At 42.6% G+C, this 144,179-nt stretch overlaps 3 protein-coding genes across 5 annotated transcripts; 1 reads left to right on the top strand and 2 right to left on the bottom strand.

Annotated features, from left to right (window-relative positions):
- Positions 1-11,566: 11,566 nt before the first annotated feature.
- LOC108164517 lies at positions 11,567-16,482 on the bottom strand. Of its 2 annotated transcripts, XM_033394406.1 has the most exons (3): positions 15,796-16,482; positions 15,370-15,729; positions 11,567-14,781 (listed from the first exon to the last, which is right to left on the bottom strand). In XM_033394406.1, exons 1-3 carry the CDS (start codon positions 16,430-16,432, stop codon positions 11,606-11,608), a joined length of 4,173 nt encoding a protein of 1,390 aa, XP_033250297.1. In that variant the 5' UTR covers positions 16,433-16,482; the 3' UTR covers positions 11,567-11,605. The 2 variants fall into 2 exon arrangements, with proteins under 2 accessions (XP_033250297.1, XP_033250298.1); XM_033394407.1 differs by lacking the exon at positions 15,370-15,729 and having other exon boundaries at positions 16,265-16,482.
- A 17,264-nt stretch (positions 16,483-33,746) lies between these two features.
- Positions 33,747-106,162, bottom strand: LOC108164459 (dynein heavy chain 8, axonemal). 2 transcript variants are annotated; one of them, XM_017300190.2, is made up of 17 exons: positions 105,045-106,153; positions 104,273-104,376; positions 102,877-104,218; positions 102,651-102,819; positions 102,149-102,554; positions 92,677-92,888; positions 91,701-92,217; positions 80,449-80,578; positions 78,183-80,395; positions 76,734-78,118; positions 76,333-76,667; positions 74,892-75,700; positions 74,261-74,825; positions 73,311-74,206; positions 60,684-63,559; positions 47,407-47,585; positions 33,747-34,449 (listed from the first exon to the last, which is right to left on the bottom strand). In XM_017300190.2, the coding sequence occupies exons 1-17, from the start codon at positions 106,068-106,070 to the stop codon at positions 33,778-33,780; spliced, it is 13,836 nt and encodes a 4,611-aa protein (XP_017155679.1). In that variant the 5' UTR covers positions 106,071-106,153; the 3' UTR covers positions 33,747-33,777. The 2 variants fall into 2 exon arrangements, with proteins under 2 accessions (XP_017155679.1, XP_017155681.1); XM_017300192.2 differs by lacking the exons at positions 33,747-34,449; positions 47,407-47,585; positions 60,684-63,559; ... (10 more) ...; positions 102,651-102,819; positions 104,273-104,376 and having other exon boundaries at positions 104,111-104,218; positions 105,045-106,162.
- On the top strand, positions 71,428-72,279 carry LOC108164381 (proliferation-associated protein 2G4-like; the record flags this gene model as incomplete). Its single annotated transcript, XM_033394278.1, has 1 exon — positions 71,428-72,279. A coding segment is annotated over one exon (837 nt), but the record flags the coding sequence as incomplete, so codon positions are not given.
- Positions 106,163-144,179: the final 38,017 nt, after the last annotated feature.

Raw genomic sequence — 144,179 nt, 5'->3', positions numbered from 1 at the left:
CAAAGCCTGTCGCTGAGTCCTTTCCATAAGCTTATGATACCTTTTCTTTCCAGTAGCTTGCCACCACACTAAGACTCCATACAGCAGAGTTGGTTCACCACCGAGATGTAAATCCAATGCATCAGAGCCGGAGATAGGCCCCATGTGCTGCTGAGCATCTTCTTGGATGCATAAAGCGCAATGGTGGCCTTCTTCACCCTTTCCAATACATTGGGTTTCCATGCCAGTTTACTATCCAGTACTGTGCCCAGGTGTTTGACTTGTGTTTTTGGGGTTAGCCTAGTTTGATTGATCTTCGGGGGGGTCCATATCGGTACCTTGTACCTCTTGGTAAAGAGGATGAGGTCCGTCTTGTCCGCGTTGATACTGAGTCCTACTTCTTCCGCCCACTCGCGTATCTCCCTGAGTGTTCGTTGCATTAGTGAGCTGAGGGTCGATGGGCAAACACCCGTAATAAGTATGCTTATGTCGTCCGCATAAGCTGTTATTATTGGGGCCTTCCTTTCGTATCTCTTGATGAGGTCGTCGACCACCAGATTCCACAGGAGGGGCGACAGGACTCCACCCTGGGGTGTGCCTCTGTGTGCCTCTTTCACCATGGAAGCGGTGCCCCACTCCGATTGCACCCGTCTGCAACCTAGGAGGTTCCTTGTCCACAGGTTGATTGCTGGGTGTGTATTAGTTGCTACCAGGCAATTTGTTATTGCTTCCGTAGCCACGTTGTTGAATGCTCCGGAGATGTCCACGAATACTCCCAGTGCATACTTTTTATTGTGAAGGGCTTTCTCAATGGTAGCTACTACCGAATGTAGTGCGGTCTCCACCGATTTCCCTTTAGTATAGGCATGCTGGTTGGTTGACATCAGTCCCCCTACCTCATTTCTGATGTGTAAGTCCAGCAGCTTTTCTAGCGTTTTTAATATAAAGGAGGTAAGGCTTATCGGTCTATAGTCCTTGGGACTCGCATGGCTGCACTTTCCTGCCTTTGGGAGGAAGACAACTCTCGAGGTTCTCCATTGGATAGGGATATAGCCAGTACTTATACAAGCTGTGAATATTGCGGAGAGCCATGGGGTAATCGCCTCTTTGGTCACCTGCATCATGGCTGGGAATATCCCGTCAAGTCCTGGTGCTTTTGTGCCCGCAAAGGAGTCTATTGCCCAGTGGATTCGCTTGGTGGTTAACAAATCTGTTGGGGGTGTTGTTCCTCGGTTGCTAGGTCCTGGTGCTCTTTGGCATCAGCGACCTCGGTGCAACCAGGGAAATGTTCCTCCATTAGTGCTGTTAGGGCTTCGTCACTGCCCTCTGTCCACTGTCCGTCATCTAGCTTTAATTGGCTTTGTATGGTAGGCTGCTTAGAGAGCAGCTTCCGTAGCCGTGCGGTTTCTGGTACTTTCTCGATGTTGGAGCAGAAGGTCCTCCACGAGTTCCGTTGTGCTTTACGTATTTCCTTCTTGTAGCTCCTGAGTAGGAGTCTGTATTCCTCATAGACGATCCCTTCGTTCGCTTGTTTGGCGATCTTAAAGAATTCCTTGAGGTTGTCCCTTTGAAGAGAGAGATCTAACAAGTGTTTGAATAACAAATTTGTTTGCTCTAGCCCTTATAGTCTCTGAGATCTAGGCATACACTTTTAGCAATAGGCCATGACCATGAAACGTGTGTGATAGAAAGAGACAGAGCGAGAGAAAATGAAATTGTTTCTTCATTCTGGTAATGAAACGATCTGGTTCAGATCAGTTAGAAGATAAAGTCATTCTCTACCATTCTGCGCCGTGTAGCCACAGCAAGTTGATTTGTTCTTTTTGGTTAAAATAATGATTCGATCTGATTAATGATTAAGGGTAATACGAGAGGCATCCTTGTACATTAATTTCACTTCAATACATTCCATTTTCCATGAACACTTATTTATATTGTGGACGTTGACATGCAATGACTGCATCTTTCAAGAGGCGATGCAGTTACTGCACCGTCAAGTGGCCCGTGTGACACCAGCAGAAGGCTGTTACGCGCGGATCCCAGGCAAAACGCAGCCCTCCTCCCGCCCAACCGACCGAGGGGCGCTGCCGCATGACGCGCGGTGCGTAGCCGAACCAAACGCGAACATGCAAGAAAGATAGCTATTAGACTAACATTCGAGGAAGATTAGTACTAAACTTACTAAGAAACTAAGCATGCAATCAAAGTACAAATACCACTACAGTTACTAATTAATAGAAAGGTGTGTAAGGATTAATAATTTAATAAGAGGAAGAGAATTAGTGTTGGATATAATATGGTAGAGGGAATTATAATCCGAGCATAAGACCCTAAACGGTTCATGCAAGGAATAATTCGATCTACAAAGTGGAAGGAACAACGGTATAAAATTTCTAGTCAGTCTAATAGGAATCGTGAAGTTTATGCGGCTCAACAGATCAGGGCTGTCTATGTCACCCCTGATTAAGTTGTGCATAAATATCACACCAAGCATTTTTCTACGGTTAACTAAGGATGGGAGGTTTACTAATAGTAGTCTACTAGAGTAAGATGGGAGTCTTACACCCGCATCCCAGTTAAGGCCCCGCAGAGCAAAGAGTAAAAAGTTTTTCTGTACTGATTCTATACGGTCCTGGTGTACTTTGTACTGAGGGCACCATACACAGGAGCCGTATTCTAAGATCGGACGAACAAGCGAGGTATAGAGAGTCTTTGTTATATAGGGGTCGTCAAATTCCTTTGACCACCTCTTTATAAACCCAAGCACGCCCATGGCCTTATTTACCATGGTAGAAATGTGTTCGGAAAACTTTAACTTGGGGTCTAACATAACACCCAGATCATCCACCAGGGTAATTCTCTCAAGAGAACCACCAAATAGGGTGTAGGGAGCCAACAAAGGGCTAGAACGATGAAATGTCATAACTTTGCATTTCGAGGCATTAAGGTGTAACAAGTTTGCACAACACCATGACTGAAAGTTATTGAGATCGGATTGCAAGCGAGAATGAAATGAAATGTCCTTGTACTGGACACAGAGTTTAACATCATCCGCATACATAAGTACTCGAGAGTATGTTAATACTGAAGGTAAGTCATTAATAAAGAGTGTGAAGAGTAAGGGGCCTAGATGGCTGCCTTGTGGTACTCCCGAAGAAACCTTTACTAGTAAAGAGAGGGAGTTTTTGAAGAGGACTCTTTGAGACCTAGAACAAAGATAGCTAGAAATCCATCTCAGGAGGTTGGGCGGAAACCCTAAAAGGTCAAGTTTATGCGCTAAAAGGGAATGGTTTACAGAGTCGAATGCTTTACTAAAGTCGGTGTAAATGACATCCGTCTGTAAGTTACATTGAAAGCCTTTAATAATGAAAGAGGTAAACTCTAACAAGTTCGTGGTGGTTGATCGCCGCCTTATAAATCCATGCTGAGTTGGAGATATAAGTGACTTGCAGAGATGTTGCAAGTGCGGAGTTAAAACCCTCTCAAACATTTTAGGAATAGCGGATAGCTTTGCTATACCTCTATAATTTTTTGCATCAGACTTGCTACCTTTTTTATGGAGAGGAATTATAAACGATTCCTTCCAGATCGGGGGGAAGCAAGAAGAATCAATGGATAGGGTGAATAGTTTAAGCAAAGGTCCACACAGAGCCTCGGCGCAGTACCTGAGTACACAACCTGGAACCCCGTCTGGACCCGGACGGTTAAAAAGGTTTGTTCTCGTTGGTTACCCTATAACTTATCAATCGCTCAAAAGGCTCGCGTCGATTGGAGTAAGGAAATCCTTAAAAAAGTTCGAACGTGATGCTTCAAAAGTCGTTTATACAATCGTGATAGGTGATGAATCATGGATATATGCGTATGAGCCGGAAACTAAACAGCAATCGACGGTGTGGGTGTTCCAAGGTGAGCCAAATCGAACAGAAGTTGTTCGAGCACGATGCACTTTGAAGCAAATGGTCGCCTGTTTCTTCTGGAGAATGGGTCATGTGGCCATTGTTCTGCTAGAGCAACGTAGGACTGTCAATTCTGAGTGGTACACGACAATTTTTTTGCCGGAGGTCTTCGGAGAAGTTCGCAAAACCAACTCCGAACACGAATCATTCTCCATCATGACAAGGCGAGCTCTCAGACATCTCGACAAACAGTCAAAACATCGAAATGATAACTCATCCGCCCTTAAGTCCTGACTTGGAACCCAATGACTTCTTTTTATTTCTCACATCAAAAAAAAAAACTGCGTGGTCAACGATTTACGAGCGCCGAAGAAGCAGTTGAAGAGTTCAAAAACCATTTTTTGAAGGTGTCTCAAAAGGAATTATAAAACTGCTCCTTTGGTTTAGATCATATCTTGAGCGGCGAGAATATTTAGTATTAATAAATGCGAAGCTTTCGGACCCATTTTTGGCTACTTCCGGCATATCACAGGGAAGTGCACTTGGCCCACTACTATTCTCAATATTTATCAACGACATATGTCTCATCATTCTATCTTCTGAGCATGCTGATGATCTTAAAATCTTCCGATCTGCCAAAACCTTAGGTGACAGTATCCTTCTTCAGCGCAACCTTGATAGAGTTGCTCGTTGGTGCAGACTTAACTCGCTCCCTCTCAGCATTAGCAAATGTTACTTTATTTCTTTAAGCAAGTGTGTCTTCAATGTGTTAGCCTCAATAGATGGCCATCCTCTCTTAAAGCAGACAGAGATACTTGACCTTGGGGTTTTATTCGACTCAAAATTTCTTTTTGTAGAGCACTTGAATATTATTTTGCTTTTTTTAAGCGTAATTCATCCCAGTTCAGGGACCCATATACGAGGCTAAGTCTCTACTCATTCCTTGTGACCCCACTGGGGTCTTTTAAATTGCATTTATGACCTTCTACATCGATTTTTAGTTTATCTCTATTGGACTTCTGGCTCCATCGGGTGCTTGCCAGCACAATGCGCTTCCAGCTGGGATGCGTTTTGACTTTTTCCAGGGGAACGTCAGACGGTTGCTTGTAGATCTCTTACTTGTCCGTATATAATTTTTTTATATCCTGTTAAGATATAAATAAGTTAGTCTGCCAGTTAAGGATTATTTTTAAATAAATAAATAAATAAATACAATTTTTACCAAAAAATTGTTTGCCATTTCCTGCTCCTGTTTGCATATTGCTCGAATATATTGTGTGTGAGAAGACTGCACGTAGCCAAAGGCATCGCTATTTGCTCCTTTTCTGATATCTCCTTTTCCCCTCGATGTCCCTATGTCCGGAGACCTATGTAAGGAAGAGATTCAACTGCTCGGCGATCTCGTTCAGAGATCTACGGCAGTCGTTTACAGTTGCTGCGTTTTACGATATTGAGCCTAAAGCTTTAATAGCTGTTTGGCTGTACGAGAAGACGCACACTAAGTGAGTGTCTAAAGATAGATGGGAGACAATAGAAATGGCCTCTTTGATTGCCCCAACCTCCACTTAGAACACATTACATTGATCCGGGAGCCATCTCCCAGCCCTCGCTAGGAGGGATTGACACCTGGAAAGGCGTCGAGAGGTGATCACTAGGGAATCAGTAATCTGTGCTCTATGGTAATTGCGGGAGTCTCGTCATGAGTCCCGAGTGTCCAAACGCGAATGCTCTCCATAATTTGGCTTCTCTCATTCTCAGGGCGGAAAGTGTTTTAACCTTCTTTCCCATGAGATCTACGGGAAGGAGGTCCATCACGGTATCCAGGGCTTCAACTGATGGTTTTTCTGCATGTAAAGAGGGGCACTATGGCCTTCTTTAGTCTATCCTCTATGAACAGTTTCAAATCAAGTTTTCTGTCGAGGTTTAGACAAAGACACTTGGCATTGTTGCTAAAGGCTAGCGCTTCTCCATAGAGTTTTGAGGGAGTCATTGGCGGAACTTTGTACTTCCTAGTGAAAAGCACAAGTTCCGTTTTAGACCAACCCCGGAGAATGCTATGGCCACATCTTCCGCATATGCCACGCGGCTATCTTCCGTAGCAGTTATTTCACTGTCACATTCCATAGGAGGGGCGAGAGGACTGCTGCGTCAACCGTCCTGCTTTGTAGCAGCTGAACGATAAGGCTCACCGTCCGGGAAACAACCTCCTGGTCCGTCAGTTCACTCGTGAACGGTGAGCGGTGGCTCGCTCCGGTGGATCTTCTCTTCTGTTAGGCATCAGGCTGGGCGGAATACTCGCCGTGAGATGCAGCCCCAGGAGCTGTTCCATCGTCTTCAGAAGGAAATACGATAGACTAATGGGTTTGAAATCTTTTGGGGCAGTGTGCAAGGACTTGCCTTCCTTGGGAATAAAAACGACTTTGATCTGAAGCCGGGTGTCAGGGATGGACCCATGGGAGAAGACTCCCTCGTTAATTATTTTGAGCCAATTAATGGCTTTTTGTTTCGCGTGAATCAAACGCCCCGTAGACTTGCATGGCAAGTCAACTTACGGCAGGAGGCGCGTTTGGCCTTCCTAAGTTCTTTATTGTATGTTGACAGACTGACCTTGTATTCGGTGCTCTGCTTTGGGACTGAGCATAAATTTTCCACATACCTGTGTTTTTAGAAAAAGTGTTCTTGCAGGACCCTCCAGGATACAATGTTTCCTTTTATCTCATAAGAGGCGGCTTGTAATAATAAAGCTGGGATCACTTCCCCGGTTTTATAAGACCATTTGAGTGGTCAAATGGACCCCTCCTCGCAGGGGTCCCTCCTTCCCAGTCGGCTTAGGCATTGGTTGCCCAGGTGTGGATTTAGAGGTATGTTCTTTTTACCTCCAGAACTTTAAGAGGACTTCCGAGCTCCTTTGAGGTATTTTTGTATATTTACTAATTTGGCATGTTGCGACTGAATGGGGTTAGTCGCCCGAAGCATAGCCCGCTTGCCGCGGGAAGCCTAATTTAACCTGGAGGTCGGCAGGTATCCAGGGTTCGCATATTAGCGACCGAGCATTCCCTTGGCAATGTATCCCTAGGCGTATCCTAGGGCTTGACGCACAACCGCCTCGGATTCAGGGCAAACCATGAACCTGAAGCACCTTTTCCCCATTCCGAGTTTACAGTTGTGACAAGCCGTCATTCGTTTATCCCCCTGTAGCACCCTATGGCTGACGGCCGATGTTTACAAGAAACAAATTAACTTATTGGAAAAAATATAGTTTTGGCTGTAAACATTGTTTTTCTACTATAATTTATTTTTTTCTTCCGTTGGGTCAAAATTACAGAGAACTCGAAACAAACGTGAGGTTTTAATAATATTTTGTTTCTAAAAGTATGATTATGATATAAAAACAAATTAGTCTGGGCTTTTGTTTAAAAATTAAATTTATACGAATCGGATAAAATTAGGGGAAACCTCCTGCTGGAGCTGTCAAAAATGCATACAATTTCAGATTGTGGCTTTTTTTGTCTCTTGGTGAAGAAAAACTCCATCATGAACCACAACTTAAATCCAGAAGATCTTCTCAATCTTCATAAGAAACACCCTCGTAAATGTAACGAATGGGCAAATCCAGTAGGCTATTGTTGTGTTGTCATGCTATTCTCAATCCGGAATACGAATCTTAGAAAGGTAACAACTGGTAACAACAGAACATGATTTCCTAGAGAATATGGGGAAAATGTGGAGCAAGAAGGTAAAATGTCATAAAAAAAACGTGTTGCAATGTCAAGCTACAGCAAAGATGTTGCAGTTGCCGGTTAACCGGGAACTCAAGGAGCTTCAGGTCCGCCATCCGTTGCGATACCTCGTTAGTTTTCAATGTTAGATCTTGCTCCTTTTTATGGAGCGGAATGGCAAATCACTTGGAGACAAGTCTGATTCAAAGATAGGTTGAAGTTAAGGTCAAGGGTTAGCATAGGGCCTGGACACAGTGTACTAAAATTTAACTTTTCACTTTATGTGTGCGCGCAGAGAATGATATGTCTATAAATGTTAAGCCTTTTAGAATAACGCTTTCCTCAACGAAAGGTAGGTTCAGTAGTGGATGCTTTGCATATATTTACGAGACGAGCACGTTGATTGGAATAAGGTAGCGAATAAATTGGCAATACAAGCAGGAGAATATTTTGTTTTATTCTGATAGTAAATACGACTTACGCTTAGAGTTAACAGGCGAAAATAATTTTTTAGGATCACTACGGATGAGAAATCCGTTTTGACTACAATCAAAACCTCACCACTCTGAAAAAAAACTTTAAAATAATTTTCAAAATCTAAGAAAAAAACCACGCACGGAAAAAAAAACCATAATTCATTATAAAAATTTAAAGCCCCAAGTCCAACGGAAAAAGTCGGTTTGGCTCGAAGCTTAAATTTCGATTTGTTTGCCTATTGTAATGAGTTCGAAGATGTGCGTCATCATTCGTTATTTATGTTGTATGACTTAAACAAGAGCAATACATGAAACCAAAAATAAAATAATCAGATTAGGACAAATTATATAGATAGCGGGAACCTTGTGAGCCACGGCTCTCCTTAATACTCGATACTCAGCGATGATGATGCGGTGGTACAGCGATTGGTTTCAACTAGAATTTTCGACTAACTCCACTGCGCGAGAAAAGGTCAACAGGAGCAACAGGGGCTAGAACGAACACACGATGCGACGGTCCCAAAGCAGAAACATAACTCATCGCTGTACGCAAGTGCAGCTGCGGGATTGGCTATGCATGTGAGAGCGTTACGGTTACGTTTTGGACATGAGCAATAACAACACACTGGTTGGTTTTTAATGGTTTTTATCCCCGATCGGCCGACTAATTATTTCGATTAAATAAAATCTGAGGCAGATATAACGTTGCGATATGTACTTTATTGCGCTACATCCAAATGACAAGAGTAGCTTGCTTGCCCTTTCCGTTGCTGCTTCGATCGCTGAGCGCAGCTTCGCTCGACATACATAGATAAGCAGACGTAAAGCGTAGATAAAGAAGAGCGAGCTTCGAGAGGAGCTTTAATAAACATACCAGTGACATAGAAATTAGTAACAAACCAAATAAGCGGCTGAAGGCCAATAATTCGCTGCTATTTGGCAGCTGCTTGCGGGGATCGGCGGGGATTTGGTCCGAACAACACTTATTCGCTTAAAGCTAGGTGTTTAAGCGGGCAAATAGAATGATGGGCATATGAATGATGCTAAGCTAAAGAAAACTCAAATAAGCTTATTTCTCGAAATACCGGCCCCCCTGAACGACTGTTCAGTTCAAGGTTATCACAGCAATTTTTGTGAAATCTCAGTCCTCGGTCAGTTTTTGCAGTGACCACTCGAACCCTCTCGCTTTGGCCAGAACGCACTTCGCTGATTCGTTCCAGGAGTCACTTGCTGGTCGGCTCCTTCAGCACCACAAGCGTATACACTATTAGGTTGTTGGACTCCTTCTGCCATTTCGTGTTCGATCGTAAAGAATCAAGGTATTCAGATACCAACGTTTCCAGAACCCTTGAACCCTGACTTGCAGTTATCTCCAACACTTCAGTCTCCAAGAAAGACGGCCCTGGAATCAACTTGTGAGAAAATGTGCGCGGGTAAGGGAAACTGTGATCGCTGGGCGCGCACAGAGGGCGAGAGTTCAGAAGACCTATTACTCGGCGAAGGTGATGGTGGATTGATCGTAAGCCAGTCTCCCAGATCTAACCAAAATGCTGGGCAGATGGCGGATTGAAATGCCAATTGATTTCCTGACTCGTCAGAAAATTAGCAGTTTCCTCGTCCGTAATTTGAGATACAGCTATGCGTTGCATCTCCGTTAGTTCCTTTCTGGCTCCATGGAATGTTGCGCCATTGTCTGAGTAAAAAGCGGATGTAGGGCCACGTCGAGACCAAAACCGTTTGAAAGCGGCGATAAATGAGGGAGTCGTCCAATAACTGACGAGATCAATATGAATTACTTTGGTGGACAGACAAACAAAGATCCAATACTTCTGTCTCAACGTGTGGAACATAAATTTGACTCCAGCATGTAGCGATGTGACGTGCTGGTGTCTAACTAATAAAACAGCGACTGGTGATTCCTTTGGAAAAAGTATGCGATGTTTTGCATCATAGGTTGCCATCGAATTGTCAATGCGTAGCGAATCAACTTAGATTTTTGTGAAAGTGCTTGTCCAGTGCTTAGCTGTTTGTACTCCACTTAGAAGAACTCCATCTGGACATGTTTTATTACCCTAGAGTGGGCATATTGAAGCTCCCATGACGATAAAAACGATGACAGGCGGTCCTTGCAACGAAGTCGATGTACAAAGCGAAAGCAATAGCTTATTGTTCGCAAGAGATGTGACCAGGAGGAAGCTATGTTGATCATACAATAGAGATCATTTCCATCATCAGAAATGTGTAGATTAACTTGGTGCTTGACCTTTACTTCCATCCGCGCAGCGTCCTCAGTCGACAGTTCGAACTTTGCAGCAGAGTCTCAGCATTGCGATTACAAAGATAAGTGTTCCAAGTCCGAGGGGGTGATGATAGCCAATGCAGTACAACTTCTAAATCTAACCAACACGAAGTACTGGAAATAGGAATAGTTAGAGCTTGCTTAAGCAGGGACATCAATTCGGATTGAAGATGGTCTGCATTCAGTTCGAGCCGCGGGATGGATGGGTGCAACACGGGTTTTTGCGGCGATCAGTCTTACAACTTAGTCATTATTGAGTTTCACGCGACTGTAGATGGCAGCGGTGTGAGCGAATCCGTGCAGCTCCGTTGCTTGAAGTGGTGGGGATAGGTAGCGAGGTTTAAATACTATGGCGCGATCCTCTTCTACGGTAGTAGGAGGAATCACCTCCAAGTGTACTCGCTGTACTTAATCCTCCATAAATTCGACATTCTGTTGTTTAAATGCAGGAAACTTTCGAAATTTCCGTTCGAGAGAAGAAAAGCGTCGTAGTGCTTGTGGCAGTGTGGACCCCATTGGAGGAGCAGAATTCTTGAACGGACTTGCGGCGATCCACAATATCCAGAGCCTTAAATTGAATGCACGCGTAAAGACTGTGTTGCTCGTGACAATATACACAATCACGAATAGGCGAATCTGGCACGTCAACATGATGACAAACTGCACGACGTTTATTGAGTACGGTGTGTGAATCATGGATTAGCTTTGGATCTTGACAAGACTCAAGGGCATCGCAACGGGCGAAGACAAAGCGGAACAGGTCATTTATGGTCACTTTTTCCTTGGATGGAGGTAGCCCAAGCATCCTTGCATTCACGGTCTAGTTTTGAAAGAAAGCTTTAGATGAACGACCTAGCAATCAGTGATTTTTTGTTATAACGACTTTTAAACCTCTCCAGAGTTATGATTGTTTTTTTATGAATCGACTCGGCTATTGATGCTGATCAAGAATATACTTTATGGGGTCGGAAACGTTTCTTTTGAAATATTACACACTTGCAGCACAAATTTTATATACCCGGTACTCAAAGAGTATAGGGGTGTATAAAATTCCCACTTCCTGTCTACTTTGCAACTTAAAAGCAAATATTAACATCAAGCACATACTTAACCTGTGCTCAGCTCAAATCTTTGGAAATTATAGCCCCACCATAAGCTTATTCAACATAAACAACAGAAATAAGAAGAAGAAAAAAATACAATTTTTAAACGAAATTCATTTTTTTAAATAAATTGCTAGACATATTGACGTATTAGCCATTCAAAAATTAATTGCATAACCAATCCTACAAAACTGCAAATAACGCTCAGTATAATCAAATCTTCGAAATTAAGGAACTTAGCTCGGTCCAGTTGCAAACTGTCTGGAGTCGTGGGTCGAAAATAACAAGCGCAGATGGTGTATGTTATTACTAGTTTACTAATAAACACACAAAAGCGTTTAGCCCGTGACATACTAGGAAAAGTATTTGTTTCTCTCCATTTTCCGGTTATTGGCTGCCACATCGCCCAATTGGTCCAAAGCATTTCATAGTTTAGTCGAAATCTACGTTTCCAAGTTCCTACTACTCTCACATCGCCAGGTTTAAAGATCAAGACCGATGTCAAAATTAAAATCTTTTCTTTCACCCATCTTCGGGCAACAAAAACTTGCGTCTCCTGGGTCTGTACATCATTTACCTCAATTCGACGCAAATACCAACTGGGAAATCGTCCGGCGTTGTTATGTGATACGGCGATTTTGGTAGGTACCCTTATGTCACGCGTTCGTAGCCAAAGAATATACGTTGTATTTCTTTGTAGATCTAGATGTTCGGGATCCTGCACGAGCGTAAATTGCATCTCATGGTGCTGGGTACTAAAAAGAGAAAGCTTAACCGATGATGTTGTCTCGGCATTGACTCGTCCGCCTGTTTTTACATGGATTAACAGATCATGTACTTCCCTTACTGAGTCGTCTTCCAAATCAACCATTTGGCAGACAACTGTCTTGCTGATGGGAATGTTTCGATATAAGTAGAACCACAATAACCAAATTAGTAAAAACGAAGTAATAAGTAAATAAAATAATAATATTATGAGGTTAAGCTCCACTTTCGCATACGGATTTACAGGCACCATTATAGCGGGAACATTGTATACATAGCTGGTATATGTGCCCAAAATCTTGCACGTGCAATGCATTCCGTTTTTAACTCCGAAATCCAACGAAGGATAGCAACCGTCGTGGGCCCAGTGTTGTTCATCTGCTGGCAGACTGTATAGCCAATAATCGCAGCTACGCATTTCAAAAACGAAGTCGAATTTAGCAGGACCATCTAGTACTGGTGTTTTAAGGCGACTTTTTAACGGGGACTTTTCCCATACTCGTACTGCCATATATGCCCGTTTTCCCTGCATACAGTTGTTTCGCAAGAGAAAAGTCTTGTTTCTGGAATTCGCCGGAACAATACATAAGGATTTCGATATATCCGAGAACAGTGGTTGTACTTCAGTTTTGAGCAATACTTGAAGTTTATGCGTGCTGCTGATAAACCGCACTGCTAACATTGTTTTCTCTTCAAGCATAATACGGTACATACGTACATCTTGCATTTTTATAATTGTACCCTCTTCATGGCAATTTATATGCTTGCTATCTACAGTTGCATCATAGGAATGTATGGCCGCACGAGTCAAAGCATCCCCAATGGATGTCCATCCAAGGTATGACAAGCTTTTAGAAGAATTCAGACCCGTTGTCCTCGGCATATTGCTTGAAGGCTCATTTTCCACATTTCCTATAAATGTAGTAAAGCTAATTTCGCTATTCTTGAGAACAGTCTCTACGTTAAAATGTTCTTCATAATGAAACACACGAACAGAAAGCAGAATAGTACTGGGTTGCTTTTCTTCTGGATACCACCAATTCAGCTCACGTTTGATAGATACTACTTTAAGACATATGTAATCCTTGTTGTTTTCCTTTACTTCTTTCAAAAGTGCTGAAGAGAAAAAAACTCTGTGCATACTGTCACTTGTCTCAATTTTATATGATTGATCGCGCTCAATTGAAAAGCATTGTATTTCCAGTGCTACTCCCTCGTAGAACGAGTCTCCGCTGGTGTCTGCCTTAAGACCATGCTGACGAGCATATCCGAGATAGTGAAATAGTCGTTGAGTTTCCCAAGTTGACTTAAGCCAGGTTAGGGATCTAAGCTTGTCCTGTTCATCATAAAAATTGTTAATTTCAGCCAAAAGCTTATCAAAAACAGCTTTCACAAGCTTTCCTGATTTAAGAGCTCGCTGGTATTGGACATAAATGGACTTGGGTGGTAGGGGTGTTTCTTTACACATACGGTTCATCATGTGGTAGACGGTTACGCAAGCCTGGGTAACATCGAAAAGCGGCTGTTCAATTAGTAGGTAGATCATATCATTATGGTATAAACGCTGAAAATTATTGTTCATTATTTTCACCACAGTAGCTAGCAAGTGTTGTTCTTTTGCATCAATGGGCTTTAAACGATGTGCTAATGTTAATGTCAAATTGGCCAATTTTCCGAGAGAAACACGCGTCTGTGGATATATGCCTTTTAAGGCGCGTAACAACATAAGGCCGGAATCAATGTGATTTATGTGCGAAGCAATAGACTGTATTGTTTGAAAGTACCGAAGCAAGAGACCTTCTTCAGGAAGAGTAAGAATATTATGCGGTGAATTAGTAATATATTTCCAAAGAATATCTGGTGGCTGAGCGGGGACATTCAGCAGAGCCGTAACTTTAACCTTTATCCAGCTGGTGCGGCATGCCTGAAAGCTATCACAAACAAGCACTTTTATAAAATTAGTAACAGGTAAGTGTACTTCACAATTGCAGTCATAGCAATTGTTAAGCAGTACATGTCCAGCATAATACCAATACTCTATTGGATTGTTCTTCGTATCGAAATTCTTGCAGCACGGAAAAAATGGTGTTAGCGCTTCTTGCCCTTTTGTAGGTTTTACAAAACATTTTCCTATAGTCGGTCCAGAGTTTTTGGTTAGATACTTAATGTCCTGACCAAACCATCCATCTTTTGCTGTTACTATGAGCTGAACTATTGAAGTATTCGCTACGGTGCGTATATACAAATTCAAGTCTTTACTAGTTAGAGTGAGCTGACCACCCACATACCACTGGTATCTCACCGTCTGAGTTCCGCAGTTTGTGCATCTAGCAGCAAGACGAACATTAGAAAAGGGGCTAAAAAAATCCATTTCACAGTTGAATAAACAGTCGATCGTAACTTGCAGCATTCTATAGTCTGTCATTGTAATTGTCTGCACATTTAGTGAGCCGCGATTAGGGTTGTCATCGTCAGCCAAAAGCAGACGAAAGATATAGCTGCACCCACTTTTGAAGGAGTACGCAGGAATCATAAAAGCGTCAACTGTAAAAAAAGTCATTTATTATATATCTTACTCATGATTTATGAAACAAGCAATTTATTATAACACTCCCTTTATCTTCTTTCTAGCTAATTATTGTTTCCATATAAAACCACCCCTCTCTCTTTTTATATTTTTCCCCATTATCTGTTAAAGAGAGACGTTGAGATCGCGTGGAAGGGGATTAACCACAGGAAATACATTTTTCTATTCTAGCTTTAATAATGATCCGAACTGATCGCAAGTAAATAATTTCTTGCGACTCTGCATTTTCAGATTTCTTGTACTCTATATTTTGTAGTCTCTGAGAACAAAACGAGAAACAAGACTGACACGGACATGACCTCGAATATCAATATAAAATATATATGTATATGAAATATATTTGATGGGGTCGGAAACGCTTCCTTTTGGTTTTTACAAACATCTATACGAATCAAATATGCCCGTAGATACTTAAGTATCTAAGTACAGGATATAAATACATATGTTTTGTATATATATGTAAATATATATATATATTTTGTAAATATATATATATATTTTGTAAATATATTTAAAATATATTTTAATTTTGTTATACATCTCACCCGAGGATATATTATGATAGCAGAATGGATTACTATAATCGTCCCATGAGTCACAGTTCCAATTGTAAGTAGAAAACTGTTTGACTTCGTATTTTTTTGAATAATCACGGCTCAGTGAACCGTTAATCCAAAGTATTTCATTGTGTGCAGCACGTCTTGATTCACCTCCTTCGATTACGGCCTGTACTTGACCCATAGCCACCTTCAGATAACACCGGGACGCGAAGGAAAAACCATTAAAATTCCCCTCTACATGCAAAACTAACAAGTTTCTCCAAATTTCATGTTTAGTTTGAAACCTTAACGAATATCGTCGAATAATCAGCCAAGGATTATCTGTAAAGTATTTTGAAAAGTGTTCTTTGGGGTGGACAAAGATATACATAAATAATTAAAGGTTACAAATTATCGAATTCAAAAACATACTTAATTCAGCTGCGTCCGTCAAATGCCATCTAAAGCTAGCTCTAATTGTAAAGTTGCATGTTTCCAAAAAGAGAACCCTAATGATAAATCTGCGGTTGACGGCAATTTTTATTGGAGATTGGGGGTCTGAGCCCTTTAATATTACTATTTGTGGCGTACAATGCGTTGGCAGATTCACTTTAAATTCAACGATTTCTATGACTTTATGTACCCATGGCTGTGAAGGCAATTGACCTTGTAGTGTAATGACCTTATCATTCGCAGACCAAAAAATGGCTATTATCTTTGCGAAGTAACCCTTATCATACATTATTTTCCTTCGGGCCTTAATTCCGAGCAAAGAAAGCTGATTGCTGATTGATAGGGTTTTAAAAAATTTTGGCTGCATCTTGTTTGCTACCTTTCCCACTTCAAAGAACGCTAAAAGGTAGCTGGAAGTGCTTAGGTGTATGGTAATTGAATACTTAACTGGAAGCTCTTCCATTGTAATGACGATAGGTGTTGGTCTTCCGTATGGAACATATTCATTAGTAAAAACATTTATTTTGGCTCTGGTCAGTTCGTTATTTTCTGCCACTGGCATAGTCATATGCAAAGACAGAAGTATCAGTTTTATTGTGTCCACTGGTAGCCACATGTATTCATTTTCGCATAGAGCTCAGGAATGATTAAAGACTCAAAGGTACTATTTATAAAATACAATGTGGACTCATTGTACAGTTTATAAGAAGCCAAAAACACAAGTCGGTTGCTTTGTCATTTTATTTCAGTAGTCCTTTTAAAACTCATGCGCAGCTTTCAGACAGCACCAGAAAGATACTTAGCAAAGCTGAGGAAGCGCTGTCTCACAGAGTGGCTCATACATAAGACTAGAGATGACAATACTATTATTTACCTGCTTTGAGCCTATTATTATTCGGTTTTAATGTTTTTTTCAGAACTAAGGCTTCTTTTTACATCTTTTATTGAACTTTGCAACTCTGAAAAGCTGATAAATGAAGCTATAAATATACTTTATAGCTTAAGCTTTCCGTCTGGAAAATAATAAGCGATTTGGGTGGGATCTATAGCTGCATTTATCATTTACCGCGACTCTACATTTATACCCTTTACTCAGTGAGTGTGTCTCCTTATTATACCCGATACTCAAAATGAATATTGGGGTATATTAGATTTGTGGTGAAAATGGATGTGTGTAACGTCCAGAAGGAATCGTTTCCGACCCCATAAAGTATATATATTCTTGATCTGCATCAATAGCCGAGTCGATTGAGCCCTATATGTCTCTCTGTCTGTCCGTCCCTATGAGCGCCTAGTGCTCAGAGACTATAAAAGCTAGAGCAACGACATTTTATATCCAGACCTCTCTAATATGTCACTGTTACAAGTGTATTTCAAAACTTCCCCCCGCCCACTTCTGCTCCCACAAGAGGCGAAAATCTGTGGCATCCACAATTTCAAAGATACGAGAAAACAGAAAACGCAGAATCGTAGACGATGCTTTATCTTCTAGAATGCAAAATCTGAACCAGATCACTTAATTATTATAGCCAGAATCAAGAAAACAATTTCATTCTCTCTCGCTCTGTCTCTCTCTAACACACAGGTTTCATGGTCGGCTTTGCCTATTGAAAAATGTGAGTTCAAGGATCTCAGAGACTATAAGAGCTAGAGCAACCAAATTTTTGATCCACACTCCTGTGATATCGGACCTTGACGAGTTAGTTTCAAAATTTCGCCCCACCCCCTTCCGCCCCCACAAAAGACGAAAATCTGGGGCATCCACAATATTGAAGATACGAGAAAACTAAAAACGAACAATCATAAAAATTTACCATATCTATCAGATTGCTGAATCTGGATCAGATCGGATCATTTTTATAGCTAAAAGGAACAAATTTTTAGTGGCTACGCAGTGTCCTACGACACGCTCAGAATGATTTTCTGTCTCTGTCGCACGCACTCTTTGTCGTGTCGCTGACTTCCGTGCTCGCATGTTGCTGATAGAATATGTACCCTGAACTTCTTTTTTCGGTGTAAGTATATTTTTTTGGCTTGTGCACAGGTCGATGGAAAATTATCTCCCGTAACTGGTACCATAGCGCCTTAAACTGTGCAGGCTTTGCCTGCTATGGAGCGGGTAGGGACAGGCCTTTGGGCCGCTGTTTTTCGTGATTTCTGATTACTCCCTGTTGACAACTGTCAGAATCATTTGATTTTGTTTTTTTATTCTTCCATTCTGCTCCAACGATTTGCAGAGAAGGGTAAGGTCCGTCCGCGCAGAGATCCACGGGGTCCGATAAGGCTTCTGAGCTCTCCGTTAACGTTAACCCCGCTTGGCTGACTCTCGGCACGTTTCGAATAACACACTTAGTCCGGCCTGGTGTGAGGTGAATGTGTGGGTTGGTTTTGCGGGTAGGTAATTTTACGTATGGTAAGTGTGTGAGCTACTTAAGCGGTACTACTTGAACCGTACAACCTCAACTAGACCAAATGTCGCAAAAAACACAGAATGTTATTCACCTACAGATTCAAACGAGCCGAATGAACATTGATTGCCCCACACGTTGTCTTTAAGATGACGCTTTATCTAGTTTTAAATGTTAAGCTCGAAGTCTTCAGATTGTCCTGTCTGCGACTCAATAAGTTGAAGTTTGTTCGATCTCAAAAACCAAAATAACTGCAAACAGTATATGGGTTTTACTCCAAGCAACTTTTGACGCTGCTTTAAAATATCCACTGAAGAATTCATTTGTTTTGATCATCAAACGGGTTTCGTTGCGAGTTTAGGTTTTTAAACTATAAATCAGAAACTTTGTGTCAAGAAAGCCACTCGAAGGCTGTGTGGTGTAATCAAAAAATTAGCAAGCAAACAAATAGATTTTTGCAGCCCAATGGGACTTCAACAGAACTCCGTCAACCATACGGCTGAGAGGAACTGATTTACTTTCACCGCCGCCAAAATGCACTGCTCGTAATACTGAAATATGCATTAGCCCCTTCAGCAGAACAATCAGCAAGGTCACATTAACCTACATTCTATTTGAGGACCTAAGCTTATCGGTGACACCTTGACGCCTTGCAACCAATTTTGACCAGATCATTGTAACGCATTTTCTCATCGTTCGTCATAGCAGAAGACACAAATCGATCGACGGCGTTGGCAACCGTTTTTCGTTGGTTGGCACAGTGACCTGGCTGCCACATAATTCGACCTATTAAGTTTGTTGTTATGTTAAGCATGGGCCAATTCGGGTCCGATTTTTATAAATCTCGTATCTAAATCACCCCACTCGCTTTGCGCGTCTAATAAAGCAAACCCTATATATAGTATTATCCAACAAATAGTGTACTTATTTTAAATAGTTCACGATCGAATCTACGCTGCTGAAGAAGCTCAGGAGCTCAACAGTTGGTGACGGTCCGACGTGATAAAAAACAAAAATAATTAATTAATTGGTTAATTCGCGTTAGACCGGCGGTTGTGCACAAGCAAAAGTAACTGTCTCGCGTCACCTGAAGCGTCACCGCTGTACCTTCTGCTCGTTGTTGTTTCGTTCCGGTTTTTGGCGCACTCAGTGTGTAAGCCATTGTTAAAGACCCAATCTATCAAAAACGAGGAGGAACGTTGTGAGCTGCTGCGGCGACCGCAACTCTACATTTTTACCCTATACTTAGTCAGTATGGCCCTCCTCCGGCAGACGCCGCTACTATTAAACGACACGACAAAAAGTGCGTGCGAGAGAGACAGAAAACGTGTCTGCCTTAATAGTCTCTGAGATTTGTGGAAGCCCCAGATTTTCGTCCTTTGCTAGGGTGGAAGGGGGAGTGGCGAAATTTTGAAACAAACTCGTCAAGGTCCGATATCACAGGAGTGTGGATACCAAATTTGGTTGCTCTCTAAGATCTAGGAACTCACATTTTGCAATAGGCAAAGCCGACCATGAAACGTGTGTGTTAGAAAGAGACAGAGCAAGAGAAAATGAAATTGTTTTTATCATTCTGGCTATGATAATTATACGATCTCGTTCAGATTTCGCCGTCTAGAAGATACAATCTTTCTCTTTGACTCTGCGTGGGCGGAAGTGGGCGGGGGGAAGTTTTGAAATACACTTGTAACAGTGACGTATTAGAGAGGTCTGAATATAAAATGTCGTTGCTCTAGCTTTTATAGTCTCTGAGCACTAGGCGCTCACAGGGACGGACAGACAGACAGGGCTCAATCGACTCGGCTATTGATGCTGATCAAGAATATATATACTTTATGGTGTCGGAAACGATTCCTTCTGGACGTTATACACATCCATATTCACCACAAATCTAATACCCCTTTACTCATTTTGAGTATTGGGTATAAAAAGTCGGTTTGGTTCACAGCTGTAATGTGGTGTTGCATAGTGTAAATAATATTACAAAATAAACATTACACAAATACACTGGCAAAAAAAAACAAATTTTGTTTTTGCATGAATCAAACCGACTTTTTCCATCCCCAAAATGGATGTTGGATGGTCGCTAGTTTAAATACCCAATAAGCCGTTTTGTGAATTCCATTTATTTTTTGTGGTGTCTCTTTAGTGTCTTCAAAAGTTTCTTTTTAGCACCCCTTTATAAGGTTAAAGTATTTTTTCTAGCACTCTCTTAAACTAATAGGCTTTGCACACTGAGCACATCTGGGATTTTTTGGCAGATGTGAAAGCCCGATTCACACTGGCACCATCCATCATCTACCATCCGTCAAAAAGCAGCTGATGAGCATAAAATTAAAAAATGTTCGTCTAAATTGTGAAATTTTCAAAATATTTTTTTAGTAAATTCGCTATATTATTGACTATAATAAAACGATCCGTATATTTATATATTTTTTGGACGTTGGTCGGCCCAACCGACCGAGGGGCGCTGCGGCATGACGCGCGGTGCCTAGCCGAACCGAATGTACAATAAAGTTTACTCTTTTGAGTACCTTACAAATTGCAGCAGCTCTGTTTTGAAGTTAGTTTGGCCTTGGCTGCTCGCAATTTGCTGGATTATCCCTCGCTTTGTTTCCTGGTGCTAACGAAATTTTTTCGGGACCCACGCATATCCGCAGTACTATCAAGCCAAATGTTTATAGCGAGATTTTCAATACATGCAGTCCATTTCGACTTGCGTGTATTGCTTGTTTATTTAATGGCTGCGAAATACTAATCGTATCCGCCTGTCCGTGTAGAATGTTCAGTCAAAATCTTATCAATTATGGTTTTGCTGACCTTCGGAATTTCTCTCCGGTATTGGAGTGGGGAAACCAAACAACCTGCCTCTGTTGCCTGGCCGCGCTTAGAAACGATCCTAGCGCCAGCGGCAGCCCGTGGAACTTAGTTTACGGACAAGCCTTGTACATACGTTTATTTATTACCACCAATTTCAGGTCTCTCCATTTTTTATTGTGTCTGTTGTATTTTTTTCCTTTCCTTAGTCTTCAACGATTTAAAATTCCAATTAAGATGTGAAATATTGCTAGGGGCGAACTATTTTTTATTGCTACTCATTGCTTTTTAGGGTTTCATTTGAACATCGGTTTAGGAACGGTTTACGTTATATTAGGTTGAGGCCCGTCACTCTTATGCCGGTTTCAGCCCGTTGTGATACCGCTTAGGATCTTTCCTTCGTGCGATGTGAGACTTCCTGTCGGCAGTTATCCCATCCAGATGCTCACACAAAGCTCGCGATCTTCCTGGGACATAGTTTGGACATATCCGAAATGTCGTTTAGAAAGTCTGAGCCCAAGCCTTATTCTGCTGAGAGCTGGACAGGAGCAGAACAGGTGTTCCACTGTCTCCTTCTGTTCCTCGTTTTTACAGCTACGGCAACAATCATAATGTGGGGCCCCCAGCCTGTTAACGTAGGTGCCTATTAGCCAGTGTCCCGTGAGGGAACGTATGACTACACTGCTCCTTTTCATGCCTAGCTCGTAGAGCTCGGAGGTGTGCTTCTTGTCCATGGTCGGCCATGTTTGCGACTTCGAGGAATTCGCATTTAGCGATTTGATCGCAGCCTGGCCTTCGCTTTAAATGTTTAGGTTGGTTGCCGTAGCGGCAACCGCTTGTAGGCAGATTAGAGCCTCCCTGATTGAGCCTGAAGGAATGCCTTATGTTTAGCTGTTTAGAGTAGATTCCTCCTCCGACTCTGTCGTCCAGCTTCGATCCATCCGTGAAGATGTTTATGACCCCATCTGGGCCTGGGAGTCCCTCGAGCTATTCGTCCCTGTGAGGGATGATTGTATTGAAGGGAGTAACTATGTACTCTCTTGGAACTTGGTAGTCCGTTTTTGATGGGACGGTATTGCAATTGTATAATATGGCTGAGTGACCTATGCACTGTGTAACCCATTGATTTGCTTCTGACCGTTCCTTTCCTGCGAGGTCAATGCTCTGAATTCATAGGATGGCATTTAGCGCATCATTTTGCGCATGGTTATCCGTAGTTGTAACCCGATAACTCTCAAAGGTTTGAGTAGGAAAAACGATAAACTGATTGGTTTAAAGTCCTATGGGGTTGAGTGTGAGGCTTTACCTGCTTTAGGCATGAAGACTATCCTAGCCTTAAGTCAAGCTTGTGGTATCTTTTGTAACATTCAAACTTCCTTCGCCCAAAATACCACGATTGGGAACCTAATTCCTCCCGTTGATATCATAGGCGATAGGTCGCCGGTCCGCGTGAAATCTAACACCCAATGGCACTTCACATGCGAAAGGGTTCCGCTGACTTGCCAAAACCCTAATTGGTTGTCCCCTGATACCGGATTACTTGGCTAACATCTACAAAAAGGCGTTGTACCCGATCAGCTTAGTGAATATAAGTGGTTTGATTGCTGGTGGAATTGTCGGGGGACTCTCTGGCTTCAGCTAGCGTATCAGCCTGGGGGGGGTTTTTGACGCTTCCGTTCCAACACACCTACAGCACATATTATCAATTGCAATTACCTAGATGTTATGGTAACGCTCTTGCCTCTATACCCACCTTACCAATGATTTTCCAATGGCAATGATTATGGGAAAATCCCTAAACGTTTAAAACACATTAATTATCCTCTTCTAACCCATTATGGAAAACCTGACACACGTTATCCATTCTGAATAGTTATTTACTCTAACATAATAAATTCCAATATTTCATACATTTTGATTTATAAATGATATAAGTAGCACTCATTTGCATCATAGTAAACTGCCTAAAAGAAGAAAATAAAAACAAAACCCAAAATTATTGCTTCTTGCTTATGTCTATCATAAACACTATATCGATTTTATACGACGATGCGCAGAAAACGGAATGGAATAACTATAACTGGCGGTGTTCTTATCTTCTTATTCACTTCTATTCTTGATCTCTACGTTTGCTTTTGTTTTTCGGTTTTGTTTTCACGCTTAATTTTCGATCATTTTATGTCGGTGCATTCATACAAATAAACAATTTAACAAATAGATACCTTACATTTCTTGGTTTTTGATAAACACTCACTCTTCATGTCCGCCGAAGGTCATCGTCGTTCCGAAGAGGTTCGATGCTCTCTCCGTTTTGGCACAAATATTTATTTATGTGAGGCACCACTGATCGTACTAAATTTGAATCCACTTGCGCGATTAACCCCGACTAGCATTTGTTTAGATTTTCCTCTTTACGTGCTTCTTTCTTTTCTCTTTTATTTTCTTTATTTCTCTACGTTACGTTACTTTAGTTTGATTAGCCAAGACATACCAAAGAGAAGAACCAACAAAAATGCAAGTATGCTTCCGTTGTCGAGTCAACTACGGAATACTCTTTCCTCGAGGCGTAGGCACTCAACCGTGCGGTAGCTACTCTCGATACCCCCAGATTTCCTAGTCGGGGTTTTCTTCCGCTGTTGTAGATCAAGAAGATTTTTTCTAGCGGCCCGTTACTGCAGTGGCACTCAACCGTGCGGTAGCTACTCTCGATACCCCCAGATTTCCTAGTCGGGGTTTTCTTCCGCTGTTGTAGATCAAGAAGATTTTTTCTAGCGGCCCGTTACTGCAGTGTACTGTTAGAGTATTTGTACGTGTGGTTTTCGCCCAAAGATTTTCCCGTTCTCAGCTTGATGCGTGCAGGCGCATATGCGGTAGCAAATGATCTTTGCAGTGGGGGCATTGCAAACGACAACACCAAAATGCATTTCCTTTGGGCCGCACCACTGGCAATAATATAAAATATTTAAGCTGCTTGACCCGACATACTCCTCCCGTTGGAAGCCTGACTTTCAACAGCATCTTTAAGGGGCAGCAGGCACAGCTTGTTGACGGCGCGCTTGGTGATTCCAGATGACGTCTTCAGCACAGCAACTCGGGCAACGCCATCTCGTCCAGGCAAAAGCTCGACCACTCTCGCCAGTGGCCACTTCATGGGAAGAAGATTCTCATCCTTGACAAGAACCAAATCTGCGACTGCTAAACTAGGCTTCGCAGTGCGCCACTTTGAGCGCTGCTGCAGTGACGTTATGTACTCCTCCTTCCACCGGGACCAAAAGAGCTGCTGCAGGTACGATACGCGCTGCCAGCCGTCCAGGCGATCGAAGTTTAGCTGCGTGACGTCAGGCTCAGCGAACGAAGCAGGAGGGCCACCATTCAAGAAATGCGCTGGAGTTAGAACATCTAGATCGGCAGGGCTCTCTGAAATTGAAACTAAAGGTCTTGAATTCATCACTGCCGTGATGTGGCACAACAGCGTCCGCAGCTCGTCAAATCCAAGAACCGAGTTGCCTATCGCACGGTAGAAGTGGTACTTGGTACTCCCATAGACCACCAAAATGAGGGGAGCGCGGAGGAATGAAATGCCAGTCTATAGCCTCGACCAAGCAAAAATCCAGCAGCGCCTTCTGATGGTCATCGCTGAGGACCAGGCGCTTTAATTCCATCAGCTCATTCTTAGCGCCGACAAAATTGGTTGCGTTGTCTGACCAAATTTGCCGCGGCTTCCGTCTGGTACATATGAAGCGCTTTAGTCCATGTAGAAAAGCAACTGTGGATAAGTCCTTTATAAGCTCCAGATGAACAGCCTTGGTAGCGAAACAAATGAAGACGCAGACGTAGCACTTGATTGGAGCCTTGTTGCGTGTCTCCGGTTTGTAGAAAAACGGCCCACAGAAGTCCACGCCTGTGATCTCAAAGGCATGAGAACCATCGAGCCGCTCCTTTGGAAGATCCGCCATAATATGCTCCAATACCCTGGGCTTCAGTCGAAAGCATCTTACGCACTTGTTTACTGCCTTGTTTACCGTCTTCCTCCCCCAATAGGCCAATATTGGGATCGAATTAGTCCAAGCAAAGCTCGAGGACCAGCGTGCAGATTCCGCTCATGAAAATGGGAGATTATTGCAAGAGTCAGTGGATGGCTGCTGGGCAAGATGATAGGATGACGGCCATCAAAATCCAACGAAGAGTTTTTCAGTCGACCATCTACCCTGAGAAGTCCAAACTGATCCATGAATGGCGATAACGATGCGATTGAGCTCGATGAGGAGACTGCTCCCCTTGCCCGCAGTGACTTCATGTCCTCCCATAGCTGAGTACGCTGGACTAGTCGTAGCAATACCTGGGTTCCATGTTCAATGTCTGAGACAGTGAGTCCGGGGCGCCGAATTCGGTTGCAAAACTTGTGAATTTATCCGAAAACGCGTTGCAAAGAAGCAAATGAATTCGCATACTTGGAATCAGCAATAATGTCCATGTAGGGCGATTTGACCAGAAGAGCCTTCCGACGAAGTTCAAGGGCAACAAAAATATTAAATCTTGACGGCTCGTCCCGAATCCAAGAGAGCGTAACGGCAGAATCACACCAACAGTAACACCTTCCCTTGAATACATTCATTCCAGCTATCTCAGATATGAGCCTAGCCAGCAACTCCGCTCCACAAAGCTCCAACTTTGGTACTGTAAGTGTCTTCAAAGGAGCCACACGAGATTTGGCACAAAGTAAGTGACTGCTGAAATGCTGACCCTTGGACACGACATAAATGCATGCACCATAAGCCTCGATGCTGGCATCGCAAAATCCGTGAATTTCCAGCGTAGAGTCTGGAAGGAGCACAAGCCGAGGAAATTCAAGTCGACGAATCTGACCAAAACTGGTGCATATTTCCTGCCACTCGTTGTTCAGTGCGACTGGAAGGCTTTCATCCCAGGACAACTTCTCTTGGCACAAACGCTGGAGAAAGATTTTGGATTTAGTAATTACGGGACCAGCTAGTCCGAGAGGATCGTAGAATCGCGCTATGGATGACAAAACAGAGCGCCTGCAGGAATTCAAAGAAGATTGAAGGGCCGAGAACGAAAATAATAGTAGATCAGAAACCGGATCCCACGCAAGTCCTAAAGTTTTAGTCACATGGCTGCCATCGTCGAACTTCAAAAATGTTTCCTTGTCCTCTTCCGGAACTCCATCCAGCACAGCAGGGACGTTCGAACACCATTTCCTCAATCTGAACTGACCTCTAGACAAAATTCCAGTAGTTTGCTCCCTAATCCGGATAGCCTCCTCCTGCGAGCTGGCTCCAGATATCAAGTCATCCACGTAGAAGTCACGGCGAAGGATTTCAGCTCCAACTGGAAACGCCATCTGCTCGTCTATTGCCAACTGATGCATCGCTCGCACAGATAGATAGGAGGCAGGCTTCGTCCCATAAGTAACGGTGTCCAATTGAAACACACGCAAGTCTTCTTCCCTGGAGTTTCTCCACAGAATACACTGCAAGTTGCTATCCTCGGTCGAGACTCTTACACAACGATACATCTTACAGATATCTCCCGTAATCGCAACGGAGTATGACCGAAATCGAGCAAGAATGTGAAACAGTTTGGGTTGGATTACGGGACCAGCCATTAAAACGTCGTTCAGTGAATATCCAGATGAGGTTGAAGCGGATCCATCAAAAACGACGCGAAGCTTGGTCGTAGAACTATCTTCCTTCATGACGCAATGGTGAGGCAAAAAATATCGGCAGTTGCTGATTGACTGGGTAGGAACCTGAGACATATGGCCTAAATCAAGGTACTCCTTTATAAATGCTGCATACTGAGATTTAACATCAGGGCGACGATCTAACTTTCTCTCAAGGGTCAGGAATCTACGAAGCGCTTGATTGTAAGATTCTCCAAGGAGATCCAAATTATATTTTTATGTAGTCGACGGAAATGCTGCACAAAGTGTGCTTCACAATCTAGCTCTTCTTTGGTAGAATTTATTATTGGTTCGATGCAATTTTCTACCTCCCAAAACCTCCGAAGAAGCACCTCAAGCCGATCCTCTGGACTATTATCCTCAGCAGCTACGGCCCGAGCGCGAGAGACCATCAACGAGGAACCTTTTAAACGCGAACAACTTCCAGACACGACCCATCCCAAGCGCGTTTTCTGAATTGAAGGCAATCCTGGCAGTAGCTTGACCTGACCAACACACAGGAGCTCGAAAAACAGACTTGCGCCAATTAGCAGATCGACGCGCTGCGGCTTATAAAACTCCGGATCAGCTAGTGGTATGTTAGATGGAATGTTCCAGTTTTGAGTGTCAATTCCAAAGCTTGGCTGTCGATCGGTTATGCTAGAGGCTACAATGGCAGTGATGAGAGTTGAGTAATCCGATGAGCGAGAGTGCAGGCTAACGTTGACCGAAAATCCATCCGTGACGAAGCTAGAGTCGCCTATTCCCGAGACTGCAGTCGATGATTTCATTTTTCGAAGCTGAAGCTGATTCGCGAAACGAGAAGTTATTAGATGCAACTGGGAGCCGGAATCCAGCAACGCTCGGCAGGGAACTAAAACTCCGGAACGATTTTTGACTAAGACCGTGGCCGTGGCAAGTAAAACAACACCATTCCTGAGATCTTGGGCAATAAGGGCAGACGAGGTAGCCGCTGAAGTAGAGGGCGCAGTGGTATGCTCAGACGGCGTAGACTCAGACAGTGCAGACTGAGATGGAGTATACGGCGCTGATTTCCCTTGGACTGCGGTATCTTCAGGGCTACCAAAATGAAGGAGGGTATGGTGTCTACCCCCGCAGGTACGACAGTTGCTCGAGGTGCACTGAAGTATTCGATGCCCTGTTCTGAGACAATTTATACACAACGAAAGCCGCTTGGCTTCTTTATGGCGATTTGTGGGGGACAGCGCTTTAAACTTCTGGCAGTGCTGGACCTCGTGAGCACCATCGTTGCACAGCGCGCAGCGTGCTACGGTTTGGTTCGTTGTAACCAATGTGGACCTAGAATTATTATGCTTTCTACTTCTGCCCACCTGATTGCTCAACGCATAGCTTGCCATAGAAAAGTCCATCGTCTCCAATGATCTGCATCGCTGCTCCAAGAACGAGGCCATAGATTCCCACGACGGAATTAAGTTTGCGAATGCGGGGTCGTTGAATCGTTCCTCCCATTTCTCTTGGCTCGCTGGATCCAGTTTTCGGAGAATTTCCTGCACGACGATGCATCCTGCGATCTGCTCAGTGGTGCCCAAACCCTGGAGCGCGCGCATATGTGAATTGAACTTGTCTGAAAGCTCCCGAAGCATGACCACTGACCCAGGTTCCACAGCCTGGAGCGCCAAGATCTTATTGATGTGTGCCTGAAAGACCAATCGCCGATTATTGAATCTGTTTTCCAACAAATCTAATGCCAAAGCATAATTGCCGACCGAACAGTCTCCAATGCCGAATCCCGCAGACAGGAACGCAAATGCTGGAGCTTTTCTGTTTGTTAAGTCCGGATGGCTGTCGATTATGGTGGCAAACATTGAATAAAAGTCCGTCCAGTTCGCATACCCGCCGCTAAACGTCGGCAATTGTATAGGAGGCAGGGATGGTACTTGTCTACGGTGAGGTAGAAATTGCGAGCCGGCAAACTCAACCGTAGTATTTCCTCCAGCCAAGGTAGAATGAAACGGCATGCGGCCGCTACTCTTAGCCATTTCCCTCATAATCGACGCCTTCAGCGAGCTTGCAAGTGACTCAAAAATGTCACACAAACCACTGTGAATTTCGCTTCGATCCAATTCCTCAAGCTCGCCGTGAAACATCTCAAATTTGCTGATCAACTTCTCGACTTGCTCTTGGTTTACCACGAGCATGTAGTAGTCACAGTCTGACGACTCATTCTGCCAAGCGGTAGCTAACCTTTTCATTTTCTCGCATAATTCCGTTGACTTAAGCTTCAAAAAAGACACCCTGTTTTGCTCACTGGTCATTGGAATTTCGTTAGCAGCATTAATTTCCATGGTAGCGGCAGCGTTAGCAGAAAGACCAACGTCTCTAGCGGGAAGATGATCGCAAAGAGTAACACGAGCAATAGACGACAAGAACCGAGCCCAGCAAGCGAACAGCTATGTACGAGCTGTATATACAAAGGCGACCGGTGTAAGAAACGTTTCTTGCGGGAAGATGACCGAAAAGAGAAGCGCAAGCCAACAGCTCCGTGCACTACCGAATATGCAGGGGAGGCCGGTGTATATATGTATGGATAACTTATGTGGTCGATGACACTGGTTGAGATGGCAATTAGTTAAGATCTTTGAATGCTATATTAGTTTGTGATTGCACTGATGGATTATTTATTGCACAACCACGTCGGGGTCACCAAATGTTAAGCTATTAAGCGTTTTTAACAACTGTTGCAATTTGAAGTTTATGAAAGTCGAGAGGCTGTTTATAATTCACAATTTATTTGCATATGTAAACCAACTTATCGCGTATGTACATATGGGGATGATTGGGGCGAACGATTGATGCGAGGATGTTAGTCGACGATAATAGCTGCGACGATTAGCTCAAGACTGCTCATGCAAGGGCTGACGGGCCAAATTGCCGGGCCCTATGCAGCAAGCTTAGACGCGAGCGAGAGCGTATGATAGCCCGAGAGCGTTAGAGCTGCTCGGGGACGCTGTTAAGCCGAGTCCGACAGATTGCGACATAAGGAGACGAAAGAATTCCGCTGCATGCGCATATGCGGTAGCAAATGATCTTTGCAGTGGGGGCATTGGAAACGACAACACCAAAATGCATTTCCTTTGGGCCGCACCTCTGCCAGCGGAGAGACGTATTTTGTCAGCACAGATAAGATGTCCGGCAAGAGATATAAGTTCCTCGCCGCAGGAAGTAAATGTGCTGCCAGCGGAGATAAGTTTTCTGCCGGTGGAGAAACGTAAGTCGTCAGCGGAAAAATTGTCCGTCAGAGGATATACATTTACCGCCGCCGGAGATAAGTTTTCTGCCAGCGGAGAATAGTAGTTTGTCAGCGGGGATAAATTGTCTTCCAGCCGAGATAAGTTGTCCGCCAGCGGAGAAAAGTTTTCCGCCAGCGGATATAAATTTCCCGCCATCGGAGATAAGTTTTCCGGAGATAAATTGTCTGCCAGCGGAGATAAGTTTTCTGCCGGCGGAGAAACGTAAATTTGTTCGATAGTGGGTGAATTTTTACCAATTTTTTTATTGATAGTTATGAAAAATTTTATCGATTTTTTCGATAGTGATGGGTGAATTTTGAGCAATTTTTTTATTGATAGTAATGAAACATTTTTATCGATTTGTTCGATAGTGATGGGTAAATTTTTAGCAATTTTTTTTTTTGATAGCGATGAAAAAATTTTATCGGTTATTTATTTTTTTTGATAGGGATGAGCAAATATTTTCGATTTTTTCGATAGTGACAAGTGAATTTTTAGCTTTTTTTTTTGATAGGGACGACAAAATTTTTGTACCTTTTTTCGATAGGGATAGGTGAATTTTTAGGTATTTTTTTTGATAGTGATGACAAAATTTTATCGATTTTTTCGATAGTGATGGGTGAATTTGTAGGTATTTTTTTTTTATAGTGATGACAAAATTTTATTGATAGTAATGGGTGAATTTTTAGCTATTTTTTTCATAGTAATTAGCCAATTTTAGTGACGTTTTTGATAGTGATAAGTGAATTTTTAGCTATTTTATTTTTGATAGTGATGACAAAATTTTAGTGATTTTTTTGATAGTGATGGGTGAATTTTTAGGTTTTTTTTTGTTGATAGTGATGAGAAAATTTTATCGATTTTTTCGATAGTGATGGGTGAATTTTTAGCTATTTTTTTTTGATAGTGATGAGCAAATATTTTCGATATTTTCGATAGTGATGGGTGAATTTTTAGCAATTTTTTTTTTATAGTGATGACAAAATTTTATTGATATATGGGTGAATTTTTAGCTATTTTTTTCATAGTAATTAGCAAATTTTAGTGACGTTTTTGATAGTGATAAGTGAATTTTCAGCTATTTTATTTTTGATAGTGATGACAAAATTTTAGTGATTTTTTTGATAGTGATGGGTGAATTTTTAGTTTTTTTTTTGTTGATAGTGATGAGAAAATTTTATCGATTTTTTCGATAGTGATTGGTGAATTTTCAACCTTTTTTTTTTGATGGTGATGACAAACTTTTATCTTGTTTTCGATAGTGATGGGTGAGTTTCTAGTTATTTTTGTTTTGATAGTGATGAGCAAATATTTTCGATATTTTCGATAGTGATGGGTGAATTTTTAGCGCTTTTTTTCATAGTAATGAGCAAATTTTAGTGACTTTTTTGATAGTGATAAGTGAATTTTTAGCTATTTTTTTTTTGATAGTGATGGAAAAATTTTGTGACTTTTTTGATAGTGATGGGTGAATTTTTAGCAATTTTTTTTTTGATAGTGATGACAAAATTTTATTGATAGTAATGGGTGAATTTTTAGCTATTTTTTTCATAGTAATTAGCAAATTTTAGTGATGTTTTTGATAGTGATAAGTGAATTTTTAGCTATTTTATTTTTGATAGTGATGACAAAATTTTAGTGAATTTTTTGATAGTGATGGGTGAATTTTTAGTTTTTTTTTTGTTGATAGTGATGAGAAAATTTTATCGATTTTTTCGATAGTGATGGGTGAATTTTTAGCTATTTTTTTTTGATAGTAATGACAAAATTTTTTCGATTTTTTTGATAGTGATGGGTGAATTTGTAGCTTTAACAGTATTGCTTGCCCTATAATCAAGAATATGCGTTATTGGGTCGGAAACAATTGCTTCTGGGTTTAAAAAATAATTTAAAAATCTCTATATCAATATCTCTTTACTAATCTCTCCAATTTATCAAAATAAATTTGATAAAAAGTTGTATTTTGTTACCTAACCTCTTATTATGTTTCATGGTCTTAGAACGCTTATTTCTGGCTGTTATATCCTTGAACATTTCCAAAGTCGGCTTGGACTTTGTCGCGCTTAGAGACTATATGAATTCCTGAAGGTCCATATTATAGATCTCGATGGTTAGTAAATTAGGTTAGGTTAGGTTGACCCGGACGGCCCTCAGCGGGCCCTCAGCGGTTGTCCGGATAGGGGGGTATGAACCGTCGCGGCAGTGTTTAGGGGATTTTAAAGTCCTCGAGAATCGAGGTAATTTTCGCATAGGCCAGTAGTTGCTGTGGCGTCCTCTTGGAGGCATCTTCCAGTGATGCCAGCACTGCCGCGCCCAGGAATTTCCTCCTTGCCCTTAAGAGAGCAGGACAGTTGCAGATGAGATGTTCCAGCGTTTCGGTTGCCCCATCACATTTCCTACAACTGTCTCTGTTTGTGATGCCTAGCTTTGTTGCATGCGCCGCAGCCAGACAATGGCCCGTTAGTATTCCCACTAACAATCTGCAGTCCTTCCGTGGTAGGTGCAGTAGGTAGTGGCTGAGTTTCTCATTGCGGTCCTTGCTCATTTCGGTTTGTGATCTAGCCTGCTTTTTTAGATCGCTTTGCAGCGTTCTAAGAAAGACAGGCACGTATTCGACAGCCTGACGCCTTCCTTAGCTTCCTTAGCTTCGAGCGCAAGACCCTGGGCGGCCTCCACGATGGACTCGAGACCTAAGTCCCTTTCCACATCGCCTGCCTGTAGGGTGTGCGCGTCCTTGTCTTCGGGGTGGCGCTTTTTGAGGCGCAGGTAGACGCTACCCATGCCCCCGCCAGCTTCCCAAATTTGGCGTACAGCAGATCCTCTGCTTCCTTATTTATTTGGAGGATCTCACATTGCCCCCTCGTTGGGTTGTGGGCTACCAATGTGGAAGATCCTCCAATCGGTCGTTGGCACGTTTGCGTTTTGCCGTTGAAGAAGATTCATCGCTCGGTCCCCCTGGACTGTGATGGGGAAGAGACCTTCGGCTTAGGTTTGGACGGGATAAGCTCCCGGTCCACAACCTCCAGCTTGGCCCCCTCTTACATCGCCTCCAGTTGGCAGACCGTGCGCGTCAGCCACCTTAGGGTTGGATCGTCGTTGCACTTTAGGATTTTAACCCCATTTAGCCAACCAGCACCATCGAAAGTGGGGATTGGGGGCGGCGGGGTCTTCCTCCATATGTGCAAACAGTGCGTCGACGAGACGCGCATGCACCAGCTTCCACTGTGCCGCTGTCATCTTGCCGTTCTCCTCGCTACGGTCGATGAGTGCCACGATCAGATGTCGCTTGGTCACATCGCTGACCTTCGCTTTTGGCGAAGGGGAGGGGCTGCACTCTTGGGCCTGCGTTGCCGCTTGCTCTCAGGAGTGTCTTTAATGGCACTTTCAGTCGAGCGTTGCCTCTTGGTGGCCATCATCCCTTCCACCTTATTGGCAAATTCGCCATTCGACGCCCTCATCTGTGGCATCTGAGCGTAGTGTAGCTGGCCCTCCTCTACTTGCTGCTCGGCCCAGGCTAGACTTTCTCCTCCTGGGAGATGTCTGCTTTACCTTGCAGCCGGCTTTTGATGATGAGGGCCGCTTTGTACTGTGCTTTGGCCTTCATCCCCACTTTGGGACGAGGTGTGACCGCTGGCGACACGCAGAGAGGATTGCTCCTCCCCGTGCCCGCCGGTGGTAGTAGTCACGCTTCTCACCGACGTTTGGGTTGCCATCCCAACCCGTGCTTGATCCAGTAATTTAAATTATCTATGTAGTAAATTAATTTATCTATTTATTTCTTTTATTTTACATCACACAAAAGAGCAACACCACGCAAGATCCAATGATCTGGTGGCTTATTTGATTGCAGCCATAGGGGACAAATATAATTCAAGTCGGTACGATTGATTTTTTTGTAAACAGGGCAAGTGTATAATTTTGGATTTTTTGCAGCTGTTGAAAATATGGCATATATGTGAACCACAGGCATTAGAGTAAACAAAACCTTATTTGTTGCTTCTACCAATCGAGATGTGCGTCTATCCCAACCAGCGCCATCTACGTATAATCCATATACAAATACTCCTTCCTTAGGTGGTTTCTTGCATTCTTCTGTACCAACTTTAAGAACGTCATTGTGCATTGTAACTTGATCTAATGCCCATCCTTGGTGAGCCCGAGCTACCTCTTGTCGCATTGCCGTCAGAAAACCTTGGGGATTAAAAAAGCCTGACATCCAAAAGACTACGGGACGAGAACCAAAACACCAGTTATTAAATTGAGTATGACGTTCAACAAGTTCAGTAAACCAAAAACCCAAACTAGATGACAGCCAACTACCGCGCTTGAACACGGTAGGAACGCGAGCATTAAAAATGTTATCCAGAGCATCGCGCAAGGTTTCACTCATTATTATAGTTCCTTCAACAGCAAGTAGTAAATCTTTCAATGTTGTACGTACAAGTATGATTATCTGAAAATAAAGAAAGGTCAATTGTTACAGAGCTCATTTAACAGTTGCTAACAACATCAGACGTTTATTTATATCGCACTGTCTTAAACATGGTGCAGTTAAGCGTAAATTAATTCGTGAAAAGACGTTCAGTTAATGAATCCAATTATCAAGTCTTATAATAGATACTAATAAAAATCGATAAAATACTAAATTGGACAAACAATTGACATCTTGTAAGAGCACACACTCTGTTTGCAATAAACACAAAATTAAGACGAAATCGCGTTCGGCAGCAACAAGACGAACGTCGACTCTCGTCAATCAGCAACAACGCTTACTTCTCAATACATGCACTCGAGGTAACAGCACCAACAACAACTACTTTACTGTAAGTTAACGCGAAGAGAGTACGCTCTCTCCCATATGATATTATGCAGCACGTAGCAAAGTAAATTGTCGAATGCGCAGTGCCCGTCCCAGACCAAACCGTCTTACCAACTAGTTCCTGATAAAAAAAAACGACCAGTTTCTTACAACAGTGACTTCGACTTCAACAAAGACAATGACAACAACAACAACAGCAGTTTCTCAGCGCCCAGTATTGTCGACTCAATGCAACAAGCTCCCCCTCTCCCAACCAAAAGGTACGCCAAACGCTGTCGGAACTGTCGGGCCAAGCAGCATAAATATTGTAAATTATAGCCAGTGGTGCGGCCCAAAGGAAATGCATTTGTTGTTGCTTGCCATTTGCAATGCCCACTGTAAGTATCATTTGTTACCGCATATGCTTACGAACGGAAGCGAATTTCAGCCTTTTGAATTTTTGTCTGGAGCATCTATTAGATTAACATTCTCGCATCAACAATAATAATATGCCAATAAATTGTGAATATTATTCAAACTTTCGACTAAGAATTGTGGCCGCATGCCGTTTCATTCTACCTCGGCGTGAAGAAACACTACGGTTTAGTTTGCCAACTCGCAATTTCTACCTCACCGTAGACAGGTACCACCCCTGTCGCCTATACAATTGCAAAAGTTTAGCGGCAAACATGTAAACTAGACGGATTTTTATTTAATGTTTGTCACCATCATCGACAGCCAACCTGACTTAACAAACATAGAAAAGCTCCAGAATTTGCGCTCCTGTCTGCGGGATTCGGCATTGGAGACTGTTCGGTCGCTGGAAATCTCGGATGGCAATTATGCAGTGGTATTAGCTTTGTTCAAACATGAATATATTATCGTCAAAACCATGCCACTTTCGGCCCCTTGCAGAATGTTCAAACATAAACATATTATTGTATACATTCACTCATATATCCAAAAAACTGATCTCTAAAGAAATCACATAAAGTATCTACAGTAATGACAGTTCGGGTGTAAACAAAGATCTGTAACCCATTAAAAGATACTACAACAAAACACAAGTGGAGAACACACTTAACCAATGCTTGTCCACACACAACCACACTTATCCTTTGCGTAGGTCTAACAATAATTATAGAATACAAAATTGTACCTCCTACCTCATTGTCAAATCACATATAAGGCTCTGATGTAAAGAATAAAATTTAGTTTGAATTTACAACTCAAACACGCAAATGTCTAGACTTTTCTTTTAAGGTAACATTTTGGTTCTTCGAGACTCGCCGTTTTTTCCCCCCTGGGGTAAGAGCACGGATTTAAAACAGCTCCTTTGAGACTGAACAAGTGTCTAGTTCACTGACAGCTAGAGGTAGCAGAATAAAAATTCTGATTTCCCTCCTGTAGGAAGAAACAGAGTATAAAATAAATTAATGAAACGTAAGATTCAATTAATAAATTGAAACGAGGGGGAACGTTGTGAGTTGCTGCGGACACCGCAACTCTACGGTTATACCCGATACTAAGTCAGTATGGCTCTCCTCCGGCAGACGCCGCTAATATTAAACGACACGACAAGAGTGCGTGCGAGAGAGACAGAAAATCAGTCTGAGCGTGACGTCGGGCGCTGCGTAGCCACTGCAAATTGATTTGTTCCTATTGGCTATAAAAATGATCTGATCTGATCCAGATTCAGCAATCTGATAGATATGGTCATTATCTATGATTCTGCGTTTTTAGTTTTCTCGAATGTGCAATATTGTGGATGCAACAGATTTTCGTCCTTTGTGTGGGCGGAAGGGGGTGGGGCGAAATTTTGAGATACACGTTTTATAGTAAGATCTAACAGGAGTGCGGATACCAAATTTGGTTACTCTAGCCTTAATAGTCTCTGAGATTTTTGAATATCCCCAGATTTTCGTCCTTTGCGGGGGCGGAAGGGGGTGTGGCGAAATTTTGAAACAAACTCGTCTCGGTCCGATATATTAGGAGTGTGGATACCAAATTTGGTTGCTCTAGCTTTTGTAGTCTCTGAGATCCAGGCGCTAATGTTTTACTCTAAGCAAAGCCGTCTATGCTATGTGTGTGTTAGAGAGAGACAGGGCGAGAAAAAATGAAATTGTTTTCTTGATGCTGGCTATAATAATAATACGATCCAATTCAGATTCCGCAGTCTTAAAGATATGGTCATTCTCTACAATTCTACGTTTTTGGTTTTCTCATATCTTTAAAATTGTGGATGCCACAGATTTTCGTCCTTTGTGGGAGCGGAAGTGGGCGGGGCGAAGTTTTGAAATATTTTTGTAGCAGTGACATATCACAGAAGTCTGGATCCAAAACATCGTTGCTCTAGCTTTTATAGTCTTTGAGCACTAGGCGCTGAAGGGGACGGACAGACGGACAGACGGACGGACGGACGGACGGACAGACAGACAGGGCTCAATCGACTCGGCTATTGATGCTGATCAAGAATATATATACTTTATGCGGTCGGAAACGATTCCTTCTGGACGTTACACACATCCACTTTTACCACAAATCTAATATACCCCAATACTCATTTTGAGTATCGGGTATAAAAAGAGGGAGAGGACGCAACTCTACATTTATATGCATATATATATTTATGTATACTTAGTCAGTATGGCTCACCACGCTGCAAATTGATTTGTTCCGTTTTGGCTATAAAAATGATCCGATCTAATCCAGATTCAGCAATCTGATAGATATAGTAATTTTTCTATGATTGTGCGTTTTTAGTTTTCTCGAATCTTCAATATTGTGGATGCCACAGATTTTCGTACCATGTGGGGGCGGAAGGGGGTGGGGCGAAGTTTTGAAATATTCTTGTAACAGTGACATATCACAGAAGTCCGGATATAAAATGTCGTTGCTCTGGCTCTTATAGTCTTTGAGCACTAGGCGCTGATAGGGACGGACAGACGGACGAACGGACAGACAGACAGGGCTCAATCGACTCGGCCATTGATGCTGATCAAGAATATATAAACGTTTCCGACTCACTTTCTTCTGGACGTTACACACATCCATTTTCACCATAAATCTAATATACCCCTATATTCATTTTGAGTATCGGATATAAAAATAACAAAAATTGGTATGAAGAATTATCAGAACAGAATTCTCGGGAATGGAATTCGATTAAAGATAGTTTAACAGAATTAGAGAGCATTCGGATGCCAAGATAGCTAAATTCTCCGCACAATAAGTCGATGCAAACTCATAGGTTGGCCGATGCATCCGAAAAGGCTGTAGTGTATGCCAAGGTAGATAGTTCTACAATTATAATAGACATTAAAAGCAAAGCTAATCCGAAGAAGAATCGGAAAACTATTCCAATATTACAATTTTGTGCACCAAATAAAATTTTGTATGAATTATTACTGGTTATGAATTAGTGGACTTTATAATCTTTTAATATATTGAGCTTATTTATTTACATATATTGAGTATTTAAGATTGGCGGTTATGTTACAACGTGTATATGAATAGCGGGGGTTATCTATGATGCGGCGGTATGAACTATGCGTGCGGTTGGTTTCATCTAGAGATTCGACTAACTTCCACTCCACAAAAGAAGTCGAGCCAAAAGAGAATTGAAAGATCAGGCGATGCGACGGTCCAATCCAAAACGGTACACATCGTGTGCAGCTGCGGGCTTTAGCCATACGTGTGAGAACATTACAGCTATGTTTTGGACACGAGCAATAACAACACAGCTATGCGCGTAAAAATAGTTACCTAAGCGGTGCAATACACTCATGAGCGTATGAATAGGGCAGTTTAATATACATGAACTTTGAACTAAAAAACTACGAGGCTCATTTTTCAACAATTACAAAAATATTCGTGTATGCATAAACTAGAAGGAGTCATTGCATATGTATTGAGGCTTACTCATATCAAACCCGAAGGAGATAAAGAGCGCCAAAGTATTAATAAAAACAACAAGCTATCCAATTCAGTTCGGAAATAGCTAGCCTAATTAATAAAAAGGAAATTGAAACAAAAAATAAACCATTAAGATTAAAACCGTTTTTAGAAAGGAAAGATAGATGTTAGACTAATATTCGAGGAAAATTAGCACTAAACTTATTAAGAGAACTAAGCATGCATTCAAAATACAAATACCACTACAATTACTAATTACTAGAAAGGTGTGTAAGGATTAGTAATTTTAATTTAATAAGAGGAAGAGAACTAGTGGTGGATATAATATGGTAGAGTGAATTATAATCGGAGCATAAGACCCTAATCGATTCATGCAAGGAATAATTCGATCTACAAAGCGGAAGGAACAACGGTATAAAATTTCTAGTAAGTCTATAGGAATCGTGAAGCTTATGCGGCTCAACAGATCAGGGCTTTCTATGTCACCCCTGATCAAGTTGTGCATAAAAATCACACCAAGAATTTTTCTACGGTTAACTAAGGATGGGAGATTTACTAATAGCAGTCTACTAGAGTAAGATGGGAGTCTCACAGCCGCATCCCAGTTAAGGTCCCGCAGAGCAAAGATTAAAAAGTTTTTCTGTACTGCTTCTATACGGCACTGGTGTACTTTGTACTGAGGGCATCATACACAGGATGAACAAGCGAGGTATAGACAGTCTTTGTTTTCAAATTCCTTTGAAATGTGTTCTGAAAACTTTAACTTGGGGTCTAACATAACACCCAGATCATCCACCAGGGTAATTCTCTCAAGAGAACCACCAAATAGGGTATAGGGAGCCAACAAGGGGCTAGAACGATGAAATGTCATAACTTTGCATTTCGAGGCATTAAGGTGTAACAAGTTTGCACAACACCATGACTGAAAGTTATTGAGATCGGATTGCAAGCGTGAATGAAATGAAATTTCCTTATACTGGACATAGAGTTTAACATCATCCGCATACATAAGTACTCGAGAGTTTGTTAATACCGAAGTATTAATAAGTCATTAATAACGAGTGTGAAGAGTAAGGGGCCTAGATGGCTGCCCTCTGGTACTCCCGAAGAAACCTTTACTGGTGAATATAGGGAGTTTTTGAAGAGGACTCTTTGAGACCTGGAACAAAGATTGCTAGAAATCCATCTCAGTAGGTTGGGCAGAAACCCTAAAAGGTAAAGCTTATGTGCTAGAAGGGAATTATTTACAGAGTCGAATGCTCTACTAAAGCGGTGTAAATAACATCCGCCTGTAAGTTACCTTGAAAGCCTTTAATAATGAAAGAGGTAAACTTTAACAAGTTCGTGATGGTTGATCGCCGCCATGCTGAGTTGGAGATATAAGTGACTTGCAAAAAAAAACCTCCTCAAAAATTTGGGGAATAGCGGATAACTTTGATATACCTCTATAATTTTTTGCTTCAGACTTGCTACCTTTTTTATGGAGAGGAATTTTAGACGATTCCTTCCAGATCGCGGGGAAGCAAGAAGAATCAATGGTCAGGGTGAATAGTTAAAGCAAGGGTCCACACAGTGCGTCGGCGCAGTACCTGAGTACACAACCTGGAACCCCGTCTGGACCCGGTGAAAACACCGGCTTAACTAGTCGAAGATCATGAAGTAAAGAACATTCATTTAACAAGGGACTAAAAATGCCGTTCGACCTCGGTAAACCGTATGGGTACGGATGACCAGAGTAGCTTTCTTCAGAATAGGTGGTTTGGAAAAGTTGAAATTTTTTGTAAAGTCTTGATTTTAAGTTTTTTAAGTTTCTGGTCTGATGAGCTCGTGAGGTAGCTCAAAGGGGGCCTAGCAGAGGCCGCCGGACGGGTCGCGTGTTGCGGATAGCGAACGGCGTACCTCGGTAGGTCAGCTGCGAATAAGCGGGCATCCCTCACGGGAGAGTACCGAAATAAGCAGTCCCGGACAGCCAGCGGGTGTTAGCTAGGTAGCAGCACTGACGATGCGCTTGTGGTGCCGCCTCAATAAGTAGCTCACACACTCCCATCCATACACGATACCTACACACATCCCAACCCCCACACCCACCTCACACCGGGCCGGATTAAGTGTGTTACTCGACCCGTGTCGAGAGTCAGCCTGGCCGGGGGCCCGGTATAAAAACTAGCCCAGTCGCTAACGGAGGGCTCAGGGACTTGGCAGCCCCGTGTTCTAATGATGCCTTACCCGGGCAACGTGGATCTCTACCCGGGCTGACCTTTCGCTTTCTCTGCATCTCGTGGGAACAAGATGTATAACAACAACAAAAAAAAAAAAAAAAAAAAAAAAATGCGGCGCTCCCCAAATGTCAACCGGGAGCAATCCCAAGCACGGATAGGCAGCGGCCCAAAGGCCTGGCCCAACCGGCTCTACAGCAGGGAATACCTGTAAGGTGGAAGGTGCCTGTGCAAACCCGAGGGGGTCCCATACCGAATCCGGAGTGGGTGGCAAGGTATTTCCCGAAGCTGACACCTTCGAAGGAAAGCTAAGCAATACTGCGGCTGCCCGACCTTCTTGTAAAGCGGAGGGGGTTGACTTGCCGTCGACAAGCGCCCAAGCCAAATGATACACCTATGCCGAAAAGAGGAGTGCAGGTCACATACTCCGTCGGCAACATGCCAGCAGTGAAGCCAGCCCATCAGCCGACTGGCTGAAGAAGGTGGAATGGGCCTCGGCCGTGCTCCCGGAATTCACCTTGGAACAGAAAAAGGTGGCTCCCCAAGCCAAGAGGCAGCGCTCGCAGGAGACGCCGGGACCGGCAGCAAAGCGCTCCAAAGTGCTGCCAAATTTCTCTTTTGCGCAGATTGCCAAGGAGAGGACGCTAATCGGCGTCCTCGACAAAGGCAGCGCAGAGGGAAGAATCCCAAGGAGTCAGTGGAAGTGTGTGGAAGCGGCACTGGCCGACCGCTACTTCGACCTCCTCGACAAAGACCCAGGACCACCGCCAGTTTGCAGTTGTACCGCCCCTCAACCCCCCAATACTTAATGGATACAGGCTCTCCTTCAGCGACAGTGCTAGCTGGAACCTGAATGTCAAGGAGGCAAGACAGCACTCTACACTTGCAACAAAGCTATCGTCCTAAAGTGGGGCATGAACCCAAGCATAGTCCTATGGATATATCTGGCAATAGTCAGACCTATAATACTCTACGGAGTTACTGTCTGGTGGCCTGCCCTAACAAAAGGGACGATCAGCAATCAGCTGGGAAAGGTTCAGCGAACGGACGCCCTCTGCATCAGTGGAGCTCTTCGAACTACACCAAATGATGCGCTAAACGCCATGTTATGCCTCCAGAGCCTCTACCTTGCAGGAAAGGAGCGGGCAGAAATGGCAACAATACGTCTTAGGGACTCTGAACAATGGGTACCTCAACACATAGGTCCCTCATCTATACTAAATAAAAACAACATGGTCCCAGCAAGAACGGACTATCAAGTTCCAAGGGAGCACACGGAGACTCCATTCAGCACAATCATCCCTCATAGAGACGAATGGCTCGAGGGACTCCCTGGCCCTCCCCGGCAGCTCAAAGCTGGACCTCAGGGTTGGAGGAGGAATCTACTCTGAACAGCTAAACATAAGGCAATCTTTCAGGCTTCCGGATCACTGCAGCGTGTTCCAAGCGGAAGTTACAGCAATCAGGGAGGCTCTGTACTGCCTTCACACGGTTACCACCACGGCAACCAATCTAAAAATCTACAGCAATAGCCAAGCTGCGATCGAAGTGCCGCAGATCTCTTCACGAGATGGCTCAGCAATTTGCTATCAGCCTTATATGGGTCCCGGGCCACCGGGACATCGAGGGCAACTGCATAGCGGACGAGCTGGCCAGATCTGGTACTACGACCCCACTTCTCCAAGATAACGAGGATATTTGTATGCCTATGGCCACCTGCAAGCTCATCATAAAAGAGCAGTACATGCAACTAACAGACAACAAGTGGCAAATAGCGCCACGTTGTCGCACAGCTCGGCAAACATGGCCGACCATAGATAAGAAGCGCACCGCAGAGCTCTGCAAACTAGGCAGGCAAAGGTGCAGCGCAGTCATACGTTCCCTCACAGGACACTGGCTAGTAGGCACCCACGCAAGTAGGCTGGGTGCCCCATACAATGATTTCTGCCGCAGCTGCAGAGACGAGGACGAGGAGGAGACAGTTGAACACCTGTTCTGTTCCTGTCCAGCTCTCAGCAGAAGGAGGCTGCATCACTTGGGCTCCGCCTTTCTGAACGACATCTCGGAAATGTCCACGCTATGTCCCAGAAAGATCGCAAACTTTATAAGAGCATCTGGATGGGACAACTGTTGACATGAAATCTCACTGCAGGGAGCGGTATCCAAAGCGGTATCACAACGGGCCGAAACCGGCCTAAGTGTGCCGGGCTCCGAGCGAGCTTGGCAGCCGCCTCTACCTAACCTAACCTAAGTTTTTTAGGCTGGATAAGTCTTTGGTAAAGCAAGGGTGTTTTCCAGATCTAATCGGACCAGAAGGCGGGATACAAAAATCGAAAAATGTGCCAAGAGCATTACAAAAAATCAAAATCCCTAATGAGCTTATTAAGATTCGCAAACTCGGCTTTACGAAAGCAGCAGACACGTTCAGGTAGCCTACTCGTCCGATCCAATACAGTTGGTCCTACATCTAGCGACACTTCGAAAGTAGGATGCTAGGCGTCTTCAGGTATAGTGCGCGTAAGGGCTCGGGTTAACAACACTATGGTCGGAACCGATACAAAGCACAGATCAATCCATAGACCCAAGGAATTTTTCACATGATTGACTTGAGACAGGGACAGGTCAAGCAAGCCGTCAACAAAGTTACCAAGGACAATTATACGATCTTTATCTGATAGCGAGGAAGAAACAGCGGTTAAAGCGTAAGCGGGAAGAATCAGTTTTACACACAGGGATTCCAGTTCGTGTTGAACCTAGACTGTGAAGTGTTCCGACGTGAAGTTAGGGTCCACTGCAATCAGAACCCCTCCTGCAAATCGAGACGAACGGTCCTTTCTTAAAGTTGTGTACCGACCTGCCAAAGCCTCGGAACTAAGAATTTCCGGCTTTAACCAGGTTTTTGTGAACACAATAACGTGGGAAGCAAATGCAACACTATCCCGGAAAAGAATGCTGAGCTTACTACGTAAGCTATATATTGCCGTATTCGTGTGCAAGGCGATAAAGACGATTCATTTGGAAGTAGTAGTAGTAGAAGATTTTTCTCAAGAAGAGGAAAATGTCCAAAAATCTTGTCCGATAATGGAACCAACTTTGTGGGAGCTTCTCGCAAATTAGACGAGGAATACCAAAGAGCCCTCAAAAACAACATTAAAGTGGTTCCAATATTAGAAAGAGAACAGATCGAGTGACATTTTGTTCCCCCGGCAGGACCGGAGGTACATCGGAGGTATTTGGGAAGCTGGGGTAAAATCAGTGAAATATCACTTAAAAAGAGTAATTGGTGACAATAATTTAACCTATGAGGAAGTGGCAGCTCTATTATGTCAAATTAAAGCGGTACTAAATTCACGCCCTTTGTATACAGCTACATATGATATTGACGATCTGGATGTATTAACACCAGGTCATTTTTATACCCGATACTCAAAATGAGTATTGGGGTATTTTAAATTTGTGGTGAAAATGGATGTGTGTAACGTCCAGAAGGACCCCAAAAAGTATATATATTCTTGATCAGGAGTCCATTGAGCCCTGTCTGTTTGTCCGTCTGTCCGTCCGTCCGTCTGTCCGTCTGTCCGTCCCTATCAGCGCCTAGTGCTCAAAGACTACAAGAGCTAGGGCAACGACATTTTATATCCGGACTTCTGTGATATGTCACTGTTAAAAGTATTTTTCAAAACTTTGCCCCGCCCACTTCCGCCCCCACTTCCGGGCGAAAATCTGTGGCATCAACAATTTCAAAGATACGAAAAAACAGAAAAGGCAGAATCGTAGAGGATGACTATATCTTCAAAATCTGAACCAGATCGTATAATTATTATAGCCAGAATCAAGAAAACAATTTTATTCTCTCTCGCTCTTTCTCTCTCTAACACACAGGTGTTTCATGGTCGGTCCTGCCTATTGCAAAATGAGTCCAAGGATCTCAGAGACTATAAAAGCTAGATCAACCAAATTTGGTATCCACACTCCTGTGATATCGGACCTAGACCGTTTTATGTCGAAATTTTGCCACACCCCTTTCCGCCCCCGCAAAGGACGGATCATTTGTATAGCCAAAAGAATCAAATTGATTGCAGTGGCTACGCAGCACCCGACGACATGTTTAGACACGTTTTCTGTCTCTCCCGCACGTACACATTGTCGCTCAATGTAGCCATACTGACTATATATCGGGTATAAGTGTAAAGTTGCGGTCGCCGCAGCAACTCACACCGTTCCTCCTCGTTTTATTATTGGAAGGCCAATATTTGGCCCGATTAAGACAATTTCACAGGAACAATACGGGAATCTGGATAGGTGGAGATTAATTCAGAAAATGAAAAGAGAATTATGGATAAAATGGAAAGAATATTATTTGCACACACTGAAACAAAGAAAAAAAAAAGATGAAACCTGTCACACAGCTAGAAGGCCCTTAGGAAAAATAGAAGAAATACATAAAGGTAGGGACGACAGCTTGATCTGATCAAGCGTCTCATCATTATCTGTTACAATCATTTGCTACAACTTATCTATTGATTTTGCTCTTACAAGAGCATCCATCATTTGCTACAACTTATCTATTGATTTTGCTCTTACAAGAAGAGTGCCGCAGGCTCAGCTTCGTGTAGAGCACATAAAAGATCTATCATCGGATCACTCTCCAATACTACTTCAACTTTATTACCACCCACAGTTCTCGGAACGCCGCCCATTTAGAAAACTTCATGTTGTCATGTATATTGAAGAGCGGCCTCGCGATAAGAGAAGGCAAGCCCATAGATCACATTCCCCGAAGAAGTGTTTAAAAAATGTCAACCTTATACTACGCAAAGCTAAGATGAGAGATACCGAGCTCAAATATACTATATCGAGCAACTCTCCCCAAACAGCAAACGATTCCCACTGTGGAAAGCTAAATCAGGCGTATGCCCACTAATCGAGGCTCGCAGCAACAAAGAGAAGAAGAGTCAAAAAGAAATACATCCGCCGTCCATTTAGAAAACGTCTTCAAACTACATATAGCAACATATAGCCTCATGCTCCCACTAACCAATAATTTGTATATTCCAAGCAGAAGAAGTTACAATAGCCAGGAAGTCAGTAAGTCTCAAAGCAAAAAAAAGTGCCGCGCCACGATTTCATCTTCCCTAAAGTATATTTTCTCACCTTAATATTCAACTGTCATCACAATGATCCAAGGGATCTAGCCGGAAAGGACAAGTCCCAGACATATAGCCCTATCAGTCTCCTGCCGTGCCTATCAAAGACACTTGAAAAGCTGCTCCTGAATCATATCAAGCAACACCCATACAACAACAGTGCAATCCCAATGCACAAATTTGCTATTCTCAAAAAACATGGAAGTATTGAACAAGTAAACAAACATGTCACCTTTACCCTAAACAGACATACTTGCCCACCAGTGCCTCTGAACAACATTAAGATTCCACAAACCAACGAAGTAACATACCTTGGTGTCCATTTCGATAGACGGCTCACTTGGCGTCAACACATCGAAGTTAAGAGAAATCTATTTTCATTTAAATCTAGTAAACGTCCGTTCACCACTAAAACTGCAGTAATTTTGTAAAATGCAGTTCTCAAACCTATTGGGAAAATGAGAAATAATCCATAGAGCTCATTCGAAGATAATAGGAACTATCAGTGAATCAAAATTTTCATAAAGGTGAATATGTAAGATCTCTTAAAGATAAAATTACCAAGGTGAAAGCAAAGTATCAGGTCAAGCTTCAGGCCCATCCTAATATACCTACAACTCTACATTTATACCCGATACTTCGTCAGTAGGGCTCTCCTCCGCCAGACGGTGCTACCATTGAACGACAAAGGTGAGAGAGAGAGACAGAAAATCAGTCAGAAAGTGTAGAGCGCTGTGTGTCTATTTGGCTATAAAAATGAGCCGATCTAATCCAGATCTAATATATATGGGCCATTCTCTATGATTTTCGTATTTGACTTTCTCGTATCTTTAAAATTGTGGATGGCACAGATTTTCGTCCTTTGTAGGGGCGAAAGGGGCGAAATTTTGAAATACATTTGTAACAGTGAGATACCACAGGTGTGGTTCAATTTGGTTTCTCTAGATCTTATAGTATCTGAGATCTGGGCGCTCATGGGGATGGACGGGCAGACGGACAGACAGACACATCTTAATCGACTCGGCTGTTGATGCTGAACAACTATATATATATATACAGATATATGTATATACCCTATATTCATTTTGATTATCGGGTATAATTAAATGATATGATAGCATTAACAACACCCTAAGGTCATTCTACATTCTAAGGTCAATTAATTATATTTATAGGTAACAAAAGGTTCAAAAACTGCTGAGTCTATAGAATCCTGCGTTATGTGTTCGGTGGAATGGGTGCCATTTATCAATTCGATAACAGTGGCACACATTTCGTAATATTACCTATGCATAATTCTGCAACTGAACCAGCTTAAGATTAATTTGACTTACGCGTTGCATTCTGTCGATTTCCTGGCGAAGGAATATGTTCATCGAACTGGTCGCTCCCATAGCAAGAAGATGGTGCCTTACGTCGAACATATCAAAAGCTAAAGGTGTTTTGACTAACATCTCCTTTACTTGACGAGCTACACGATCTTCTCTTGTTTCTCCAGTGCCCGATGAAGACTCTGTGTAAAATTTGCAAAATTATTTATCTAATTTTTAACTTAATATAAAATAGCTAAGAAAAATACAGTACAGCCCTATTGAATTTTATTGTGAATTCTAATAGTGTACACATCAAAATTAAGTGTATCTGTTAATGTACATAAAAAGGACCTTGTAGAAAGAGAATTGAAGTAGAATTTATACAGTGTGTTCAGGCCAGCAGTAAACAATTTCCGCGCACTGTGCCAACTCCGTGCGCCCCGGTCCCAACTCGCTCTCGCGCGCTCGGAGGGGCGCTCGGATCCACAATCCACGATCCACACGGCGCTCACGGAAGAAAAAGCACCATAGGGCATAGAGTTAAGCAGTGACGATTTCACCCCCGCTTCAGACGGCCGATCTAACGCGCGACCGACCAACCAAATACACACACATAATTATATACAGTATGTCAAGAAACTCTTTACACACTGAAAATAAATTAAATTTTTTGACTTTGGATAAGAAAATAATGGCCTTTGGTTCAAATTTATCAAATTTTTTTAATTCATAACCATTCAGGGATTAATTATAAAGTAGTTAGTGAAAAAAAAATAACAAAACTATAAATAGGTAACTTAAAAAATAACAAAAACAATGATTACTCATTTTTGACACTGTCAAGAAAGTCTTTACACAAAATATTTTCATTTTTTAAATTCAAAATTCTTCGTAATTATTTAATATATTTAACTTATTTTAATATTTGGTATGTCCACCCTTAGCATTGACTACATGCTGGAGCCGTTTTTTCATCGAATTTATCAATTTTTGTAGGTCATACTCAAAGGGAATCTTTTGCCACTCTTCCAATATGAATTCTTTGAGCTGATTGCGGTTTTTGGGCTGTCTTTTTCCCACTTTCTTCTTCAAATAGGCCCACAAATTTTCAATGGGGTTAAGATCGGGACTCTGGGGTGGTGTATCAATAACTTTTCCACAGTTGTAAAGCAGCCAAGCTCTCACATTGGAAAGTTAGTCTGTAGCTGTGCACCGGTCAAAATTTCGCAACCAAATCAAAGTCAATGCAAAAATAGAGCATCACTGAGCAACGCCAAAAGCATAGATTACGGTAAAGTCCCGTTTTTTCTAAGAACGAGATCAAAACAGAGCTCGAAAACGAAATGTGTAAAGAGTTTCTTGACAGTGTCAAAAATGAGTAATCATTGTTTTTGTTGTTTTGTAAGTTACCTATTTATAGTTTTGTTATTTTTTTTTCACTAACTACTTTATAATTAATCCCTGAATGGTTATGAATTAAAAAAATTTGATAAATTTGAACCAAAGGCCATTATTTTCTTATCCAAAGTCAAAAAATTTAATTTATTTTCAGTGTGTAAAGAGTTTCTTGACATACTGTATATACCACGAAACACAACGGTTTTCATTTCTTATGACGGCTACATCAATTGCGTTGTGGGAGAGTTGAGCTTCGATCCGCCCCACTACAAATACAGAGAAAACACTTCTGTTCAGTCTTTTGGTTTTGTTCGGAATGAATCCAATTTATTCTTCATAAACTTCTTTAGCCTAAGGTACATACATAAAATTCTTGGTTGAGTTCTGTCGCTAAGAGCAGCGGCAGAACGGGATTATGTAGCATGCCATATGTATGTGTATATGTATGGGCATATGCTTATTTGGCATACAACTACAACCTACCGGGAGACCATGCCGAACAAAATTCAGACCACTTGAAGGAGGCCAAAAAACCAGCAGTAGGCGGTAACCAACTTTGCTGTTTAAAAATGGTTGTATTATTTTTAGAAATATTCTCCAGGAAGATGACTACGCATTTTGAAAGGCTTAAGTTAAACAAATTCTTGACCAACAAATTTATTTGGTAGATGGGAACAAAAACATGTACCGCATTGTATAACAATAGTCTATATCAGCCAATATATCAGCCCTACTGTATAATAATAACAATAGCGAATATCTGGGTACAATCAAACGGGCCACTTGACGGTGCAGTAATTGCATCGCCTCTTGTAAGACGCAGTCATTTCATGTCAACGTTTACGAAAATAAAAAAAGGGGGAAGTTGTGTTTGGAGAAATAAAGATATGAACGACGATGAACGATGTGAGTTGCTGCTACGGCCGCAACTCTATATTTATTCTTATTCAGTACGGCTCCCCTCAAACAGAGGGCGCCCACATTGAACAACAATGAGTGTATAAGAGAAAGACAAAGAATCAGTCAGAACGTGTCGTCGGGCGCTGCGTAGTCACTGCAATTGATCCTTTTTGTTATAACCAAAATCTTCAAAATTGTGGATGATGATTTTCGTTCCTTGTGGGGCGGAAGCATATTAAGATTGGTTTCTCTAGCTCTTATAGTCTCTGAGATCTAGGCGCTCATAGGGACGGACAGATGGGGAGACAGATTGACTTAATCAACTCAGCTATTGACTCGGCTATAACGCCCGTTATGACACAAATTTTTGTTTCATAAGGTCCGCACAATTTAGAAATGTCATAACGGCCTAAATTTCTAGAAAAAAACTTGCAAAGTGCATAAAGGATCAATACAAATTCCGTTGAAAAAAGTTCTGTTTATTATGTTATCTCACTTTTTATGACATTTTACATGTTTTCGGCACAATGATCTTCTAATTAGTTTATCATTGATCTTCAAACAACGTGCACTAGCAATGGAGCGTTAACCAATAGTTCACGTTATATTTCCTACATAAAAGACTGTAGTGTATCTTTGGCTTTGTCCAATACTGGCGTGAGCACTCAAATGAGTCACGAGTGCAACCACAACAATGCTTTTTCCCAAGAAAACTTCGTTCTCTTTCGTATATCAGACGCGTTTTTGCTTTGCGCTCCGCATATTTTCCATTTTTATACCCGATACTCAAAATGAGTATTGGGGTATATTAGATTTGTGGTAAAAGTGGATGTGTGTAACGTCCAGAAGGAATCGTTTCCGACCCCATAAAGTATATATATTCTTAATCAGCATCAATAGCCGAGTCGATTGAGCCATGTCTGTCTGTCCGTCTGTCCGTCTGTCCGTCCGTCCGTCTGTCCGTCTGTCCGTCCCTATTAGCGCCTAGTGCTCAAAGACTATAAGAGCTACAAAAATATTTCAAAACTTCGCCCCGCCCACTTTCGCCCCCACAAAGGACGAAAATCTGTGGCATCCACAATTTCGACGATACGAGAAAACTACAAACGCAGAAGCGTAGAAGATGACTATATCTTCTAGAGTGCAAAATCTGAACCAGATCGTATAATTATTATAGCCAGAATCAAGAAAACAATTTCATTCTTTCTCGCGCTGTCTCTCTCTAACACACAGGTTTCATGGTCGGTTTTGCCAATTGCAAAATATGAGTTCAAGGATCTCAGAACCTATAAGAGCCAAGGCAACCAAATTTGGTATCCACACTCCTGTGATATCGGACCTTGACCGTTTTGTGTCAAAATTTCGCCACACCCCCTTCCGGCCCAGCAAAGGACGAAACTCTGTGGTATCCACAAATCTCAGAGACTATTAACGCTAGAGTAACCAAATTTAGTATCCGCACTCCTGTTAGATCTCACTATAAAACGTATATCTCAGAATTTCGCCCCACCCCCTTCCGCCCCCACAAGGAACGAAAATCTGTTGCATCCACAATATTGCAGATTCGAGAAAACTAAAAACGCAGAATCATAGATATCAACCATATCTATCAGATTGCTGAATCTGGATCAGATCAGATCATTTTTATAGCCAATAGGAACAAATCAATTTGCAGTGGCTACGCAGCGCCCGACGTCACGCTCAGACTGATTTTCTGTCTCTCTCGCACGCACTCTTTGTCGTGTCGTTTAATATTAGCGGCGTCTGCCGGAGGAGAGCCATACTGACTTAGTATCGGGTATAACCGTAGAGTTGCGGTGTCCGCAGCAACTCACAACGTTCCCCCTCGTTTTTTTTTGCATAAACAGCCGCTGTTTTCATAAAAAAACTTGAATTAACTTCCTAACCAGCCTACAATCTAGAAATCTATTGTATTCCGCGAGTGCATGCCTTTTGATTTGTGTTGTTGCCGTGAGTACGCATTACATTGTGAAAATTTGGAATATTTTTTCCAATGTAAACGTTGTAATGACTCCGGTCCAGCGGGCAATTTATGAACAAATAAAACAAGTGCTCGACTTCAAAGAATTTATTAGACTGGTCGCAGCCAGAGATCGCAACAACTCCCCGACTCCACCGCCGAGCCGATCTTGCATGCGCAGAGAGCAGTACAAGAGCGCGGCGTGTGAGAGCAAAAGCTCTGCTCACAACATCGCACACGCTGAGATAGGGTAATTAAGATCGTCTGCTGCAACCACTCGTCCTGTGGTCCACTTCTGTGGCGGTGTGTTGTCCTCGTGGACGAGCACCAGACAGCCAATGTCCAAGTCTGGCCCTTTGGTAGCCCACTGGTGACGCTTCTGCAGGCTGACCGGGTAGTCCTTGGACCAGCCCTGCCAAATCTGCTGCTTGAGCGCTACAGCATTCGCCACCGCTTCAAGTACGCGAAACTTCCCCTGCTGCATCTGTCGTCTTGATCTGATTCGGGCGGCAGCGAAAGAAGCGGCTGCCCGATCAGCAGGTGCCCTGGCGTTAGCGCTTCTCTATCGCTGGGATCGTTGCCTGGGGACGCGATTGGCCGGGAGTTGAGAAGAGTCTCTACCTCTACCAGGTGGGGGGTGCACAGCTCGTCCGCGGTAAGCTTGGCGTTGCCCACTCCGCGTACCAACTTCTGCTTGGCTGGTTTGACGGCTGCCTCCCACAATCCGCCGAAGTGTGGTGCTCTCGGTGGTATGAAATACCACTCGACGCCTTGGCGCGCTGCGTACGCCTTGATCCGGTCCTGGTCCCTCTGGTACGCTTGATGAAGCTCGTTCAGCACCTTGCTCGCGCCCACGAAGTTGGTGGCGTTGTCGCTGTACACCTTCTCCGGAAGGCCTCTTCTCCCGATGAACCTTTTAAAAACAGATAAAAAACTATCAGTGGACAAATCTGCTACAAGCTCCAGGTGAACAGCTTTTGATACAAAGCAGACGAAGACGGCTACATATGTCTTAATAAGGGGCCTGCCGCGAATCTTGAGAGACACGTAGAATGGGCCGCAGAAATCTACCCCACAAATCAAAAAGGGCCGAGCTCTTCGCACTCTATCAGCTGGCAGGTTTCCCATGATCTGTCCCTGTAGGACTGGCTTGTATCGGAAGCAGTGCACACAATTTCTCATGCTTCTCGAGCATTGATTAGCCATATCTGCTGCCGTAGCAACGAAACCATGACTTTGGCGCCTGCATGGTAGTGAGTCACGAACTGCGACTTTTGCGACAGCAGCAGAGGAAACTTGTCGTACGGAATTTCTGCGTTGAGCAACCTTCCTCTCACTCGAACCAGTCGAAGCGTTGCTCCGTCGAGTTCGCTCGTATGTATGAACGGGTTTAGTCGTTGAAGATGCGGTGACAGGATTTCCGACCTCGCTAGCTTGTGGAATTCTGGTCCCAACTCGTGTCTTTGGACTACTTCTACCAGCCTTAGAAATGAGACCTTAAGTTCTTTGGCTGACAGAACGACCTCTCGACTACGCTTGCTTCCTAGTAGGAACCGGTTGACATATGCCATAGTCCGAAGCAATTTCTTAAAATAAGAGCATCTTTCAATCAACTCGATGAAATCATTGGCCTGACACTATGCCACTGAACGTGTTGCCGAACACTTCGTTTTCCGACCGATCCATTTCTGGGGACAACTCAACCTGATGTAGACATGGCCACTCCTCATAATTCCTGAGCAGAAATTGGGGACCATCAGTCCACAATGAGCACGTTAAACCGTTTACGTCTGTTCCACGTGACACTAAATCGGCTGGGTTTTGCTCAGTAGGAACGTGCCGCCAAGTCACACCGCTTGAAGATTCCTGGATTTCAGCAACCCTATTGGCCACAAACGTTGCTAGCGTGGCTGGATCCCTTTCCAGCCAGTACAAGGTGACTTGGACAGTAGACTTGGACTCGGACAGCAGCTGGGGATAATTTGACGCCCACTTGGCCAACTTAAAACCCCCAGTTTCTAGGACCTCACACACTTCCAGCCGAATACGTTCTAAATCTTCCAAGCTGTCTGCTCCTGTAAGCATATCATCAACGTAAAAGTCACTTTTTATATAAACGCATAAACGTCTGCCAATTCAACGAGACAGCGGATGGCCAGAAATGGAGCTGAGGCTGTCCCATAAGTAACCGTATTCAGGCGATATGTTTGCACATCTACGCTTGCCTTATCCCTCCACAGAATCAATTGGAAATTTCGGTCTTCTTCGGCGACCTGAACTTGCCTATACATTTTGGAGATGTCGGCTGTGAGCGCAAAACGATTTAATCGAAATCGGGCAAGAAATCCGTAAAGCTCTCTCTGAATAGTTGCACCCACCATCAAAGTCTCATTTAATGAGATTGAAGTCGATGTTTTGCTCGATGCATCGAAAACGTCGCGTAGCTTGGTGGTTTTACTATCAGGTCTCAGGACACATTGATGTGGAATGTAGTAATGGCGTCCTGGAGGAGTGCCTGGAAGCAATGACATGTGGCCAAGGATGAGATACTCTTTCATAAACTCCATATACAGATCATGCAAATACTGATCTCGTGCAAGTCTGCGTTCTAGGAATAGAAAGCGGCGTTTTGCCGTTTCGAACGAGAAACCCAACACGTTGGGATTTATTTTAAATGCCAGCCCCACTTATAAACGACCCGATTCGAGCCTGCGTAAAGTCTGCTTGAAGTTTTGTTCACAAGCCAATTGTTCAGCTGTATATACAGCCTTCGATTTCTCTGGGACCTGTTCCAATTCCCAAAAGCGCTCCACCAGAGAGTCGAGAGAACAATGATCGCTACCACCAGCGATATTGCATACAGCATCCTGTGCTGATGCCTTATATTTTCCTGATCCATCCCAACAATGTTTTCTGGATTGATGGATGTTCGGAACTTGCCTTTAATTGGCCTACACACATTAACTCAAAAAAGGTTTCTGCCCCTATCAATAAGTCAACCTTAGCAGGCTTGTAAAAATGCGGGTCTGCCAGCTGCAGGTTTGTTGGTATCTTCCATTGGGCGAAATTGACAACATGATCGGTTTGGTATGTGGAAATCGACCTTAACACCCAAAAATCGGAATCAAAGTTGTGAGCGTTGATACGAGATTGGACAGAAGTATGAATCTTGTGCTTTATGACGGAAGAGTTTTTTCCAACAGTTGTGATATTAAGGCACGAATCATCACGGCGCAATCGTAAGCGCTGGGCTAGATCCTCGGATATAAAATTAATTTGGGAGCCGGAATCTAGAAGTGCCCGTGCATACTGAAATTGTCCGGACCGATCTTGCACCTTTACAACAGCGGTAGCATGAATAACCTGGTAAGCACTAGCAACGTGACTAGAATAAGCTGTCTGAGGGTCAAACGATGACGAATGTTCTACTGGCACAGAACTAGGCCCATTTTGCTGTGGCTCAACCCCGTATCGATGAAGCAGAGTGTTATGGGCTTAGAGCACACTCGACATTTTGCTGTCTTGCACCTCGTCACTGTATGACCTGGCTTCAAACAATTTATGCACAGTCGGAGTTGCTTGGTGATATCGAACCGTTGAAGAACAGGAAGAGCACTAAACGATTGACAATTGCTTATGGTATGATTCCCCGCGTGGCAATAGCTACATTTCGAATCAGCTCGCCTATCCGTCTTTGCACATGAAAATGACGATTTAGTGGGTCCTTTACTTGTCTCTTGTTTAGTTTTTCCCTTATTCCGTGTTGACTCTTCGGCAGCTAGATGCTGATAGCGCCGATTCAGCTGGGCTGCGCACTCGGACCAAGACGGTAGCTTATCGTAATCCAGTTGCTCTTCGAACCGAGACTTCGTTGTGGGATCTACTTTAGACAGCGCTATGTGAATTAGCATCGCGCTATTTATGTCTTTTTCACTTCCTAGCGACTGCAGAGAGGAATAGATGGCTGACACCGTGTCAATGAGGGACCTAAGGCATGAAGCAGAAGCTTTTGTTGTGATGGGAATGTCAAACAACTGCGAGACAGTATCAGAAAAGATCAAATATTGTTTGTCGAAAACCTCCTTCAAACTATCAAGAGCCTTCTCATAATTTTCTGCAGAGATTTGAAACGCCTTCACTGTTCCCAATGCATCGTCAACGAGACACGACAGTAAGTGGTTGAATTTTTCCACATTTGTTAATATTGGGTCGTTATGCACCAAACTCTCGAAAAGGCTCCCGAAATACTGTAGGGTATGCAAAAAACTATGAAGGAACGCGAAATTTCCACAAAAAATCTGTATCGGCTTCAATAGATAAATGGTCAACGGCAGCAACGGAAAAGTTGACAATTATCATGCCAATGTACACATCCAATTTTTTCCAAAAAACTATGTATCGGCATCAAAGGGTTAACGCAGCGAAACAAACACAAATTATGCTGCCAATGCACACAACCAAACGCAGCCAAATTATGCACAATTTGGCGCAACGAAAGCGTTACCGAAATAAAGGCAGCACCAATAAGCGGTACTTCGCAAAAGAGAATTGAAAAGAGCGGCAATGACCGGAGCGTCTGATTGGCAAGTACCGTAAACCCTCATCAATTTGCACTTTTCTTGAATTCACCAATATTCCGCATATAATAAATATTTTATGTTGCTGGCTGTTCAATTTGGTTTATTTTATTGCTTTGTGTTTTATTTAACGAGGTGCCAAAAATTGAGACCAGTGGCCAGACAGCGCACAAAATGGTGGCTTGGTTCTAGCACTCAGTTTTTTCGCACTAAATACCTGTGAATTCGGCATAGATTAGCCGAACACTTTCCTTTTCTTTTTTGTTGATTAGGTTAGGTTAACCCGGACGGCCCTTAGCGGGGCCACGCATAGGCCAATCTGGCCCTTAGTTATCCGGATGGGTTTTTTGTTTTGTTTTTAAAGATTTTGTTGATTAAAGATGAATCCAATTTGTCGCACAAAACCAGCCAGCTAAAGCTCTATTCGCAACAGAACAAAAAAATCAATGACTTGTGCCGCGACAACGAAGATGCACTGTAGGTCACTGGTTTGTCGTGCGAATTTCCACGAAATGCTGGATGCCGATGTCCCTGCTGTTGTTGTTTTATCACTCTCTCCCTATCACCTCAACTTCAATAACTGTTCTTTCTCTCTCGCCCTCGTAACTTTCTGTTCAGTAGCTCTCTCTCTCCTCTATTAGCTGCAACTATTCTCCTCTCCTCCTCCTGTGACCTCACATCTAATGATGTAATTGCTTTTATTCAAAGCATAATAAAAGCCGTGGGCTTAAAGGTGGAGAAGTTTAACTTCTCTTATGTCAGGGAGATAGCCTCGTTTAAGATAAGCATATCCCCAACTCAATTTGACACCATTTGCTCTGCCAAATTTTGGCCTGAGCATTTGGTGGTGAAGGAGTTTAAGGCTAAGAAGAAGAATAGGCCCCCCATAACTCTTACAAATCATTCCAGTGTGCCACCCTCAACCTCAACTTCCTCTTCCTCATCTTCCCGTCCTGCTTCCACCCTTCCAAAAAACTATTTTCTCTTTTAGCAACTTATCAGAATGTTGATAAAGTGGCCTGTACCTGTCCCAAGTCAATCATGTGAAAAATTCCTTGGGTCTATGGATTGATCTGTGCTTTGTATCGGTTCCGACCATAGTGTTGTTAACCAGAGCCCTTCAGCGCACTATACCTGAAGACGCCTAGCATCCTACTTTCGAAGTGTCGCTAGATGTAGGACCAACTGTATTGGATCGGTCGAGTAGGCTACCTGAACGTGTCTGCTGCTTTCGTAAAGCCGAGCTTGCGAATCTTAATAGCCTCAGTAGGGATTTTGATTGGTCCGTTTTGTACTTGTGCACTGATGTCATAAAAGGCATAAACATTTTTTACAATGCTCTTGGCACATTTTTTGATTCTTGTGTCCCGCTTTCTAGTCCGATTAGATCTGAAAAACCCCCTTGGTTTACCAAAGAGTTGTCCAGCCTAAAAAAATTAAAATCAAGACTTTACAAAAAATTTCAATTTTTCCAAACCACCTATTCTGAAGAAAGCTACTCTGGTCATCCGTACCCATACGGTTTACCGAGGTCGAACGGCATTTTCAGTCTCATGTTAAATGAATGAATTTATTTTTAAGGCGGCGATCAACCACCACGATCTTGTTAAAGTTTACCTCTTTCATTATTAAAGGCTTTCAAGGTAACTTACAGGATGTTTTTTAAACCGCTTTAGTGGAGCATTCGTCTCTGTAAACGATTCCTTTTAGCACATAAACTATACCTTTTAGGGTTTCTGCCCAACCTACTGAGATGGATTTCTAGCAATCTTTGTTCCAGGTCTCAAAGAGTCCTCTTCAAAAACTCCCTCTATTCACCAGTGAAGGTTTATTCGGGAGTACCAGAGGGCAGCCATCTAGGCCCCTTACTCTTCACACTCGTTATTAATGACTTGCCTTCGGTATTAACATACTCTCGAGTACTTATGTATGCGGATGATGTTAAACTCTGTGTCCAGTATAAGGACATTTCATTCCATTCTCGCTTGCAATCGGATCTCAATAACTTTCAGTCATGGTGTTGTACAAACTTGTTACATCTTAATGACTCGAAATGCAAAGTAATGACAATTAGGGTCTTATGCTCGGATTATAATTCAAATTACCATATTATATCCACCACTAATTCTCTTCTTCTTATTAAATTAAAATTACTAATCCTTACACACCTTTCTAGTAATTAGTAATTTTAGTGGTATTTGTATTTTGAATGCATGCCTAATTCTCTTAGTAAGTTTAGTGCTAATTTACCTCGAATATTAGTCTAACAGCTATCTTTCCTGCATGCTCGCGTTACAGCCTTCTTCTGGTTTCAGATGGGCCACTTGACGGTGCAGTAATTGCATCGCCTCCTGCAAGATGCAGTCATTACATGTCAACGTTCAAGAAGAAGACGTTCTGCTCACTGAGCAGAACACTTTTGTCTTTCCCTTTTGTTAGCTGTTTCCGGCTTTCGGTTGAGCCGATACGATCGTGAGGAAAACATGAAACAGGGAAAAATCTTTAATCGACCGTCTGGCGGCTCCTTTCTCCTGGCAAAATGTGAATCGAATCCGTCAGAGCATTGTACTGGGGAAGAGTCTTAAAGATGGGCTCATTATTTCTATAGTTGGGCCTGGCGATCAACCACAAGATATGCATATGGACACATGGCTCTTGACAGATAAAGATCTGGTCCGCAAAGGGATTTTTATCCTCGAGAGATGAGAGATGCACGAGACAATGTCTGCACTCATAAGACGTAAACGGGATTGAAAAGTGCACAGGCATGACGCTTCAGACAATGCGTGTAGGGCTTCGCCTCATAAATAGGTGCCCAAGCGGGGATGCATTGCCATGTATACGGGGACGACATATCATCGGCCCTACTAGGAGGCACATATAACAACTAGAACAACTTAGGTACGCAGACAACACGGTCAATATAAGAAATTATCAATTTAGGGATACGAGCGCTTTTAAACAGCAGAAAAGCTCATTCGATTTTAATTTAAGACGAGCGGAAACTTTTATACCCGGTATTTAGTTAAAATCGGTATTAGAAAAAAAAAGTTCTCTCGTCGCTCAGAGGCTACGCCTCGTCCGCCACACACAACGGGTTCACACTTCTCAAGACTCACTTTCGCGTAAAAGCGTTAGCTGTGGACCTGGCTGCGCATCGGACTCGCTCGACTCGCTCAGTGGCTACCTCCAGGCGTGGATCCGTTGGGCAATGGCTAGAAGCTCTGACTCGGCGTCCGCCACGTCCACCACACACAGCACCATACGCAATGTGCTTACCCTTCTCTTGTACTCACATCTAAGCAAGGAGCTCTGCAGTAATTATCGCAAGTTTCTTGCCTTTGGTCCTGACTCTGTTGCTAAGTGTATTTGTCGCGTTTACTCGCACTCGCTTTGGCGTTGGTAAATTTCCATCGGTGTCTCCGTACGTTTCCACTCCATTCTTAACGGGATCCTGACGGTGGCGTGATTTTGTAACACTACATATATATTCTCAGGGCTGCTGCCGGCCCAATCCCACCGTTCCCGACCTCTCGGGAAGGAGCGCCGCTCCTTGCTTGCTCCTCCATTTCATACTCACGTAAGGGGATGCGCTGGGCCACTGCCATCCCGATCCCGACGGTCCCTCTCTCTTACGGCACCATCCTCCGCTAAGCTCCCCGTTGGTGAATGCACCGTAGCAGCCGACCTCATACCCTTACACGTGTGTTGCTAAGAACATTGATTCCTCAGAATATTGTGCATAGGTTTTGAATATAAAATTTATTCGAATTTACAGCTCAACTAAGTAACCAAATCATGTTTTCGATTTAGATTCATTATAGATCTGGAATAGAGAAGTCAATCTGCTTAGAGCTCCTGCTTTTTGCCCCCAAGCGTGGAAAAAAATTCGGAGACACTAGCACCAGAAAAGGGGGAAAGGACGATACTAAAGCTTTGATCTCCGCCAAAAGAGGAAGAGTCAGATTAGATAAAATCGCAAATGAAGTCGATTGTCATACAATCCGAGATTTCCTGCGATTGAACAGTTTCCAACACCGAATCACGCAGACAAAGCCGAAAATGCTGAATATTTGTACACCCGATACTCAAAATCACATGGATCCAACTAATTTTCGGTCTCTCTCGCACACACTCTTTGTCGTTCAATGTTAGCGCCCTCGGGTATAAATGTAGAAATGTTACCTACATTATGCAGTCCGAATGGAATTTCAATTTTATTTTGATTTAGACAACCAAAGCCTCTTTGAAGAATTGTTGTCAAGGTATTATTTGTCAAAATATAAAAAAATTGAATTTAGTGAAAATCGATTTTTTGCAGCGGTAGTGAGCAAAGTATAAAACTAAAGTGAACAACTAATTAAGTAAATAATTGAATAGCAGCTTAAGCATTTAAAATTAGTGAGTTGTAAATGTGTACTGGATATAATAATGATAAATACCTTTAGGTTGAATCGATATAATTTCGTCTAAAATATTCCGCATTGTATTAGTTTGGTAGGTAATTTCGGCATTTGAATGAAATCCATATACTTGAGGGGGATCTACATTTAACATTTCATCTATTGATAACAAGTATGCTTCCTGCTCTTTAAAACTGTACACTTTATAGCCTTTAAAAAATTGAAAATTATCTTCGAAAAGATTATCATGGAACCACACTCTTGTAAATGTATTTAATAAACGTTTGTCGTAGTCATCAGTAACTCGGCCACCATATTGGACTTCACCTAGCATATATCGTACCGTTACCCAACTTATCCCTTTTCCTTGTTCGAGATCATCAAGATGATTTTGAACAAACAAACAACTGGCATACCAATCAGAAGAATTAAATTCATATGGGATATTCCAACCAAGCGGGCCAAACTTTCGCCGCTCTTGTACAACAGTGTGTAGAAATGATATTGAGTAGACGAGAGGCAAGTAAAAAGGTGATTGTGAGTAATCCAAAAAATCTTGTGACAAATTTGTATAAGTTCTTTTTAAACCAGCACGAATTCCAGCAGGTGGCTCATTGGTATACTTCAAAGCCATTTGCAGTAATGTTATTGGAAACTTTGGATGCGGCTCTGTTGTTATCCATATACGAAAATTAGGGCTGACTGGGGCATCTTTACCCTGGCGTTCAAGCTCCAAAAGCTGTACTGTAAGCTCTGTCATATATTCCAATCCTAAATGACAATTTTGCAAAAGCACCCATCCCCCATCCTCCAAGCAGGCCAAAATCAACTTTCGTGCATGTATTTCCTGACCCTGGCCCATAGATATGGGGTGACATTTAAGCTCATTTTTCTTAGCAAGAAGTTCAATGTTCGAGGAAGGATCCGACCCAAGTGATAAAAAACATATCATAGGCATTAGTATTCGACTTTCCAGCAGCAGTTCCTCAAAATTTAACACAACTGGTTCTGCAAACCGTTCACCTAAAGAATTAGCTATATATTTTCGACTTTGAGCAATAGTTCGATCCATACACCATGATCGTATTAGAAGCATCTTACGGAATGGGTCTAACGAATTAAAACCCTCTGGGACTGATTCATTTTCGGGAGCATCTTTTTTATACCACGAAAGCCAAGCACGCTCATTTCCACTCACTTTTGTCAATATGTTAACGAAAGGAGTTAAGTTAGTAAGCTGAACCAGGTTGAGCCATGTTTCATCTGTCACCCACCGAAACGGTACCGGAGGGCAGTCGTTTAGATTTAATGCTGCACCTCCTTTGATAAATGTTTGAAACTCATCAAATGTTATTAGCTCAAGCTGGCGATCAATACTCAGTGCCATTAACAATACAAGCAAAAACTTATCTTTTTCGTATAGACCACGAGATTTATATCGATAGATTTCGAATGTTAGGTAATTAACAATTCGCCTTATGCGTTTCTGTGTTATATGAGTTTTTGCTGAATTATACATTGATGCGTCAAAACGTTCTAAGAACTGTACTAGAGATGTCTGATACATGTTGTTTACCCTTGCCATACTACATACGAGAAAATACAAGACGCTACCACGGGTTGCAACAACTCGATATTCTTCACGAGCGGTATTTATTTTAGCCTCAGTTACTTTTGCTATTTCAATTTTCTCTTTGACTTCAATAGCGGTATTTTTACTCGTGTTTAAAACTTCAATCACTGTAACATCATCAAGCAAACTACCCTGTGTAGTTGAAAGTTTATGAAGCAAATTTGCTTCTAATTCTTTCATTTTTTTCATATTTCCAGTAACTGTCTCAACCAATTGTACGCGTTCATCTTCAAGCTCCTTTCTTTCTGCAAGAATAACTCTGCCTAGGAGTTGGTCCTCCAGGCCACGCATGGTTACAGTAAAGTCGATAATTGATGTTCGAGCGAATATCTCAGGTGTATATGCTGGGTTTGGTAGCTTTGTGGTAATGTAGCACCTAAATGCAGAATTCCAATCCACTTCTTTATCGCCGATTTTTATTTTATACTGAGTACCGACTTTAAGAAGATTACGATCTAATAGATTATCCAAACAAGGATCCAATTCTTCTGCAACATCTTCAATAATAATAGGTAGTCCCATACTAACTGAGTCTTCTAAATGGTTCCTAAAATACTTATGATTTAAGGTGGTCACTATTAATCTATTTTGCTTCTCCTTGTTTTTGATCCAGACTTTTCCTTGCGATTGAGGGTCAATAAGAAGAGGGAATCTCATCGCCTTTGTAGCAATTATTCCATTTTGTATAGAAAGTTCATCCGTTGGTAAGCCTTGTATATTCCATTCGCCAATCTGAGAGCGATCGGTAAGGTTTTCAATTATATTAATATTGGCTGATATTGGTATCATTTTTTCAATAATTTGTTTTGTCCATAAGCTTTGTAGGTCACTACGAAATTCTTGATTAAATGGACCAGTATATGATAGAAATGCAGTCAAGAGGACGACGTCGCCTACCAAACGATCAGTCTCGCTTTTAAATGAAGCGATCTGTTCAGTCCATCGAATTTTTTCTCCGGCCAATCCACCAATCAGGGCCGTTGCTGCGTCCATTTTATCCTGACACTTTTTAGCTTCGCCCAAAACGGCGTCTTTCTTGGATACTGCTTCCTCTAATGTTTGCTGGACTTCAGCTAATTCATTTTCTTTCTGCTGAAGCAGTTCTTCAGCTTCTTTCAGATCACCAGAAGCTTTTTGATATTTAGCCTCTTGTACGGCTAGATTGGCTTTTAACGGTAGAACCTCCTTGTTAACTTCAAAGTATTTTGCCATAGCCATTGTCCAGGATAATAAACCAGCTACGTTCCCACAAGCCACCTTAGCAGCATCAAATGTATATTGCCTGAAAATAGATAAAAATAAATACATTTTTTTATCTTATAATAAAACAAGTTGGTAGGTTATGAGTCACGGCACAGGGCCGCAAAACTACTCGTTACCCTGCAGTACGGGTCATCGATGACTCAGCTGCTGACACGTCGATGACCGGCCATACGCTGAGCTGTTTACTTTAACATGGAGATGTCCTAGGGCATAATCGATGACATTGTCATCGAGCGTTGCCGAAAAATCATGCACTTAATAAGCGATCATGCATCATGCTCAAAATCATGCATTTTATAAGTGATGATTTTTTGGCTTAAATCATGCACCTAAAAATCATGCATTTTAAAGGTGATGATTTTTCCCGAAAAATCATGCACTTAATAAGTGATGATTTAAGCCAAAAAATCATGCATTTAATATAAAAAAGTAATACATTCAATTGTTTATTTTTCCAATTAGCTTTATTTATTAAAAATTATTATTAATTATTGTCTAAGGATGCTAGAGCTTTGTATTTTTTGTCCCTTGCGCCCTTTTGAAAATAGCTATTCTTAATATAGTGAATAGTCTTCCGAATCACTTTTTCTGCTGGCTCGTTGGGTATTTTCATCTTCACCGCCGCTGAAATAATATGGATATATTATATACATATATGTACAATTACTATTAATTTGGTTGAATTGTATAAAAAGAAAGAATTTGTTCGATTTTTAAAACGGTTGTTTGTTTCAACAAGAACAACAATGTTCACTGTAGGTCAGCGGTGGGCTGTTCATTTCCTCCAACAACAAAAACAAAACACGCGCAAAAAAATGTACCTGCTCGAGACAAGCCGCACAAATAATGGTTACTTTTTGTTGCTTTTTGTTGTTTGTTTTGCTGCTGGACTGCTCAAAAATTGCAATTTCGTGCCCACCGCGGATTATAACAATTAAATTCGCTAATACGGATTTACATTCTATTTCTTTATTCTTCTTTTATTCCCGAGCATACGAGAAGAATAAAGTATAATGTGAATGCAGCGAAACATTTATATAATTTGAACACAGTTTTTTCACAAATTTGACTTTTTATACAATTGAGATTTTCTTTATTTACCACGCGCGCACACATATTATTAATTATTTAAACACTGCACTTACCTGATAATAATAAAATTCACAGCACTTTCGCTTCGTTTGCGCACAATTTGACGATTGCAAATAGCAAATGCAAAGCGAAGAAATAAAAAGAGTTCTGTCGACGCAGGCGCAAAGAAGACGAAAAGATAAAACGAAGTTCTCTGCTACTGCGTACGGTCGGCAGAACCGAATTACGTTCGGCACGCGCGGAAAAGAAAGAAACAAAAGAAAAACGAAGGGTTCGATTTGGCTGGCGTCAACGCCTAGATGACATTGTAGATGACATTCGTCATCGCTCACTGCTGGTACTGCAGGGTAGGCACTGCTACTCACACAGGCATTAGCTCACAAGTTAATATTAATTGTTCCGCTCATCCGAAAGATTAGTGCTGATTAGTGGACAAAGAATGTCCCTATTGTCAAACATGATTCAGATGGTATCTGTTGGGTATCAGGAAGAGGGAAACTAACAGATTTTTGTATGAAAAGTATCCGAATATCCTATACAAAATATAAACATAATCAAGTATGATTAACTGTACTTGTGTGTGTACGTATTTTGTGGATGTGAAAGGTTGGCACACCGATTTCATCAGAAAGAATAGCAATGTCGTCAAATTGTGTGTGCTACAGTAAAAAATGCCAGCTAGACGAAAGTTCCATCATTGGCCGTCGAACGAATAATTTAATAAACATGAGAAATTAGACATCTGAATGATCAGACGAACAAATTCAACACAATAACGAAAATATGCGTGTGAGCATGTCTCAATTGGTTAAAAAATGGCAGCGATTATTACGTGCAATGTCAAACTACTAACTCACAAAGAACAAAATTATTTATATCTACGCAGTCACAAAACTACTCTCATAGAGATCGAACGTGCCTACGCTAACTAAAAGCTCATCGCAAAACCTCGCACAAAGCAGAATCACCAACAACTACCAACAATTATAACTAGAACCGTAACAAACACAAATATTCAATTAAGTGACAACCTAACGGAATCTAAACCAGAGGCGCCGTAATGGGGGACCCCCCAGATCGAGGGCCTAGACTCTCTCCCCAAATTGAAACCCTTCTACAAACACCTGGACCGAAATTCGTCAACATCTCGAGAACAGATCCCAACAAAGACCTCAACCTGGTATCCCCCTTTCTCATAAAAAAACAAGTTGACTACACCTGTGGAGGTGAAGTCGAAATCTGCAAAAAAATAAGAAACGGAACAATTTTGATAAAGACGAAAACAAACATACAAGCGAAAAAACTAATACACCTAAAATCTCTTGCAAGCGACATCAACGTCAACGTCACAATACACAACTCTCTTAACTACTCAAAGGGCGTCGTTTACTCTAACGATTTAAGAGGCATTGAAGAAGACGAAGTCCAATTAGAACTTGCGCACCAACAGGAGTCCGAAGTAAAGAAAATCTTGAAAAGAGAAAACGGATCTCTTAAAGAGACTGGCGTCTGCATATTAACATTCAACCTACTAACCCTACCGGAGTACATAATGATTGGATACCAAAGAGCCCAAGTCAGGCAATATATACCACTTCCAATGAAATGCAACAATTGCTTCCAGTTTGGACACCTCCAAAAATTCTGCAAAAACAAAAAACTTTGCTTCAATTGCGGAGAGGACTTTCACATTGACACGACCACACAAGAGAAATGTAACAAAACCCAGCACTGCATTAACTGCAATAACGACCAGCACTCTTCGAACCCACATAACTCCACCAGCAAAAAATGCCCTATCTTTATCACTCAATACGAACTCCAAGCAATTAAAACCACAAACAAATGCGACAACAAAACAGCCCTCTCAATACTACGGACACGGAACACAGATAATACACCCCACTTATTCTCTTCAGTCACCAAAACCACACAGGCCTCTACGCATTCCCAACAACAATACACAGCATCACAACATCAACACACAACACCACAACAACAACAACACACAGCATCACAAAAACAACAACACCCCCAGCAAGCATCCACATCCAAACGCCAAACTGTATCGTACTCTGATATCGACTCAGACATAGACAGTAAGATAAACACCCTATCAAATACCCATAAAAACAGCACAACCTCTAACAATGTAAAAATTCTACCTCTAACTACCACTAAGCGCAGATTAGCAGCAATTAAGGCTGCGGAAAAACTAAAAAGCTCAAGCAGCAAAAAAACAAGACAGAAGAACCCCAATACTGACGCCTTGAGTAGCAACAACTACTCAATGGAAATAGAATCCGACTAAAACTAACAGATCAAGTAAAAACAACCCAAATAATCAGCACTCAAGAGATAAAAACTTACAAAAATGACTCTGACAATAATCCAATGGAACCTTCGAGGCTACATAAACAACTATAATGAATTACAAATTATTATTAAACAATACCAACCGCATATAATTGCATTACAAGAAACACATTTATTTAATATTCACAATATACCCATTCCCATCAACTTCTCACTTTACGCTAAAAACTACTCACCCAATTTTGGGGGAGCAGCAGTCATCATACACAACTCAATCCAATCGAATGAAATACATTTACAAACTGACTTCGATGCAACTGCTATTGAAGTTGAATCGAAGAAAAAATTTAAAATAATTTCTGCATACATATCGCCAAGCCAAAATTTTAACGAAAGTAACCTACACAATGTTCTCAGCAACAACTCAAGCTCACTTATTTTAGGTGATTTCAACAGTTGGAGCAAACTTTGGTGCTCACCAAAAAATAACGCAAGAGGCAATACAGTAGCCAAATTCCTAAATAACACCAACTTACTCTTAAACGACAAATCCCCCACACACTTTACCACACACAATACATACACACATATTGACCTATCATTTTGCTCTCCAGACTTATTCCAATACGCTAACTGGAAAATCATCGACGACCTTCACGGAAGTGACCATTTCCCTATCCTCATTACACTCTTTAACAATAACAAACAGAATAAAACACAAAACAACCCAATCTTCAAAATAAAGTCAGCCAACTGGGATGCATTTAAGGACAAAACTGATTACTTTAATACAAAAAATTCGCCCTCAAGAATAATCATGTCTAAATAAAATTCTACTACAATGCGCCCATCTTACCATCCCACAAACATCAATTATAACCCATCCCAGAAACGTTCCCTGGTGGAACAATGGACTGCAAACTCTCAACAACGAAAGAAAACAAGCATGGAACAAACTAAAAAAACACATTACAATTATAAACATAATTAGATTTCGAAAAGCAGCGGCAAAATTTAAAAAAGAAATTAAATCTGCCAAAAATAAGTCACTCTCCTCTTTTACTTCAGAAATCCAACCACAAACAAAGACAAGTCAAACCTGGTCAAATATAAGACGCTTTTGTGGACTGAATAATATGAAAAACATCAATACAATTATCCATCCGACCACTTTACAGCCAACTTCAGATGATCCCTCCATTGCCAATTCATTTGCTGAATACTGGTCTGATCAGTCCAAAGATTCCAACTTCTCACCCATGTTCACTAACAACAAATATTCAATTTCAACATATCAAAGCTCTCCTCCATCGCAATCTGCTCAGAAAATAGAATCAGATATCACTTTCATAGAACTTTCCTCCGCACTCTCAAGCTTAAAGGGCCATACACCAGGTATTGATCGAATCTCCTACCCAATGATTGCAAATACATCCCCAGCAGTTAAGGATAGAATTTTAAAACACTACAATAATATACTTAATAACTATATACCCCAAACTTACAAAATAGGTCTTGTTATACCAATAGCTAAACCCGGCTGCATCAAAACATCAATAACCTCATACCGCCCGATTTCTCTAAACTCTTGCTTCGCAAAAGTTCTAGACAAAATCATAGCCAAGAGGTTGTGGTGGTTTGTTACTACAAACAAACATATACACACAAATCAAGTTGGTTTCAAACGTGGAAAATCAGTTACAGACAATCTAGCGTACTTAGATCATCTGATAACTGATGCATTATCCCACAAACAACATTTGTCAATAGTGTCATTAGATTTCAATAAAGCCTTTGACAAAATTGGACTACATGCAATAACTACGCAACTCCAAGAATGGAATATCGGCCCAAAAATACTTAACTATATAATTAATTTTATGAGCAAGAGAAAAATCAAATGTCGCGTAGCAAACAACCTATCGAGCACTTTTCCTCTGCATAACGGAATCCCCCAGGGATCACCGATATCAGTTATTATATTCTTAATAGCATATAATAAACTAGAAAACCACATTACTATCCAACGAAATCTCACATTCACAGCCTATGCAGACGATTTTCATATTATTGTCAAATTTAAAAAAAAACAAACCCAAGAAAATTTAAATCTCGATGATCTATTCCAAAAAATCGACGAATGGTGTTCGTTTTCAGGCTCATCCTTATCATTTGATAAATGCAAACACTTACATATATGCCGTAAACATAACTGTAAATGCACAATAACAACAAGAAACCTAAACATTCCGAGCGTAGACCACTTAAAAATATTAGGACTCACATTCGATTCAAAATATAGATGGACTAGACACATAGAAGACTTAGCTAGCTCTCTCTCAAACAAAATTAATATAATAAAATGTCTCTCCAGTAACAAGTTCAATTGCAATACGCATACACTAATATCAATCACAAAAGCAATAATAGTTTCTAAAATTGACTACGGACTAGTATTTTACGGCAATTCCTCAATAACTTGGCTTAAAAAAATTCAAACCATCCTAAACTGTGCAGTAAGGATAGCTTTGGGAGCATTCAGGACAACCCCGGTTACAAATCTTTTAATGGAAGCTAACATAAACACAGTTGCAGATCGACGTGACTTTCTACAAGCCAAACTAATAAAAAAACCTTTATTTTCCAAACAACTCACCTCTTCACAAAATCTCAAAGTCCCTCCAAAGCAGAATCCACTTCAACAACAAAATACCTTCAGCAATAACTTACTCACTACAAAAAACAAAACATAAGCCTTCTCATAAAACCCGAGATAAAAACTAAGCTACCTTTCTGGAAATTCCAACCAAATACCATAAATACCGAACTTGAAAAACTAGACAAAAATAATACACACTACTCTATATACCAACAACACTTTCTTACCATCAAAAACCAATTTAATGATCACACTTTTCTGTTTACGGATGGATCAAAAACCATAAGTACCACATCATTAGCAATCACAACGGAAAAAAACACCTTAAAAGTGGGCTTACTACAAAATTTTTCTTCAATTTACTCTGCCGAAATCATAGCCATATTCGAGGCAATACAAATTGTTAAAGCTATGCGCGGGAAATATATATGTTCAGACTCTCTATCCTCTCTTCAAGCCATAGGCAACCCCGATAACTTCAACTATTATGAATCTAAAATTAGATCTCTTCTAATGCAACTACATCCAAAAATAAAACTACTCTGGATCCCAGGTCATAAAAACATAAAAGGAAATGAACTAGCAGACCAAAAAGCGAAATCAGCTTCAATAATGCCCCTTACATACACACACAATAACAATATATCAGACATTAATAAACACCTCAAGACAAAAATGCTTAAAAACAACATTATAAAACTAGAACAAACATCGAACTGGAATCAATTTATCAATCCCAACCAAATAACAGCCGACAAATTCACCAAAAGACTAGACCAAAACACCACATCAAGGATAAAACAAACAAAAATAATTAGACTAAGACTAGGACATACAAGAATAACTCACCAACATTACCTAGACCCTACCAAAATAAATACTTGTACACATTGCCTGAACAACGTTCCAGTAACTTTAGAACACCTACTCAAAGATTGCCCATCCTCACAACTCACAGACATACGTTTCAAAATCTTCGCTAACAATAATCCGCTGACATTCCTCTCTAACCCAACTAAAACTGAAATAGACCTAATCATAAAATATCTAAAAGAATCCAACTTATATTCATTAATCTAACTCTAATATAAAACCCATGGAATACATCTCACATATAATAAATATAATATAATAAACATAACATAATAACAACATAGCCGAAGCTCATAGTAACCAGTGCTATCACTAATAAGCTAGGTTAATAGTTTTAACTCTAACCTCGCTGTAAATAAATAAATAAATAAAAATTGATATCTACGCATTATCAGTTTCGATAGGACAAGTTGGATTACTTTAATTCCATGCACTAAGTGGAACTGGGATTGGATGGAGGAAAACGAGCTCATTCAGCATTTATTGCTGAATATTGATCATAATACAAACTGAGTAAAACATAAACAAACCAGTGGAAACGTTGTGAGTCATGGTTAGCGGCCGCGGCCTGGTACTCAGGTAGTATACAGATGAGCTTATGATTAGCTAAGTTATGCAATATGTTTTATCAGTCAGGTTCCGGTTTTCACTTACTTTTGCGGATTATATTTGGTATCGATGTGTTTAATTATACCCGATACTTAAAATGAGTATAGGGGTATATTAGATTTGTGGTGAAAATGGATGTGTGTAACGTCCAGAAGAAAGTGAGTCGGAAACGTTTATATATTCTTGATCAGCATCAATGGCCGAGTCGATTGAGCCCTGTCTGTCTGTCCGTTCGTCCGCCTGTCCGTCCCTATCAGCGTCTAGTGCTTAAAGACTATAAGAGCTAGAGCAACGACATTTTAGTATCCGGACTTCTGTGATATGTCACTGTTTCATGGTTTGATGGTTTCATCGCCGTGGCCGCTCACACAATTGTGGTTGGTGCCAGCGCAGATCAGAAGATCAGCGGACGCCCAGCTGATGTCATCCTGGCCGCCTACTGGTCCGTTCAGGCCGCATTGCGGTTGCTAAAATCCAGCACCAATAACTATGCCATCACCGCTGCCGTGCAACAAATCAACAATTCGTACAAGTGCAAGCCGATTGAGGACATGCTGAGCCACGTGCTGAAGCAGTTCAAAATCGATGGCGAGAAGACAATCATACAGAATCCGAGCGAGGCGCAGCGCAAGGAGCACGAAAAGTGCACCTTCGACACGTACGAAGTGTATGCCATCGATGTGATTGTAAGCAGCGGCGAGGGCGTGGGACGGGAGAAGGACACCAAGGTCTCAATCTACAAGAAGTCGGAAGAGAACTACATGCTCAAGCTGAAGGCATTCCGTGCCCTGCTGGCAGAGGTGAAAACAAAGTACGGGAACATGCCTTTCAACATCCGCAGCTTCGAGGAGGAGACCAAGGCACGCATGGGCGTCGTCGAGTGTGTCTCGCACCAGATGATTGAGCCCTTCCAAGTGCTGTACGAGAAGCCAACTGAGATTGTGGCGCAGTTCAAGCACACGATTCTGCTCATGCTCAATGGCGTTAATCTTGTCACCGACATACCATTCAATGAGGACAGCTTCGCAAGCGAGTACAGAATTGCGCAGGAAGAGCTGAAGACACTGGTCGCACAGCCACTAGGACCCGTCAAGGGCAAGGGAAAAGGCAAGAAGGCATCTGCTGCGGCGAACAAGGTAGATTTCGCGCCGGCGCCCGTTGAGGCCAAGGCATAGAGCCGACCGAACCCTAAACCCTGATGAGCATCCACGAGAACAACTAACTCGCTGCCTAAAGCTGCCGCCGCTCCTTCATAAAACCCCCAAGAAATCAATTACCCAATTTTGACAAACTACCGGCAAACAGATCCAAGTTTTTTTTACTTGTACACACACACGCCAGGGAATACCATTAGTATTTCCTTCCCTACTTACCCTCCTTCCAGCATTAATGTGGTGCAGCCACCATCAGGGGCCGCTCTTACTTTTACCTCTTAATATACTTTATTATTGTACCGACCGATCCAATATACTTGATCCTACATCTATCGACACTTCGACAGTAGGATGGTAGGCGTCTTCAGGTATAGTGAGCGGAAGGGATTGGGTTTACAACACAATGGTCAAATCCGATACAAAGCACAAATCAAGCAATAGATTCAACGAATAGGTCAACAAAGTCATGTCGTGACGTGGGGACTAGGTTACTAGACTCGTTTGCCGAAGATCAAACAGCTCGTGGCAAGTTGATGTGACCAAGATCTATCATATGATCCTTATCTGATAGCGAGGAAGAAACAACGTATAAAGCGGTTAGAAACATTTTTAAGCACAGGAGTTCCTGTTTTCGTTGAACATGGACTGGGAAGTATTTCGACGGAAAGTTTGAGTCCACTGCAATCAGATTCTTTACTGCACGTCGAGATGAACGATCCTTTCTAAAAGTTGTGTACCAACCTGCCACAACCTCGGAACTAAGATTGTCCGGCTTTAACCAGTTTTCGGTAAACACAATAATGTGGTAAAACATTCTGATAGGTTACTACAAGAGAAGAGGTTCGATAGCAAAAATTTCTAAAAACTGGAGCACCTAAAAATTAAAACGAAACGTTTTGGCTAAAAACGCAAAGCGCAAAAGTAAGGGATAAGTAAGTGCCTGATAATATAATAGACCCGTTAAAAAAATAAATTTTGTGACCTACCTACATATGTATATTAGTTACCTTATTAATGTTATTTACATTTTTTCTTAGCAATGATAACGGAATGACTTTACTACTTACGGGTACTGAAAATATGGAACCATCATGTCGACCATTTCAGCATTTATCAAATCCGTTGGATACTCTACTATTTTTCGAAGAAAGCTTGTATCGGACATAACTTTCAATGACTCGTCCCAGGAACTTTGGATAAAAGTTTTCTCTGTATCCGGACGAATGGGTTTGATCTTTCGCCTAAATAGTATACATACACAATCCATAATAAGCGTTATTAGGTACGGTGGCTTTCCAAGTTTTCGAACAGTGGCTATGTCAGCCGCTTTTATTGTTTTTAGAGCCGCTTCAGCTTCTTCCAAAGCAGGAAGAGCTTTTTCCAACTTTGCTTCAGCAACTTGTTTTACAGCCGATATATTCTTAACAAGAACTTCAGCATTACCTTTCTTTTCTGCCACCTCTACTTTAACTATCTCAGCAGCTGCTTTTGATTCTTCAACGGTTGCCAGAACTTCTTCAGCTTCATCACTAGCAATAGCAATAACTTTGTTCATTTCGATTAAATCCTTTTTAAGTATAGCAACTGAAGCCCCTGCCTCATCGAGTTTGTCTAATCCCGAACTCATGCGCTCAGACATTATAACAATATGATCCTGCTTATCTTTGTACAATAATTTATAGCTTTCCAAAAACGATATTAATGATTTTGGAGTTATAAAAGTAACTCGCCTAAATCGATCGTAATAACAGACACAAGCTTCTTGTACAGTTTCGTGAATCCAGCTCATTATATCTATTACTTGATTCTTCACCTTGTCACTGCAAACAAGCTGAAACTCTGCCAGATAGTGTCGGGACACAGCTATACGCGCATCCTCCGGCCATTTTTGAAACCAGTCTATTACGCACCCAGAAATAAGCCCAGGAAACTTTAATGAACGCATACGGAATTTTTCGCCCACCTAAAAGACCACTTTTTAGTTAAAAAATAATTACTTTGTAAGTGGTCGACTTACCGGTGAGAAACATAGTGCTATATGGAGATTAAATCGGGCACGTGATATGAAAAAATCGTAAAGATTATCTTGTGTTGCGGGTCGCCGCGGATGGAGTTTTTTCATAATTGGAATGAGCTCGCTATAAATTTCATCCATCTCGTCTTTTGCGAACAGATTAGCGATTTCCCCAGAGCTTAATATGTTATTGATAAATTCTAGAAACGACTCTTCTTTAATTTCGTTGTCTGTAAATATGAATGTCATGCCACTTCCTTCCAGCCCAGCAGTTCGATATAAAAATTTAAGGTCGTCTGTTAAATTTCCATTATTATATGATCGGGTTAAAGTTATTTGAAAGAATTTATAGCCGGCTATAAAAGAAGCAAGACGCGTTAGGCTCTGTTTACCAGAACCACCAACTCCCACAAGCAAGGCATTTCCACGAGGATTGCTTATTATACGAGAGACTATTATTAAGTGTTTGAGAGCATCCATAAAGAAAACCAGATCCATATGATACCCGCGTATATATTCATTAAACTGCGACATAAAAAGCATAACTTTCGCTCTTACAAAATCAAAACTAGAAAATAAAATATTTTTTTGTTAATCAAATAAATTTTCAAATCATAGATTTCGTTTAACACACCTTGGTATTTCCTCATAGACTTTTGGGGGCTCAAAAGACATTTCCTCATCGTCATCTTCTTGCCCTTCTGGTGCATCACGAAGGAAATCTACCCAAAAGGTGGGTTCCTCTGGATAATCTTCGAAAATTTCTCCTAAATAAGATTCAGCATCAATTCGCATTCTCGTCAAAAACCAGATTTTGTCCTTTTCCGCCGTAAATCGATCAGAAATAACTCTAGTGCACTCGTGGCACCATAGCTTAAGCACCTGAACTCTCGTTCGGCATTCTTCTCGTTTTACTTTCAGAATTCCTTCCCAGATGCGTGATAGATCACGCAAGTTAAAAACGTAGTGAAAGTTTGATGGTGTTGGTAACATTTTCGTCTTAATATTTTGCCAAAATATCCGAGTCAACGGTACTAGGAAAGGTATTATTTGCACAACTTCATCATCAAATCGTTCCAAACAAAAGTAGCCAGCACTTATGCTTTTAAAAATCTGATCCATTGAATTATTACTCGGCAATGTGCAGTTAAAAATACATAGATGACGTTTCAAGCGATTTGGAATATCATTTCGTCCACCCCCTGGATGAATCATGGCTGACAAGAACTGTATATCCATGATGGTAGAAAAATCACCTGGCCGCTCCAAAGAATAGAAACCGTGTTGCTCGATCATTTGCCGCACTATTTCATTTGTGATTTGATCTCCCCACTCGTTTATAACTGGCATGTTTATGTCATCAATAAAAACTGTCATTGACCGTTGATTCGGTGGTCCATATGTTGTACCTTGCCGTTTTTCTACGTAAGACTCAATAATACGCTAAGAAACAATGCAACAAAAACAGATGTTAATTTGAAAATAATAATATTAATCTTCTATATATTTTTGCATTTCCGTGGAAATGTCAACCGAGGCCAAGCAATTAAAAGTCAATAAAAAAACATTTCCATATAATTTGGTCCATTTTGTTTATTGTGCAGGTTCGATATCACAGGAGTGTGGATACCAAAAATCGCATAGAAATTGTAAACATTTTCAAGTATGCTTTGATCTTTTTATACCCGATACTCAACCCCATAAAGTAAATATATTCTTGATCAGCATCAATAGCCGAGTCGATTGAGTCATGTCTGTCCGTCTGTCCGTCTGTCCGTCCGTCCGTATCATTTCGTATCTAGACTTCTGTGATACAATGTCACTGTTACAATTGTATTTCAAAACATCGCCCCGCCCCTTTCCGCCCCCTGCACATGTGCATTTCAATAATTCGCCCCACCTCCTTCATCCTCAATTTTGAAGATAAGAGAAAATTAAAAGCCCACAATCATAGAGAATGACCATATCTACCTTATTGCCGAATCTGGATCAGATCGGACTATTATTATAGCCGAAAGGAACAAATTGGAATGGAATGTGCTACCCCCGATTTACTTGTACAATTATTTACTTACTTGAAACATATTTGGAGTACTTGCCGATGAGAAATTAAATGATTTAAAAAGGTGTATTTCTGGATCGTAATGGCCCATGTAAGCTTTTATCATTACTGTCTTCGCAGTACCCTGTTCACCAATCAAAAGCACCTGCTTAAGCTGCTTTGCACTGTTATTTAAGAGAAATGCAGTGCGTACATTATCTACGTTTGGTACTAAAATAGATGCAAACTCTAATGATTCATCCTCTGGATATCGGAATTCTTCCACACGTGTATTCCAATGCTGCCAATTTCCATTTTCGTCTACATAGTATTCAAATATGGTCTCATTTACACCACGTTTTGGCCAACCTATATAATAAACAAATAATGATATATTCAAAGTATATGTAGTTTAAAGCTTGGGAAAAAACTTACGTAATTTAGAAGGATGTTTAACAAGAAATTCTTCGAGTTTTTCTCGCTCGGAAAGCTCAAGAACGGCACCAAGAGACCACATCATCGAAAACAAGAATACACGTTCAATGGCCTTTTCAGAATAAATTGACATATCCATTAATAAGCCATCCATTATATCCAACATTTGTCTAATATAGATAGCTTCTAGGATTCTCATCTTTGTCGTAAGGCGTGACTGTAGAAATATATGAGCATCATCATAAAGGCTATCGTAACACCGTCTAAATATTTCACTGCTATCCCCCTGTTTCATTAACCAAGCCTCCATGTAAACTTTCCAGCTTAATACGGACGAGCTTGTAAATACCATACCGACACGACTAACTGTTGCTGGGGAAGCGTTATCAACATTATCAGGCTCAAAAACTAATTTTGAGTTGTCTGCCATTTTAATCCGATCGCCGTTTGCAAGAGTAAGTGTCTTGTTATCGTCTAGCACTGAATTTAAATTTTCAATCCAAACTGCGTCAACTGGGCCATCTAATACAATCCAGCAATTTTGATGATGAGGAACCTTTAAAGAACGACGCCAAAGAGTTGAAAAAATGCCATCTGTCCAATCATTAGTAGCCACGTCCAAACGACCAAACATTTGTGGTGCTGTTATAGCTTTGGGGTTCATTCTCATTTCCTTATGAAGTCGTCCCATTTCGGTAAAACAACGAAGCATACAGTTAGTGCAACTAGTTTTGCCCGAACCGGTGGGTCCCATTAACATTAGTCCGTGCCGTACTAAAGAAGTCTCATATAACTGCACGACTTTTAGGTTCCACTCAGGATTATTGACATAACCCAAATCATCACAAGCCTTTATAATAGCCTTTTGCAGATCTTTGTATACATTTGTAGTTAATTTTATGCCTGGAAACATATCTTCTACTAGTGAAACAAAGAGTCCTTCATCTTCGTCAATAAGTTTTGACACATTCATATCACGCAAGACGCGCATTACTATGGTTTCCTCAGTATCAGTCGGATTAGACCTTTTCTGGGAACCAAGTGTCCGAAGCACAGATAATATATTGCGAAGTCCAAAATCATAATGGACTTGTTTCGATAATTGCTCCTCGCACAATTTATATAGTGTAAACATCTTTCGTGATAGTACAACATTTTCTTTAAATCCACAACTAGCCATTTTAACTCGTATAATAATCTGACGATCAGGTACCATCATAGCTACTGTACGAAACATAATTTTCAGATTTTCGGGTAATTCCTGGCGACCAGCATATCCTGGATTCATGGTTATAAATATGCCGAATTCCGGATTTAATGAAACGACATCACCATCTAAAAATATGAACGTAGACCTTTTTTCCTTCCGAGCTGTTAAAACAATGCTTTAGAAAGTATAGAGCTTTAGTATTTTGTATGCACACATAACAATACAATAAAAGGACTTACTAAATTTGCTGTGCTGCAACAGAGAGTACCGGTAGCTCAATTCGATTAAATTCGTCGAAGCATCCCCAAGAACCAGACTGTGCCAGTCCCTTATAGATACGGCCCAGCCCACGAAAATCCATTTGATCCGAACAATTGAAAACAACAACAAGTTTACCCAATGCGCGGCCCATGTCTTTTGTTGTTTCAGTCTTTCCTGTTCCTGCAGGACCAGCAGGAGCACCTCCCATACACATACCTACAGCCTGAGCGAGAGTTATATAGCACCGATCTGTCAGTGGCGTTATTGCCAGGCGTTCAGTTACACCAAGATACTCGTTTTGATATATAAAATTTACGTCTGTTATTCCTACAACAATTTCATCATTATCTTCATTATAATAAAAGCGCGCTTGCTTCTGCCATTCAAAGTCTCCAGTAAATTTAATACGCTGCGTACACAAGTCGTCAAAAATGTCCCGCTGATGAACATGTATAGTAACCATAGTCTCAAACCGGATTCGATCCAGAGAAGTTAGATCCTTTACAGTTAAATCAATAAAGAAATTTAAAAGAACTAAAAACTTATTATTTGTACGCTTCATTATTGTCTTATCAGTACGACATTTCCGCAAAGCATATTCAGAGTCTTTTGTCCAAAGCAGTTGCACGCCTATCACACCGGCTTGGCCACAGAATGTTGGAAACTCTTCAGCGAAATTGAACTCGGGATCATTTAAGCTTACAGCCATGCTAGCAAGTACCGTTTTCATAGTATCTTGCATTTCCTTTAGTAAACGACCTAGCCAAAGCTCCACGCTACCTGCACATTGTACGGTATTTTCAAATTTGACTTTCTCACGATTCATAGAATTCATTGATTCAATAATATCAATTGTCTTATCCTGAAAGTCAACAGTTGCGATCGCATCAAATATACTTAACAGGTGTGGCTGTATCGACGTTGGATCGGAGGCTTGACCAAGAATCTCCAACAGAACAGGATCCGAAACAAAAAAAAAACGAGGAAAAAGTAAACGCTTGGATTCCAAATATCCTGTTAAACTTTTCTGGCAGGTCTCGAGCTGATCTAATAGCCATGTTAGATTCGTAGTGAGCGACTCGTCCCCTGTGCAGCAATCGACGGCGTTCGGTATTTCCCGTGCACGCATCATAATCTTAACATAACTTTTGTCTATGTTCGTAAAACGTTTGGCTTCCATAGGCAATTGCTTTGATATATCTCCGCCAACAAAAACGGCTTCTAAATAAATCCAAAGATTTTGCACCATTAGCCATTTTTCTAATATATCTCCAGTGTTCACTAGCTTAGAAAGCCATAATTGTATTTCCTTTTTAAATGGCGCGTTATATCTATTTGATGCTAGTGAGTTCATTATCATAAGACTGTCCTCTAACGATGAAATTATTTCCAATGTTTCGGCTCCCTTAAGAACTAGCTCTCCCCTATTTTTGAATTGTCCTAGTTGCAAATTAATTAGAGACCAATCGTAAATAATCTGTTTAAGCTTAGCTTCTATATCCAACTCCTTGCTTGCTCCTACACAAATATCTTCGACATCCTCTTTGTATTTAAGAATTGGTGCCTCGAGCAATTTTCCAAGAGTAAATTTTGGACTAGTTGGATCAAAATCGGTTTTAAAAAGTGCGTTTAAACGAACCCAATGTCGTTCCTTCATAGCCTTATTCGTCATTAGCTCAAGCAGAGGGCATGTCTCATTAAAATCATCAATTTTTGTTTTTAGATCAATAAAGGCAGGCCATGATTGCATTCCTTTAGGTAACTTTCGGCAACGTAACTGAAAATCAGCCAGTTCAGCACTTATTTTTTCAATATTTACATCAGCCCATGGCATTTCATAATAGTCTGAAATTGTCTTCAGCACTTGTATATATAATGAGTATAAACGATTAAGGTAATTAAACTCGCGTTTGCGCTGGTGAAGTAATGGATATTCAGTTATTGGCAATCCAAAAAGTTTTTCCCCACTACTATACATTTCATATTTTCTCCAAAGCTCATCGAATCGATTCTGAAAGAGGAAAACTCTATCGCTTGCCTCTTTGGCTGAAATTCCTTCGACCATTGGACCATTTGCTTCAAAGTCACGATTAAACTCATCAAATTCTTGAACAAATGTAGATATACCATCATTCAGTTCTCTTAGTAGCGGCTCTTCCATTTCCGATATGCGATCAGAAACCTTTTTAGCCTGTAGTGTAGTACTAGTAAAAATTTTAATATTTTCAACTATTGAACACTTACATTTTCTAACATTTTGTTAAACATAATCTGAAGGCCTTCCACTTTATCATAATCTTCTTGTGGAACATATATAACAAACTGAGAGAAGAGAGCATACGTGTCTGTTATCAAGTGCAGATTTAAGTCCATTCTGCAATGAGATAAAAACACATTTCTCACTAACATATGTATATAGTATAAACAATTATAGTTAAAGTGACAAGATTTGTAAAGACTATATGTTGAGGTTGGAAACCTCTTCCGGGCGTTACACACATCCATTTCCCGAGCGGATATATAAACCCCTATACTCTCTGTAGAATTTTGCAATAAATTATATTAGCTGCCTTTAATCAGACTTCGGACACGGGGGCTTAGCGGGGTGCACCAGAAGGCGAGAACCAAAAAGCACGACTGTTTTCCATCCATTCGAGATGGCGACTCTATCTTAGTTCATTAGGCTATGCTGCAGCGAATTTTGCTCAACATCGTTATGTTGCTTCATTAGATTGAATTCATCTAAATATGTTAGGCGGTAACAACTTCATTCATAGCATCGACCGCTCTACAGACATTCATGCCGCCTTGAACGACTGCACGTCGGTCTTCTGTATCCTTGCGGCAGCGAGTGAAGGGCCTGGACGATCAGATCGTTGGGATCTGTTCTGGCCAGAGTGAGTGGCCTGGAGTACTGAATGGCCTCTGCCTCGGCCAACACCGTCTGAACTTCGCTTTCTGTGAGCGAGGCGTCGGCGATCTGACGGACTACGATTTTCTTCGCCGACTTGACCGGCATCTCACACAATTAGTTGAGAGGTCCGGGACAGGCTCTAAATGGACGGCCTTCGAAACCAAAAAATACCGCGATATACATTTTGAAGGGTGCCCGTCCTCGAATCCGAAGCGATACGACCACAAAAGTCCACCCAACTAATCAGGAATGGGCGACTTTCTCTAAATCTGTCTGTCGAAAACAATGGATGCACCTCCTAACTATTCGAGTGCATTCTCGACGTGCATTTACAAGCCAAATCTTCTGTCTCTGCATGACAGATTTTTAAGTGCAAATGCCTCAAAAACAGTTCTACTAAATGACTCTTGGCGGGCAGTAGACTACAAACATCTCCCTTTTGCAAGATAAAGTAATATAATGAAGTTATTTTATTAAAGTTATTTTATTATTATTATTTAACCTAAGTACATTTTTTTTTTTTACTTAGTAATCTATTTTTATTTATTTTTTTTATATTTAAAGGTCTTATTTGTGTATGGCCATATCAGAAATAAAAATAATTATGAAATTAATTTTTATTTTTATTGAATTAAATATATATGTATATACGTACATATATTTTTTTATGAATTATGGTTGATCAGACCGTTATCATGAACATTTTTATATCCGATACTCAAAATGGTATTGGGGTATATTAGATTTGTGGTGAAAACGGATGTGTGTAACGTCCAACGACATTTTATATCCGGGCTTCTGTTATATGTCACTGTTACAAGTATATTTCAAAACTTTGCCTCTCCCACTTCCGCCCCCACAAAGGGCGAAAATCTGTGGTATCCCCAATTTTAAAGATACGAGAAAACGCCGAATCGTAGAGGATGACTTCTAGAATGCAAAATCTGAACCAGATCGTATCATTATTATAGCCAGAATCAAGAAAACAATTTCATTCTTTCTCGCTCTGTCTCTCTCTAACACACACGTATCATAGCCGGCTTTGCTTAGCGCAAATCAACGATCTTTCGTAGATCAGACGCGTTTTTGTTTTGCGCTTCGCATTTTTTCCCTTTGTTTTACATAAACAACCGGTGTTTTCATAAATAAACATTAAATACCTTTCTAATCCACCTACTATCTGGAAATCTATTCTATTCCGCGAGTGCATGCCTTTTGATTTGTGTTTAATTATTATTTATTGAACTTAAAATTTTTCGGCGTCGGCTTGTTGTGTTTGGGTTGTTGCCGTGAGTACATTACATTGCATTGCAGCTCTCGTCTCTCGTCTTGTAGCTTTTGTTGTTTTATCACTCTCTCGCTATCACCTCAACTTCAATAACTGTTCTTTCTCTCTCACTCTTTAAACTTTCTGAGCAATAGCGCTCTCTGCTTAGTACCTCTCGCTATAACCGCTCTCCACTCTGCTCTCTTTTTTTACCAATTCCGCTTTGAGCGTTGTCTGATACCAATTTGTTTTGGAAATTTTGGAATACGCTGTGGCTGCGCCAAAAAAACCTGAAGAAGCAGATCACCCACGATCAGCCGAATGTCCCCTGCTGGCTCTGCGACAGCGTAGTGCAATCAAAATGCGCTGGATTTTCTGGCCTCGTGAGTGATGCTATAGCCAAACGTAATGGGTTGCATTACAGTTGCGAGACATGCCGTGCGGTGGAGAATGACATGGTGGCTTTTATGAGGCAGACGCGGAAGGGCTTTAAGGAGCTGACCGTTGGCCTTAAAAAGCAATACGATCGGCCATGGAGTCTCAATTTGGCAGTCTGCAACTGCTAAATGAGTCTCCTAGGCGTAAAAAGTAACTCCGCGGGATCTGCAAGTGCCAACCGTCACTCAGCCGTGCGCCGCCGAAAAACTGACTCCGACCACTCCAAGTGTGCAGCAGTTGATCTCGTTTGCCACTCCAATAGATTACTCCAACGACAGCAGCTGCGATGCAGATTCGGTAGCCGAATTCATCGCCTCGGAGAATGTGCAGCCAAATACGTCTGCAGCGTCCGTGTCCGTGGTGTCCGCAAGTTCGCTAGTTGTCCCGTCTATCCCGATCCCACCAGTATATAGACGATCCGGACCTCCGGATATTGCCACCACAGGTACTAGGCCTGTGGTGACTAAACCACTGGTGGGAGTCCCACCATTTCTTAAACGACAAGTTTTGGTTTCACGGCTGGCCCCTGACCTCACATCTAATGATGTAATTGCTTTTATTTAAAGCAAAATAAAAGCCGTGGGATTAAAGGTGGAGAAATTCAACTTCTCTTATGCCAGGGAGATAGCCTCGTCTAAGATAAGCATCTCCCCAACTCAATTTGACACCATTGGCCCTCCATATCCCTTAAAAATCTTTCCAGTGTGCCACCCTCAACCTCAACCTCAACTTCCTCTTCCTCAACTTCCCCTCTTGCTTCCACCTTTCCAAAAAACTAACGTCTCTTTTAGTAACCTATCAGAATGTTAGAGGCTTACGTAGTAAGCTAAGCATTCTTTTCCGGGATAGTGTTGCATTTGCTTCCCACGTTATTGTGTTTACTGAAACCTGGTTAAAGCCGAACATTCTTAGTTCCGAGGTTTTGGCAGGTCGGTACACAACTCTTAGAAAGGACTTATGAGGATTTATGAGCAGCATTTGTCCGCTTTAACTGCTGTTTCTTCCTCGCTATCAGATAAAGATCATATGATAGTTCTTGGTGACTTCAACTTGCCAGGAACTGTTTGGTCTTCGGTAAACGAGTCTAGTAACCTAGTGCCCATGTCACGACATGACTTTGTTGACGGCTTGCTTGACCTGTCCCTGTCTCAAGTCAACCATGTGAAAAATTCCTTGGGTCGATTGCTTGATCTGTGCTTTGTATCGGATCCGACCTTAGTGTTGTTAGCCCGAGCCCTTCCGCTCACTATACCTGAAGACGCCTACCATCCTACTTTCGAAGTGTCGCTAGATATAAGACCAACTGTATTGGATCGGTCGAGTAGGCCACCTGAACGTGGTCGCTGCTTTCGTAAAGCCGAGTTTACGAAGCTTAATAATCTAATTAGGGATTTTGATTGGTCCGCTTTGTACTTGTTCACTGATGTCATAAAAGGCACAAACATTTTGTACAATGCTCTTGGCACATTTCTTGTCCGATTAGATCTGGAAAACCCCCTGGGTTTACCAAAGAGTTATCCAGCCTAAAAAACTTAAAATCAAGACTTTATAAAAAATTTCAGGAAGTTGGTTCTCTTACTTCTCACTCTCGCTATGAAATAGCTCGGTCAAAATTTTCAGTTCTTAATGCACAATGCTATAAGAACTACCTATCTCGATGCAGGATACGTTTTTCTCAGGACCCTAAACAGTTTTACTGCTTCGTAAACAGTAAGCGTAGAATGTCCGCACACCCATCCTCGCTATCATTTGGTAATACGTCGGCAAATAATGATCAGGCAATAGCCGATCTTTTTGCCAAATTTGTCTAGTAATTAGTAATTGTAGTGGTATTTATACCCGATACTCAAAATGAGTATTGGGGTATATTAGATTTGTGGTAAAAGTGGATGTGTGTAACGTCCAGAAGGAATCGTTTCCGACCCCATAAAGTATATATATTCTTGATCAGCATCAATAGCCGAGTCGATTGAGCCATGTCTGTCTGTCCGTCTGTCCGTCCGTCCGTCTGTCCGTCTGTCCGTCCCTATTAGCGCCTAGTGCTCAAAGACTATAAGAGCTAGAGCAACGATGTTTTGGATCCAGACTTCTGTGATATGTCACTGCTACAAGTATATTTCAAAACTTTGCCCCGCCCCTTTCCGCCCCCACAAAGGACGAAATCTGTGGCATCCACAATTTTAAAGATACGAGAAAACTAAAAACGCAGAATCATAGATAATGATCATATCTATCAGATTGCTGAATCTGGATCAGATCAGATCATTTTTATAGCCAAAAGGAACAAATCAATTTGCACTGGCTACGCAGCCCCCGACGTCACGCTCAGACTGATTTTCTGTCTCTCTCGCACGCACTCTTTGTCGTGTCGTTTAAATTAGCGGCGTCTGCCGGAGTGGCTCTCTCTCCTACTGACTTAGTATCGGGTATAACTGTAGAGTTGCGGTGTCCGCTGCAACTCACAACGTTCCCCCTCGTTTTATTTTTATTTTGAATGCATGCCTAGTTCTCTTAGAAACTTTAGTGCTAATCTTCCTCGAATATTAGTCTAACAGCTATATTTCCTGCATGCTCGCGTAACAGCCTTCTGCTGGTGTCACACGGGCCACTTGACGGTGCAGTAATTCCATCGCCTCTTGAAAGATGCAGTCATTGCATGTCAACGTCCACTGAAAAAAACATTAACGCCTAGATATCAAAGACTTTAAAAGCTAGAGCAACCAAATTTTTCATCCACACTCCTGTGAGTTTCCGAGTTTGTCTAAAAATTTCGCCACACCCCCTTCCGCCAACGTAAAGGACGAAAATCTGGGTCATCCACAAATCTCAGAGACTATTAGAACTGACTGTAGAGCTCTCACTGCTACAAAACTATTTGTAATATTTCACTGCAGAACTCACTGTTACAAGTGTATTTCTTTTGCTTACTGTAGAGAGCTCACTGCTACAAGTGTTTCAAAATTTCGCCCCACCCCCTTCCGCCACCACAAAAGACGAAAATCTGTGGCAACCACAATTTTGAAGATAGGAGAAAATTAAAAACGGACAATGCCGTCAGGCATTTAGGACAGTATCGCTTCTTGATCTTTTTCATTATTTATCTGGGTCACCGGCTTGAGTAGCGTTACTCTTAATAATTTGAATATTTTATGACCCATTTCTTTAAAAGTATCTAGTGAAACTGATTCAAAAACCTTTTCGCTCGGTGCCACTTTGAGTTTGCTGATTTTATGTATACCGGCTAGCCTTTTAAGCCTTTGGAAGAACTGACCTAAGTCGAGAATTCCATTGGTGCACAAATCGCTAACGTCAATTCTTACTATAACTTTATTTCCTCGTTTTAATAAACATTGAGATTTAGTTATTCGTAAGCTCACTATTTTTCGCACTTCGTCATTTGTGATGACTTCATGAACGTTGGGCGTAGAAGCGTTTACAAGAGTTTACATAGTCAAATTTACTTGTTCTTTTCCTGCGCAGGATTTATTCTGTTTACTTTGGTTACTTGTAGTGACTTTGCAGAGATATTTTTAAAATCATTTATTTTGATGCGTGATAATGCACCGGCCACAAAATTGTCTTTTCCTTTGAGATATTCTACACACAGCCAAAGCCAGAAAGGGCACAGCCAAGGCCCCCAGCAAGCGGCAACGCTCAGCGGAGGATCCCGCTAGTCAGCCAGGTCAAGCCCAGCAAGCCAAGCGTGTGAAAACCCACCTCACAAACCGATCGTTCGCGAAGGGAAAGACCCTAATCGGCGTCCTGGACAGGGGCGCCGAGGACGGTCATGTCCCTCGGGACAAGTGGCATCTGGTGGAGAACGAGCACCAGGACCGGTTCCTACTAGAATTGGAGGAGAATGGCGGACCACCGCCAAAGTTTGGGGAGGCAGGGTGGAATAAAGGCAAGGTGAAAACCATCGCCTGCCAAGACGTTCGCTCTACGCCCATCACTGCCAGTGGGGAAGCACTGACACAAACGATAAGGGTAAGTACCTCTTTAGTTACTTACAGACCACTCAGATGGTCTTATTAAACCGGAATAAACCTTTATTATTAAAAACCGCTTGCCTCTCATGAGATACAGGGGAACATTGTATCCTGGACGGTCCTGGAAGAACACTCCTTCTCGGACCACAGGTATGTGGAAACGAGCCTCTTTATAGTTCTGTAGCGAGATCGAGAGTAGAGTTCTCTCGAAGACAGCACCCACCCTGGGCTACCTGAAGAACGCCGACCAGTCTCAGATGCTATCCTGAATTTGGTTAACCAGGAGAACATTGCCTGGGCGATCAAAAGTTTTGAACCATTCAAGTTTTCGGGGCCAGACGGCATTATCCCTGCCCAACTGATTCACGCAGGATAACAAACCATTAATTAGCTCAAAATAATTTACGAGGGAATCTTCTCTCACGGGTGCATCCCTGATACCTGGCTTCAGGCCAAAGTCGTTTTTATCCTCAAGGCAGGTAAGCCCTCGGACCTGGGGTTGAATCCCGGACGGTCAGCCTGATCGATCAGATGCATGACGGTTGAGGCATCACTGGGGCGTCAACGTCCACCAGATTTGTCAGCAGAGGCACACCGCATGGCGAAGTTTCCTTGCCCTTCCTATGGAACGTGGCAGTGCACGAACTGCTGAAGATAGAGGGGGGTGGCTGCCGCGTGGTGGCGTATGCGAACGATGTTGCCATAGCAATCTCCGGTAGCTTTCCGCAGACGTTGTGTGGGGGCATGACAAGTACTCTCACGAAGATGTCGCGATGGGCAGACAAATGCGGGCTGGGAGTCAACCCGTCTAAAACGGAACTTGTGCTTTTCGCTAAGAAGTACAAAGTTACTGACTCCCCCAAAACTCTGTGGAGAAGCGCTAGCCTTTAGAAACAATGCCAAGTATCTTGGCCTAATCTTCGAAAGAAAGCTCGATTGGAAACTGAGCATAAATGATAGAGTAAAGAAGGCCACACTGCATGTATAGAGATGCAGAAAATCCCTCGGAATAAAATGGGAAATGATCCCGTATATAGTTCGGAGACTATGTACCGCCATCATACGACCAATCAGGAGTGGTGGTATGGTGGCCAGCCCTAGACAAAAGAACTTGTCTCAACAGGCGGACTACGCACTACTCCAGGGGATACCGTTCTGGACCTCCTCCCGGAGATCTCATGGAAAAGAAGGTGGCAACACATTCCGCCCTCAGAATGAGTGGAACCAAAATGTGGAAAGCGTCCGCGGTTGGGCACTCGGGATTCCTGACGAGAGTCCGCAATTAACGGAAAGGACAGATTATTATTTCCCCATTGATCACCTTGACGCTTTTCCAGGTATCAATCCCACCTAGGGAGGACTGGGAGATGGGCGAACCTGTAAATGCGGTAAACTTTTACACTGATGGCTCATATCGATATTGTCGAGTTCAGCGACTGTAAATGACTGTCGCAGGTCTCTGCATGAGATCGCAGAGTAATTAGATCTCTTCCTTATATGGGTCCCCGGCCACAGGGACTTTAAGGGGAACGACGCTGCCGACGAGCTTGCCAGGCAGGGTACTACGATTCCTCTCTTATCAGAGAGGGAGCAGGTAGCGGTGCCTTAGGTTACGTGTAGGAGGCTTCTTACGCACGAAATATTCGAGCAAAAGGCAAACGGGAGATGGCAGCAAAGCATCTCCTGTAAAGTCTCGAGATCTATATGGCCTCATCGATCGAAAAAACGCCCGGCGGGGCTATATAGACTCAGTAGAGTACAATGCTCTGCAGTCTCCAGAGCAATCACGGGACACTGGCAGATAGGCATTCACGCCTCTAGACTGTCAATCTCTCATAACGACTCCGAAGGAGTTGTCGCGACGAGGAAGAGGAGGAATTAGTCCCCCACTTTTTCTGCCCCTGCCCGGCCCTTGGACATCATCGTCCTCGGATTCTCGGGGCCGCTTTCCTCACGGACATTTCGAACCTATCCAAAATTAAACCAGGGACCTTATCCAAATTCATCCAAGCCTCCGGATGGGACTGCCCTTAACCTGCAGTAGTCCACTCTCCCGGTTCAGGCAACGAGAAGGGGCACATGCAAGCCGCATACTTTTCATTTCGCCGATTAAAGTATTTTAGTTTTGAAAACGGAGAAATTTAGCTTAGAAACGGAAGTACCGATTTATGTGATTTCAAAAGTAATTCGACGAAGTGAATTACCGGAGTCTGGCTGAAAGTTTTATAGTTGAATTTTTATACCCGATACTCAAAATGAGTATTGAGGTATATTCGATTTGTGGTAAAAGTGGATGTGTGAAACGTCCAGAAGGAATCGTTTTCGACCCCATAAAGTATATATATTCTTGATCAGCATCAATAGCCGAGTCGCTTGAGCCCTGTCTGTCCGTCCGTCCGTCCGTCTGTCCGTCTGTCCGTCCGTCCGTCTGTCCGTCCCCTTCAGCGCATAGTGCTCAAAGACTATAAGAGCTAGAGCAACGATGTTTTGGATCCAGACTTCTGTGATATGTCACTGCTACAAGTATATTTCAAAACTTTGCCCCGCCCCTTTCCGCCCCCACAAAGGGCGAAAATCCGTGGCAAATTCAAAGATACAAAAAAACTGAAAACGTAGAATCGTAGAAGATGACTATATCTTCTAGAGTGCAAAGTCTGAACCAGATCGTATAATTATTATAGACAGAATCAAGAAAACAATTTATTTTTTCTCGCTCTGTCTCTCTCTAACAAACAGGTTTCATGGTCGGTTTTGCCAATTGCAAAATATGAGTTCAAAGATCTCAGAACCTATAAGAGCCAGGGCAACCAAATTTGGTATCCACACTCCTGTGATATCGGACCTTGACCGTTTTGTGTCAAAATTTCGCCACACCCCCTTCCGCCCCCGCAAAGGACGAAAATCTGGGGCATCCACAAATCTCAGAGACTATTAACCAAATTTAGTATCCGCACTCCTGTTAGATCTCACTATAAAACGTATATCTCAAAATTTCGCCACACCCCCTTCCGCCCCCACAAAAGACGAAAATCTGTTGCATCCACAATATTGCACATTCGAGAAAACTAAAAACGCAGAATCATAGATAATGATCATATCTATCAGATTGCTGAATCTGGATCAGATCAGATAATTTTTATAGCCAAAAGGAACAAATCAATTTGCAGTGGCTACGCAGCGCCCGACGTCACGCTCAGACTGATTTTCTGTCTCTCTCGCACGCACTCTTTGTCGTGTCGTTTAATATTCGCGGCGTCTGCCGGAGGAGAGCCATACTGACTAAGTATCGGGTATATATGTAGACTTGCGGCGTCCGCAGCAACTCACAACGTTCCTCCTCGTTTTTTTTTATCTTTTTCAAAATTCTTCTAGATTTAAAACGAGGGGGAGCGTTGTGAGTTACTACTGCAGACGCAACTCCACATTTATACCCGATACATAGTCAGTATGGGCTACATTGACACATGGGCTGTAACAATGATCCGATCTGATCCAGATTCGGCAATCTGGTGCACATAGTAATTTTTTATGATTGTGCGCTTTTAGTTTTTTCGTATCTTCAATATTGTGTAGTGTGGATACCAATTTGGTTGCTCTAGCTTTTATAGTCTCAGAGATCTAAGCGCTCATTTTTAGCGGCAGGCAAAACCGACCATGAAACGTGTCTGTTAGAGAGAGACAGAGCGAGATAAAATGAAATTGTTCTCTGCATTCTGGCCAGAATAATAGCAATATCTGGTTCAGATTCTGCACTCTAGAAGATATGGTTACGATTCTGCGTTTTTGGTTTTCTGTGACAGTGACATATTACAGAAGTCTGGATACGAGTCTCATAGTCTTTGAGCACTAGGCGATCATAAGGACGGACAGACAGACAGGGCTCAATCGACTCGGTTATTCATGCTGATCACATCCACTTTCACCACAAATCTAATATACAGGTGTATATACCTGTATATGAGTATACTCATTTAGAGCATCGGGTATAACAATTAATAAATCTTCCGCACAAATATAATGTATTTGTTATTGGCATCATGTTATTTGACGGATGGTGGATGGTGCCAGTGTGAATCGGAGTTTCACATCTGTCAAAAAATCTCACCATTCCCCCGGGATGGGCTCAGTGTGCAGAGCATATTAGTTGCTGCTACTGCTCATTTATAATAAGCTTACAGTTGGCAATTGGCATTTAAATATCCTCCTTATCTTGGTGAAAGGGGATCCCTACTCTTCACACTCTTTATTAATGACTTTCCTTCGGTATCATTCTTGAATGCAATCCGATCTCAATAACTTTCAGTCATGGTGTTGTGCAAACTTGTTACACCTTATTGCCTCGAAATGCAAAGAAATGACATTTCATCGTTCCAGTACCTTATTGGCTCCCTATACCCTATGTGGTGGTTCTCTTGAGTGGTGGATGATCTTGGTGTTATATTAGACGCCAAGCTAAAGCTCAACACATTTCTAACATGGTAAATAAGACTATGGGAATTTGACGACCTCTATATAACAAAGACTCTCTAAACATCGATAGTTCGTCCGATCTTAAAATACGGCTCCTGTATATAGCTCCTCGTATAGAATCAGTTCAGAAAAACTTTTTACTCTTTGCTCTGTGGTGCCCTAACTGGGATGCGGGTGTGAGACTCCCATCTTACCCTAGTAAATTGCTATTAGTAAACGTCCCATCCCTATTTAACCGTAGAAAAATTGATTGTTTGATTTTTCTGCACAACTTGAGCCACATAATCTTCACGATTACTATTAGATCTATAGAAACTAATTACCGTTGACCCTTTCGTTTAGTAAATTAGTTGATTAGTTTAGTTGTTAGTGCTAGAACGTAATAATATTTATTTAGATTACTCGTTACAATACTTACTCGATGTAATTGTCACGAACTTTCTCTAACACTACCATGGCTTGGCGTACGTCATCTAAATCATTAATTGCTTTATCCAATATATTATTTTGCTCAGCAATAAATTCGATCATTTCATCCAACTGTTTTTTGTACTGCACACTTAGTAATTGTCCTAATAAAACTTTCCATTTTTTTGACTCTACAACCAATTTATCGAGAGTATTACTCATGCGAACCTCGATGGGCCCTATAGTACGTTTAGGGCTCATAGTTTCAAGCTTTTGGGTAATGCTATCATAATGTAGAAACATATCTCGTATATCAACTGTCAATGGGTTTGTTAAAACAAAAGCATTAATAATATCTTCCCTATCTTCAGCCCATAAGTATTTGTATTTTTCAAACATTTCTCGTTGAAATTCCTCCATATCCGACTTATAACTTAGTAGACCATTAGCCAAATTTTGAACGGCGCGGATAACATCCTTATGTTCCACTACGTATCTAAAGTAACTCCTTTCATATTTATTTTCATCTTAAAAGAAAATTAAATTCTGTTATTCGATAGCACAGGCCAACAGTGATTTTGCATCAGTCCTACACTAACTTGCTCTTGTTATATAAGACTTTCTAAGATATGCTGTTTATTAAGTATTTTTTGTGCTGAGCCTTTGAACCAGGCGCGTGATTCTTAAATAGAAGGGGGATTGTACGGTACGTAAAAAAATATATATGTTTTTTTTTGACTATGCAAATCGTCATTTCTGTATTATTGAAAAAAAACTAAAGAGGACGATAGAAAACATAAAACAAGCTCTATAAAATGTCACTATACATAATAAATTTATTCTAAATGAAAAAGTAAAGACGCATTTACTTAAAAAACGATTTAAAAAGCCTCTGTTATTTAAAAAAATTTATATAGGCCTACTACAAACAGAAAGTTTTATTTTTGCGGGCTGTGTCATTTATAGGACAAATAAGATACACTCACCAACAGTAACACGCCTATCTTTCCGGTCTTGAGTCTTTGCTTGTTTACCCCAAGTGGATACAAAATAATTAATTTCTGTGCAACAAAGAATAGCATTATTAAAATCATTTTGCATTACATCTAAATTAGGCTGTATATAGCATCCATTAATAAAATCCATTTCCAACTCAGTATATAATATAGGCTTCATAGGATTAGTACGCCAATTTGTCCTGCATATGTTAGGAAAAAGGTTTATTAGTTTATTAATATGTATATAGTTATTTTCCATCAGATGGACGAATGACAGACACATTTTACATCACACAAGATCACGTTTGTCTACAACCTGAAACTTTGCAGGAAAATTACTTATAATGAAGCTAATGAATGGCCTTGATCTTCGGCTTACTTAAACTTAGCATAGGAATAAAATGCCGAATCTACTGGGATCTAATAGCCATTCTTCCGACTTAATTACATAAAAGGTGCGATATACGCCCCCATACCTAAATAACATTCCGGAAAACGAAATAGTAAACGAGCTAAAGAGCCAACACGTTTTCTCTATAATCAACTTTAATAAAACAATCGAAGGCAAATCAACTCCAACTGGTGTAATCTTAGTCACCTTTCCCCTTTACACTCTCCCAAGCAAAATGAACATCTGCTGGAATACAGTTAAAGTCCGGGAATACGTCCAAGCCAATGCGATGCAAAACATGCCAACTACTAGGCCATAGAGCTAAGTATTGCAAAAATACTGCCGTTTGTCCCACCTGCAACTTTCCACCCACCCGAACGCAAAATGCACACGCATCCACTGTGCTAATTTCTTTGAGCAACACCCTGCCAACTCCCCTTGTTGTAAAAAATATATTAAGCAGAAAGAAATCCTGACAATAAAAACACGAAATAAATCAGCATACGCGCATACTCCCTCTACTTCTTTGTTCAGTTTTGCAGCTGTTACAGCCGCAACGAAAAATGAAAACGCAAAAGAAAACAAAAACGAGAGGGAACGTTGTGAGATTGCTGCGGAGACCGCAACTCTACATCTATACCCGATACTTAGTCAGTATGTTTAAATAAATAGTTTAAATAGTTTTGAAATAAACTTGTAACAGTGACATATGACAGAGGCTGGCGAAAATCCTCTAGCTGAACCCTCCACGAGGGTGCCGGCTGGGCAAGCGACAGTGCATTACCCTTGTCCGGGGTAATGCAGTGTCTAGCTAAGGCTATGGTCCGGCGTCTTCCCGATTCAAAGTCGGGGGAACCGAACCAGGGCCATGGCTAGAGGTGCCTGGCGGTCAGGCCTAAAACGCTAGGGTGTGGTCCCCCGAAAAATATTTACCAGTTTGGACCCTCGGGCCAACTATGGAATCGAAGAAGGAGCAAGCACGGGTTGGGATGTCAACCCAAACGTCGGTGGAAAGCGTGACTGCTACCACCGGCGGGCACGGGGAGGAGCAGTCCTCTCTGCGTGTCGCCAGCGGTCACACCTCAGACTTGGCGGGAGCAGGCCAGGTCAGTTGTAAAGCTACTGCCACAACAACAACAACAAAAACAACTCACTCCGTAGCCTGCAAGTTGAGCCGCACAGATGCCGTAGTCGATACAGACACGGATCTGGAGAGCGTGCTCTCTCTAAGCAGGACGGATGAAGAGAGCCTTCTCCGCTCGCCGGAACCAGGCACCAGCTCCCTGCGTAGGGAAGGGCCGAAGCGTTCCAAGGAGGGGATGAAGGCCAAAGCGCAATACAAAGCGGCCCTCAACATCAAAAGCCGGCTGCAAGGTAAAGCAGACATCTCCCAGGAGGAGAAGGTCAAGCTAGCCTGGGCCGAGCAGAGAGTAGAAGAGGGTCGGCTACATTATGCTCAGATGCCACAGATGAGGGCGTCGAATGGCGAATATGCCAATAAGGTGGAGGAGACGATGGCCACCAAGAGGCAACGCTCGACTGAGAGTGCCATTAAGGACACTCCAGCGAGCAAGCGGCAACGCGGGCCCAAGAGTGCAGCCCCTCCACCGAAAGCGGCCAGGAAGCCAACGAAGCCGAAAGCGAAGGTCAGCGATGTGACCAAACGACATCTGATCGTGGCACTCATCGACCGCAGCGAGGAAAACGGCAAGATGTCAGCGGCACAGTGGAAGCTGGTGCACGCGCGTCTCGTCGACGCACTTTTTGCACAGATGGAGGAAGACCCCGCGGCCCCAATGCCCACGTTCGATGGTGCTGGGTGGCTAAATGGGGGTAAGATCCTGAAGTGCAATGATGATCCAACCCTAAGGTGGCTGACGCGTACGGTCTGCCTACTGGAGGCGATGTGGGAGGGGGCCAAGCTGGAGGTTGTGGACCGGGAGCTTATCCCGTCCAAGCCTAAGGCGAAGGTACTCTTCCCCATCACAATCCAGGGGGACCGAGCGCTAAAGCTCCTTCAGCGGCAAAACGCGGACGTGCCAACGGCCGATTGGAGGATCCTACACATTGGTAGCCCCCTACCCAACGAGGGGGCCAATGTGTGATCCTCCAAATAAACAAGGAAGCAGAGGATCTGCTATACCCCAAGTTCGGGAAGATGGCGTGGGGCATGGGTAGCGTCTACCTGCGCCTCAAAAAGCGCCACCCTGATGACAAGGACGCGCATACCCTGCAGGCAGGCGAGGTGGAAAAGGACTTAGGTCTCGAGTCCATCGTGTAGGCCGCCCAGGGTCTTGCGCTTGAAGACGAAGAAGAGGAAGACGGTGACCTGACGCTGGTAGTCAACCCGTCAGGTGCAAGTGAGCCAGCCACCCATGCTGAGTGTGCTACAGCTCAACTTGCATAAAAGCAAGGTAGCGTCGGCGAAGCTCCTCATCGCCATGGAGCAAGGGCTCGCCGACATAGCTCTAGTCCAGGAGCCCTGGATTGCGACAGGCAATTCAGTGGCCGGACTAAAGTCCTCAAATCACAACCTGTTCTACACAACATCGGTAAGCAGGAACAGAACCGTCGTACTCGTACGAAAGGGAATCCATGCTTACCTTATGTCTCATTACAGCACGGATGACCTGATGGTTGTGATGCTGGAAAGTGAGGAAAAGCGCCTTCTGGTGGCTTCCTGCTACATGGCTCACGACAGACCCGCACCACCCGACGAACTCAGGAGCCTGGTGACAGAAGCCGGCACCAAAAACTATCAACTCGTCATCGGAACGGACGCCAATGCCCACCACAATGTGTGGGGAAGCACCGACATCAATGACAGAGGTGAGTCACTCTTAGACTTTATACTAGCAACTAATCTATATATAACAAACGTTGGGGAGGAGCACACCTTCGCAGGTCCGACCTCATCCAACGTGCTAGACCTAACACTTGCAACGGGAAACAGTACTACGGTATCTAGCTGGAGGGTCCTTGAAAGACCATCCTTCTCAGACCATAAGTACATTCAGTTCAAGTGCGAATTCAAACACCCTTCGAAGACAACAGTCTATAGAAACCCCCGGAACACAAACTGGGCAAAGTTTAAAAAGACAGTTACTTCGAAGCTCGCGAATCCGGGCTCAGTGAAATCTGCGGAGGATATAGAGAAGTCCCTAAAGACCCTATCCAACGAGTTACTGAACGCCTACCATGCATCGTGCAAACCCTCGGGAACGAAGAGGAGGTCCAAGCCACTCTGGTGGAACCGAGATCTCTCTCTCCAAAGGAACAACCTCAAGGAATTCTTCAAGATCGCCAAACAAGCGAACGAAGAGATTGTCAATGAGGAATATAAAATCCTACTTAGGAGCTACAAGAAGGAAATACGTAAGGCACAAAGGAACTCGTGGAGAAACTTCTGCTCCAACATCGAGAAAGTTCCCGAAACCGCTAGGCTTCGGAAGCTGCTTTCAAAGCAGCCCACAGTACAGAGCCAACTAAAACTAGACAACGGACAGTGGACAGAGGGCAGTAAAGAAGCCCTAACAGCACTAATGGAGGCGCACTTCCCTGGATGCACCGAGGTCACTGACGCCAAGGAGCATCAGGACCTAGCAACCGAGGAACAGCACCCTCCAATAGGTCTGTTAACCACTAAGAAAATCCACTGGGCCATAGACTACTTCGCGGGCATAAAAGCACCAGGACTGGACGGGATATTCCCAGCCATGATGCAGTTGACCAAAGAGGTTATTACCCCATGGCTCCTCGCAATATACTCAGCATGCCTATGTACGGGCTATATCCCCATCCAATGAAAGGAAGTCCCCAAAGATAACAGCTTATGCAGACGACATAAGCATACTTATTACGGGTGCATGTCAATCGACCCTCAGCTCCTTAATGGAACGTACACTCAGGGAGATACGTGAGTGGGCGGAAGAGGTACGACTCAGTATCAACGCGGACAAGACGGACCTCATCCTCTTTACCAAGAGGTACAAGGTACCGATATGGACCCCCCGAAAATTGACCAAACTAGGCTGACTCCAAAATCACAGGTGAAATACCTAGGCACAGTACTGGACAGCAAGCTGGCATGGAGGCCCAATGTAGTGGAAAGGGTGAAGAAGGCTACCATTGCGCTTTATGCATCCAAGAAGATGCTCAGCAGCACATGGGGCCTGTCACCTGCTCTAATGCACTGGATCTACATCTCGGTGGTGCGACCAACTCTGCTGTATGGAGCCTTAGTGTGGTGGCAGGCTACTGAAAAGAAGACATACCATAAGCTTATGGAAAAGACTCAGCGACAGGCTCTGCTCTGTATTACAGGGGCGCTGAGGTCAACCCCAACAAAAGCACTCGAAACTGTACTCGGAATCGACCCCCTGGACATTCACGCTCGCCTGATTGCGGGAAAGGCAGCACAACGCCTCATAGCATCAGGAAATCTATCGCCACAAGGATACGGGCATAGTTCAATCGGCAGGGAAATGACCAGATCAACTGATTACATGACCCCCCAAACTTGCCTTGACGTCAAAACAACCACATCTTTGAGACCTGAAGACTGGAAAATTGGAAGGGACCAAACTGAGCACCTCAATATATACACAGACGGCTTCAACATGGACGGAGGAGTAGGAGCGGGCCTATACTGTACAGACCCTGAGATAAGGCTGTCGTATAAGCTACCGGACCAATGCAGCATATTCCAAGCAGAAGTTTTTGCCATCGGGAAAGCAGCGGAGGTCGCTCTCCTCACAGAACGAGCACACGATGCGGTCAACCTATTCGTCGACAGCCAAGCGGCGATAAGATCCATGCAGTCATCCGCAGTCAGTTCCAGAAGTGTCTTGGCGAGCAGGGAGGCATTAGACATCCTAAGCACGACAAAGACAGTGCGGATCTATTGGGTTCCCAGCCACCAGGGCATCGAAGGAAACGAAGCGGCGGACGTACTAGCTAAGGAAGGCGTCGGGCTGGAGAATAGGAGAACCGAGAACGTGCCTGTCTCCCTCAGAACGCTGCAAGGCGATCTAGAGAAGCAGGCTAGAGCACAGACTGATAGCAGGTGGAGGAGTACCACCACCTGCAGAACCTCGAAGATAATGTGCAAGGAGCGCAACGAGAAACTTAGCCACTACCTACTGCACCTACCACGAAAGGACTGTAGATTGCTAGTGGGAATACTAACAGGTCACTGTCTGGCTGCTGCACATGCAGCAAAGCTAGGCATCACCAACAGAGACAGTTGTAGGAAATGTGATGAACCTGGGGCTATCGAAACCCTGGAACATCTCATCTGCTACTGTCCGGCTCTCTCAAGGGCAAGGAGCAGATATCTGGGCGCCCCAGTGCTGGCATCACTGGAAGATGCCTCCAAAAGGACGCCACAGGAACTGCTGGCCTATGCTAAAAACACCTCGATTCTCGGGGACTTTTAAGACCACATTAACACTCCCGCGACGGTTCATACACCCCCCCCATCCGGATAACTAAGGGCCATATTGGCCTATGCGTGGCCCCGCTGAGGGCCGTCCGGGTTAACCTAACCTAACATATGACAGAAGTCCGGATATAAAATTTCGTTGCTCTAGCTTTTATAGTCTTTGAGGACTTTGAGGACAGACGGGCGGACGGACAGACAGACAGGGCTTAATCGACTCGGCTATTGATGCTGATCAAGAGTATATATACTTTATGGGGTTGGAAACGATTCCTTCCGGACGTTACACACGTCCACTTTTACCACAAATCTAATATACCCCAATACTCATTTTGAGTATCGGGTATAATTACAGAATACCTCATACTCACAAAGAGGAAGTTAACAAACAAGTCACAAAACTCATTTTAGATAAAATAGTAGAACCTTCCATATCAGAATAAAATAGCCCAATACTTCTTGTCCCAAAGAAAGGATTACCGGATTAGTAATAGACTATCGTCAAATAAATAACAAATTACTTTCCGATAAATTCCCACTGCCACGCATAGACGACATTCCTGATCAATTACGCAGAGCAAAATACTTTTCATGTTTAGATTTAATGTCAGGATTTCATCAAATTGAGCTTAAAGAAAATTCCAGAAATATAACGTCTTTTTCAACGAGCAATGGTTTTATGGTTTTAAAATAGCGCCAAATGCTTTTCAAAGAATGATGACAATAGCATTTTCAGGATTAGATCCTTCGCAAGCATTCTTATACATGGATGACCTAATAGTCATCGGTTGTTCCGGTTGATCAAAGCACAACCTTAAATTACATCCAGAAAATTACTCTTTCTTCATGCACGAAGTGACTTTCCTAGTGTAAGGTATTTTACCAGATGACAAGAAATACGATGTCATCATAAAAAATTTCCAGTCCCTACAGACGCAGATAGCGCTAGAAGATTTGGTGCAATTTGCAATTATTATAGACGATTCATTAAAGACTTTGCTGATTATTCACCCCACACAACAAGATTATGTAGGAAAAATATACAATTTGAATGGACAAGCGAATGCCAAAAAGCTTTCGATTATGTAAAAATTACTCTAATGAAGCCTACTTTATTGAAATACCCAGATTGTAATAAAGAATTTTGCATCAAAACAGATGCCAGTACACAAGCATGCGGAGCAGTTTTAACTCAAAATATGGCGATAAACATTTTCCCGTAGCATAATGCTTCCCGCTCATTTACAAAAGGAGATAGCAATAAGAATACCACAGAGCAAGAATTGACAGCCATTCACTGGGCAATAACAGATTTTTGACCATATATATATGGTATACACTTTTCAATTAAAACAGACCATTAAAATATTTGTTTTCAATGATAGGTTAGGTTAATGACCTTTCAATGATAGACCCTAGTTCAAAATAAACGAGAATGAGATTAGACTTAGAAGAGTATGATTTTGCTGTAGAATATCTCAAAGGAAAAGACAATTTCGTGGCCGGTGCATTATCACGCATCAAAATAAATGATTTTAAAAATATCTCTGCAAAGTCACTACAAGAAACCAAAGTAAACAGAATAAATCCTGCGCAGGAAAAGAAGAAGCAAATTTGACTATGGAAACTCTTGTAAACGCTTCTACGCCCAACGTTCATGAAGTCATCACAAATGACGAAGGGCGAAAAGTAATGAGCTTTCGAATAACTAAATCTCAATGTTTATTAAAACGAGGAAATAAAGTTATAGTAAGAATTGACGTTAGCGATTTGTGCACCAATGGAATTCCCGACTTAGGTCAGTTCTTCCAAAGGCTTAAAAGGCTAGCCGGTATACATAAAATCAGCAAACTCAAAGTGGCACCGAGCGAAAAGGTTTTTAAATCAGTTTTAATCATAGCTCGCAAATAACTGTTGACACTTTCGGCGTGTCTGATAAAAACCTCTCATTGACGGACACATTGAGAAAATGGACTGAAAAGACCCGATCAAATCTGTTTTTGCTCAACTCGCAAATCGCTCGCGATTTCTTCACTTCTCTTTTGTTCCTGTTTTTCACTGAGCATCTTGTCGCGAGCGAACGAACAAAGTGTCTTTTGCGTATGTATGCGTGCTTGTACGTGTGATGCTTACAATAGCCCAAAAGATGCGGAAAACATGAAACATATACACATACACATATACACGAAAAAAAACTAAAAACACTTTACTCAGACACTTTTTGGTTTCTGCTCATCTAAAGACACTTTTGCTGCGAGCGCTTGACCAAAGTGAGACACGATCGTGTGTCGGGCTCAACCGAAAACCCGAAACACATAACACAAGCGAAGAGACAAAAAGTGTTCTGCTCAGTGAGAGACCGTTTCTGCGTGGTCTTTTTCGGTTTTGTCAGTGACGAGACAGCAAAAGGAAAAAGTGTTGACCGTCGTTTGCGAGCTATGGTTTCAATAGATACTTTTAAAGAAATGGGTCAAATATTCAAATTTTTAAGAGTAACGCTACTCAAGCCGGTGACCCAGATAAATAATAAAAAAGATCAAGAAGCGATACTGTTCACATACCATGACTATCCAATTGAAGTAAGTCACACAGGCATAACAAAAACATTAGCAAAAATTAGAAGACACTATTATTGGAAAATATGACACGTCATATCAAAGAGTACATAAAAAGATGTCCTAAATGCCTGGCGTCGAAAACGACAAAACATACAAGATCACCTCTAATTATTACAAACACACCAATATATGCTTTCGACAGAGTGATAATAGACACTATTGGTCCATTACCACGATCAGAAAATGGAACTGACTACATAGTCACCTTAATATGTGATATAAAAAAATATTTAGTAGCTATTCGAATTGCAAATCTCAGCGTCCTTTGTGGGGGCGGAAGGGGGTGGGCCGAAATTTTTAAATACACTTGAAACAGTGAGATCGTACAGAAGTGTGGATACAAGGTTTGGTTGCTCTAGCTCTAATTGTCTTTGCGATTTGTGGATGCCACGGATTGTCGTCCTTTGTGGTACTGGAAGGGGCTGGGGCAAAATTTTTAAATACACGTGTTATAGTTAGATCTAACAGGAGTGTGAATACCAAATTTGATTACTCTAGCCTTAAAAGGCTCTGAGATTTGTGGATGCCCCATATTTTCGTCCTTTGCGGGGGCGGAAGGAGGTGTGGAGAAATTTTGAAATAAACTTGTGCAGGTCCGATATCACAGGAGTGTGGATAGCAAATTTGGTTTCTCTAGCTCATACCGTCTCTGAGATCTTGGCGACCAGTGGAACGGATAGACAGACATGGCTCAGTCGACTTGGCTATTCAAGAATATATATACTTTATGGGGACGGAAACACTTCCTTCTGGGAAACAAATAAAATATTCTATAAATCTAATAAAATTTGGGTTTTAAGTATAATGAGGATAACCGGTGAGAAAGAATCAGTTCGTCCCTTTTGCGAACAGCGATACAAAAGTTAAATAAATCATAATCTCACTTATATGCATACTGACTGATTACCGGATATAAAAGTACAGCCGTGTCATTATCGCGGCTCACACCGTTCCTGCTCGTTTTTACCTACAGATTTTAAGGTACTACAATTGATAATGAAAATAGCTCACCTGAGTATATTTTGGCGCACAAAATCTAATGACCGCTTAGAACCAGCTACTAGCGCCAAAATTATCTTCGAGTTATAATACGAAAATAAATCCATACAATCGTTACGCAAATGATGAAGTTCATATCGAATATTTTCATAGTTACGAAACTGAAGGGTCTTTAGCACATCCTCAGGTGCCAGATAAATGGTCCGATATATTTTATGGAATTGTATAAAATCCCATTTATCTATGGGTAAAAATCCCTCTGTTCGCCAATTCGAATCATTCAGTTTTTCTGGTGGCAGCTGAAAGACTCTTCTACCCTTTGAATCAGTTTGATCAAAATCAAGTAAATCAATAAACATATTTATTATGTCAATAACGGCACGCTCCATACACACAGATTTTTTTTCCAACACGCGCTCTAAATGATCATGTGGGAAAATATTATTGATGGATTAACTTCTTAAATAATAGAGTGAGAAAAACTGGTCAACAAAATAAAGATATAAGAAGTTACCTATTTCAGATCGTAATTTGTTGCTCTCTTCAAGAAATTCATATGAAGAGACTGGTTCATCAGGAATGTATATGTAAAGAAATTCCGATATACTATACATTTCCTGCATTATTCGAAGTTCTTCAATGTCCAAAATCATTTTGAAAAAGGTTTCTACATCTAATATTTTCTGTGTAGATGAGAATTTAACTATAAATTTAAAAAATATATTTAAATTCTATCTTACCTGGCAAACTTTTTTTACATATTCTTCAAGGTTTTCAGATATCCAAGTGACGGATGATAGCGAAGATTTTAACAAAATAGACACTTCTTGTAACCGAAATCGCATTATGTTTATAAAAACAGGTGTCAATGACGATCGCAACCGATCGAATCGTTCCAAACTTAATTTTAAAGTTGTTGCAGGTCCTAATAAACGATTTTTGCAATAAGTTAAAGTTGCAGCCATATTAGGTACCTCTAGATGAAGCTTCCACATCCACTCTGTTTCTGATATCAGTTGTAAAATGGCGCGATCTAAGTTAACGGTATATAATGCTTCATCCTTATTTATTGTCATCACAGGAGCATTGAGAAGGCAACGAACTTCCTCAACGTAGTCAAACCAAGCTTTGTGATAAGCCATCTCATAGTGACAAATTATGCCATTCATATAGTTATAATAGCGTACAGTTCGCTGTGCCTTTTTATGAGAAAGGACACATTGACGAAGTTTCAAAGCCTGCATGGGAACATCAATTTTTTTAAAAATTGAACGAATCCAGACAATACGACCGGCAACGGGAGGCAGGTTTCGAGGTATAAAGGGATTTCCCCGTTCCTCATTGTATACATCCTTTAACAAAAACATTTCTTTTTCCAACATTTCAGCTACTTCCAAGTAACGGCGATCGAGACAGAGACACTCCAAATTTAAAGCTTCAAACCGTTTAAGCACTAATAATACTGATTCAGCAGACGGGCATTCAGTTGAAAGTAATTTGACAAACTGCTGCATCCCAACTTCCGCTTCTTCTACCTCATTTACGAATTTTTCAAAATCCGTATTAAACGTTTCAATTCGATAGTTTAACGGATCGTAAATTTTACTGCTAATAGTAATACGGGCACCTTTTATCAGAGCGTTAAACCTTTCCATTCCACTAATCATAATACGATCTAAGATAGAATATGTTATTTCAGTATTAGCAATCCATTTTACTTTTTGAAGACGCTGTAGAAATTTCTCTAAGCATGTGAATATGTAAACTGAAGATACAATCCATGGACGTTCATTGCTGCTTTTCATCTCCTCAACTGTATGCATATATATATTTTTATAGTTCTCCATAACATCTTTACATTTTTCAATCTTTTCGATTAGTTCGGAAGAAGGTATATGCCAATGACTTCGGTGTTCACTTTCTGTAATAAAGCTTTTGCTAGTTATAGTAAGTTGATTGGATATCTTCACCATAAGCCCTGTCACATTAACGGGTGTATTAAAGTAGTGAGCAGTTTTGGACACATTTCGTATTGCGACCATTAGTCCAGGTAAGCTGCTGATAATATCATCAGGAGACGACCTGTGATAAAAAATTTCAGAATAATGTTAACCATGCTGTCTTTAAGCACTTTACCTATATAATGGATCCCAAAATTTTTGCAACGAAGATATATAACGAACGTTGTCTTTAGCTTCATTTAAAGCCAATGTAACCTGGTTGTCAATTTCAGCCCACCGCTAAAAGAAAAGTACGCATTAAAGTCTCATAAAATTATATTATATATTATATTATATTGATGCTTATCAAGAATATATCTTGATCAAGATGATCAAAACTATCTTTAATAGTCTCTTTTCGTCGTTTGTGTGGCCGGAAGGGGGTAGTGCGAAACTATGAAATACACTTGTGCAGGTTCCATATCAATTCAATTTTGAAATACACCTTTAACCGTGAGCATTTTGAGCATCGGGTATAAACCCTAAAACTTGAAAAAATCGGTCAGAATATGTGTGCAAGTATCCAATGGACGATGGAAAGCAAATTAGAGTCGTCTAGTTCAGAGTTGTTCAGACCAAATTAATGCCTCGCAGAAAAACATATTTTCTGTAGTCGCACTAAAGGCAGATAAGTATCGAGAAGACGGCTTTCGAATAACAGACTTAACATACAATGGCGCACAGGAGACAGGTATGGTTCGACAACGGTGAAAACGGGAGAAGAAAAACTGTAGATGTCGGGAACGGAATATGTGTAATTTATATGAAAGATTTGTGTTTTTTTTATTCCACATTTCTTCATGTTCATTTCTCTTCCGCCAGTTAGTATGGTTAATAAACACTCGATATACCCTCGTAATGGTAAAACAATAATCCACACAAATACGAATTTTATTTAAATTACTTACATTCAATAGTTTTGATGATCGTGATAAGGTCAAACAGTCCTTGTGGTTATTAAATGCCCGTGATGTAACAAACTCTGTAATTGAAGTATATCTTGCCAGCATACGTCGCCAATTCACCAACATTTGTAATGGACCTACATCTGGAGTGTCACGCTGAATTTGTTTTCCTTCAACTAGTATCCCCTGGATTTGTCTGAGCCATTGTTCAAAATACCTCTCAACTAGACGAACACGCGTCACTATTTTTGAGCTTGCTTCAATTTGCCATCTTACTAGTAAAAACCCTTTGAATAGGTCGTGTGACACATCAAAAAGTACACGCGAAGACACAGTTGCTTCTGAGGATTTGAGAAACGTATTATACATATTAAGTATATGAAAAAACTTTTGAAGTTGCTCTTTTTCCGCCAGACCAAACTCTGTTACAGCCTCAACCGATGGTTTTAAAACATAATCGATAAAGGTTTTAACTACATTTAAGCATGCGTTTCGCTCTTCTGCGTTAATCATAAACATTGCCACCTCATCGCTCACTGTACGATTTTCAATGGACCTGTCATTGTGATGCCGATAAACAACCATCCATTTACCAATCATGTCCACTGAGTCGGCCCGTAAACAGATAGTTCTCTGTATTTCGGTATACTTGAGCTTTTCTTGATAACGTCCAGACTCGGTAGGATAACCCATCATTTCCGCGTTACTGAGCATGATTGCCATTGGGCCTCTCTCATTAAATAGTCCGTTTAGATTCTCGACATACTTATTTTCGTCCACAACCCCTGTTACCACTTCCTCTGTATCTAGGCCACACATATCTGCACATATTTCTAAAACATACCGGTGATTAGCACCAAGACTAGATATCCGCTGCTGACGCATTTCTCGAAGAAATTGAAATCGCTTTCGCTGCTGTTCTTCACGCTCCTGATCGCTTACACTAGGACGACGTGCTGCCCGTTTTAATATAGTACGAGACACGCCGAACAGCTTCCGTAGGCGTTTAACATTTCTGTCTGGATCCATTCTTGAAAAGATAAATATATTTTAAACAATATTACTATTAAAGTCAAAAAATATATATATGTTTATATATCTGACGCTGATATTACTCGAGAATGAATGAAATCAACTAATATAACAAAAATGAACAGGTCTCCTTTTCTAAACAAAATTTCAAAATGTTCAGTGTTTTAGCCTGTTCGCACTAGGGTTTCGTCATGCTTCATTGCATTATATCTTTATTCAATTACGATCGGGAACGTTACGAAACGCGGCCAGGTAGAGTATGGGAGCTATAGGAAAATGATTATATATCTTGAATTTCTCAAAATATAGCATGTGTTTATGGTGCCACTTCTCTGCAAGATTGAAAACCAAATTTCTCAGCGTTTTGTTATCCTGCAGATGCTGCTCTTCCGTAAAATTGTTGTTATACTCGATACTCAAAATGTGTATTGGGGTATATTAGATTTGTGTAAAAAGTGGATGTGTGTAACGTCCAGAAGGAAGCGTTTCCGACGCCATAAAGTATATATATTCTTGATCAGCATCAATAGCCGACTTCGCTAGTTGAGCCATATCTATTTGTCCGTCCGTCTGTCCGTCCGTCCGTCCCTATCAGCGCATAGTGCTGAAAGACTTTAAGAGCACCAATCCTAAACACACCGAAATTTTAAACAAACTAAGTACAAATTTTCCCCCACAAAACCATTCTCACAGAAAAATGCACCAAATATCAACTAATAATTTGTATAATCAAAAGATAATAATGAAAGATGATATTTTAAATACTATAGAATTTCCCATAGTCAAAAAGAGGAAGTAATAAAACAAGTGTACAAACTAATAAAAGACAAAAAGTAGAACCCTTAGTCTCAGAATATGTTATAACAGTCCATTATTAATCGTACCGAAAATTAACAAATTCAGATAGTAAAAGATGGCGCCTACTGATTGACTACCGCCAAATAAACAAAAAATAATATCAGACAAATTTCCACTGCCCAGAATAGATGATATTCTTGATCAATTAGTTACAGCCAAATACTTTTCATGTCAAGCTTTCATCAAATAGAACTTGAACAAAGTTCAAGAAATACTATAACGTCCTTTTCAACGAGCAATGGCTCCTATCGTTTCACGCGATTACCATATGTTTTAAAAATAGCGCCCAATTCTTTTCAAAGAATGATGATTGCATTTTCAGGTATCATATCTTATCAGGCATTCTTGTATATTCTTGTTCCGAGAAACACATCATTAAAAACCTTACTAATATTTTTTATTTTTGCAGGAAACACAAACTTAAATGGCACACTGAAAAGTGCTCATTCTTCAGACACGAAGTAACCTTTCTAGGTCATAAGTGTACTGACAAAGGTATTCTACCAAACGACAAGAAATATGACGTCATGGAGAAATACCCAACAGACTCAGATAGCGCTAGACGATTCGTTGCATTTTGCAATTATTATAGACGTTTTATTAAAAAATTCTCCGATCATTCGTGTCACATAACAAGATTATGTATAAAGGATGTTAACTTCGAATGGACAGATAAATGTCAGAAAGCATTCGAATATTTAAAAACACAATTGATGAAACCAACCTTATTGCAATATCCAGATTTTAACAAAGAGTTTTGTATAACAACGGATGCAAGTAAATAAGCATGTGGAGCTGTTCTAACACAAAACTATTACTATGCATCAAGATCTTTTACAAAAGGCGAAAGTAATAAAAACACAACAGAACAAGAATTATCGGCAATACATTGGGCAATAAATCATTTTCGACCATACATTTATGGCACTATTTGTTTTTCTTGTTATATTTTAGAGCAGTACCACCACCTGCAGAACATCGAAGATAATGTACAAGGAACGCAACGAGAAACTTAGCCACTACCTACTGCACCTACCACGAAAGGACTGTAGATTGCTAGTGGGAATACTTACAGGTCACTGTCTGGCTGCTGCACATGCAGCAAAGCTAGGCATCACCAACAGAGACAGTTGTAGGAAATGTGATGAACCTGGGGCTATCGAAACCCTGGAACATCTCATCTGCTACTGTCCGGCTCTCTCAAGGGCAAGGAGCAGATATCTGGGCGCCCCAGTGCTGCCATCACTGGAAGATGCCTCCAAGAGGACGCCACAGCAACTGCTGGCCTATGCTAAAAACACCTCGATTCTCGGGGACTTTAAAACCACATAAACACTCCCGCGACGGTTCATACACCCCACCTATCCGGATAACTAAGGGCCAGATTGGCCTATGCGTGGCCCCGCTGAGGGCCGTCCGGGTTAACCTAACCTAACCTATATTTTAGATGTTCCGTGTCAGGTATGGTTAGCGTCACCTATGGGCGGGGTTAAGAATGTGCTCAAAACGAAAGGGGAGCTTCTCCCTACAATTTTGTTAGTCGTTCGAGGTGAATGGCGAAGGACTGGGCAAAGGAAGATCCGAGAATTCAAATTTGGTAGTCGATAGCCTAGACGCAGTCTTTCTTTCTCCTCGTGGCTTCTCAAGCGTCAAGTTGTGGTTTCGGAAAATCTCAGTGTGTCTCGTTCTAAACAAGACAAATATAAATATATCTATAAAAGTGAGTACGCACTATCGGCCGCTAAATGTCGGTATACTTTTGTGGTTTTTTCTTTTCCCTCTGGTGCTCTGGTAGCCACTTTGTCCAATACGGTTACATATACCTGAATGTACCGTGACGCCGCTGCCAATACCTGGAGAAAAAGAGACAAACTTAAAAAAAAAGAAAAAAAAACGAGGTGGAACGTTGTGAGTTGCTGCGGACACCGCAACTCTACAGTTATACCCGATACTAAGTCAGTATGGCTCTCCTCCGGCAGACGCCGCTAATATTGAACGACACGACAAACAGTGCGTGCGAGAGAGACAGAAAATCAGTCTGAGCGTGACGTCGGTCGCTGCGTAGCCACTGCAAATTGATTTGTTCCTTTTGGCTATAAAAATGATCCGCTCTGATCCAGATTCAGCAATCTGATAGATATGGTCATTATCTATGATTCTGCGTTTTTAGTTTTCTCGAATGTGCAATATTGTGGATGCAACAGATTTTCGTCCTTTGTGAGGGCGGAAGGGGGTGAGGCGAAATTCTGAGATATACGTTTTATAGTGAGATCTAACAGAAGTGCGGATACCAAATTTGGTTACTCTAGCCTTAATAGTCTCTGAGATTTTCGTCCTTTGCGTGGGCGGAAGGGGGTGTGGAGAAATTTGGACACGAAACGGTCAAGGTCCGATATCACAGGAGTGTGGATACCAAATTTGGTTGCTCTGGCTCTTATAGGTTCTGAGATCCTTGAACTCATATTTTGCAATTGGCAAAACCGACCATGAAACCTGTGTGTTAGAGAGAGACAGAGCGAGAAAGAATGAAATTGTTTTCTTGATTCTGGCTATAATAATTATACGATCTGGTTGAGATCTTACATTCTAAAACATATAGTCATTTTCTACGATTCTGCGTTTTTGGTTTTATCGTATCTTTAAAAATGTGGATGCCACAGATTTTCGTCCTTTGTGGGGGCGGAAGTGGGCGGGGCGAAGTTTTGAAATATTTTTGTAGCAGTGACATATCACAGAAGTCTGGATACAAAACATCGTTGCTCTAGCTCTTATAGTCTTTGAGCACTAGGCGCTGAAGGGGACGGACAGACGGACGGACGGACAGACGGACAGACGGACGGACGGACAGACGGACGGACGGACAGACGGACAGACGGACAGACAGACATGGCTCAATCGACTCGGCTATTGATGCTGATCAAGAATATATATACTTTATGGGGTCGGAAACGATTCCTTCTGGACGTTACACACATCCACTTTTACCACAAATCTAATATACCCCAATACTCATTTTGAGTATCGGGTATAAGAAGTAAAACCAACCTCGCCATCTATCGGTGCGGTGCCTGTTCCAAAAAGGGGTTAATATTAGTCTGTGACTTAACTGTGTCATGAAAAGTAGCTTAATCCTATTTTCGTTTTCTGCTTTTCTCCAACTTAGAATTGGCACTTCCTGCATATTCCATAGAATAGTGGCCATTTTACATCGACTTAATAGTAGCAAAGTCGTGTAATAAACGCCAGCTGATCAGCTCGACAGATCAGCGAACTTTTGCTGCGCGGGGCGAGGCCGGCCGGCTGATCGGGCCAAGAGAGCGGATTTGACGTGTAACCGGCGGTGCTATGACCTAGGTAAGCTTATCGAAAACAAATCGACGCTGCCAGTGCGGAGATCGGGAACCGCATGCGAACCTAACCACAAATAGAATTAGTAGCAGTGTAAGAATAAATTCTCGTTCATATAACCACCCCGCCGTAGATATTGGTCTATTAGAGCCTTCTGTTCTGGAATAACGCCGTGAAATGTTTTGTTAACGGCCTCTGCCTAGCCGTGCGATACATGTGTTGGTGTGACTTGTGTCTGTGTGTCACTGTGCTGCCGGCCTCCACCGAAATATAATACGATCCGAAAATCTAGGCCAGAATCTAAGTAGGATAGCGAGGAGGCCGATATATATTCAGAAAATAATTGATAAATTAACTAGGGTTTGAAAAGAAGCAAGTTTGAGTTCAAAAGTGTCCGACCAGTGAGCTAATATCAGCCAGCGGAAGCGGGTCATCTTTCGTCGCGGGAACCCAACTGTAAGTGAGCTTTACCTAGATTATATTCATGTAACCTCGAGTCCGCGATTGTGGCGAAAGCTGTACTTTTGCCAGCGTTGTCCGTCGGTCACTGACCTCAAGCTTTTGTCTGAATACCAGCTGTTCCTTTTCAAAGCAAAAGAAAATATAACAAAACAAAATAAAAGAAACTAAACTAAAAGCGACCTTACAAGCTCACAAACAAGCAGTATGTTATATAGGGCCGTTCCTATCTGCTAAGCAAGCCGTTGGCCGTAAAAATATTGCGGTATATTTATAAATTTTCAGTAAGGAAAATAATTAATATATAGAGCTTTATGTATTATTGGTTATATAAGTGGTTATCTTAAGTACACATATATGGTATTAGAATAATCGATTTTTTTCAGCTTGGTCTAAGGTTTTTTTTGTTGTTAGTGTGGGGGAGAAAAGTCTAAATGTGTAAATGAATTAAGGATATAATAAACCCCGTTTGTAAAATGCCTATGTGCTAGAAAATTTTTTTTTAAGAGTCATGCAGGGATTGGTGTGGGAGAGTGGGGTATGACCCGACGAGAAAAGGGATCATCCGCATCACAAGTGAAGGAAAGGACAAGTATAGGATCCCCCCATACAACCGACCTTACAGCCGGAGCCAGCGCGTGCACCAGTCCCGCCCGACAAACTCGAGTGGCACAGCCACACACAAAAATCGTTGTAGGTGATATGCTGCAAACCCCAGCTCTAAGCTAACACGTATGAAACTAGATCTAGAGCAATATGATTTTACAGTGGAGTACGAAAGGAAGGAAGGAAAACGATAATCATATAGCAGACGCGTTATCAAGAATTACAGACCTAAAAAATATTCACTCAAACAAAAAAAAGTAATGAAAATCACTACAAGAAATCAACAAAGAATTGGAAAAGCATTCGATCTCTTCAGAGCCCAATATATACAACGTCATACAGATTGATGTTAAAAAAGTAGTGACCTTACATTTAACTTCGAATAATTGTTATCGAAGTTAGTTAGTTGTTGAAGTTAGCGATCTTTATACCTTTATAGAACCTTCGACTTAGGTCAATTCTTTCAAAGGCTTGAAAAAAAAGCCGGTATAAATAACATCAGCCAACTCAAGATGGCACCGAGCGATGTAATTGTTCGGGCCAGCCGCTGAAGAATAACCGTAACTTTAACATTATTATTGTATGAGCAGAGAGAGCCGCCTATGTTGTAAAACGTTGACGTTCTGCAGAGCTGCTGCGCTCTCCCGCTAAAGGGGCTCTCTGCCGCCGCCACTTCGGCAACTACTTTGATCTGCTGCCGCCACTTCGGCAATCACTTTGATCTAAGTTCTATGCTAACCCCTCTGCGCATTGGTTGCATATCGATCTCGCATAAAGTTTATCTGGCAATAGCAAGCAATCGGCTTCCGCTAAGCCACCAAGATTAAATACGAATTATAAAGTTTAACCCAAAATCTCTTTTCATTTTTGAAACACATAGGTGCCAAAAAAGCTTGGCATCTCAAACATTGGTGACCCCGACGTGATATAAAACCATTGCTTAATCGCGTTCCGTTAAAACACTTATTATTTATACAATATTTTGCTGTTGGGTAGTTTAACTACCAACAAATACATTTGGGTGCACGTTGAAAAACAGTTTAAAGTGCAAATTCAGTGAGAGTGCGGCTGGAATATTTATAGACAAATTCCGGTACTTTAAGCGTCGAATCTCTCATTCTCTGCGCAGCTGCAGCCGCGGTTCTTGACTTTTCGTGTCTTGCATTCTCGCTCTCGCGTCTATACATCGTCGCTTAAGCGGTATTTCATTTTCCGTTGTTGTGTCGAACTGCACAACGGTTAACATGGACAACGATCCGAATACAGGCGCGGGCGGAAATATTGTGGTGGCTGATTCCAGACTGAGTCTGTATAAGCGTAAAAGTCAGTCATTATATGATCGATTGCACAGGCTTGGCGAATCCTTCGCGGGGAATAAAATCGATAAGCTGACCGCCGCGGAAGTCGAGGTGCGCCTTGATATGTTGGCAGAAATTCGAGAGGAATTTAATAAGGCCCATAATGAGTTGGAGGCTCTCGATCAAAACGAGATTGGGAGTGAGCTGCGCGAAATCTTCGATACTCTTTTCATATCGTTGAAAGCTGAGTTGCTGGCTGCTGTTGAAGTAAGCCAGTCACACGCCGCTGCCCATTCCACGACTCTGCCAAACCATTCCGGACATAGTACCATCATCATGGCTCACAAGCAGCGACTTCCTGAGCTGAAGGTGCCTAAGTTTTCTGGCGGATACGTCGAGTTTTCTGATTTTATGGCAATGTTCAAATCGGTGATTGAAGCGGATGCGGATCTCAGTGACATCGAGAAATTCCAGCACCTTCGCTCTTGCCTCGCTGATGCGGCTTTTGATTCGGTTCGATCGTTGGAGCTCTCCAGTGCCAATTATCGTGCGGCTCTGGATATACTTAATAAACGCTTTAATAACAAAAGACTTGTTTTCCAGGCACACATCAAGAAGATTCTTGGGCTAAAGAGGGTAGACTCGCCTTCTGCTAAAAGGCTTCGGGAGTTTTCGGATGCAGTCAATTTACACATGCGAGCGTTGCAGACATTGGGAACTGCTGAGGAGATTTCAGGATTCATGGTCATCAACATGCTGGTGCAGAAGTTGGATTCGAAGACGCAAACCAAATGGGAGGAGCACACATCGTCGGATGCTATACCTACCGCAGAGGAATTCTTCGAATTCTTGCAGCAACGCTGCCAGAAAATGGAGCGGTTGGAATATGCTACAGCGACACACGCTAGTAGCGATCAGGTGGGAAAAAACCATTCCTATACGCAGGTTAAGAAAACGTTTATAGCTTCCAACTCTTCCGCCGACCCGTCTGTATGCGTCTTTTGCCACTCAGCGGGCCATGGAATATACTCGTGCAAGATATTCGGAAATCTCTCACCGTTGCTGCGCCACAAAGAAGTGAAGAAGCTTTCCCTATGCTTCAATTGCCTAAAGCCGGGGCACCGGACCCGCGCATGCAATAGTGGAAAATGTCGAGTATGCGGCGGTAGGCATCATAGTTTGTTGCACTTCGATAGTATACAGCCCACAACACAAGGCTGCCCAGGTATTACTCCTCCCGATCTGGCCGTTCAACCGGACACTCTTTCCGTTGCTCAAAATTCTGCTAGCAGCTCGTCTCTACCTTCGTCTACCTCTCTTGCTGCCCAAGGTCTTCACTCTGATGTCGTGCTTCTGGCTACAGCCGTGGTTCTCGTGAAGAATCGGTCTGGCGTTTTAGTTCCTTGTCGTGCCATCTTAGATTCAGGATCGCAGCTGCATCTCGTCACATCCAGGTTCGCCCAGCAGCTTCAGCTTAGGAGAACTCGATCGTCTGCACTTGTGTCTGGGCTGGGCGATACCAGCGTTTCTACTGAGGGATCCACCATAAGCATTTGTATGCATTCTCGCACCTCTGCTTACACAACTACGCTTACTGCTCTCATCGCCCCCACGATTACCGATTCTCAACCAAGTATGACAGTAAATGTATCCGATTGGCGTATTCCATCTAACATTCAGCTCGCTGATCCTGCATTTTTCAATCCTCAACGGGTTGATCTTCTCATTGGTGCGAGCGTTTTTTATGATCTCCTCTGCGTAGGGCAAATCAAACTCACCGATGGACTGCCTCTTCTGCAGAAGACCCGGCTTGGGTGGATCGTATCTGGCGGTGGACAGAAGGTATCAAGCTCGGCGTTTTTGGCTACGCACAATTGTCCAGATTTGATAGCTGAGATAGAAGCAAGGTTGGATAAAACTCTTCGTATGTTTTGGGAAGTCGAGAATTGTGTGGAGGCTGTGTTGAATACCAAAGAAGAAGACGATTGTGAAGCACATTTCGTAAGCCACCTTTCACGGTTGCCATCCGGGGAGTATGCAGTTCGTCTGCCGCTAAATAACAATACTGATCGCTTAGGAGAATCTTATGCTCAGGCTTATCGACGGTTCATCAGTCTGGAGCGAAAACTGGAGCGTAATCCTACACTCAAGGAGCGGTATTCCGCCTTTATGAGGGAGTACATTGATTTGCATCATATGCACCAAGTCAACCCTGATTCCCGTAGTCTCTGCAAATATTTCTTGCCTCATCACTGTGTCCTAAAGGAGGACAGTACGACGACAAAACTCCGTGTCGTTTTCGACGGATCCGCAGCTACATCAACTGGATATTCTCTAAATTATGTGATGATGACAGGCCCTGTTATTCAGCCTGCATTGTTTAACATATTGATTCGCTTTCGAACATGTCCAGTCGCTCTCACTGGGGACATTTGTAAAATGTACCGCTGCGTACGAGTGTCTCCACCCGACAATTTGTATCAGTGCATCCTATGGCGAGATTCCATCGAGTCCGAGGTTGAAGTCTACACATTAGACACCGTCACATACGGGACGAGGGCTGCATCATTTTTAGCGGTCCGCGCAATGCACCAGCTGGCCATCGACGAGGGTGAGTCCTACCCTCTTGGCTCAGCTGCTCTGCGGCAGTCGGGCGGTAATTCGGTCGCACAGGTCATGGACAAGATGCACCAAACATCAGCTTTACTGTCCCGTGGGACCCTGCTTCGGATCAGCTGCTTTTTGCCTTGTCCGCACTGGACACAAACTCAAAGCCATCAAAGCGGTCGGTTTTATCTACGATTGTCTCGCATAAAGTTTATCTGGCAATAGCAAGCAATCGGCTTCCGCTAAGCCACCAAGATTAAATACGAATTATAAAGTTTAAACCAAAATCTCTTTTCATTTTTGAAACACATAGGTGCCAAAAAAGCTTGGCATCTCAAACAGTAATCATTGAGAAAATTTCAATAGATTCTTTCAAAAGTAAGGGCAATGCAATTTTAAAGAACTTAAGAGTAGCGTTACTCAAGCCGGTGACCACAATAAAAGAAAATAAAGAAAAGGAAGAGATATTGTCTACATTCTATGACGATCCAATACAAGGAGGTCATACAGGTATAGCTAAAACATTAGCAAAGATAAGAAGATTGGTGTGGGAGAGTGGGGTATGACCCGACGAGAAAAGGGATCATCCGCATCACAAGTGAAGGAAAGGACAAGTATAGGATCCCCCCATACAACCGACCTTACAGCCGGAGCCAGCGCGTGCACCAGTCCCGCCCGACAAACTCGAGTGGCACAGCCACACACAAAAATCGTTGTAGGTGATATGCTGCAAACCCCAGCTCTAAGCTAACACGTATGAAACTAGATCTAGAGCAATATGATTTTACAGTGGAGTACGAAAGGAAGGAAGGAAAACGATAATCATATAGCAGACGCGTTATCAAGAATTACAGACCTAAAAAATATTCACTCAAACAAAAAAGAGTAATGAAAATCACTACAAGAAATCAACAAAGAATTGGAAAAGCATTCGATCTCTTCAGAGCCCAATATATACAACGTCATACAGATTGATGTTAAAAAAGTAGTGACCTTACATTTAACTTCGAATAATTGTTATCGAAGTTAGTTAGTTGTTGAAGGTAGCGATCTTTATAAGATAAGAAGAAGATAAGAAGACATTATTATTGGAAAAAAATGTCACGTCGAATTACAAATGATTTAAGAAAGTGTCCAAAATGTCAAATGTCTAAAACGACTAAACATACCAAGATCCCAATGATTATAACACAAACACCACACATGGCTTTCGACAGGGTAATTCGTATGTACACGATCGGTCCACTTCCCGAATCAAAGCAAGGAAATGAATATGCAGTCACCTTAATTTGCGACCCAACCAAATTCATTGTTGTCATACCTATAAAGAACACGAGGGAGACCATTGTGAGTTGCTGCGGAGACCGCAACTCTACATTTATACCCGATACTTAGTCAGTATGGCTCTCCTCCGGCAGACGCCGCTATTATTAAACGACACGACAAAGAGTGCGTGCGAGAGAGACAGAATAGATTTGTTCCTTTTGGCTTTGAAAATGATCCGATCTGATCCAGATCCAGCAATCTGATAGATATGGTCATTATCTATTATTCTGCGTTTCCTGCCTCTGCTGCTTTCCTGATGGCAAAAACCTCTGCCTGGAATATGCTTCAATGGTCCGGTAGCTTGTATGACAGCCTTATCTCAGGGTCTGTACAGTCTAGGCCCGCTCCCACTCCTCCGTCCATCTTGGAGCCGTCCGTATATATATTGAGGTGCTCCGTTTGGTCTCTTCCGATTTTCCAGTCTTCAGGTCCCAAAGATGCAGTTGTTTTTACGTCGAGGCTTGTTTGGGGGTCATGTAATCTTGATCTGGTCATTTCCCTTCCAATTGAACTATGCCCGTATTCTTGTGGCGACATATTTCCTGAAGCGATGAGGCGTTGTGCTGCCTTTCCTGCAGTCAGACGGGCGTGGATGTCTAGGGGTTCGATTCCAAGTAGGGTTTCGAGTGCTTTTGTTGGGGTTGACCTCAGCGCCCCTGTAATACAGAGCAGAGCCTGTCGCTGAGTCCTTTCCATAAGCTTATGATACGTTTTCTTTCCAGTAGCTTGCCACCACACTAAGACTCCATACAGCAGAGTTGGTCGCACCACCGAGATGTAAATCCAATGCATCAGAGCCGGAGACAGGCCCCATGTGCTGCTGAGCATCTTCTTGGATGCATAAATCTCAATGGTGGCCTTCTTCACCCTTTCCAATACATTGGGTTTCCATGCCAGTTTGCTATCCAGTACTGTGCCCAGGTATTTGACTTGTGTTTTTGGGGTTAGCCTAGTTTGATTGATCTTCGGGGGGGTCCATATCGGTACCTTGTACCTCTTGGTAAAGAGGATGAGGTCCGTCTTGTCCGCGTTGATACTGAGTCCTACTTCTTCCGCCCACTCGCGTATCTCCCTGAGTGTTCGTTCCATTAGTGAGCTGAGGGTCGATGGGCAAACACCCGTAATAAGTATGCTTATGTCGTCCGCATAAACTCTTATTATTGGGGCCTTCCTTTCGTATCTCTTGATGAGGTCGTCGACCACCAGATTCCACAGGAGGGGCGATAGGACTCCACCCTGGGGTGTGCCTCTGTGGGCCTCTTTCACCACGAAAGCGGTGCCCCACTCCGATTGCACCCGTCTGCAACCTAGGAGGTTCCTTGTCCTTGTCCAGGCAATTTGTTATTGCCTGGTATGCACGTTGTTGAATGCTCCGGAGATGTCCACGAATACTCCCAGTGCATACTTTTTATTGTGAAGAGATTTCTCAATGGTAGCTACTACCGAGTGTAGTGCGGTCTCCACCGATTTCCCTTTAGTATAGGCATGCTGGTTATTTGACATCAGTCCCCCTACCTCATTCCTGATGTGTAAGTCCAGCAGCTTTTCTAGTGTTTTTAATATAAAGGAGGTAAGGCTTATCGGTCTATAGTCCTTGGGACTCGCATGGCTGCACTTTCCTGCCTTTGGGAGGAAGACAACTCTCGAGGTTCTCCATTGGATAGGGATATAGCCAGTGCTTATACAAGCTGTGAATATTGCGGAGAGCCATGGGGTAATCGCCTCTTTGGTCACCTGAATCATGGCTGGGAATACCCCGTCAAGTCCTGGTGCTTTTGTGCCCGCAAAGGAGTCTATTGCCCAGTGGATTCGCTTGGTGGTTAACAGATATGTTGGGGGGTGTTGTTCCTCGGTTGCTAGGTCCTGGTGCTCTTTGGCATCAGCGACCTCGGTGCAACCAGGGATATGTTCCTCCATTAGTGCTGTTAGGGCTTCGTCACTGCCCTCTGTCCGTCATCAAGCTTTAATTGGCTTTGTATGGTAGGCTGCTTAGAGAGCAGCTTCCGTAGCCGTGCGGTTTCTGGTACTTTCTCGATGTTGGAGCAGAAGGTCCTCCACGAGTTCCGTTGTTCCCGTATTTCCTTCTTGTAGCTCCTGAGTAGGAGTCTGTATTCCTCATAGACGATCCCTTCGTTCGCTTGTTTGGCGATCTTAAAGAATTCCTTGAGATTGTCGCTTTGAAGAGAGAGATCCCGGCTCCACCAGAGTGGCTTGGACCTCTTCTTCGTCCTCGAGGGTTTGCACGATGCATGGTAGGCGTCCAGTAACGCGTTGGAAGTCTCTCTAGAGACTTCTCTATGTCCTCCGCGGATTTCGCTGTGCCCGGACTCGCGAGCTTCGAAGTAACTGTCTTTTTAAACTTTTCCCAGTTTGTATTCCGGGGGTTTCTATAGACTATGACCTTCGAAGAATGTTTGAAGTCGCACTTAAACTGAATGTACTTGTGATCTGAAAAGGAGGGTCTTTCAAGGACCCTCCAGCTAGATACCGTAGTACTGTTTCCCGTTGCAAGTGTTAGGTCTAGCACGTTGGATGAGGTCGGACCTACGAAGGTGTGCTCCTCCCCGACGTTTGCTATATATAGATTAGTTGCTAGTATAAAGTCTAAGAGTGACTCACCTCTATCATTGATGTCGGTGCTTCCCCACACATTGTGGTGGGCATTGGCGTCCGTTCCGATGACGAGTTGATAGTTTTTGGTGCCGGCTTCTGTCACCAGGCTCCTGAGTTCGTCGGGTGGTGCGGGTCTGTCGTGAGCCATGTAGCAGGAAGCCACCAGAAGGCGCTTTTCCTCACTTTCCAGCATCACAACCATCAGGTCATCCGTGCTGTAATGAGACATAAGGTAAGCATGGATTCCCTTTCGTACGAGTACGACGGTTCTGTTCCTGCTTACCGATGTTGTGTAGAACAGGTTGTGATTTGAGGACTTTAGTCCGGCCACTGAATTGCCTGTCGCAATCCAGGGCTCCTGGACTAGAGCTATGTCGGCGAGCCCTTGCTCCATGGCGATGAGGAGCTTCGCCGACGCTACCTTGCTTTTATGCAAGTTGAGCTGCAGCACACTCAGCATGGGTGGCTGGCTCACTTGCACCTGACGGGTTGACTACCAGCGTCAGGCCACCGTCTTCCTTTTCTTCGTCTTCAAGCGCAAGACCCTGGGCGGCCTACACGATGGACTCGAGACCTAAGTCCTTTTCCACCTCGCCTGCCTGCAGGGTATGCGCGTCCTTGTCCTCAGGGTGGCGCTTTTTGAGGCGCAGGTAGACGCTACCCATGCCCCACGCCATCTTCCCGAACTTGGGGTATAGCAGATCCTCTGCTTCCTTGTTTATTTGGAGGATCACACATTGGCCCCCCTCGTTGGGTAGTGGGCTACCAATGTGTAGGATCCTCCAATCGGCCGTTGGCACGTCCGCGTTTTGCCGCTGAAGGAGCTTTAGCGCTCGGTCCCCCTGGATTGTGATGGGGAAGAGTACCTTCGCCTTAGGCTTGGACGGGATAAGCTCCCGGTCCACAACCTCCAGCTTGGCCCCCTCCCACATCGCCTCCAGTTGGCAGACCGTACGCGTCAGCCACCTTAGGGTTGGATCGTCGCTGCACTTTAGGATCTTAACCCCATGTAGCCACCCAGCACCATCAAACGTGGGCATTGGGGCCGCGGGGTCTTCCTCCATGTGTGCAAACAGTTCGTCGACGAGACGCGCGTGCACAAGCTTCCACTGTGCCGCTGACATCTTGCCGTTTTCCTCGCTCCGGTCGATGAGTGCCACGATCAAATGTCGTTTGGTCACCACGCTGACCTTCGCTTTAGGTTTCGATGGCTTCTTGGCCATTTTCGGTGGAGGGGCTGCATTCTTGGGCCCGCGTTGCCGCTTGCTCGCCGGAGTGTCTTTAATGGCACTCTCAGTCGAGCGTTGCCTCTTGGTGGCCATCATCTCCTCCACCTTATTGGCATATTCGCCATTCGACGCCCTCATCTGTGGCATCTGAGCGTAATGTAGTCTGCCCTCCTCTACTCGCTGCTCGGCCCAGGCTAGCTTGACCTTCTCCTCCTGGGAGATGTCTGCTTTACCTTGCAGCCGGCTTTTGATATTGAGGGCCGCTTTGTATTGTGCTGTGGCCTTCATCCCCTCCTTGGAACGCTTCGGCCCTTCCCTACGCAGGGAGCTGGTGCCTGGTTCCGGCGAGCGGAGACGGCTCTCTTGCTCCGTCCTGCTCAGAGAGAGCACGCTCTCCAGATCCGTGTCTGTGTCGACTACGGCATCTGTGCGGCTCAACTTGCAGGCTGCGGAGTGAGTTGTTATACCCGATACTCAAAATGAGTATTGGGGTATATTAGATTTGTGGTAAAAGTGGATGTGTGTAACGTCCAGAAGGAATCGTTTCCGACCCCATAAAGTATATATATTCTTGATCAGCATCAATAGCCGAGTCGATTGAGCCATGTCTGTCTGTCCGTCTGTCCGTCCGTCCGTCTGTCCGTCCGTCCGTCTGTCCGTCCGTCTGTCCGTCCCCTTCAGCGCTTAGTGCTCAAAGACTATTAAAACTAGAGCAACGATGTTTTGGATCCAGACTTCTGTGATATGTCACTGCTACAAAAATACTTCAAAACTTCGCCCCGCCCACTTCCGCCCCCACAAAGGACGAAAATCTGTGGCATCCACATTTTTAAAGATACGATAAAACCAAAAACGCAGAATCGTAGAAAATGACTATATGTTTTAGAATGTAAGATCTCAACCAGATCGTATAATTATTATAGCCAGAATCAAGAAAACAATTTCATTCTTTCTCGCTCTGTCTCTCTCTAACACACAGGTTTCATGGTCGGTTTTGCCAATTGCAAAATATGAGTTCAAGGATCTCAGAACCTTTAAGAGCCAGAGCAACCAAATTTGGTATCCACACTCCTGTGATATCGGACCTTGACCGTTTCGTGTCCAAATTTCGCCACAACCCCTTCCGCCCCAGCAAAGGACACAAAATCTGTGGCATCCACAAATCTCAGAGACTATTAAGGCTAGAGTAACCAAATTTGGTATCCGCACTTCTGTTAGATCTCACTATAAAACGTATATCTCAGAATTTCGCCCCACCCCCTTGCGCCCTCACAAAAGACGAAAATCTGTTGCATCCACAATATTGCACATTCGAGAAAACTAAAAACGCAGAATCATAGATAATGATCATATCTATTAGATTGTTGAATCTGGATCAGATCAGATCATTTTTATAGCCAAAAGGAACAAATCAATTTGCACTGGCTACGCAGCACCCGACGTCACGCTCAGACTGATTTTCTGTCTCTCTCGCACGCACTTTTTGTCGTGTCGCTTAATATTAGCGGCGTCTGCCGGAGGAGAGCCATACTGACTTAGTATCGGGTATAACTGTAGAGTTGCGGTGTACGCAGCAACTCACAACGTTCCCCCTCGTTTTTGTTTTTGTTGTTGTGGCAGTAGCTTTACAACTGACTTGGCCTGATAACGCCAAGTCTTAGGTGTGACCGCTGGCAACACGCAGAGAGGATTGTTCCTCCCCGTGCCCGCCGGTGGTAGCAGTCACGCTTCCCACCGACGTTTGGGTTGACATCCCAACCCGTGCTATATCCATCTTCGCCTCCATTTTTGGCCCGAGGGTCCATACTGGTTAATATTTTTCGGGGGGACCACCCCCTAGCGTTTTAGGCCTGACCGCCAGGCACCTCTAGCCATGGCCCTGGTTCGGTTCCCCTGACTTTGAATCGGGAAGACGCCGGACCATAGCCTTAGCTAGACACTGCATTACCCCGGACAGAGCAAGCGACAGTGCATTACCCTTGTCCGGGGTAATGCAGTGTCCATTGCCCAGCCGGCACCCTCGTGGAGGGTTCAGCTAGAGGATTTTCGCCAGCCAGGAATAACTATTACTGGCATTGCACATTCGGTGTTCTTCTTTTATTTTTATTTTTATGTACTTCTATTCTTGATCTCTACGTTTGCTTTTGTTTTTCTGTTTTGTTTTCACGCTTAATTTTCGATCATTTTATGTCGGTGCAATCATACAAATAAACAATTTAACAAATAGATACCTTACATTTCTTGGTTTTTGATAAACACTTACTCTTCATGTCCGCCGAAGGTCTTCGTTGTTCCGATGAGATTCGATACTTTCTCCGTTTTGGCACAAATCAAAAAAACAATTGATTATTTATGTGAGGCACCAATGATCGTACTAAATTTGAATCCACTTGCGCGATTAGCCCCGTATTAGCATTTGTTTGGATTTTCCTTTTTACGTGCTTCTTTCCTTTCCCTTTCTTTTTCTTTACTTCTCTACGTTACGTTACTTTAGTTTGCTTAGCCAAGACATACCAAAGAGAAGAACCAACAAAAATGCAGGTATGCTTCCGTTGTCAAGTCAACTACGGAATACTCTTTCCTCGAGGCGTAGGCACTCAACCGTGCGGTAGCTACTCTCGATACCCCCAGATTTTCTAGTCGGTGTTTTCTTCCGCTGCTGTAGATCAAGAAGATTTTTTCTAGCGGCCCGTTACTGCAGTGTGATGTTAGGGTATTTGTACGTGTGGTTTTCGCCCAAAGATTTTCCCGTTCTCTGCTTGATGCGTGCAGGTGCAGACGTAGACTCCGCTGCGGTAGATGATGACCAATACTACGATCGAGCCGTGGACCGCCGTCGCCAAGGTTCGTTGACCCTCCGTTTTCGCTGGTATCTCGTTCTCTACGCATCCTTCACAACTTAAATCGGGGACCCTTGCCCTGTAAGTCTGGTTCACTTTTCTCTGGGCCACATTCAAGCTTTGAAAAAAGCGGATGCCCTACGTTAGGAAAAGGTGCATACGTTTGTAACCTGACTTTTTGCACCCTGCAAAGATTTATTGGCACTGATTCTAATTGGTTCCACTGGAATTTATTTCCTTTTTACCGCTAAAAATGTCCGCGGATGGTTTTAATAGGCTCGGCAAGGTTTTTTGGCTCTTTTAATTCACGCTGCAGAATTTTCCTTGGGGCTGTGCGTTTGTACGTGTGCCCCTTGGAGTAGTTTAGAAGGAAAAGAACGATGGTCAGCCTTCTGCCTGGCTCCATGCTCCCAAAAAATCTTAGCAAGAGAGAGGGAGAGCGAAGAACAGAGTGATGTAATTTTTGACGTAACCTATCGCTCATGTCACTGCCAATAGGTCAAATTTCTCATGTAGTTTATTTACTGCATTTTACATTTTACATTCGGTCAACTGTTCAACTGAGGTCCGAGAAGGAATAGTCCTCTAGGACTTTCCTAAACTCTTTCTTGCGATTTTTCCGTATCCACAACAGAACACATTGGACAACCATTGAACCAAGTTAAATGAAATATATTTTCTTAACATAAATAATAATATAAATTAATAAAAAGGTCGACGGATCCTGCGGATCCCACCAAAGAGCACCAAATAGGATGACACTACTTGCCAATCAGAGATCGCTAGATAACGCCTAGAATAGCAAAAGGAGAATCACAGGAAGAAGGAGGAGCATGAAAGGTAGGAAAAGCTCGTCCAGGAACTGATCAGCACGCAAGCAAAATTTAAAAATGATCTGTTGGAAAAGTTAAGAAAAAAAAAAAAAGTTTTTAATTTTCATTACGGTCTACAAAATATTTTGTGATTTTAAATTGTATCTGCTCTGTTGACTGATTAACCTTCCTGGCTTTTGCCAGATACCCAGTCAAGCATCTGATCCTCGTTAAAGTTATAGTCATAAGCATTATTCATTTGCAAGAAAATATTTTGCTGTTGAATGCAAAGTCTTCATCATCTATTTTGAGAAAAAAAATAAATAAATACTGTGTTCGGAGCAGAACCCAGCCGATTAGCTGCTTGCCAAATAGCACCTAATTCTTGGCCCTCAGCCGCTTATTTTGTTTATTACTTATGTCTATGTCACTCATTTGTTTGTTAAAGCTTTGCGCTTGCTTGCCCTGCTAAACGCTCTCTGCCAGCTCGCTCTTCGCTATCTCCACTTTGCGTCTGCCTACCGACGTCTGCCGTGCGAAGCTGCGCTTAGCGATCGGAGCGGCAATGTAAAGGGCAGGCAAGCCACACTTGCAATTTGGATGTCACGCATTAAAGAACATATCGTAATTTTATTTCTGCGCCGAGTTTTATTTAATTCGAAATAATTAGTCGGCCGATTGGGGATAAAAAACATTATCTCCACATAAAATTTGGTGACCCCGAAGTGATCTCTGAGTTGCAGTGTCAATTAATAATCGTTCGCGATCGACATTCGTTAGCCTTAGCAAATTTTCGGCGTTTAAGCACAATTCGGTGCTAAAACATGCTTACATACACGCATTGCTGGCTATTAATTTCTCTGTCGCGACAATTCGGTCAGTGCAGTTCGGTAGGCAGTGCAGCGAACTCACTAATACACACAAGCGGAGTACAAAGCGGAATCGGACAGCTCGCACAGCAGCACAGCTAAAGGCATTAGCTGTAATCCCTTTGCTTTCGGTTCCCACGTTTATACGTATACAGGGTGTCTTTTTCGGTCGTGCTGAGTGACTCTTTTAAAACCTCAACATGGCAGCACCTGAGCCTACCAATGTCGCGAACGCAGCAATGCCGAGTGATGTAGATTTCTACAAGCACAAGGCCGAGTCCATCGCGCGCCAACTTAAGGCCATGGATCGCTTTCTCACCAAGGAAGAGCTTGCCGAGTTAGATGAGGCAGAACTTCAAGCTCGCTTAGAGCAAATCGAGCGAATGAATGCGGATTTCGATGACGCTCAAACGAGCCTTGAAAGGCTGGATTTCCTGCAGTTAGCCCATGATGCCCGACTGGACTTTTCGAATGTTTATGTGAAGGTTAGGTCCAGGCTGTCGCGGGAGTTGATGGCTGCTCGCACGGTAAATGTTGCCAATTCAACGGCTCGGCATACTCTCGAGGGGAATTCGTCGTTGTTCGCCTATAATAGTATAGGCCGTTCTCGAATGCCCGAGCTCCTTGGAGCTTTCTGAGGAGAATTACGACAAGGCGTTGAATTTACTAATGTTGCGATTCGATAATAAACTGTTACATTTTCAGGCACACGTCAAGGCTATTTTCTGGCTGCAAGGGGTGGAGAAGGGCTCGGCTATCGGCTTGCGCGCGCTCAGCGACAAAATCAATTCGCACTTGCGTGCACTTCAGACCTTGGCGACCCCGCAGGAGATTTCGGATGGGTTGCTGATCTTCATCATAGGCAAGAAATTGGACCACAAGACCAAGGAGAAATGGGAAGAGAACTTGCGGACGTCAGGATTGCCTCGGTGGTCAAGCATGGCCTAATTCTTGGAAGCGAGATGTCGGATGCTGGAAAATTTGGGATCGGCTATGATAACAATTCCTAGCCAGCAGGTGGGAGAAAATAAACCTAGCACCCTAATCACCTCCATTAACGATCATAATAACTCAACATGCAAGTATTGCAAATCCTCCGATCACTACATATCCCGATGCCAGGCATTTCTAGATCTCCCTGTTTTTTCTCGATACAAGGAGGTGAAGAAGCGCCATTTATGTCTAAACTGCCTCAACCAAGGCCATTCATTGCAACGGTGCAAGTCAGGGGCATGTAAAAATTGCCAAGCCAAGCATCACACACTGCTCCACATGCAGTCGGGCGCTGACGCTGAGTTGCCGTCGCCGAGCACGGAATCGACCCAGCATGATCCTGCGAGTGCCCTAGTAGCAAGCAAATATACTAGCCCTCCCCCCTCGAATCAGAAATCTCTGCCTAGCCAAAACGTGCTGCTAGCTACCGCATCGCTTTGGATCGCTTATTCCATGTCTTGCCATTTTAGATTCCGCTTCTCAGGTTAACTTTATAACATCGAGACTCGCCAATCAGCTGCAGTTAGATCCTCACCCGTCTCACGTTCAAATCGCCGGTATTGGAGAGTCAATTTTACCGTCCAGCAAGGCTGGAATGGCTGCAATCTCAGGACGAAAGCTATCACGGTTCCTTTCTGCAATTATCACTGCCTCAATCACAGGAATGCAGCCTAACTTCGGCCTAGACGCAAAGGATTGGCCAATGCCAAATAATCTAAAACTAGCTGATCCTAATTTCTCCAAGCCCCAGCGTGTCGATCTGTTGATAGGTGCTGGTTTGTTCTTCGAATTAATGTGCGTTGGACAGATTCGACTGTCAGACCAATTGCCAACATTGCAGAAGACGAAACTTGGCTGGATAGTGTCAGGAACTGTTAAAAACTCTGAGAAATCCCGTGCGGCGCTAGCAGCTGTTGAAGATCCCCCTGTCATCTCCGCTTGCGAGACTAATTTGTGCGATATTGTAAGGCGGTTTTGGGAAGTCGATGGAGATTATTCGCCCTCATCAATTTCGGAGGAAGATGTTCACTGCGTTCGCCTATATTCCGGAGCTTCCTCCGTTCGTTTGCCAACTAAATTCAGTCTAGAGGAATTAGGAGAATCGTATCAGCAGGCGCTACGTAGATTTCTCAATTTGGAGAGGAAGCTAACAAAAAATGCACAGCTTAAGGCAAAATATATGGAGTTTCTCCAGGAGTATCGTGATTTAGGACACATGTCGCCAGCTTCGCGGCAGTCAGACCTCCCGCAGTACTTCTTGCCTCACCATTGCGTCCGCAAGCAGGATAGTACAACCACCAAAATGTACAAAATGTACCGCTGTGTACGCGTTTCCCATCCCGATACGCACGTGCAGTGCATCCTATGGCGCAATGACCCGAAGGAGGAGATTCAGGTGTTCAAGTTGGAGACTGTCACTTACGGAACCAAAACTACCGCTTTCTTAGCAATTCGTGCTATGCATCAATTGGCAAATGATGAAGAGTCGCGTTTTCCGCTTGGCGCTGATGTTGTTCGAAGAGATTTCTATGTCGATGATCTCATATCAGGAGGGGACAGCATTGATTCTGTCATCAAGATTCGTCAGCAGGTAAAGGATCTACTTTCGAAAGGATGTTTTCCCATACGTAAATGGTGTTCCAATGAAGCCGCTGCTTTGGAAGGCGTATCGGAGGCGGATCGCGAAAAGTTCCTTACTTTTCATGACGGGACTGAAGTAACCAAGGCACTTGGTCTAGTTTGGGATCCCACCACGGACAATCTTCTGTTTAGCTTCGCTCACGTCGGAACCGCTGCAGGCCCAATATCGAAGCGTTCGGTCCTGTCTACACTAGCTAGGTTCTACGATCCTCTAGGGCTCATCTCTCCCATCATCACAAAAGCTAAAATATTTATGCAGTCGCTATGGAACGAAAGTCTAAAGTTGAATTGGGACAAAAGCCTGCCCCAGGATCTACATACGACTTCGATTGAGCAGACTTCGCAGTTGTCGATGGTCGAGAACTTTAAGTTTCCACGTTACGTGCTTCGGCAGCAAGCCAGATTAGAAATGCACGCGTTTTGTAATGCGAGCCAGGCAGCATATGGCGCCTGTGTATACAAGTTAACGTACCCAATCCTATTGAGCTCTTATACGAGTTGTAAACAATCTTTGGCTTTCTAAAACGAAAACAATTTCAATCTTGGGCCCCCGCCTAATTGATTTCTAAGATGTACAATCTCAATGGCTCCCGCCACAATCCCAATCTTTGACACTCTCCTAAATGGAAAAACAATGTTTGCCCACACCCGGCTTCTCATAAACAATCTCACACCCGGCTTTCTGCAGATCCTGCACTTTGGGCATTTTACAGTTCTCTCTTTGGATGACGAAATCCAATACTCGGGATGGCGAAATCAATTGAGATGTTTATAGAAAAACTATTCCCGAAAGGGATCGACGATGCAAAGATCGAAAAGTTCAAGTCAGTTTTGATCCAGAAGCGACACCGAAAAGTCGAGCTAAAAACTAAGATCGCGCAAACCCTTTGTCCGGAATCCTTTGTGACCCTCAACTTAAATCTATATCTGTAAACTTAGAAGTTAAATAAAAACTTTTTAAAAACGCAATCCGCTACCGCAGTTATTTAATTGGCGCCCAACGTGGGGCGACGTTGTATAAAAAGCACCGAATAATAAAAGTGTTGCGTCGTGCCGAAACCCGAAGGACAATTAATTAATGGAATAAATCCTTCAATATAAAAACACGGAGTGACTGTGAGATATTAGATAAGAAAAAGTGAGATAAAAAGGAAACAAACCGGAGCTTAGGGTGTGGAAAAATAAATACAAAAAAACTAATCAAGACCCTTCAAAAATATAAAAAAAAAACAAAAACTTTAAACAACAAAAATCAAAACAAAACACAAAGAAATTGAAACCACCAGCTCGAAGAAGAAGAAGTTCGAAGAATTGTCAGCCAAACCAAGAAGGAAGAGCCTAAAAAGGACGACCCCTACCGGATAGTTAGTGAGCGAAAGTTGTAGTACTAAATATATAAGTTCAATTATGTTTAAGCCCAGCGGTGGTCAAGAATATAAAAACAAACATATAAGAAAAATTTAAGGTGGATCAACTAACTTTAGAGTTTGGAAAACTAAAAATGATTAACTCACAAACAAGGACCGATCTCACTGCAGATCTGGTCAACCAATTGATAGCACTTCAAATTTCACAAGTACAGGAGCAAATAGTAAATTTAAAACAACAAATAGAATCTAAATCCGATCAGGTTTCAGATTATCAGGCAGAAACAATAGATGAGACAATCAAAGATGACACCACATTAAAAGTAATAGAATCCCTACCAATTTTCAATGGTGGATTAAACCAGTACGTAGGATGGAGGGAAGCTGCAGAAACTGCAGTGAAATTATATAAAAAAGGAAGTAAGCAATATTATATTGCCTTAACAATTTTAAGAAACAAAATAACAGGACCAGCACATGACACACTGACCAACCACGGGACAGTTTTAAATTTCGATGCCATACTTTCACGACTTGACTTTGTTTACAGTGACAAGAGACCAATTTATATAATAGAACAGGAGCTAAGCGTTCTCCGACAATGGAACCTTTCAATAATAGATTTCTATAACGAGGTTAACAAGAAAATGACCTTGTTAATAAATAAGACAATAATGACTCACGGAAAGGACAGTGAAATCACAAAAGAATCAAATAAAAAAATTAGAGACAATGCCTTAACATACGGGCCCAATTTGCCTACCAATTCAGTGGCCTCAGAAATTCAGTGAAAAATAATTACAATACATTAAGATTCAACCAACGGCAACCAAGGATTAATAGTTCACCATTCGACCAAAAAAGGGATTTTCAAAGGAATAACATGTCATGGGGACAACCCTATTTCTTGGGTAATAGACAACAAAATCAGGCCCCAGAACCAATGGATGTAGACGAATCAATACAAATCCAGAACCGACAGAACAGCACTCAATACAGGGGTAATAATAATAATAATAGATATTATCGGGAGAATACTACTGGTTATTATAGGAGAAATAATAACAATTATAACCAAGCTCAGCATTTTAGGGCAAACGTAGTACGGAATAATCAATCTAACGCAAATCAAGCGCAGAAACGTAAACCAAATGAAACGTCGGAACAACCGGCTAATAAAGCAATGCGGATAAATAACATTGAGGAGGACCATTTTTTAGATCAGCCCCCGAAGTAGGGGGCAGAGAATTAAAAGTTTTGATAGATACGGGAGCAACTTCCTGTTATATAAAAAAGGGAATTTACGAAAATAAAAAAGAATTATCAATTTATAAGAAAGTTGCTACAGTAAATGGGTTTTCAATAATTAAATATTTCCATAATATAACTATTTTCAACACAAAAACAAGTGTTTTACGAAATAGATGGAATGGAGGCAGATTTACTAATAGGATTTAACCTATTAAAGAAAATCGGAGCTGTTATTGATACAGGAAAGGAGACTTTAAGTTATAAAGACAATGAAGAGAAACTAATATATGACGAGGTCCTTTCTTTAAACAAATTAACCTTTATAGAAGGAAAAACCATCCTTCCATTGAAGGAATATATAATAAAACGAGGGGGAACGTTGTGAGTTGCTGCGGAGACCGCAACTCTACAGTTATACCCGATACTAAGTCAGTATGGCTCTCCTCCGGCAGACGCCGCTAATATTAAACGACACGACAAGGAGTGCGTGCGAGAGAGACAGAAAATCAGTCTGAGCGTGACGTCGGGCGCTGCGTAGCCACTGAAAATTGATTTCTTGCTTTTGGCTAGATCTGATCCAGATTCAGCAATCTGATAGATATGGTCATTATCTATGATTCTGCGTTTTTAGTTTTCTCGAATGTGCAATATTGTGGATGCAACAGATTTTCGTCTTTTGGGGGGGCGGAAGGGGGTGGGGCGAAATTCTGAGATATACGTTTTATAGTGAGATCTAACAGAAGTGCGGATACCAAATTTGGTTACTCTAGCCTTAATAGTCTCTGAGATTTGTGGATGCCCCAGATTTTCGTCCTTTGCGGGGGCGGAAAAGGGTGTGGCGAAATTTGGACACAAAACGGTCAAGGTCCGATATCACAGGAGTGTGGATACCAAAGTTGGTTGCTCTGGCTCTTATAGGTTCTGAGATCCTTGAACTCATATTTTGCAATTGACAAAAGAGAGAGAGACAGAGCGAGAAAGAATGAAATTGTTTTCTTGATTCTGGCTATAATCATTATACGATCTGGTTCAGATTTTGCACTGTAGAAGATATGGTCATCCTCACCGATTCTGCGTTTTTGGTTTTATCGTATCTTTAAAAATGTGGATGCAACAGATTTTCGTTCTTTGTGGGGGCGGAAGTGGGCGGGGCGAAGTTTTGAAATATTTTTGTAGCAGTGACATATCACAGAAGTCTGGATCCAAAACATCGTTGCTCTAGCTCTTATAGTCTTTGAGCACTAGGCGCTGAAGGGGACGGACGGACGGACGGACGGACGGACAGACGGACAGACGGACAGACAGACAGGGCTCAATCGACTCGGCTATTGATGCTGATCAAGAATATATATACTTTATGGGGTCGGAAACGATTCCTTCTGGACGTTACACACATCCACTTTTACCACAAATCTAATATACCCCAATACTCATTTTGAGTATCGGGTATAAAAATATTTTGAAGAAGAAAAAGAAATGATTCAGTAAAGGTAGAAGGAAGTTTATATAGCTTGGGATCAAAAAATCCTGAGCACGCCGACGAAGAATTATCCGTCAATAGTTTGGGATTCAAATATCCTGAACCCGCCGTCGTTGAATTATCCGACACTAAAAGTTTGAATAGTTTGGGATTAAAGAATCCTGAACACGCCGTCGTTGAATTATCCGACAATGAACGATTTAAAAGTTTGGGATGCAAAAATCCTGAACGCGCCGTCGTAGAAATATCCGACATACAAAATTATGCAAATTCTGAATTGAAAAAAATTAAATTGTATAACACAATAACCTACAAAGAAGACAATTTAGAAAATCTCAGAGAGAAAATGGTATCTATCATCAAAGAAGACCATGCCAATATAGATTTACAGTTACCGTTCAGAACGGATATAAAAGGAGAGATTAACACTGAACATGATAGACCGGTATATGGCAAACAGTATCCATACGCTTATTCGGTTAACGATTTCGTTAATTACGAAATAAGTAAAATGTTAGATGAAGGTATAATCAGACCTAGTAAAAGCGCATATAATTCACCGGTAATAGTAGTACCAAAGAAGGGAGTAAATGAGGACGGAACTCCTAAACATAGATTAGTAATAGACTTTAAGAAACTTAATGAAAAAAACCATACCGGATAGATACCCTATGCAAGATCCTCCAGTAATCCTGGCCAATTTAGGTAAGGTAAAGTATTTCTCGGCCATTGATTTAGAGTCAGGTTTCTATCAGATTTTAATGAGGGAATCAGATATTGAAAAAACATCTTTTTCCATAAATAACGGTAAATATGAATTTCTAAGAATGCCTATGGGATTGACGAACGCTCCCAGAATTTTCCAAAGGGCAATGGACGATATACTTAGAGAACAAGTTGGGAAAACTTGTCACGTCTATATGGACGATATAATAATATTTTAAAAAACTATAGAACAACATTATAAAGATCTTATTCATATAATACAGATATTGCAAAACGCTAATATGAAAATTTCCCTAGAGAAGTCTAAATTCTTTCAATTGGAAACCAAATTTCTGGGATACATTGTTTCCCAAAATATCATTAAAACAGATCCAGACAAAATCTCCACAATACAAAACTATCCAATTCCTAAAAATATCAGAGAGCTACGTAGCTTCTTAGGACTAACAGGGTATTACAGAAAATTTGTCCGAAATTATGTCACAATTGCCAAACCATTAACAAAATATCTGAGTGGAGTAAATGGGAAAGTTTCACGAAGGGCATCCAAGATAACATTAATACAGCTGGATGAACCAGCAATTGGAGCATTTAATAATTTAAAGGACAGTTTAATAGCACATATTGAATTAGTACAACCAGATTACAATAAAAAATTCACATTAACCACAGATGCATCGGACATAGCAATAGGTGCAGTTTTGTCGCAAGATGGGAATCCCATAACATTTATTTCTAAAACTTTAAGTAAAACCGAGCAATTATATGCTACTAATAAAAAAGAATTATTAGCTATTGTATGGGCATTAAAAAATTTGCGAAATTATTTATACGGAGTGAGTGGAATTGAAATACATACAGATCACCAACCTTTGTCCTTTGCAATGTCGCAAAAAAATCCAAATGTTGAAATGAAACGTTGGTATTAGGTTAGGTTAACCCGGACGGCCCTCAGCGGGGCCACGCATAGGCCAATATGGCCCTTAGTTATCCGGATGGGGGGGTGTATGAACCGTCGCGGGAGTGTTAATGTGGTCTTAAAAGTCCCCGAGAATCGAGGTGTTTTTAGCATAGGCCAGCAGTTCCTGTGGCGTCCTTTTGGAGGCATCTTCCAGTGATGCCAGCACTGGGGCGCCCAGATATCTGCTCCTTGCCCTTGAGAGAGCCGGACAGTAGCAGATGAGATGTTCCAGGGTTTCGATAGCCCCAGGTTCATCACATTTCCTACAACTGTCTCTGTTGGTGATGCCTAGCTTTGCTGCATGTGCAGCAGCCAGACAGTGACCTGTTAGTATTCCCACTAGCAATCTACAGTCCTTTCGTGGTAGGTGCAGTAGGTAGTGGCTAAGTTTCTCGTTGCGCTCCTTGCACATTATCTTCGAGGTTCTGCAGGTGGTGGTACTCCTCTACCTGCTATCAGTCTGTGCTCTAGCCTGCTTCTCTAGATCGCCTTGCAGCGTTCTGAGGGAGACAGGCACGTTCTCGGTTCTCCTATTCTCCAGCCCGACGCCTTCCTTAGCTAGTACGTCCGCCGCTTCGTTTCCTTCGATGCCCTGGTGGCTGGGAACCCAATAGATCCGCACTGTCTTTGTCGTGCTTAGGATGTCTAATGCCTCCCTGCTCGCCAAGACACTTCTGGAACTGACTGCGGATGACTGCATGGATCTTATCGCCGCTTGGCTGTCGACGAATAGGTTGACCGCATCGTGTGCTCGTTCTGTGAGGAGAGCGACCTCCGCTGCTTTCCCGTTGGCAAAAACTTCTGCCTGGAATATGCTGCATTGGTCCGGTAGCTTATACGACAACCTTATCTCAGGGTCTGTACAGTATAGGCCCGCTCCTACTCCTCCGTCCATCTTGGAGCCGTCTGTGTATATATTGAGGTGCTCAGTTTGGTCCCTTCCAATTTTCCAGTCTTCAGGTCCCAAAGATGTGGTTGTTTTGACGTCAAGGCAAGTTTGGGGGGTCATGTAATCAGTTGATCTGGTCATTTCCCTGCCGATTGAAGTAATTGATTGAAGCTACAGTAAATGGGTTTTCAATAATTAAATATTTCCATAATATAACTATTTTCAACACAAAAAAAAGTGTTTTACGAAATAGATGGAATGGAGGCAGATTTACTAATAGGATTTCCCCTATTAAAGAAAATCGGAGCTGTTATTGATACAGGAAAGGGGACTTTAAGTTATAAAGACAATGAAGAGAAACTAATATATGACGAGGTCCTTTCTTTAAACAAATTAACCTTTATAGAAGGAAAAACCATCCTTCCATTGAAGGAATATATAATAAAAAAATATTTTGAAGAAGAAAAAGAAATGATTCAGTAAAGGTAGAAGGAAGTTTATATAGCTTGGGATCAAAAAATCCTGAGCACGCCGACGAAGAATTATTCGTCAATAGTTTGGGATTCAAATATCCTGAACCCGCCGTCGTTGAATTATCCGACACTAAAAGTTTGAATAGTTTGGGATTAAAGAATCCTGAACACGCCGTCGTTGAATTATCCGACAATGAACGATTTAAAAGTTTGGGATGCAAAAATCCTGAACGCGCCGTCGTAGAAATATCCGACATACAAAATTATGCAAATTCTGAATTGAAAAAAATTAAATTGTATAACACAATAACCTACAAAGAAGACAATTTAGAAAATCTCAGAGAGAAAATGGTATCTATCATCAAAGAAGACCATGCCAATATAGATTTACAGTTACCGTTCAGAACGGATATAAAAGGAGAGATTAACACTGAACATGATAGACCGGTATATGGCAAACAGTATCCATACGCTTATTCGGTTAACGATTTCGTTAATTACGAAATAAGTAAAATGTTAGATGAAGGTATAATCAGACCTAGTAAAAGCGCATATAATTCACCGGTAATAGTAGTACCAAAGAAGGGAGTAAATGAGGACGGAACTCCTAAACATAGATTAGTAATAGACTTTAAGAAACTTAATGAAAAAAACCATACCGGATAGATACCCTATGCAAGATCCTCCAGTAATCCTGGCCAATTTAGGTAAGGCAAAGTATTTCTCGGCCATTGATTTAGAGTCAGGTTTCTATCAGATTTTAATGAGGGAATCAGATATTGAAAAAACATCTTTTTCCATAAATAACGGTAAATATGAATTTCTAAGAATGCCTATGGGATTGACGAACGCTCCCAGAATTTTCCAAAGGGCAATGAACGATATACTTAGAGAACAAGTTGGGAAAACTTGTCACGTCTATATGGACGATATAATAATATTTTAAAAAACTATAGAACAACATTATAAAGATCTTATTCATATAATACAGATATTGCAAAACGCTAATATGAAAATTTCCCTAGAGAAGTCTAAATTCTTTCAATTGGAAACCAAATTTCTGGGATACATTGTTTCCCAAAATATCATTAAAACAGATCCAGACAAAATCTCCACAATACAAAACTATCCAATTCCTAAAAATATCAGAGAGCTACGTAGCTTCTTAGGACTAACAGGGTATTACAGAAAATTTGTCCGGAATTATGTCACAATTGCCAAACCATTAACAAAATATCTGAGTGGAGTAAATGGGAAAGTTTCACGAAGGGCATCCAAGAAAACATTAATACAGCTGGATGAACCAGCAATTGGAGCATTTAATAATTTAAAGGACAGTTTAATAGCACATATTGAATTAGTACAACCAGATTACAATAAAAAATTCACATTAACCACAGATGCATCGGACATAGCAATAGGTGCAGTTTTGTCGCAAGATGGGAATCCCATAACATTTATTTCTAAAACTTTAAGTAAAACCGAGCAATTATATGCTACTAATAAAAAAGAATTATTAGCTATTGTATGGGCATTAAAAAATTTGCGAAATTATTTATACGGAGTGAGTGGAATTGAAATACATACAGATCACCAACCTTTGTCCTTTGCAATGTCGCAAAAAAAATCCAAATGTTGAAATGAAACGTTGGTATTAGGTTAGGTTAACCCGGACGGCCCTCAGCGGGGCCACGCATAGGCCAATATGGCCCTTAGTTATCCGGATGGGGGGGTGTATGAACCGTCGCGGGAGTGTTAATGTGGTCTTAAAAGTCCCCGAGAATCGAGGTGTTTTTAGCATAGGCCAGCAGTTCCTGTGGCGTCCTTTTGGAGGCATCTTCCAGTGATGCCAGCACTGGGGCGCCCAGATATCTGCTCCTTGCCCTTGAGAGAGCCGGACAGTAGCAGATGAGATGTTCCAGGGTTTCGATAGCCCCAGGTTCATCACATTTCCTACAACTGTCTCTGTTGGTGATGCCTAGCTTTGCTGCATGTGCAGCAGCCAGACAGTGACCTGTTAGTATTCCCACTAGCAATCTACAGTCCTTTCGTGGTAGGTGCAGTAGGTAGTGGCTAAGTTTCTCGTTGCGCTCCTTGCACATTATCTTCGAGGTTCTGCAGGTGGTGGTACTCCTCCACCTGCTATCAGTCTGTGCTCTAGCCTGCTTCTCTAGATCGCCTTGCAGCGTTCTGAGGGAGACAGGCACGTTCTCGGTTCTCCTATTCTCCAGCCCGACGCCTTCCTTAGCTAGTACGTCCGCCGCTTCGTTTCCTTCGATGCCCTGGTGGCTGGGAACCCAATAGATCCGCACTGTCTTTGTCGTGCTTAGGATGTCTAATGCCTCCCTGCTCGCCAAGACACTTCTGGAACTGACTGCGGATGACTGCATGGATCTTATCGCCGCTTGGCTGTCGACGAATAGGTTGACCGCATCGTGTGCTCGTTCTGTGAGGAGAGCGACCTCCGCTGCTTTCCCGTTGGCAAAAACTTCTGCCTGGAATATGCTGCATTGGTCCGGTAGCTTATACGACAGCCTTATCTCAGGGTCTGTACAGTATAGGCCCGCTCCTACTCCTCCGTCCATCTTGGAGCCGTCTGTGTATATATTGAGGTGCTCAGTTTGGTCCCTTCCAATTTTCCAGTCTTCAGGTCCCAAAGATGTGGTTGTTTTGACGTCAAGGCAAGTTTGGGGGGTCATGTAATCAGTTGATCTGGTCATTTCCCTGCCGATTGAAGTAATTGATTGAAGCTACAGTAAATGGGTTTTCAATAATTAAATATTTCCATAATATAACTATTTTCAACACAAAAAAAAGTGTTTTACGAAATAGATGGAATGGAGGCAGATTTACTAATAGGATTTAACCTATTAAAGAAAATCGGAGCTGTTATTGATACAGGAAAGGGGACTTTAAGTTATAAAGACAATGAAGAGAAACTAATATATGACGAGGTCCTTTCTTTAAACAAATTAACCTTTATAGAAGGAAAAACCATCCTTCCATTGAAGGAATATATAATAAAAAAATATTTTGAAGAAGAAAAAGAAATGATTCAGTAAAGGTAGAAGGAAGTTTATATAGCTTGGGATCAAAAAATCCTGAGCACGCCGACGAAGAATTATCCGTCAATAGTTTGGGATTCAAATATCCTGAACCCGCCGTCGTTGAATTATCCGACACTAAAAGTTTGAATAGTTTGGGATTAAAGAATCCTGAACACGCCGTCGTTGAATTATCCGACAATGAACGATTTAAAAGTTTGGGATGCAAAAATCCTGAACGCGCCGTCGTAGAAATATCCGACATACAAAATTATGCAAATTCTGAATTGAAAAAAATTAAATTGTATAACACAATAACCTACAAAGCAGACAATTTAGAAAATCTCAGAGAGAAAATGGTATCTATCATCAAAGAAGACCATGCCAATATAGATTTACAGTTACCGTTCAGAACGGATATAAAAGGAGAGATTAACACTGAACATGATAGACCGGTATATGGCAAACAGTATCCATACGCTTATTCGGTTAACGATTTCGTTAATTACGAAATAAGTAAAATGTTAGATGAAGGTATAATCAGACCTAGTAAAAGCGCATATAATTCACCGGTAATAGTAGTACCAAAGAAGGGAGTAAATGAGGACGGAACTCCTAAACATAGATTAGTAATAGACTTTAAGAAACTTAATGAAAAAAACCATACCGGATAGATACCCTATGCAAGATCCTCCAGTAATCCTGGCCAATTTAGGTAAGGCAAAGTATTTCTCGGCCATTGATTTAGAGTCAGGTTTCTATCAGATTTTAATGAAGGAATCAGATATTGAAAAAACATCTTTTTCCATAAATAACGGTAAATATGAATTTCTAAGAATGCCTATGGGATTGACGAACGCTCCCAGAATTTTCCAAAGGGCAATGAACGATATACTTAGAGAACAAGTTGGGAAAACTTGTCACGTCTATATGGACGATATAATAATATTTTAAAAAACTATAGAACAACATTATAAAGATCTTATTCATATAATACAGATATTGAAAAACGCTAATATGAAAATTTCCCTAGAGAAGTCTAAATTCTTTCAATTGGAAACCAAATTTCTGGGATACATTGTTTCCCAAAATATCATTAAAACAGATCCAGACAAAATCTCCACAATACAAAACTATCCAATTCCTAAAAATATCAGAGAGCTACGTAGCTTCTTAGGACTAACAGGGTATTACAGAAAATTTGTCCGGAATTATGTCACAATTGCCAAACCATTAACAAAATATCTGAGTGGAGTAAATGGGAAAGTTTCACGAAGGGCATCCAAGAAAACATTAATACAGCTGGATGAACCAGCAATTGGAGCATTTAATAATTTAAAGGACAGTTTAATAGCACATATTGAATTAGTACAACCAGATTACAATAAAAAATTCACATTAACCACAGATGCATCGGACATAGCAATAGGTGCAGTTTTGTCGCAAGATGAGAATCCCATAACATTTATTTCTAAAACTTTAAGTAAAACCGAGCAATTATATGCTACTAATAAAAAAGAATTATTAGCTATTGTATGGGCATTAAAAAATTTGCGAAATTATTTATACGGAGTGAGTGGAATTGAAATACATACAGATCACCAACCTTTGTCCTTTGCAATGTCGCAAAAAAAATCCAAATGTTGAAATGAAACGTTGGTATTAGGTTAGGTTAACCCGGACGGCCCTCAGCGGGGCCACGCATAGGCCAATATGGCCCTTAGTTATCCGGATGGGGGGGTGTATGAACCGTCGCGGGAGTGTTAATGTGGTCTTAAAAGTCCCCGAGAATCGAGGTGTTTTTAGCATAGGCCAGCAGTTCCTGTGGCGTCCTTTTGGAGGCATCTTCCAGTGATGCCAGCACTGGGGCGCCCAGATATCTGCTCCTTGCCCTTGAGAGAGCCGGACAGTAGCAGATGAGATGTTCCAGGGTTTCGATAGCCCCAGGTTCATCACATTTCCTACAACTGTCTCTGTTGGTGATGCCTAGCTTTGCTGCAGTGCAGCAGCCAGACAGTGACCTGTTAGTATTCCCACTAGCAATCTACAGTCCTTTCGTGGTAGGTGCAGTAGGTAGTGGCTAAGTTTCTCGTTGCGCTCCTTGCACATTATCTTCGAGGTTCTGCAGGTGGTGGTACTCCTCCACCTGCTATCAGTCTGTGCTCTAGCCTGCTTCTCTAGATCGCCTTGCAGCGTTCTGAGGGAGACAGGCACGTTCTCGGTTCTCCTATTCTCCAGCCCGACGCCTTCCTTAGCTAGTACGTCCGCCGCTTCGTTTCCTTCGATGCCCTGGTGGCTGGGAACCCAATAGATCCGCACTGTCTTTGTCGTGCTTAGGATGTCTAATGCCTCCCTGCTCGCCAAGACACTTCTGGAACTGACTGCGGATGACTGCATGGATCTTATCGCCGCTTGGCTGTCGACGAATAGGTTGACCGCATCGTGTGCTCGTTCTGTGAGGAGAGCGACCTCCGCTGCTTTCCCGTTGGCAAAAACTTCTGCCTGGAATATGCTGCATTGGTCCGGTAGCTTATACGACAGCCTTATCTCAGGGTCTGTACAGTATAGGCCCGCTCCTACTCCTCCGTCCATCTTGGAGCCGTCTGTGTATATATTGAGGTGCTCAGTTTGGTCCCTTCCAATTTTCCAGTCTTCAGGTCCCAAAGATGTGGTTGTTTTGACGTCAAGGCAAGTTTGGGGGTCATGTAATCAGTTGAACTGGTCATTTCCCTGCCGATTGAGCTATGCCCGTATCCCTGTGGCGATAGATTTCCTGATGCTATGAGGCGTTGTGCTGCCTTTCCCGCAATCAGGCGAGCGTGAATGTCCAGGGGGTCGATTCCGAGTACAGTTTCGAGTGCTTTTGTTGGGGTTGACCTCAGCGCCCCTGTAATACAGAGCAGAGCCTGTCGCTGAGTCTTTTCCATAAGCTTATGGTATGTCTTCTTTTCAGTAGCCTGCCACCACACTAAGGCTCCATACAGCAGAGTTGGTCGCACCACCGAGATGTAGATCCAGTGCATTAGAGCAGGTGACAGGCCCCATGTGCTGCTGAGCATCTTCTTGGATGCATAAAGCGCAATGGTAGCCTTCTTCACCCTTTCCACTACATTGGGCCTCCATGCCAGCTTGCTGTCCAGTACTGTGCCTAGGTATTTCACCTGTGATTTTGGAGTCAGCCTAGTTTGGTCAATTTTCGGGGGGGTCCATATCGGTACCTTGTACCTCTTGGTAAAGAGGATGAGGTCCGTCTTGTCCGCGTTGATACTGAGTCGTACCTCTTCCGCCCACTCACGTATCTCCCTGAGTGTACGTTCCATTAAGGAGCTGAGGGTCGATTGACATGCACCCGTAATAAGTATGCTCATGTCGTCTGCATAAGCTGTTATCTTTGGGGACTTCCTTTCATTGGATGGGGATATAGCCCGTACATAGGCATGCTGAGTATATTGCGAGGAGCCATGGGGTAATAACCTCTTTGGTCAACTGCATCATGGCTGGGAATATCCCGTCCAGTCCTGGTGCTTTTATGCCCGCGAAGTAGTCTATGGCCCAGTGGATTCTCTTAGTGGTTAACAGACCTATTGGAGGGTGCTGTTCCTCGGTTGCTAGGTCCTGATGCTCCTTGGCGTCAGTGACCTCGGTGCATCCAGGGAAGTGCGCCTCCATTAGTGCTGTTAGGGCTTCTTTACTGCCCTCTGTCCACTGTCCGTTGTCTAGTTTTAGTTGGCTCTGTACTGTGGGCTGCTTTGAAAGCAGCTTCCGAAGCCTAGCGGTTTCGGGCACTTTCTCGATGTTGGAGCAGAAGTTTCTCCACGAGTTCCTTTGTGCCTTACGTATTTCCTTCTTGTAGCTCCTAAGTAGGATTTTATATTCCTCATTGACAATCTCTTCGTTCGCTTGTTTGGCGATCTTGAAGAATTCCTTGAGGTTGTTCCTTTGGAGAGAGAGATCTCGGTTCCACCAGAGTGGCTTGGACCTCCTCTTCGTTCCCGAGGGTTTGCACGATGCATGGTAGGCGTTCAGTAACTCGTTGGATAGGGTCTTTAGGGACTTCTCTATATCCTCCGCAGATTTCACTGAGCCCGGATTCGCGAGCTTCGAAGTAACTGTCTTTTTAAACTTTGCCCAGTTTGTGTTCCGGGGGTTTCTATAGACTGTTGTCTTCGAAGGGTGTTTGGATTCGCACTTGAACTGAATGTACTTATGGTCTGAGAAGGATGGTCTTTCAAGGACCCTCCAGCTAGATACCGTAGTACTGTTTCCCGTTGCAAGTGTTAGGTCTAGCACGTTGGATGAGGTCGGACCTGCGAAGGTGTGCTCCTCCCCAACGTTTGTTATATATAGATTAGTTGCTAGTATAAAGTCTAAGAGTGACTCACCTCTGTCATTGATGTCGGTGCTTCCCCACACATTGTGGTGGGCATTGGCGTCCGTTCCGATGACGAGTTGATAGTTTTTGGTGCCGGCTTCTGTCACCAGGCTCCTGAGTTCGTCGGGTGGTGCGGGTCTGTCGTGAGCCATGTAGCAGGAAGCCACCAGAAGGCGCTTTTCCTCACTTTCCAGCATCACAACCATCAGGTCATCCGTGCTGTAATGAGACATAAGGTAAGCATGGATTCCCTTTCGTACGAGTACGACGGTTCTGTTCCTGCTTACCGATGTTGAGTAGAGAAGGCTGTAATTTGAGGACTTTAGTCCGGCCACAGAGTTGCCTGACGCAATCCACGGCTCCTGGACTAAAGCTATGTCGGCGGGCCCTTGCTCCATGGCAATGAGGAGCTCCGCCAACGCTACCTTGCTTTTATGGAGATTGAGTTGCAGCACCCTTAGTGTCATGGGTGGCTAACTCAACCTCGCACGACAGGTTGACTATGATTGTCAGGTCACCGTCACCGTCTTCCTCCTCCTCCGAGTCGTCCAGCGCAAGACCCTGGGCGGCCTCCACTATGGTCTCCAGACCTAGGTCCTTCTCGACCTCGCCTGCCTGGAGGGTGTGTGCATCTTTATCCTCGGGGTGGCGCTTTTTCAGCCGTAGGTATACGCTACCTACGCCCCACGCCATCTTCCCGAACTTGGGATACAGGATGTCCTCCGCCACCTTGCTGATCTGGAGGATCACGTGCTGGCCCCCCTCGTTGGGTAGTGGGCTACCGGCATGCAGAACCTTCCAATCAGCCGTTGGCACGTCCGGATTTTGCCTCTGCAGCAGCTTCAGTGCTCGCTCCCCCTGGACAGCAATGGGGAAGAGCACCTTCGCCTTTGGTATGGACGGGATCAGCTCCCTGTCTACCACCTCCAGCTTGGCCCCCTCCCACAGAGCTTCCAGTAGGGGCACCTTCTGCACCAGCAACTGCCGCGTTGGGTCGTCATTGCACTTGAGGATTTTGACCCCGTTCAGCCATCCCGCTCCATCGAACGTGGGCATGGGAGCGCTAGGGTCCTCCTCCATTCGCGAGAACAGTGCCTCGACGAGCTGCGCGTGGACTAACTTCCACTGCGCCGCCGTCATCTTCCCGTTCTCATCGCTGCGATCGATCAAGGGCACAATGAGATGTCTCTTGGACACCTCGCTCATGGCCTTCTGCCTCGGCTTCCTCGTCTTCGGCTGGGGGGTGGCCACCTTGGGCCCGCGTTGCCGCTTGCTCGCCGGAGTGTCTTTGGCAGCACTCTCGATCGAGCGTTGCCTCTTGGTGGCCAACATCTCCTCCACCTTGTTGGCGAATCCACCGTTTGTTGCATTCATCTGCGGCAGCTGCGCGTAGTATTCGCGGCCCTCCTGTACCCGTTGCTCAGCGCAGGCTAGCTTGGACTTCTCCTCTTGGGAGATATCCGCCTTGCCCTGGAGCCGGCTCAGTAACTTGAGGGCCGCCTTATACTGAGCTTTTGCCTTCATCCCCTCCCTGGAACGCTTCGGCCCTTCCCTACGCAGGGAGCTGGTACCTGGTTCCGGCGAGCGGAGAAGGCTTTCCTCTTCGGTCTTGCTAAGGGATAGCACGCTCTCCAGGTCCGAGTCTGCATCGACAACGGCACCCGCGCGGCTCACCCTGCAACGCGTCGTTTTTGTGGCAGTAGTATTACAACTGACATGACCTGCTCCCGCCACGCCCGAGGTGTGACCGCTGGCGACACGCAGAGAGGATTGCTCCTCCCCGTGCCCGCCGGTGAAAGCAGTCACGCTTTCCACCGACGTTTGGGTTGACATCCCAACCCGTGTTTGCTCCTTATCTACCTCCATATTTGGCCCGAAGGTCCATACCGGTTAATGTTTTTCGGGGGGACCACCCCCTAGCGTTTTATGCCTGGCCACCAGGCACCTCTAGCCATGGCCTTGGTTCAGTTCCCCCGACTTTAGATCGGGAAGACGATGGACCATAGCCTTAGCTAGACACTGCATTACCCCGGGCAAGGCAAGC

This window comes from Drosophila miranda, chromosome 5 (assembly GCF_003369915.1).
Source record: "Drosophila miranda strain MSH22 chromosome 5, D.miranda_PacBio2.1, whole genome shotgun sequence".
NCBI lineage: Eukaryota > Metazoa > Arthropoda > Insecta > Diptera > Drosophilidae > Drosophila > Drosophila miranda.
The sequence above is the reverse complement of the archived record's forward strand: the minus strand, read 5'-3'. Positions and strand labels throughout refer to the sequence as shown.

Bases quoted from the DNA above. Each gene is read 5' to 3' on its own strand.
- LOC108164517 (XM_033394406.1), bottom strand. From the start codon at position 16,432: ATGTGGCTACCAGTGGACACAATAAAACTGATACTTCTGTCTTTGCAT. The intron at 15,730-15,795 runs GTATGTTTTTGA...TCCACCCCAAAG, and splicing joins GACGGACGCAGCTGAATTAA to AACACTTTTCAAAATACTTT. The intron at 14,782-15,369 runs GTGAGATGTATA...CTTTTTTTACAG, and splicing joins CTATCATAATATATCCTCGG to TTGACGCTTTTATGATTCCT.
- LOC108164459 (XM_017300190.2), bottom strand. From the start codon at position 106,070: ATGGATCCAGACAGAAATGTTAAACGCCTACGGAAGCTGTTCGGCGTG. The intron at 78,119-78,182 runs GTAAGTCCTTTT...TACTTTCTAAAG, and splicing joins GTTGCAGCACAGCAAATTTA to CATTGTTTTAACAGCTCGGA. The intron at 34,450-47,406 runs GTAAGTCAAATT...CTTTATTTTCAG, and splicing joins AAATCGACAGAATGCAACGC to ATAATCATACTTGTACGTAC.